Source organism: Phoca vitulina, unplaced genomic scaffold (genome assembly GCF_004348235.1).
Source record: "Phoca vitulina isolate PV1807 unplaced genomic scaffold, GSC_HSeal_1.0 scaffold19, whole genome shotgun sequence".
Classification (NCBI taxonomy): Eukaryota; Metazoa; Chordata; class Mammalia; order Carnivora; family Phocidae; genus Phoca; species Phoca vitulina.
The window spans coordinates 27,396,611-27,520,157 of NW_022589722.1; the positions used below are offsets into that span (position 1 = coordinate 27,396,611).

Below are 123,547 nucleotides of genomic sequence, written 5' to 3' on the forward strand. Positions count from 1 at the left end.
GAGAAGGACACAGCGTCACCATGCAGTCAGCAGTGCATAAAATTAATCTAATCCTGAGGAAGCATCAGCCAAAGCCAAACTGAGTTACAGTTTCTTCGGCTACAGAATAACTAGTCTGTACTCTTGCAAAAATGTCTGTGTCATGAAAGACAAAGAAAATCTGAGGAACTGTTGCAGATTAAAGGAGACTAAAAAGACATGACAACTAAATGCAACCAATGGTCGTGGATTGGATCCTGGACTGGGGAGGAAATTATTGTAAAGGGCAATATGGAGACAATTAGCAAAACTCGACTGTATATTAGATGATAGTATTGTATCAATGTTAAACTTACTGATTTTTATTATTGTGCTGGGTTATGTAAGAGACTGCCTTTGTTCTTGGGAATGAATGCTGAAATAATTAGGGGTGTGATATCAGCAGCTGACTTGCCAATGGTTCAAAAAATGTGTATATACATAGAGAGAGTGCACATGTGACCAGATGTTCAAAATAAGTGAATCTGGGTGAGGGGGTATATGGGAGTTCTTTGAACACTTTTGCCACTTTTCCCTAGGTTTGAATTTTTTAGGTATCAGAACACAAATAGCTTTTCTTTTTTTCTTTTCGCAAAGAACATTTTATCCATTATATAAATAACATGGGTTTGCTATAAATACTTCAACCAACATAGAACAGGATAAAGAGAAAAGTAAACATTACCCGAGAAACTCCAGCACCCAGACATAATCACCATCAACATATGCAGCCTTCTCCAAAGTCACCTCTCACAACTTGGCCCACGCACATGCTTTTGCTTTACCTGCAATTGAAAGTTAAATATATTATGTGCCAGATCTTTTCACACACAGTTAATTTAATCTTTACAACCACAAAGGAAGCGGGCATCATTGCACCCCTTCCAGCACAGAGATGAGAAAACAAGCTCCATACCCTGGTTCACACCACTACTGAGATGTGGGTCTTCTTTCCACCCTCCCTCTCCTCCTCTGCCTACAAGGCCCATATCAAATGCCACCTCCTCCGGGAGGCTTTTCTACACCACTCTGTCCAGAATGAGTCACCTTCCTCTGGGCCCCACAGTGGTTGATCTGCAGCTCTGAAGGCTTTTTCACAACGTTAATAGTTATTATTGGCAGCGTCCTTGTCAACCTGGGAGAGCTTTGGGGCAGGTACTGTGCCCATCTTGGCAGCATCTTTTCCAGGATTCACCTGTCGTAAATGCTTCACGTTTCCTCATTTGAACTGGATTCCAGTCAGGGTCACTGGATGTTTGCTTAAAATGAGTCATCATCCGAGAAGGCTGAGATGCTCCCAATTAGGCCTGATGCTATTCCTGTGCTGTTTACAGCTAGGACCTATCAAATCAGTCTGGATTTTCCTTGGGGTGATCCCCAGCCTCCCTTTTCCAGTTTTCCTTCCTGAGGCCTTCCTTGACCCTCTGACAAGGACCTCCCAAAGGGAAGAGGAGGGCAGACGGTAGGATATCTTAGGCGATCTTCCCTGTCCTCGCCTAGCTGATGGATCATAGGGTTTTCAGGATTGGAAGGGAATTCTTAGTAAGAAACAACAGTCTTCAGGGCACCTGGCTGGTTCGGTTGGTAGAGCATGTGACTGTTGATCTCAGGGTCATGAGTTCAAGCCCAACAATGGGTATGGAGCCTATTTAATTTCAAAAGAAAGAAAAAGAAACAACAGACTTCAAGGGCCAGAGAGGTGTTAGGAGGTAATGGGAGCCTGGTGGGGCTTGTGGAGAACCGGAGAGTAAATGTTCTGCCTGAACATGTTCACATTCAAAGCTCAAAATCACCAAACCAGCCAGACATCAGTCCTTAGCAATCCAGATTCTGTTACTCGTGAATCTAGATTCTATCTCAAACCACTTTAAAATGGGAAGACTGGGTGCCTGGGTGGCTCAGTTGGTTAAGCAACTGCCTTCGGCTCAGGTCATGATCCTGGAGTCCCGGGATCGAGTCCCACATCGGGCTCCCTGCTCGGCAGGGAGTCTGCTTCTCCCTCTGACCCTCCTCCCTCTCACTCCCTCTCATGCTCTCTGTCTCTCGTTCTCTCTCTCGCAAATAAATAAAATCTTAAAAAAAAAAATTTAAAAAAATAAAAAAAATAAAAAATAAAATGGGAAGACTGTTTTTTTTGTGTTTTTTTTTTTTTAAGATTTTATTTATTCATTTGACAGAGAGACAGTGAGAGAGGGAACACAAGCAGGGGGAGTGTGAGAGGGAGAAGCAGGCTTCTGGCAGAGCCAAGAGCCCGATGTGGGGCTCGATCCCAGGACCCCAGGATCATGACCTGAGCAGAAGGCAGACGCTTAAAGACTGAGCCACTCAGGCGCCCAAGGCTGGGGTTTAAAAAGAGAAGGAGATTACCCAATGGTACACAGTGTCAGAGGAGTCCAGAGCCATCAGTGTTTCCAAGCAACGCATTTGTCATCTCTCCTCTTTCTCCAACTCTCTCCCTTTCAAGTTATCACCTGAGAGGTAGTTTGACGTGCCCAGTAAATGGAATCATAGCCTTTGACCCATGGATTGAGTCATCTCAGGCCACGCCTTTCTTCTTTTCAACACAAAGAATTGAGGACCAGAGAGGTTAAGTAACCTCCCCAAATTACACAGTAACTTAGACAAGAGACAGTAGTTTTTTTTTTTTTAAGTAAGTTCTATGCCCAACATGGGGTTTGAACTCATGACCCCGTAATCAAGAGTGGCATGCTCTTTCAACTGAGTCAGCCAGGCGCCCCAATATAAGAGACAGCAGAAGCCAGATCTCTCGGGTCCTTTTCAACACACATGTAAAACAAGTGATTTTGTGAGTATGAGGTGGGTATAAGGGGAAAGGGGAATGTTTTAGACCTTTCTGTCTCTGTTATGCAGCTTTTTTCCTTTTTTTTTTTTAAAGAATGTTTTGAAGAGAAAAGCAGGCTGCCTCTGATTCATTTGGTTTACTTTAACTGAGTGTTTTAAATTCCATTGTGGTGCCTGAAAACAAACTTAATTGCTAATTGTAAATAGAATAAATAACAATATTTATACTGTTACTAAGAACTACTAAGGCTGCAGACTTGCCATTTAGTGAGATCAAAAACAAAGACCTGAATTATGCCAAACATGTGAGGAATGTGGAGAGAGACTCCCAAGACCCATTGGTGCTGGTGCTTGCCTAGGGCCCCTAGAGAAAGGTGGGCCTGGCCTCCCAGCATTGCAAGGGAGCCTGCCCCCTCACCCCCAAGGGTCACCTCCCCTGGTGGGAAGGGGTTGCTACATCATCTGTTAAAGGCCACTCAAACCACATTCTCCCCTGGGTTCAAGCTCAGGGCTCCCCATCAGAATACATGACCTTTTTAAACTTTGATAAATAACCATAATTAAAATAATTCGTTCCCCCCACAAATAGTAATCTAGTATCTACTATGTCCCAGGCACTGTTCTGGCTCTGAGAATCCAAAGGTGAGTGAGACAGAAAAGGATGTTGTCTATGGAGGAGGTTAAATGCTGGTCTAAAGTTTCTGGAGAGTTTCCTGATACCAAATACTTTTGGTAGATTATTTTCTCTTTTAAGAATTCTTTTGCTCCAGGGCGCCGGTGTGGCTCAGTTGGTTTTAAGGATCTGCCTTCAGCTCAGGTCCTGATCCCAGAGTCCTGGGATCCAGCCCCGCATTGGGCTCCCAGCTCAGCGGGGAGCCTGCTCCTCCCTCTGCCACTTGCCCTGCTTGCGTGCTCTCTCTCTCTCTCTCTCAAATAAATAAATAAAATCTTAAAAAAAAAAAAAGCAATTCTTTTGTTCCTGGGGGTGCCTAGGTAGCATAGTCGGTTAAGCGTCCAACTCTTGGTTTCAGCTCAGGTGGTGATCTCGGCGTCCTGGGATGGAGCCCCACATCAGGCTCCACACCCAGCATGGAGTCTGCTTGGGATTCTCTCTCCCTCTTCCTCTGCCCCCTCCCCTGCGTGCTCTCTCTCTCTGTCTCTCAAATAAATAAATATTTTTTCTTAAGATTATATTTATTTATTTGAGAGAGAGAGAGAGAGGGAGAGAACACAAGCGAGGGGAGGGGCAGAGGGAGAGAGAGAAGCAGACTCCCTGCTGAGTGGGGAGCCCCACGTGGGGCTCAGTCCCAGGACCCCAGGATCATGACCTGAGCTGAAGGTAGATGCTTAACCGACTGAGCCACCCAGGTGCCCCAAATAAATAAATCTTAAAAAAAAAAAGAATTATTTTGTTCCAAAATGGAAATAATTTTTTAAATAAATACTGACAGAGGCGCCTGGGTGGTTCAGTCGGTTAAGTGGCTGCCTTTGGCTCAGGTCATGATCCCAGGGTCCTGGGATCGAGCCCCGCATCGGGCTCCCTGCTCAGCAGAGAGCCTGCTTCTCCCCTTCCCTCTGCCTGCCGCTCTGCCTACTGGTGCTCTCTATCTCTCTGTCAAATAAACAAATAAATAATATATTTAATAAATAAATAAATACTGACAAATTTTTAAAAAATAGTATAAATGCAAAAGAGCATTAAGAATAAAGTTAAGGGGGTTGCCTGGGTGGCTCAGTCAGTTAAGCGTCTGCCTTCTGCTCAGGTCATGATCCCAGAGTCCTGGGATCGAGTCTCACTTCAGGCTCCTTGCTCAGCAGGGAGCCTGCTTCTCCCTCTGCCTGCCACTCCCCCTGCTTGTGCTCTCTCTCTCTGACAAATAAATAAATAAAATCTTAATAAAAGAGGAATAAAGTTAAGGGGTGCTTGGCTGGCTCAGTCAGTGGAGTATGTGACTCTTGATCTCAGAGTCATGAGTTCAAGCCCCACATTGGGCGAAGAGTTTACTTAAAAAAAAAAAAAGAATAAGTTAAAAATTACCTCTTCTGTTTTTTGTTGTTGTTGTTTTGAACAAAAATGTTATGTGGGTTGATGAATGGATGGATGGATGGATGAATGAGTAGGTGATTGAGCAACATAGCAAAATGTTTACAATTATAACATGATCTAGGGCATGTGAATATTCACTGCTCAGTCCTTTCAGCTTTCTGTATGCTTGGACATTTTTGTAATAACATTTTGTAGTAACAACGTGACCATGTTTTGTTGCATTTCCTCCCCTGTATGCTATTCTGGGGACTAGCCTATCTCAGCCTCTAGGTTCATAAGTCCCCTCCCTTTCTCTCTTTTTAAGTCACTCTCACCTTTGAGAATCTGAATTCTCTGGACTAGTTCCCAGAAGAATTTATTATTTATTTTTAGTTAATCACACAGTTATCAACGTTTTGCATGCAAGGACTTGTTTAATCCTCACAATGACCCTGTTGGGAAAGTGCTCTTATTATCACCGACCTGAGCCACAAGTTGTGCATCACATCTTCAGGGCCCTTCCCTCAACCCCAAATTAAGATCCCTTGCTGGAGGGCTGGGGCATGGAACTATGCTAGAGCTGTGGGGACATGGGGTTTCTCTAGGACCCAGCATGGGGCCTTGCAACGAACGTTTGTTGAGTGACTGAATGAACATTGCACATGCTTGTGGCAAAGGTTGCCATGCACTCATAGCCTCCCCACCAGAAGGTAACAAGGCATCTCTGAGGGCCCGACCACGGCAGGCCTGAGCTCAGCAGAGGAGGTGCTCCCTGCAGAAGGGATAACCGAACGACATAACTGTCAGTTCCTCAAAGGTTAGAGCATGAGTGTCTGACTCCCATTCTCCAGCAACCCTCTCAGGGGACTGGTCCTTAGGGGTGATCAGGGATGTATCCAAACAAGATGTCCACATCATGGGGCAGGGGTCAGGCTTTATAGGTAGACAGGCCTGGGTCTGGATTCTGTCTCTGCCTCTTTCTTAGCTGTGTGGCCTCAGCCAAATCACTTAACTGCTTTGTGTCTGTTTTTTTCACCCCAAACCAGGTCAAAACAATCCCTACCATATAGGGCTTTAGGGGGGAGGGCTTAAGAGAATCAACACGTACAGAGTACTGGGCTCATAGTAAATAAGACGTGGTAGGTGTTGCTGCTATTTAGGCTTCAGTGTGCGGACACAGAGCATTTGCTGCCCAGTGACACTGGCCTTCCCAGAAAACATCCTACTGCTGCCAGCCTCGAGGGTTTTCTCTCAAAAGCACCACCACATAGGGTTGACATCTTGTAAAGGCCCATTTACCATCTCAGGCCGCATGGACAGTTTAACTGGTTGATGTCAAATCGAAAGGGGGGTGGTGGATGTCCAGCTGAATCTCCTTTAAATGATGGACAGTCTTTTAAGGATACGTGCTCTTTTGCTGGCCACTTGGGATGGTGGAATCACATCGTTTGCCAGCTAGTTCATTTGAGGCAAGATGTGGGGATCCAACTGGCCTCAGCATCCTCCTCCATAACATGGGAGTGATAGTAACAGTGGTGCCTAATCTGATCAATTGTCAAGAGTGTTTCACTGTACATTGTACAGGGGGCATATTTATCAGATATTCTTATCCTTGGGGCGCCTGGGTGGCTCAGTCGTTAAGCGTCTGCCTTCGGCTCGGGTCATGATCTCAGGGTCCTGGGATCAAGCCCCGCATCGGGCTCCGGGGAAGCCTGCTTCTCCCTCTCCCGCTCCCCCTGCCTGTGTTCCTTCTCTCGCTGTGTCTCTCTCTGTCAAGTAAATAAATAAAATCTTAAAAAAAAAAAAAAAGGAAAAAGATATTCTTATCCTTGTTTTACAAATGAGGAAATTGATGATGCTGTAAGATTGTGCACAGTCACCCAGCTAGCAAGAGGTGGGAGCTGGGACTCCGCCCCACCCTGGTCTTCCAATGCCACCACATCACCCAGCTCCCCTAAATTGCCAGGCTCTGCCTGTGGCTGCCTTTGACCCATGATCTTGGGTCTATCCCAGGTGACCCAGGGATTGATTTCCCAGGAAATATCAGAATCCCCAAGGGGTGCTTGTCAGAAATGCCGAATTCGAATCTCTTGAGAGCAGGGGATTAGGAATCTTCATTTTAAGCCAGCCCTGCTCTGCAGTAAGTCCAAGGGTCTCTGGACTCTGCTTTTCATTTCTGGACATAAATGCCCATCTTTTTCATGCCAGAGGCTGCCTCTTTGTTTCTTAGAGTATCAGGGGGACAGAAAGCATTCACAGGAAAAGGAGTTTGAGAACATCTGATGGTGCAGGTGCATTTTTCCCCCCCTTTCAAGGCTTCCTTAAGGCAGGTAGTAGAAAATCGTGGGAGGTCGTATAAAACACACAGGCTCTGGAGTCAGAATTGCCACGTGGGACAAATCAATCTCCAGGCCTTAGTCTTCTTTCTGTAAAATGGGCAAGCTAAAACCAACATTCCAGGGGCACCTGGGTGGCTCAGTCGGTTAAGCATCTGACTCTTGATTTCGGCTCAGGTCATGATCTTGGGGTCCTAAGAACAAGCCCCTGCCCCCCCCCCCCCCCCCCCCCCCCCCCCCCCCTTTCCTTTGGGGCCCCCGTCCCCCTTCCGGGCCCCCAAAAACCCCCCCCCCCCCCCCCCCCCCCCCCGCCAGGGCTCCTCGCTCAGTGGGGAGCCTGTTCTCTCCCTCTCCCTTTGCCCCTCCCCCCACTCATCCTCTCTCTCTCTCTCTCAACTAAATACATCTAAAAAAATAAATAAAACCAACCTTCCAGGATCATTGTGAGAATTAAATAAGCAGACACATCTGCAGGTTCTTGCCCTCCTAGCACTTACTGCGGTGTGTTTAAAATGTTAAAAATTTGTTCCACAGGGGAACCTGCGTCTGCCTTTGGCTCAGGTCATGATCCCAGTGGGATGGAGCCCCATGTCAGGCTCTCGGCTCAGCGGGGAGCCTGCTTCTCCCTCTCCCTCTGCTGCTCCCCCTGCTTGTGCTCTCTCTCTGTCAAATAAATAAATAAAATCTTTTTTTTTTTTTTTAAGATTTTATTTATTTATTTGACACAGAGAGACACACAGAGAGAGCAAACACAAGCAGGGGGAGTGGGAGAGGGAGAAGCAGGCTTCCCGCCAAGCAAGGAGCCCGATGCGGGGCTCGATTCCAGGACCCCGGGATCATGACCTGAGCCAAAGGCAGACGCCTAACGACTGAGCCACCCAGGTGCCCCTAAATAAATAAAATCTTAAAAGAAAAAAAAATTTGTCCCACCAATATACCCCCAGCTCCTAAGATGTCTCTGGCGCAAAGGTGTGGGGAAGAGATAACATTTATAAAGCCCGCCGGGCTCACAGCTGATCCTCAATAAATTAAACACACACATATGTACGTGTTATACATACGTACACACCTGTAAGTACGTGTGTGTATAAATACAAGTGCATGTGTGTGTGTACGAAATTAGGAGGGGGAAAGAAGGACATTTGAGAGAACTCTCCCGGGGTGTGGGAGTCCTGTGGAATCAGCGCAGGCGGTGGTAGCGAGGATAACACTGTATTTGGAATCAGCGGCTCTGGATTCAAATCCAGTCTGGGCCCCACCCGCTCTGAGGCAGTGCCCAGGGATGTCTTACAGCCCATCTCTCTGGTTCATCTCCCTTTTCCTACTGGGTCGTCTAAGTAGCCTCAAATCCTTTCGGGAAAGATCTCCAACATAAAACACCAGCCGACTGAGGGTCTGATGCCTCTCTGAGCCTCCAGTCCTCATCGGTGAAAAGGGCACAAAGCAGCTGGGGTTTGGGGGGAGCCCTCTCTGAAAGCACCTGGCAACGCGGGGGCTTTTTACACCTATGGGGAAGGGCCGAGGCGCTGAGTTCGACCAGCATCAGCCCAGAAATACAGACCTGCCCAACGAAAAAGCCCTAAAAGGGAAGGCCACGTTTCAAGAAAATAAAGGTGGATTCCAGGCATGAGCTTTCCGCGGGGCAGGGGGACTTCCCCGCCCCCAGGTGCGCAGCCCGCGCCGCCCACCCCGGGCGCGAGGCGAGGGAAGCCGCGCTCTAGGACCCGAGGAGGAAGAGCTGCAGGGAGACGGTGCCTCCAGCGGGTGCTGCCGCGAGCGGCCGGCCGAGGGGGCTGGAAATGAAAGTAAAGCGCTCCGGAGCCACATGGACCGAGCTGCCGGGGCGGCGGCGCCGGGAGCAGGATGCGGCCGCCCGTAATTAAATAGCATTTACTCTTATTATTACTAATAATAATAACGTAATCATACCTCTAGTCATAGCATACCATTTATCGGGCTCGGCGCAGGCCCGCGGGGAGCGCAGCCCGGCCGAGGTGAGTGCTGCGCGCGGCCCGAGCCCGGCGGGGCAGAGGCCGGGGCCCGACTGGGTCCCGGCGGCCGGCGCGGGAGGGCTCAGGGGCGCCCGGGGGCCGCGCCGGGCCGGGAGGAGGCGCGGGGAGCCCTGGCCAGGCCGGAGCTGCGCGGGGCCACCCGCAAAGTGCATTTTGCAGAAATAAAGAAAGAGCCGCCAAATCCTCATTTCCTCCTTTTGGGGGCTCCCCCTCCCGGTCCCCGTTCCCTGCCCCAAAGTTTCAAAGTTGTGCGGCCGGGGGCACCTGCCGCTGGGTGATTTGGCCGCCCCTGCAGCTCCCAGGGGGGTGCCTCGGAATTTTCTTCCGTGGGGGGCTCCCGCCTCGGCGTCCGGAGCTTTGGGGTGCGCGGATGCTTTGCCGGCCCCCGCGAAGGGGGTCGAGGGGGCTGGCAGGGGCGTCTCTGGCAGCGCGCCCCTTCCTTTTGTGTGCGCCTTGGCCCCGCAGCGCCAAGAGTTGAAGGGACCGCAGCAAGGGCCGAGGACCGCGGCCGCCGACGGGTCGCCTGTGCCGGCTGCGGCGGCCACGCGAGCCCGGGGATCCGGGGCCTGCGGCCCGGCCCGGGGGGAGGGGGCGGCAGGAAAGGGGGGCGCGGTCTGGGCAGGGGGGCATTTCCGGTCGCGAGATCCATCCCTGGGCTCCGAGGCCTGAGCGGGGCGGGTCGTGGGGCTGGGAGCGCGCGGGGACTGGGGTGGGGGGAGGGCAGCTCCAGCGCCTGGGGGGCGCCCCCCGGAGATCGGCGCCCCGGAGTCACTGACCCAGGCCTCGGACCCTCCTCCCACCGTCAGCGGGTCTCAGGGACTCCCCCACCTTCCCTCCCCGGGCCTGCTCCCTCCTTTCCCCTCTTTCCCTTTAAAATCTCTCTGGCTCGGATGTTTATAAGGTGCCTGGTTTGGGGCTCTTTCACAGAGACAAAGCAGTTTTCCCAGGAGGAAAAAAAAAAAACAAAAAAACGTCGAAACGTTCCCTCTGCCCCTGATGGCTGTGGTGCCAACATGGCATCAATGGGGAAGAGTAGGGCCTGGGGCCAGGAAAGGGGGCTGGGGAGTCTGGGGCTGGAGAAGGGGGCTGGGCCTGGACTGGGGGACTGGGGGCCCATAGCAGCTTTGCCGGGGATTTCAGTTCTCTGGGGTTGCTCACAGAGACTTTGGTGTCTAGGTACTAGATTTTGAACCCCAACTTCTTACCATTTTCCTCAGCATCTGCAATTCATCCAGTCGCATGAAAATAGCAGAATGCAGATCCTTGGATTTTCACACAAATGGGATAATTATAGTACATTTAGCAACTGTTGGACACAAAATTCCAGCGGAATCTTTACTTCTACTACCAAGACTACTACTGTCCCTCTCTCCACATACAACCATACCCACCAAAGTCTTCTTTCCCCATTTGGACTTCCCGTAGAAATTGGACTGCGAGGGAGGAATGATGCCTGGCCAAAATGCTATTGTGGCAGGTTTGAGGCGTGGGGTACCTTAAGCTGGGAAGGAGAAACCTGTGTTGAGGAGGGATGAGATCTGAGGATGGGAGAGAGATTTTGTGGTTCCTGAGCTGGAACCAGGTTTGTGTTCCACGAGGCTGTGAATTCTAGGCTGTTGGCTTTTTGTTTGGGATGGACAATTAAGAATGCGGGTGTGGGTGGATTATTGGGGGCTAAGAAGCTCTGTGGGATGAGCTAGTCTCTAGGTATAAGAAAGTTAAGGCGTCAGTAGGTTTGGATTTGAGACTCTGAAAATAATAATCCCTTAAATAGAACTTTTTAGTGTATAACAAAAGGGCTTTCACATATGCCGGCTCATCTGCGCTCCATAGCAACCATGTCAGGTAGACATTATTCAATCCTCATTTTCCAGATGAGAAACCTGAGGCTTCTAGAATCGAGTGTCCCCCTGGAAAGTCACATAGCAGAGCTAGGATTCCCGCTTAGTTTTCAGACTCCAAATCTTCAGCCTTTCCCAGAGGCCTGGGCCGCCTTAGCAAGTTAGATTTTGAACGCCTTCTGTGAGCATGGTGAGATGCTGTGGGGCAGGCTTGGGGTTGAGTTTGTCACCTAGATTCTGGCTGGAAAGAGAAAGTCAACTCTAGTAGAACCCATGAGAGGACCAAGACATGCTCAGTACTGGAGTCAATGCAGTGGGAGGGAGCAGAAGAGAGAGCTCTCAGGGTAACCTGGAAAAGTTAGAAAAGGCTTCCTCCGGCAAGTGGATCTTGAGCTTGACAGAATGGGGAGGTTTGGCTGGGGGAGAGAAGAGGAAAGGAATTCCTGGGCTGGCCATAGTTGCTTCTGTGCCGGGAGGCTGACGGATATTCTGACTCTTACAGTGGTTCCATGAGGGGGTGGGCATTTTTATCTCCATTTCACAGATGGAAAAACTGAGGAATGCAGGATTCATGTGGCTGGCCCGATGTCAGCCAGCTGGATTGGAACCCAGGCGTATGTGACTGTTGAGTGTACTACATCAGGATTGGTGTCAGAATTGGCTCACCTCCATTTCAAATGTGTAGACAAAGAACAGAGACCAGGACAGTCTGATTTGGTAAATGCAATGGGGGTGGGGGAGTTTTACTGAACTCCCTTATATCCCAGGGCCTCACGGGGCTGGCCCAGTGAAAGGACTTAGGAGATTTCTGGAAGCATGCCTGGAGAAGGCAGAATGGTGGTGAAGGAGGACTGGGCTCTGAGTGTGGAATCTAAGTTCACTTCCTCAGTGCCTAAGGGTGCCTCGCTCGACATCTTGAAGGAGCTTGTCCTTTGGAAAGGAGAACGATATGGGTGATTGACCTGAGCTTCCCAAGGGCAGACACTGGGTCTGATTCACCCCCTGTGCCCCAGGCCCCAGTGGAGGTGCCGGGAGGACACATTCAGCCAACGTGTTGTCATATTGAATTATACTCCAGTGTAGGGGAGGAAGGGTGGTTTTTTTTTTTTTTTTGTCTCTGGGGTGAAGGTCTTCCTAGAAGTGCCATTTGAACATTTGGGAGGTGGGTTCAGAAAGGCCAGAGAATGGGCGCCTGGGTGGCTCAGTTGGTTAAGCGACTGCCTTCGGCTCAGGTCATGATCCTGGAGTCCCGGGATCGAGTCCCACATCGGGCTCCCTGCTCAGCAGGGAGTCTGCTTCTCCCTCTGACCCTCCTCCCTCTCATGCTCTCTGTCTCTCATTGTCTCTCTCGCAAATAAATAAAATCTTAAAAAAAAAAAATTTAAAAAAAAAAAAAAAAGAAAGGCCAGAGAAGGCATCCTGAGGAGAGGCAGTGAGCCGGGCAAAGGCAGGGCAGTGTGAAGAAGGAAGCGGCAGGTCATCTGGTCCTGCCACGAGTGGGGGACAGGCATGAGTTCACGTCCCTTGGGCTCTCTGGCCCCAAATTTCCCTTTCTAAAAATAAGCCCTGCGGTTTGATGGTGTGTGATGGTGACCTGTGGGGAGAAGCCCAGTGCCCGGGAATCAGGGCAGGAGAGTCAGATGAGAGGAACTACACGTGGAGGGGTTTTAAAATTTTTAATCATGTAGCCGTTACCTAAGCCAGCATTTCCTATAGCCCGGCCCTGTTGTGAGTGCTTTTTTCCTAGATGAGCTTCCTTAACCTTCACAGCAGCCGTACAGGGAAGCACTGTAATTGTCCCCATTTTACAGATGAAGAAACTGTCAAGGGAGGTTAAGTGGCAGAGCTGGAGAGCAGAGCCAGGCAGCCTGGCTCTTGAGTTGGCTCCGCGTGGGACTAGGGACTGGGAAGGACGGGGCGGAGGGAGTGACCAGGCGGGCAGTGGTAACTTCAGGTGGCAGAGGTGGAGGTGTCCTCTGAGGAAGTCTGGCTGCAAGCCGAAGCCGGAGCCTCAGGAGCCTCAGCCTGGGCTGATGAAGTGACTGCTACGTGTCAGCTCCCAGGAGCCCCCACAGAAGCCAGCTCCTTTCATCATGTTTAATGGCCCACAGAAAACGGGCTTGCTTTCCTTTCTCTGTCATCACCAGCTACGGGGCTCCTTCCTGCCTTATTTATTTCCCTAGGAAGTCTGTTTCTCGGCTAGCGCCCTGATGGCTTCTGCAGGGGTGTGAGCACCGTTTCCCCGTCAGGCTGCGGGGGCCACTGCTGCGTTCAGAAGCTGGCTGTGGCCGACTTCAGTCCAGCCGCGGGTCCCGGGCCCCCACCCCGAGCTGGATGGCAGCAGTGGCCGTTCGGGGCACCAGCCACCACGTACTTAAGGCTGCCGTGTGCCGGCCCTGTGCTTGGCACTTTCTGGGCCTTCTCTGCCTGAATCCACTCAACAACTCTCTGAGGCAGGAACGAGTTTTAGCAGCCCCATCTTGCAGATGAGGAGACAGGGTCCAAGATCACCAGCCTGTGGTGGAGCCGGGACTCAGGGGGTCAGAGGGGGCCAGGCATTTTGCACTCCCGAGCCCAAGGTCTTTGCCGCTCTGCAAGAGAGATGCCTTCAAGGTATTTTGTTTAGTCAGTCAGTCATCTCTGCGTCCAATGTGGGGCTCAAACTCACGACTCCGAGATCAAGGGTCGCATGCTCTACCGACTGAGCCAGCCAGGCGCCCCACGAGTTCTTTTAGTCTCCATGAAGCTCTTATCTCTCTGGAAATCTCAATTATCTATCATTTGTATTGTGCTTTGGCCCGTATTCTCATGAATCCTCTTGACACTCCTTTAAAAGGCAAGAAGTCCCTGTTTTGCAGAAGAAGAAAGTGGAGGGGTCACCCGCCCTCCAGCTCTTCCTACCCTGTCCACACTGTGACTTGGAAAGGGAAGGTCCCACATTCCCTGGGACTGAGAGCCATGTCTTCCGAAGTGCTGGGGACAGCCAGCGAGCATCCATTGATCACTTGCTGTGAGGGCTGCAGGGGAGGTTGAGGCTGACCCTGCTGGGGTTTACAGAGGTTCATCTATGCTTTTGTTCTCTGGAGCATTCGGTGTCATGCCCTGTCTGCCTGCAGGCAGAGGAACTTAGGGCAGGGAGTCCAAAGTCCTCAGTTTCATTCTCAGCTCCAGCACACACTAGCTGCGTGTTCTGGGGCACAATCATATTGTCACTCTTGGCCTCAGTCTCTTGTTCTGTGAAATGGCCTCACTGATTCAGTCCCATCTTCCCTGGGTGTGCTGTGAGACTCAAATGAAGAGAATTTGAAAACTATAAAGACCACTGGTGTGACAGCATGCTTATGGTGGCCATAACCTCCAGAATGTTCCTGAATCTTCTCCACTGCCTACCTTGATCTGGGCCCAGACCACTGCAGTAGCTTGCTAACACTTCTCCCAGCTTCCCCTCTTTTAATCTACCCTCAATGCAGCAGCCTGACGGATCTTCTCAAGATTTAAATGGGACTTTGTCACTCCTCTGCTGAAAAGCTTCCAGTGGCTTCCTGACACACACAGAATGCAATGCAGTGCTGACTCCCCAGTCTGGCCTGCAGGTAGCTTTCTAACCAGCCTTACCCGTCCCGTCGAAACTTGCTTCCTACTCGGCTTGCCCTCACTTCCAGTGCTGTAGTCACACTGGCCTTCTGTCTTTTCCTCGAACATGCCGAGTTTGTTCCCACCTCAGGGCCATTACCTTTGCTGGACCCTCTGCTGGTGCACGCTTACCTACCTTCTACGTTCCCATGGCGGGCTCCTTCTTGTTTCTCTTAAATGCCGCCTCCCCGAAGGGCCATCACTCCCTGCCACATTTCCGATTTCAGTTTGCTTGTAACTCTTCTCTGTAGCTTTACTTGTCATGTGCATTTAACATTGGCCTGTTTGTCTTCCCACGCCTGGACCTCATGTCCCACAAGGTCAGGGACTCTATTAACCTCCCTCCCCCAGCATGTAGCAGAGCCCCTGGCACATAAAGGTGCTCTGTGGTTATTTGTTGAATAAATGAGTAATAGTAGCGGGGTGTCCGGAAGAGCTCTTGCCAAAAAAGAACAGCCTAGATAGATAGAAACTGAAAAGGAATTGGTGTTGACTGATCAGAAAGCACTTACGGGGTAATTTTGTAAGTAGCCAGGTGCTGTATAACAGTATGGCTGCAGGAGAAACACAAATGTTTGATCTCCTCTTGGATACTGGGGTCAGGGGCATGCTGTGTACATTTTCAAAATCGTCTTGCAAGGTGGGTATATGATTAGCTCCATCTCCCAAATGACAAAACCGAGGCTCAGAGAGGTGCCCTCAAAGCTAGGGCGGGGCTGTGCTGGGATTGGAACCAGGTCTCCCGGACCCCTGGAGACAGAGTTGTGGGTTTGAACCCTTCCCATGCAGTGTGGCCCCCAAGTAGCCGTGAGTGGAAGACAAGAAAGTAAAAGCGCTTTGTAACCGGAGCTCTGCAGGTGGGGAGGGGTTATGCTCTGCCGATTGGTTTGGCTTAGAGTGGGGCCTTGGGGGAGGCCTGAGGGAAGTTTCCTGAACTTTGGTTTCTGTTCAAGGTAGCTAAAAGAAAACACACTGCAAGTTGCTGAGGCCTGTGGGCGGTCCATTTCTTGAGGTCATTCCTTGAGGTGGTTTCTGGGGGAGCCTGACGCAGTGTTAGTACCACTAGCTTTCTTCCTCAGCTGCTGGGTAGCCTTGGGCAGGTCAGAGACTCCCCAAGCCGCACTTCTGTTTGAGACTTTTTTTTTTTTTTTTAAAGATTTTATTTATTTATTTGACCGAGAGAGACAGCGAGAGGGAACACAAGCAGTGGGAGAGGGAGAAGCAGGCTTCCCACTGAGCAGGAAGCCCGATGCGGGGCTCCATCCCAGGACCCTGGGATCATGACCTGAGCTGAAGGCAGACACTTAACGACTGAGCCACCCAGGCGTCCCTGTTTAAGACTTTTTTTTCAAGCCTAGCTTTTCTGTGGGGAGTGGAGATAATAGCACCTGCCTTTGAGATTGTGGTAGGGATAAACATGATTCCTTAGGACAGGGCTTCTAAATTGTCTCTGCATTGCAGACCCGTTGGGCAGGCTGAGGGAGCCCATGAATACCTTTTCAGAATACTGTTTTTATTTTTTATTTATTTAAAAGATTTCATTTATTTATTTGAGAGAGAGCGAGCGAGCATGAGCAGGGGGAGGGGCAGAGGGAGAAACAGACTCCCCGCTGAGCACAGAGCCCGACACGGGGCTCGATCCTTGGAGGAGCCGAAATCAAGAGTTGGACACTTCACCAACTGAGCCACCCAGGTGCCCTCAGAATCCTGTTTTTAATTGCATAAAGTAAAATACACAGGATTGCAAAGGAAGCCAGTTCTCCTGAACTGTAGCTGGGCTCTTCTATCAATGCACTCACTGTAAAACAAGATCTGGCAGTGAGTCTAATCTAAGCGCCATAATTTTGAAGTTGTGACGAGCGGGAGCAGTATTTTGTTGTGCCGACAGTAGCTGAAATGTGACAGGGAAAGAGCTGCGATTTCTAGCACGGCACCACTGCGGCGTATTGCCTGCATTCGGAATTGAAGGGAATGCTAAATACCAGTAGGGGTTCGTGAAAAGAACTTGTAAATGTTTTTTCCCATCCCAGTTCATGGCCCTGAATTCTCGCCGTGGGCCCCAGGTTCAAAACCCTTGCCATAAAAGGTACATGACACCCAACACATAAGCCCCAGAAATGAGCCCAGACCCCTCCTCGACCTCCTTGGAGCAGAGGGTCCTCAGGTGGACAGACAGGGGGCACCAAGCCTCTGGGGAAGGGATCAATGCTGACCTGGAATTCTGACTAGTGAGGTCGAGGACGGTGGAATGGAACCTTTGCTGGTCTCTGAGCGAGCTGTGAGGGCCTGGCGAGTCAGGAGAAGTGTCAGGCATCTTTGGAGATGATGTAACCTCAGGTAGTGTTCACGTGGTGTGTGGCAAGTCTGCAGTCTGGACCGACTGCTCCTTTTCCATGAATCCTGGGGTACGGGAGGGCCAGGCAGGTGGAGTGGGGGATGAGGTTGGAGGCAGCCTGTGGGGATGGGGGAGGAAGCACCTCTGAGTTGGGAGGTGAGAGTGTGTGGGCTCCAGAGCCCAGCTGCCAGGGTTCAAGTTCCCACTCTGTCACTTACAACCTGTGTGGCCCTTGGAGGTTAGTTTACCTCCTTGTGCCTTGGTCTCCTCATCTGTAAAATGGGGATGATAATAGTACCTTCTTATGGGGTGTTGTGAAATTTTTTAAAGATTTATTTTTTAAAGATCTATTTAAATAAAGATTTATTAATTTGAGAGAGAGAGAGAGAGAGTGGGGAGGGGCAGAGGGAGAGAGAAATGTTAGCAGACTCCTTGCCGAGCTCAGAGCCCAGTGCAGGGCTCCATCTCACAACCCTGAGATCATGACCTGAGCTGAAACCAAGAGTCGGACGCTTAACTGACTGCGCCACCGAGGGGCCCAGAGAATTAAGTATTCTATTTAAAATTCTTACCAGGTAGGGCGCCTGGGTGGCTCAGTTGGTTAAGCGACTGCCTTCGGCTCAGGTCATGATCCTGGAGTCCCCGGATCGAGTCCCACATCAGGCTCCCTGCTCGGCGGGGAGTCTGCTTCTCCCTCTGACCCTCCCCCCCTCATGCTCTCTCTCTCTCAAATAAATAAATAAAATCTTTAAAAAAAAAAAAAAAAAAAAATTCTTACCAGGTAAGAGAAAAACCTTAATAAAGGATTGAAATCAGCATCTTCACTGCTCCTGTGTGCGGCCCAGAGATGAATCGGGTGCAGCTTCTTCCTTCACGGGGCTCATAGTTTAGGGAGAGATGGGGACATAAGCACGCACTGTTGGTTAACTAGGGTAAGTGCAATGGTTGTGGTGAGCTTCGGGTGCTGCGTTAGGCTGGGGGTTGGGGAAAGAGTCTTCCTGCTAGAGAAGCCACCTCAGCTGGGCTTTAAAGAAGCACCGGGCGCTAGCTGGGGTGGGAAGGAAGCAGTGGGTGTGAGGGTTGTTCCAGACAGAGCGGGCGGCTTGGGTCTGACATTGTCAGCGGGTAAGCTTCCAGGCCAGCCATGGGGCTGGAGGGGAGGCCAGGCACTCCCTACAGTACTGTGTGTCCGGGATGAGCAGCTTGGCCTTTGTCCTTCTGGTAGTGGGTGTCATGAAGGTTTTGTTTGTTTTTCAACTTTTTTCCACAGGAAGTAGCAAAAATAGTAGAGTTCCCTTTACGCAGCTTCCCCTGATGATGGTATATAGGGGTATCAAAACCAGAAAATCGGTACTGGTACGTTAAGAGCCTATAGAGCTTACTCAGTTTTCACCTTAAAAAAAAAAAAAAACAACTGCATTCATCTGTGTGTGTGCATGTGTGCACCTGGAAGGGTTTTGAGCAGGGGAGTGACATTGATATATGTGTTGGACAAATATCCTCGACCACCAAATGGCAGCAGATTGGAGGGGGCTTGTTGGAGGCTGTTGGCAGGAGAAGCTGAGGGCCTGGGAGCTGTGGTCATGGAGATGGTGGGAGGAGCTGCAGAGTGGAGAACTGTTTCAGAGGTAAAGGTGGAAGGAACTGGGGACTGAGAACAGGATGGCAGTTGGAGCTATGACTGGAGTTTGGGGGAAATGGAGGAGGAGGAGGAGCAGGGGAGATGCTGCTGAGTTAAGTTTGGAATACGGTTAAGTTGGAGGAGCACCCAACTGGGATGGGCACCAGGGAGGACTTTCTGGGCACGGAGGCATCCGAGCTGGGTCTTAACAGATGAATAGGAGTTGGGTAGGTGCGTGTGTGAGGAGAGGGCATTCCAGGTAGAGGGCCCAGGATTTGGAAAAGCATGGAGGTCCTAAGTAGCCTGTGTGTTGGACATCTAGGTAGCACCACTCAGAGGGTAAGAGACATGAATATGAAATATTGGGGAGGGGGCAAGCCTGGCGGGAGGAACAGATTTGTGAGTCATCGACATGACTCATGAGATCATGAAACGTAAGAGCTCATCTGGGGAGAGCATGCAGAGTGAGGAGAGCAGGAGCACTGTCCCTTAAACGGAAGCTTGGACGCATTGGTCTTGAGACCTGGGCAGAGGAAGAAGAACTCCTAACAGAACAGGACCGATCAGAGAGGTGTGAGAAGGACCTGGCAGTTGCAGCCAAGAGTCCCGAAAAAGGCGAGTGACAAACTGTCCCTCTGCTGGACTCAGCAACCAGGAGGTCCCTGGGATGGGGAGGACCCTTGGCAATCATCTTTGGTGGAGTGGAAGGGGGGCTGCTGAGATTTGGGGATTGGAGTATGTAGAGATGGAGCATGGAGTATGGGGAGAATGGAGTATGGGGAGGTGAGGATGTAGAGACTGTAGACTACTATTTCACAAAATGTGACCAAGAAAAGGAGGAGAGGTTGTGCATTATTCAGAAGGGGATTCAGGATCAGGGGAGGGAATTATTTGGGGGTGGGGGAGACTTGAGCATGATGACAGGTTGAGGGGTCCTAGGGCTGGGTCTGATTGCTTAATGGGCAACAGAGATGGTGATGTGTGTGGGCCCCGGGGCCAGGCTGATGGGATTTAAATCTGAGCTCTACCATGTGCCAGCTGTGTGACCTTGGGGAAGTCACGTAACTTCTCTGTGCCTCTCTTTTCTCCTCTGCAAAATTCGGATGATAGGCTATCTCACAGGGTGTGCTGGAAGGTATCATGTATAAAGAGATCATGACATGCCAAAAAGAGAGAGAGATCATGCTAGCCCCTGGCACGTGGTAGCCCCTCAGCAAATGTTACTATTATTATTACTTGATTATTTCAGTGTCCATTTTTTTTTTAATTTATTCAACTCATTCATTCTTATCTATATAATGCCTGGGTTGGATGAATTGATTCATTGATCCATTTCTTTTACCACCATTAATGGGGCACTTGCTCTGCACCAAGGACGGGGCCTAGGCGTTGAGATTTTGAAGAGGCTGGTGCAGTCCCTTCCTGGTCTGATGAAGATCTGAATCTCTGAAATTCTGTCATCATCAAACTCTTCTCAAAAGTGAGGGAAAAGGGGCGCCTGGGTGGCTCAGTCGGTTAAGCGGCTGCCTTCAGCTCAGGTCATGATCCCAGGGTCCTGGGATCGAGCCCCGCATTGGGCTCCCTGCTCGGCGGGAAGCCTGCTTCTCCCTCTCCCACTCCCCCTGCTTCTCCCTCTCCCACTCCCCTTGCTTGTGTTCCTGTTCTCGCTATCTCTCTCTCTGTCAAATAAATAAATAAAATCTTTTTTTTTTTTTAAGATTTTATTTATTTATTTGAGAGAGAGAGAGAATGAGAGACAGAGAGCATGAGAGGGAGGAGGGTCAGAGGGAGAAGCAGACTCCCTGCCAAGCAGGGAGCCCGATGCGGGACTCGATCCCAGGACTCCAGGATCATGACCTGAGCCGAAGGCAGTCGCTTAACCGACTGAGCCACCCAGGCACCCAATAAATAAAATCTTAAAAAAAAAAGTGAGTGAAAAAAAAGAAAAAGAAAAAATATGCTTCCATCATGGTTTTCAGGTCAGTGGTTTGGTCTTTCTCCTGGAAGAACAGCCCATGGACACTTGGGCAGACCTGGAAACACTGGGTTTGAAACCAGGCTTCTGGTTCCCACTTGGCCTCTGCCCTACCAGGTTGGCCTCAAGTCAGTCATCTCATTTTGTATTTTAGATTACAAGGTTAATACTTGCTCTGTGCAAAAAGTCCAAATCATGCTGAGGTCCATAAAGCAGAAAGTGTTGTGTGTCCTGTTGCCCCTTGGCAGATCCCAGTCCCCAGAGAGAACCAGTTAGATTGGAGACTACCTTTCAAACGTCCTCTTGATGTAAACACACACTGCACACAGATGTGATCATACAACACAGAATGTTGTGGAATCTGCTGCTTTTTTTTCTTTCTCAGCTATGAATGGCGGCATCTCCATGACAAGGCATGTAATAGATTGAATAGCTGCATTGCATTCCATGGTAGGGTATACTACACCTCAGTGGATTAATTCTCTGCTGGTGGACATTAAAGTTCCTTCTAGTTTTTCACTCTTAAAAAAAAATACATCCTGTACAAATACAACTGAGTGCTTGTACAAGGATTTTAGTAGATTAAATTCTTGGAAGTGAAGTTTCTGGGTCAAAAGGAAAGGGCGCTTTATCATGTTGAAGGCTTTAGGCTGCAAGTAACCGAATTCCTACCTCAAAACGGGAGTTTATTATAATTTCACGTGATAAATGAGGCAGAGCAGTTCCAGGATCAGCTAATTTAGGGGTCAGACACATTCAACGGCTTTGGTCTGTCTCTCTGCCCCGCCATCGCCAGTGCGTGCGTCCCACGACACGCTGTCATACAGCGGCAGGAAAGGAATTACGGCTTCGGTCCTTTTTTAAGTGTGAAGAAAACCAGAAACCCCTTGGCAGACTTCCCCTCCTCTCTCATTGGCCGGGATGATGTCATGTGCCCTTGCCTAGTCCAATCACCGGCAAGTAAAAGGACCAATGTGATTGGCTGAGTCCAGTGCAGGTTCAGCGGAATGACTGGGAAGGGAACAGTCTGGGGGCTGTGCTGGGGAGGATGACGGGCGACTGGCTGCCTTGCTCTTTTTGGTGGATGTTGCCACACTGCTTCACGGAAATGCTGCCAGTCCACGCGCGCAGTGTCCTTGTGGCATTGGAGAGTGCCCACGCCTCTGCCTGCATGAACCAGGCTGGCCAATCACAGTAGTCTCAGAGGGGCAAAGGGGCGTCTTGTTTATCCTGTGGTTCTTTTATCAGTGAGTTCGAGTGTCTTTTCTTCATGACTCGTAGTTCCTGTGGATTTCCTGTTTATGTTCTTTGCGCCTCTTTTTAAGTAATCATAATGATCCTACAATAGTCATGGTTGATATTAAGTGCTTATTCCAGGCCTGGCATCTCACTGAATCTTCACAACAACCCCGTAAAGAAGGTATTAGTATTCTTGGGGCGCCTGGGTGGCTCTGTGGGTTAGGCATGGGACTCTTGATTTCGGCTGGGGTCATGCTCTCGGGGTGGTGGGATCAAGCCTGGAGTTGGGACTTTGACTTTGACTCCCCGCTCTGCTTCTCCCTCTGCTCCTCCCCCATTCACGCGCTCAGGCCCACTCTCACTCTCTATCAAGTAAATAAATAAAATCTTTTAAAAAGAAGAAGGAGGTACCAGTGTCCCTGTTTTAGAGATGAGGGAAGTGAAACACGAGAAATGAAGCAACTTGTGTACAGTTACTAAGGAACAGGGCTTGGATTTGAACTTGCTTGTGAACCTGGGTATGTGGTCCCATACTGTGCTGCCATGCTGAGGGAATTGTTTCTTGCTGGTTCCTTAATTCATGGCTATATTTCTGGGAAGAGCCATTTGAGATTTGAGGTAAGTCTAGCTTGAAATTCCCAAATTATAAGAACATGGACCTAGAGGAGGGAAGAGGGGACAGCCCCGCCTGGCAGCGGGATCCTGGGGGAGTCTTGGGCCTGTTTTCTCCTTGGACTTTTTTCCTTCCTTCCTTTCTTCTTCTTTTTTTTTTCCTTGCACTTTTTTCTTTAAAAAGAGATAAGATTTGTTTGATTTACATGCTTCTTGCTTTTCCACCAGGTGCAGTGACCAAGCATGCCCCACCCCTATCCTCACCCTCAAGGAACTCATCTCCCTCTTCAGCTGAGAACAAATGCTCTTTTAACCACTGTCTCAGTCTGTTGGGGATGCTATAAGAAACTACCGTAGACTGAGTGGCTTAAACAACAGAAATTTATTTTCTCACAGGTCAGGAAGCTAGAAGGCCGGGATTAAGGTGCTGGCAGATTCAGTTTCTGATGGGAACTCTCTTCCTGGCTTGCAGATGGCTGCCTTCTTGTTGTGGCCTCATCTGACCTTTCCTCCCTGTGTGGGCAGGGAGAGAGGGAGAGCTCTCTGGTGTCTCTTCTAATAAAAACACTAACCCTGGGATGCCTGGGTGGTTCAGTCAGGTAAGCGGCTGCCTTCGGCTGAGGTCATGATCCCAGGGTCCTGGGATCAAGTCCCGCATCGGGCTTCCTGCTCGCGGGGAAGCCTGCTTCTCCCTCTGCCTGCAGCCCCCCCTGCTTGTACTCTCGCTCACTCTCTCGCCCATGCTCTCTCTCTCTAGCAAATGAATAAATAAAATCTTTAAAAAAAATAAAAAAATAAAAACACTAACCCTATCAGACTATGGCCCCACCCTATGACCTCATTTAACCTTAATTACCTCCTTTGAGGCCCTATTTCCAAAGTCATAAAGGGGGTTAGGGCTTCAACATATGATTTTGGGGGGACACAAACATTCAGTGTATAAATTCTGACCCTTGCCCCCCCCAAATTCATGTTCTTATCAGATGCAAAATACATTCATTCCATCCCAACAGCCCCCAAAATCTTAACTCATTCGCATCAACTCTAAAGTCTAAAGTCCCAAGTCTCATCTAAATATCCAAATCAGGTCTGGGCGAGACTGGAGGCAGATTCATCCGGAGTAAATTCCTCTCCAGCTGTGAACCTGTGAAACCAGACAGGTTATGTGCTCCCAAAAATCAATGGTGAGACAGGCAAAGAATAGACATTCCCATTCCAAAAGGGATCATTCAGAAAGAAGAGAGAAGTGACGGGCCCAAGCAAGTCTAAAACCCACTGGGGCAAATTCCATTTGATTTAAAGGCTTGAGAATCATCTTTGACTTGCTGTTCCTCCTTGCTGGCCCACCGGAGTACAGCACCCCCCCCCCCACAGCTCTGCCAATGGGTCACCCCCCCCCAGCTCTGAAAAGGAATTGGTGGCCCCATCAAGGCAGCTCTGATGATCTGTGACTCAGGGTCAAACTTCCCTTTTCTTGAAGGATAAAGCATGTTTGCCTCCAAAGAGCTCTATGGTCCAGTCCTGTAGAATCCAAGAAGTCCAGCAGCTTTCCTGCATTCTGTCATCCAGTTTTCTCTGTCCCCTCTGGTTCTAACTGGTAGTGTTTCTGCTGCTATAATCCCATCTCTATTTCTGACTTCTGCTGATAGCTGAGTTGATATGTGGTTCATACCCATACTCATCTCCTTGTCAAATGGTTGTTCAGCCACATCCTTAGTGTTCTCTTCAGGACACATGTCCTCATTTTTTTGCGATAAGGATAGGCTGAGCATTTTCCAGTTCTTCAAGTTCTGATTCCTTTTGTTTAACAATTCCTTCTTCGGTTCATCTCTTTTCTCTCAAGTTTTACTATAAGCAGTAAGGAGGACCCATGCCACACATTCCATACTTTGCTTAGAAATCTCTGCTGGAGGGCCTGGGTGGCTCAGTCGTTAAGCGTCTGCCTTCGGCTCAGGTCATGATCCCAGGGTCCTGGGATCGAGCCGCTCGGCGGGAAGCCTGCCTCTCTCTCTCCCACTCCCCCTGTTTGTGTTCCTGCTCTCGCTGTGTCTCTCTCTGTCAAATAAATAAATAAAATCTTTAAAAAAATAAAAAAAAAAGAAATCTCCTCTACTTAGGGGCACCTGGGTAGCTCAGTCATTAAGCATCTGCCTTCAGCTCCCGCTCCCCCTGCTTGTGTTCCCTCTCTCGCTGTGTCTCTCTCTGTCAAATAAATAAAATCTTTAAAAAGAAAAAAAAAGAAATCTCCTCTGCTTAGGGGCCCCTGGGTAGCTCAGTTGGTTAAGCGTCCGACTCTTGGTTTCGGCTCAGGCCATGATCTCAGGGTCGTGGGATCGAGTCCTGTGTCGAGCCCTGTGACGGGCTCCATGTTGAATGTGGAGTCTGCTTGAGATTCTCTCTGTCCCTCTCCCTCTCCCTCTGCCCTGCCCCCCACTTGTGCTTGCTCTCTCTGTCTCAAATAAACGATTAAAGCTCTTAAAAAAAAAAGAAATCTCTGCTAAATAACCAAAGTCAGACGCTTAACCGACTGAGCCACCCAGGCACCCCAGCTTGGCACATTGTTAACGAGGCTGTCCGATGCCCATCTCCCCACGCCCTTTGAACCCAGGCTCCAGGATCACTATGTGGCCTTGAACAACTTTCCTAGCCTCTTGGAGCACTATTTTCCTGCCTGACGGGGTTGTGGTGAAACTTAAATAAATAGCGTTTATTTAATGATGACTCGTTTTCATGTAGGACAAAGCCAGACACAGAGCTGCTTTTTTGTTCAAAACCTCCTGTGACGGGGCACCTGGGTGGCTCAGTCGTTAAGCGTCTGCCTTTGGCTCAGGTCATGATCCCAGGGTCCTAGGATCGAGCCCCGCATCGGGCTCGCTTCTTCGCGGGAAGCCTGCTTCTCCCTCTCCCACTCCCCCTGCTTGTGTTCCCTCTCTCGCTGTCTCTCTCTCTCAAATAAATAAATAAAATCTTTATAAAAATAAAAACACCTCCTGTGACTTCTCATCTTACTTAGGGGGAAGCCACAGTCCTTGCCCCACAGACGAGACCATATGTATGGTCTTCCCTGCTAATCTCTCTGAGCTGCCCATCCTCCACTCTCCCCACTGCCCACTCTGCTCTGTCCACACTGGCCTCCGTGCTCTTCCTCAAATACACCAATCAGTCTCTGCCTCAGGATCTTTGCACTCACTGTTCCTTCTGCCCGAACGCTTTTCCCCACACGGCTTGCTCCTCCATCATTTCGATCTCTGTTCAAATGTCAAGAAGGCCTTCCCTGAGTCCCCTATATAATTATAGCATCCTGTCACTCTATCACCTTATTTTTTCCTTCACTATATGTATCCCTCCTGTGTTCCATTATGCATTTATTTGTCATATCTCTCCTCCAACCAGAACAGACACTCTGAAAGAGGAGAGATTTTGTCACCTTTGTTAATTGCTAAATCCCCAGGGTCTAGAACATTGAAGGAATCCCTTAAGAGCTCGATGCACAGGTGGATGGATGGATGGGTCCACTGAAGCTCCTTTTTCTTCATGTTGTAGAGTGCCCCTGCCGCCTGGTTTCCCAGCTGGACGGTGAGCCCTTCGAGGGCAGGGATCTTGTTTCTGTCGTGGCCGAGTCCCCTGCACCCAGAGCAGGACTTGGCCCAGCGGAAAAGCCACTCACAGTTAATGACAGAATTGAGGGCATGGTTGTGCTTTGCCCACTTCCCCCAGCTCACCCAGGGCCACTGTCTGGCAGACTCTCTGGTTTTCCTTTCTAGACGGTGTGCTTTATACTTTACCTGCCCTTCCATCCGGGCATCTGGCACTTAGCAAGTGCTCTGTAGTTTGTTTTCTGGGATGGGCACGGCTGGGCAAAGCCAGATCTGGTACCAGACTACGCAGCTGTTTGGGTGGTCTGTGCCCTTCCTGTCGTTAGCAGGGATCACTGGAGCTACCAGCAGAAGGCCCTTCGATCAAGGGGAGGTAAGCCCAGTATCTGGTGCACGGTGGGCACCCAGGAAATGTGGGTTTCCTTCCCTTGCTGCCACCTGACCCTCTGGCTTTCTCCTAGCTGTGGGCCAGGCCTGACCCCTGTTGGCAGGCTCGGAGTGGGTTGGGGCCTGGGCTTCCCCATCATAGCTGCGCAGATTGCAGGATGCCACAGGGAATTGGGGGGTTCAGATCAGTCTCAGTGCACATGTTTCTGGACAGGTGTCCTGTAAGAACTGTCCCTTCTCTCCCAAGCTACCCAAGAAACCTTCATTCTCCTTCACATCCAGCTCAAGGAGCACCTCCTGCAGAGCCTTCCCTGGCTTCCCCCAATGGACGCACCTCTCCTTCCTCTCAGGCCCCAGGCCCTTTGCACCCACTACTAGCCTGCACCACAGCTGGTGGCTTACCTGTCTTTTCCCTCCCGCTGGACCAGGAGTTCCTGGAGGGCGGGGCTGGGCCTGAGCTACCAATTCGTTTTGTATCTCCCCTGCCCCCATGCCTAGCACTGAGTAGGAAGGTCATGGATGTTGGTTGGACTGAATTATACCCTGGCTTTCTGGGGCTATCTCTGCCCTTGGCACGAGGAGACTAACTCAATACATTACGGGAGTCAGAAAAATCTTCCCAAAGGAGGGGGGGATGGTGGTTTCCTCTGCATCCTGGGCCCCCATAAGACTGGGCTTCCAGCTTGGTGTTACTTTGTATTACTGAGAATTTTAGCAGTGGTTGTACTCTTACTGGGGAGGGGGTGTCTGAAGGCCTGAGGCATATGCATCTCTACTGGGCATCCCTAGTTTATTATGGCCGATCTTGCACGTGGTGGTACTCTTTCTTTAAGCATCACTAGGACCCAGCCCCTTGGGGCAGCCCTACCAACCTCTACCAGCCTGGCAGCATTGCTTATGAGATGAAATCTATTTGCCAGCCCTGGCCTAGGGCCTTTACACTCAAGAGAAGGACTCGAGCATGGTCAATAATAGATCCTAGAACAGGACATTGGAAGAAGCATAATATTTTCACACAGAGAAGTCTTCCCCCCCAAATCACCCCACAGACACATCTGCGTTTTCTGGGCCCCACAAGTATTCACAAACACCAAGCACGGGCTCAGGTGCCTAGGAAGGTTACCGAGCAGTTCCACCTCTACTGTGCCTTTCAGGAGGGAGAGCGACAGTATTTTTACTGGTATAAAATCAGTAGTTCCAGGCCGGGCCCCCACGTGCTGGCTGAGCCTCACTTTCCTCGTCTCTCAAAATGTGGGTCCCAGAACGGCCCAGCCCCATGGTCATTGGTCAGGATCAGATAAAATGGGGGAGATGACAGGGATTTCATAAACAATTGGATGCAGCCTGTCAGAAGGCCCTCTCTCCCTGACGCCAATGAGCCAACTCCTATTCACCCTTCAAAACCCAGTTCAAATGTGGTCCTCTTTGTTTCCCAAATGTTTCCACTTTGTTGTACCTCATCCCAGCCTCTGTTTGCCACAGAAGTCTGGTTTGGAGTGGAGGTGCCGGGATATTCTTTCCAGGTCTCTAAGTAGGTTAGAAGAGCTGTGTAGAGGATGGGCACCCTGGCCTTCTCACCTGTATATAATGGGCATATAGCAGATATTGAATTGAATGCCCAGCATAGGAATTCTGATCCAAAAGTCACCACTTGCTAAGTATCCCAGGCCCTGGAATGAGTGCCTTCTCTGTAGTAATCCTGTCGGTAGGTGCTGTCTGTAATCTCCACCGTACAAAGCAGGGAACTGCAAATCAGGGCGGGCAGAGTAGCCTGCTCTGGGATTTGAACCCTCTCCATAGTGCATGCACACAGCGATGCTGCTGCTTTGGGATTTTGGTGGTCGGAGAGGAGGATTCACACTGGGCCGGGTGAGGAACCTTCTACATAGCGCCCGGGGCAGGGAATGTTTTTTTCCTTGGCTTTGGATTCAGACTTCAGAATTACCTCTTGGGATGGATATGGGCACTGCTTGTTGCTCTTAAGTCTGTTCAGACTGCATGGGAACACTGCTCTCTGACCACCGTGGTCTTCTGAGAGAGCTATAGGCTGAGCCGGGCTTCGGGAAGATAACAGGCCAACTGCCCCCACACGGCGTGAGCCGGTGCGGGGAACCGTGATCAGCCGAAATTAAAGCGAGTCATCAAGAGGCTCTACGTGGGGGAGGGCAGGGTCTGATTTGAGGGCTCGAGAGCCTACCCCTTCCCTGTGTTGGCCTCAGGGAGGTGGGGGGCAGTGAGGAGGCTGGTCCGCTTGTCTGGGCGCAGGAAACACTCCCAAATGGTGGGGAGGGATGGGGGCTGGATTCTGACCCGGGTCAGAGTGACAGGGCTTGGTGGTCGTGACCCTGTGGTGCTGGTTGTCTAGGCCTGTGGGGGTCTGGCCCCCTCTCACCGGTCCCCTGGCCTTGCTGGGCCACACTGCATGGTGAGAGGTACACCCTTGTCTCTCCCACCAGGTGAGCTTTCCTTGCAGGGCCAGGACTGGGTCTCAGCCGTCGGTGGCTCCCCAGGCTCCCAGGAAATAGAATGAATTGAGCATATGATGGTCCCATCGAAGGGAGGGGGAGAGACTCTGTGGAGGGTCTAGGCTTCGAAGGAGGGATGGAGTTTCCTTTAGAGGATGGCGGCACAGGTAGAAGGAACCACAAGGGCAAAATCCAGGAGACAGGAAGGCCACCACAGCCCGTTCTGGCTGGAGGCCCAGAGGAGCGTGTGGTTGTGAGGGGGATGAGCCCTTGTGTCCCAGACAGGGAAGCCTAGGACAGAGAGACCAAACAAAAGGTGTGCCTGGCAAGGCCCAGGCAGCCCAGGGCCATCACCGCCTGCCTCCTGCGGGAGAACGGGGTCCCAGTTGTGTCCATCCCGGGACACACTTGCAGGTTTTTGCAAGAGGGAAGAGCAGGGTTGGATGACGCGTGTTCCCGGGGTGGTTGGACTGTCGCCCCGCCCCAGGTGCTCTGCCCATGTGTCTCCTGAGTGCTCACGACAGCAGTGAGGCAGGGGCCACCATAAGCCCCATTTTCCCCATCAGGAGACCGAGGCCTAAAGTCACAGTCACACGCAAGCCTAAGTGGTAGCATTCCCACCCAGGTCTGTCGGAGTCCCGAGCCCTGACCCTCGGCCCCGGCGGGCAAGCAGATGTTAGTGGGCACATGGCGATGGCCCAGGCCCTGGTGTGAAGAGCACTGTTCTGGGAGCCTGAAGACTCAGTGTGGCTTCACCCCTCCCTGGAAAGGACACACAGGAGGAACGAGATTTGGGGAACTGAGCTCCCCTGATCCCACGCTTGTTATCTCTAGAGCCTCACAGCCACCCTTCCAGGCGGGGCTTGTCAGCTGACAAGCTGCACAGAGGAGGAAAGTGAGGCCCAGAGCAACGCAATGGCCACATGGCATCTCACAACTCCGAGTGTGGCCGAGGACATGGTGTGTGGTCTGACGGGGCTGTTTGCCTGCTCACTGGTCAAGTGATCTTGGGAAAGAAACTTCATACCTTGTGCCTCACTGTCCTCATCTGTAAAATGGGTTAGTGACCCCTACCCTTCTTACGAGACAGGATTGTGAGGACGTGGTTGATGCAGATGGAAATAAAGAACAAGGAAGCGGGCCGCCTGGGTGGCTCAGTCGATGAAGTGTCTGCCTTTGGCTCAGGTCATGATCCCAGGATCCTGGGATCGAGCCCCGCATCGGGCTCCCTGCTTAGTAGGGAGCCTGCTTCTCCCTCTTTTCCCTGCTCATGCTCTCTCTCATTGTCTCTCTCTCAAATAAATAAAATCTTAAAAAAAAAAAAAAAAAGAACAAGGAAGTAAGGAAGTCTGGGAAGGTATTAATTTGACACACTTGCTCCCTCCCCAAAGTAGCTGGGTGTTTTTCACACCTTTTTACATCTTGGTGCCCCTGCTTGTGTCTGCACTCTAGCGCTCTGCTGATGGAGCTCCCCCCTTCCCAGCACAGCCCGCAGTCCTCTCTCCGGGACCATTTGGTGGGGGAGAGAGTGATCATGGAAGGGGCCCGTGAGTAGCCTGGACAGAAAGTGCTGGCTTGAGATCAGGCAGCTTCCAGCCCCCTTCCCACTAGGGGGTGGAAGCCCCAGGCTCAGGTTCTGACCCAGGGGAAGGCCCACATCCCTTCTGGGCTGCCACTGGGTGGGACAAGCTGACCTCCAATGGGCCTTCTAGTCCATACATGGTGCCGTGGAAGCCAGGTGGGCTGTCTAGATCTGGCCAGGAGCTCCCGGTGCCCGGGGGGCTTGCCCTAAAGGAACCTGAACCCTAGCTGCTCTGCCTGAGCCTCCCTTCTCCTTAAGCAGTTTTCACTCCCTGCGTCTCGAGCAGGCTCCCTGCACGTGTTTGGTACCCTTCACTTGCTGTGCATCAGCAGGCCAGTCCTCAGGCTTGCTGAGCCTCTATTTTCCTCATCCAGAACATGGGAAATTCCCTCCATCTTGCCAAATTGGGGCCCACACTATGCTACCTGGTCTGGTATGGGCCATGTGGGCTCCCGGGTGTGTGAGGGCTGCGCGGAGGGGCTGTTGGTGGTAAACGAGGGTGGCCTGGGTTCAAATCCTTGTCGGGTCCCTATGTGCCAGCTCATGCCTGGGGCTCCCTGAGCTTATTTCCACCTTGGTAAAATGGAGACAAAATGACACCTGCCTCATGACATTGTTGAAAGATTCAAAGAGATTCTTATACAAAGTGCCCGGCCCAGTGTCTGGTGCTACCTTGTAACTAATCATCGGCATCATTTTGCATCCTCTGTATCTCTTCTCCTTGGGCTGAGTTTGCTGGTAAAACAAGGTTTTCTCCTTGAACTTGGGGTGTCTGGTGCAGAATTGCCGCCCAAGCCATGGGTGAGAAAAGGCAGGTGGCCTCCAGGCATCCCCCCGCCCATCAGAGGCCCCGCACAACACCGGAGTCCAGCGGGGCGTGGGTGTGGAGGGCAGGAGCTGCGTGGCTGGGTTCAGAAGGTCTTTGTAGGCTGTGAGATGGGCCACTGCCCTCAGCGGCACCTGTGAAAGCGGATGAGTGTGAGAATGAGAGCACACAGTGGGGTGGGGACTGTGACCAGCCACCAGCCCCTGCTGACTAACTGATAGACTGCTCTCTCCCCCAGAGACTGATGGAGAGGCAGAGACGGAAGGCGGACATCGAGAAGGGGCTGCAGTTCATTCAGTGAGTGTGGGGCAGGCTGGGCAGGCTGGGCACGGTGGGTCCTCTGACGCCAGTGCCCGAGGCCCGCCCAGGCCTCCCCAGCTCCCCTTTTCTTCTCGCTAAGCCTTTGCTGCTCAGGCTCCCATGTGTGCTGGGGAGTGAGGAGGTGGGATGTGCTAGGAAGGGGCCAGGGGAGGGGGTGTAGATCTGTGAACCGCCCCCCACCCCCCATGCACACACATTCCCTGACCCTGGTTACCCTTCAGTCCTGCTCCGTATACCATTTTACCCTCGCCTTCCACATACACTGGCACACTTCCTGTTAATTCTCCTGCTGGCCTGTGTACATCTTATAACCAGTCAATCAATAAATTAGTTTCTGCTTATTAAGCACATCTCTCAGGCTCTGTGTTGGGCCCTTCGCATCCATCATCTTCTTAACCCTCACAACAGCCTCGTGAAGTAGGTGGCCTTATTTCCATTTTGCTAAGGCTCAGAGAGGTTAAGAAACTTGTTTATGGTCACACAGCTATAACGTGATAGGATTCTAACCCAGGTCTGGCTGACCCCAAACCCACATTTCTTTCCATTATTTGCCCCTCAGTACCCACATGCCATATTTGGGTTTTGTTTTGTTTTGTTTTTTCTTTATACACAAAATATTTTTGCTAACTTTTTTCTTTTATTTTTCTTACATAGATCCCCAGAGGCACATTTATCATGACACTACTAAAGTGCTAGCTGCAGGACCCCTCACTTGCTTGGGTCCTTTCCGAAGCCATGGAAGGTGCCCTGAGCAATTCTTTGTTTCTAATTTTGTGGGGTTTTTTTCTTAAATGGGAACCCCCACAAAACTAGGATTTACAGCTACATACCCTCATATAAACTCTCCAGTTTTGTTTCTCACAGAGATGCGTAAAACACGACCTGCCTCTTCCCCACAGACTGGGCCCCTTGTCATGCACGCGGTGTCCGCGTGGCTCTGTTCGAGCGCGTGTCGACATTCACGCACTGTCCTTCCGCAGCTTGCTCAGGCCGCCATGAGAACTGTGGTCCACTTTTCACTCCTCTCTGAGCCGGGCTCCTCCCATCTGGGGGAGAGCTTTGATTTGGTGGCACTGCTCAAAATTTATAAGAGGCCAGTCTGATGAACAAAGTGAACCTTGCAAATACTGTCTCTCATAAGAATTATGTCTTTAACTTAAGTCACTGATTTCTTAAGTCACTGCGAAATGAATTCAGCCCCTTCCCTCAGAGTCATTGTGCTTGGGGTAAATGGTAGCTCATTGTTCTCCTTCCCCTTTCCAGAGGGGAGTTCCAAGAAGGTTTAGCAATAGGACAGCCTCCTAGGAACCCATATGGTAGTCTCCTAAGGAACTGCTGTACAAGGTAACACAATAGGACCTGCTTCTTTTAAAATTAACTGTGTTTTCATATATAGCCTTTGTGCACTAAGCATTTATTAGGCACCTCTGGGCATAGAGCACTGTAGGACCATAAAGCGGTTTGCACAGGTGGGGTGGCTCTGGCTTGTGTGGAGCCTTGAACACCAGGATGAGGTGACCTTTAGGTCAGGGTGTGACCTACTGGACAGGGAGCTGGTGCTGGAGGTGGGAGGTCAGGAGGCAGGGTAGTGATGGGGCCTGGCTGGGGAGTACAGGGAACAGTGATGGGCCCTGGTCCCTGACGGTGGAGAGGCAAGTGAGCAGGATGTGAGCCCCGCTGTCACAATTAGGGACACCCTCTCCCCCACACACAGGGGCCCTCGGCATCTCCTCTCACCACTTCTCACTCACTGGCTCAGGCTGATCTTTCTTGCCCAGATGTTGGCGGCAGCTCCAGGCAACAGAAAGAGCCCCAGCCCTGCACTCTGGCCCTGGTGCTGCCGGCGACCTGCTGGGTGACCTTGAACAAGTCACTGCCCCCTCCGAGTGTCTGTTTTCCCCTTTGTGATGTGAAGGACCAGGAGACTGCCCTTCTAGCTCAGCTGTTTAGCCTGACCGATGTGCCTCCGTTCTCCTGGGCTGGCGTTTTCTTCTGTACTGAGCTGGCATTTTGTTGGCCCCCACAGAGGAGAGGGTGCCCACAGCCCCATCTGCTTTGTTGAGGCTGGCATGAAGGGTCAGGCTCTGAGCGTACCTGGCATTGGCTGGGGTCCTGCGTGTTTTGCAGGAAGGGATGGGAGAAGGGGGACCTGAGGTGGACTCTTGGTGCTGTCTGAGGCGCCTGCATTTGCAGGTTTGGTGTGTTGAGCTGTGGTCATTCCCAGAGAACTGGTTTCTTGGGAAGAGGACAGCCAGCTGGAGCTGGAGCTGGCCTGTTCTTTCTCAGCATCTGCACCTGGGAAAGCCTGGCCGTCGCCCTGGGGCAAACACAAGGCCTTGCTCCAACCCTTCCATCAGAAGTAGAAGACCAACATGGTGTTGGTTTAGGGAGAAAAAAACCTGTTGTCCCCTTAAACATGGTGTTGGTTTAGGGAGAAAAAACTGCTGTCCCCTTATTCCAATCTGCAAAGTGACATCTGAGGTCCAAGCTAGATAAGTCCATTCCTGGCATGATCTGTGGCCCTTGGCTTGGGCTCCTGGGGCCTCCATGAGTCTGAGACCCCTGGGCTCACCTAGACTTCGTACCCCTCTCTTTTTCCTGCTAGGTCGACACTACCCCTAAAGCAAGAAGAATATGAGGTGAGTGTCAGCTGCTGGGCTGGGGGAAGGTGAAGGAGAAGGGCAGAGGTGTCCGGGGGGTGGGGTGTAGAGGCCAGGTGCCAGGCCTTGGGCTGCATGAAGACCCCTGAGCCCCCTCTGCACCCTGCCCCCTGGCAGGCCTTTCTGCTCAAGCTGGTGCAGAACCTGTTTGCTGAGGGCAATGACCTGTTCCGGGAGAAGGACTATAAGCAGGCCCTGGTGCAGTACATGGAGGGGCTGAACGTGGCCGACTACGCCGCCTCCGACCAGGTGGCCCTACCCCAGGAGCTGCTGTGCAAACTGCACGTCAACCGGGCCGCCTGCTACTTCACCATGGTGAGCCCGACACCCTCCCTTCCTCTCCTCTACCCCCTGGGCCCTGACCACCACTTTCCCCAGATGCCCAGCCAAGCCCGGCCGGTACCCCAGTGAGCCTCTGCAGGGCCAGCCCCTCACCTCCTCCTGTGTGAGTCTCACCATCTACTCCCATGTCTCCCAACCCCAGCCGCACCACGGACTCACCTGGAGAGCGTTTAAAGCACTAATACACGATACAAAAAATGGTTTGTAATGATACTAAGCCCCACCCCAGAGGAATTAAGTTAGACTCTCAGGGTGGCCTGGGCACTGGCAGGAGTCTGTGGGCAGTCAGAGCTGAGATCCATGACCCTCATCATGTGCTGCCTCTTTCTGCAAAGCCCTGGACTCTCCCTCCTGGACTCCCTCCCTCCTGTCTCCCCCGTCCCTGAAAGCAGCTCTGGCCTCCACCTCTTCCCTGTCCTGCTTGCTCACTGACTCAGTCACTCACCGGATCCTTGGGGAGGCTCTGCTGGGAGCTCTGTAGAGGACCCACTAACACCTCTGCGGTCCGGAGTGGACTGTTCTGGAGAAGCACGTCTACCAGATGCCTAAGAGTATGAACGCCAGAGCTGTTTCCTGGAGCTCTGAGCCCCCCTCCCTGACCCCGGTCCTCCAGCATCCTCCATCTCTGCAGGGAAAGAGGCGGGAGGCGCAGGGAGGGAGGCAGCAGGTGCCGAGCGCTGAGCCGCCCACTCCTCTCCGCAGGGCCTGTATGAGAAGGCGCTGGAGGACAGCGAGAAAGCGCTGGGCCTGGATGGCGAGAACATCCGGGCACTGTTCCGCAAGGCCCGTGCCCTCAGCGAGCTGGGGCGCCACAAGGAGGCATACGAGTGCAGCAGCCGGTGCTCCCTTGCCCGGCCCCACGTGAGTGCCCTGCGTGCCCTGTGTGCCAGCGCTTCTGAGCCAGCTTCCTCCCCTGGGGCTTGGACTCGCACATACTGATACGGACCCTGAGCTCTAAGTTGTGTTTCAAGCACTGCTGAAAATGCACTGTATGTATTAACTCACTTAATCCTTGCATCTACCAGTTGAGGTAGATACTGTTATTATCCCGTATAATTTTATTTTGTTTTTTTAAAATGTTTTATTTATTTATTCATGAGAGTCAGAGAAAGAGAGAGGCAGAGGCAGAGGGAGAAGCAGGCTCCCCGCCCAGCAGAGAGCCTGATGCGGGACTCGATCCCAGGACCCTGGGATCATGACCTGAGCCGAAGGCAGACGCCCAGCCATCTGAGCCACCCGGGCGCCCCAATACTGTTATCATCCCATTTTAAAGATGAGGAGAGAGGCACAGAGAGAGAGGAACTTAGCCAAGATCACAGCTGGAGTTGGCAGAGTTGCCCTTGAACCCAGGCAGTCGATTCTAGAGTTGGCATCCTAACCTCTGTACTGTGACGGTGCAGGGTTGCAGCGGGGACTAAAAGGGATGCCACATGTGCCGGGATCCTGATGTCCAGGCTGACCCTGGGTGGGGGAGAGACAGGGAGTGGATCGGTAGTGAGCCTGGCTTGCCCTGGCCCACACACAGCTGGGCACGTGCCTTCTTCCCCCTTTATTCATCCACTTAACAAGTATTTACTAAGCACCCATGCAGTGCCCAGATCTGTGTCCTTCAGGGACCCACAGTCCACTGGGAGACATGGAAAGAGGCCTGGGGTCTAGGCCTGGCTCCACCACTGACCCCCAGCGTGACCTTGGACAAAACACTTCCCCTCTCTGCACATCAGCTGCATGTCTATAAAGGGCCCCTCCTCTTTTACCCCTGAAATAATGAGTATGAAAGGGCTCAGACAAGGCTCAGTTCTGCCCAGGAGTGATCAGGATCTTAGAGGGCTCCCTCCCTGGAGGAAGGTGGGCTTGAGTGGAGCCAGAAGAAGCAGGAAGGATCTGGGTGGTCAGAACAGAGGGAAGGCCATGTGCACAGTGGTCCAGGATGTTGGTGTCAGAGAGCTGGGTTTAGGATTCTAATCTTAAGTCAGCCATCTACTAGCCATGTGACCTTGGACACATACAGCTTAGTCTCTCTGAGCCTTGTTTGTACCCCCTGTCCAACAGGGATGATAATATGCCATGCATCATTGGGCTATGAGAATGGAATCTGAAAATCATGCAAGGCAGTTGGCATAATGGCCAGAAAACATGCACTGTTACTATACTTTTTGTTTATTATTCATGCTTCTCCAATTCAGTTTAAAGATTTTATTCATTTATTTGTCAGAGAGAGAGAGAGCACAAGCAGGGGAAGCGGCAGGCAGAGGGAGAAGCAGACTCCCCACTGAGCAAGGAGCCCGTTGCAGGATTTGATCCCAGGACCCTAGGATCGTGACCTGAGCTGAACGCAGACACTTAACTGACTGAGCCACCCAGGTCTCTCCAATTCAGTTTAGTTCACAACTGAGATCCTGTCTTATGACAATAGTCCCTGAGCTGTACAGCATTTTCTAGTGTCTGTAGCAGGTCCACATGCGAGTCTCATGTCTACCGTTCATGGGCAGGCAGGGTGGCGTTTACCCCACTGTATGGGTGAGGACACTGGGGCCCAGCGAGGTTGCTAACTTGCCTAAGGAAAGTGCCCAGATGAGGACTTCGGACTCTGAGTTGGGGAACTGCCCCATTTTCCAGTCTTTGCTGGTAAATACTGGCTGAACCCTGCTCTGTGTTGGGTACTGGGGACCAGAGATGACTAAGACTCTGGCCCTGGGCTCCAGGAGCTCATCAGCTAGGGAGGTGTGGTCAAAGGCACAGGTTGTTACAATATCCTTGTTCCCCCTTTGGTCCTTGGACCATAGTTACCATTTCTTTGTCTATTGGTTGGTGTCCCCCACTAGACTGGAGCCTCCATGAGGCCTGGGCCTCGTCCTCCCTGTGATGGTGGTGTCCCTGGCTCCTAGCCCTCACCTGGCACATAATGTGCATACAGTAATACAGCCTTGGAGGGAGGAAGGAATGTTGGGTGCTGTTACTGAGCACTAACCGTGGGCCAGCCATGTTCCAAACTTCCCACATTCTCGCTCCTATGGGCCTGGGCACCACCCACATGTCCTCTCTTGCAAAGAGTTCTAAGACATTGCGTGGTGAAAGAAGCCAGTGGTGGAACAATAGGTACAATATGATCTCACTTATGAAAAAAAAAAGGAGAAAATCCTCACAAAGCAAAACCGAGCATCCTTTATAGGTCCATAGGCACATACGTAAATTCCTAGAAAAGATCTGTAGGGAGACAGATGAGAGCACAAGGCATGCTCCCTCCAGGGAGGAACCTAGGGCGAGGGTGGGGATGGGGGTGATCCAGGGGAGCACTTGCTCTCTCTGCAACATTTCAGCCCTCTACAGAGACACTACCACTTGCTGAGTTTTAGAAATAAAAAGATCATCTTAAATTCCAAAATAAAAATTATTCCTTTCCCATCCCCACAGTAAAAGGACAAAGGGAAGCATGAGTTCTGGTTCAGCCCCACCATGCATGAGCTGTGTGACCTGGGCAGCCAGTGACCCCTCCTGGGGCCTCACTCCCTTATCCGTAACATGGTGTAACAGTGGACGCCCCCCCCCCCCCCCCACATGCCCCACCGTGCCCCGGAAGGGCTGCTCAGGGTCTCCAGAGCAGAGCTCTGTGAGCTAGGGCAGACTAACCCCCTCCACCCCGTGTCTTGCCGTTTCCAGGATGAAAGCGTAACTCAGCTTGGGCAGGAGCTGGCTCAGAAGCTTGGACTTCGGGTTCGGAAAGCATATAAGAGGCCCCAGGTAGGTGGGCTCTGGGCGCTGAGGGTGGGCGGGGGTGGAGATGGGGAGGTCTGAAGGGGGACCAGGCACCTTCGGGCAGAAGTGGGTGAGGGTGGCCAGGGCTGGGTCAGGACCGAGGGCAATGATAACAGGTGATCTTCTATCTGTGTTGGCTGGAAGCCCTGGACCGACTTCCAGAACCTTTTGGAAAAGGAAGGAACAGCCAGAGTTTGCAGTTCACCTTAGACACTAGCTGCTAAAACCTGTTCCCTCCCATGCCCTGGCCAGCTTAAACGCCCCAGAGATGGCCTGACTTGACCCTGGTGCCCTTCGGTCTTATGTTCTCAAATAACCTCTGTAGGGTGCATATTGGAGACGTTGGCATCTGTGTGGCTCTTTCAGACCCACATTTATTCATTTGGCGCCTCTTTTGTGTCAGAAAGCTGCATGGGGGAGAGGGTATGGCTCTAGAGTCAGCTGTGACCTTGAGCAACTTAGTTCTCTCTCCCCTGGCGTTTCTACATCTGGAACATCCGGATAATTATGCCCACCGCAGGGGGCTCGTGGGAGGATCAAAATGAAAGGATGTTTGATGTGGTGCCTGGCACGCAGTAGGAGCTTGTATGTGGAAGTCCTCTGCCCGGGTCCCAGTTACAGGAAGAAAATGCCTGAATCTGACCCAGAGACAGGGCAGGTCACTTCGGGCAGGCCTAGGGGCAGGGAGCCTTAGGGTACTACAGACCCCAGCTGCCTGGGTTGGGGCCCCTCTGCTGCCCTGGCTGATGGGACCCGGAGCATCTTTCTAGAATCTTCATCCCTTCCCACTTCTCTAACCTCTGCAGGAATTGGAAACATTTTCTCTGCTCAGTAATGGCACTGCGGCTGGCGTGGCAGATCAGGTAGGATGGGGGCCAGGACCTCAAGCCCCCTCCCTGCCTCCAGGACCAACTTGTCATGAGAGCTTTGGATTCACTCTGTGGGGCATAATGACCCCAGCAGGGGGTCCAGGGCCATCAGACTGAAGGGTTGGGCTCAACCCGTCCTAGTCCGCACTGCTGTGAGCCAGGCATCTGCCCTGGGAAGAGGGGGTGACTGACCACCTGGGCCTGGGCCAGACTCAAGGATAGCTCTGGGATGCACAGCACCTCCACCTCTTAAGAGGGGCCTCCTGGGACCACAGGGGCAAAGTGTGGGGATAGGCTGTGGCCGCTGTTGGCGGGCAGGTGGCCCAGTCCCCTTGACCTTCCTGCTTCCTCACCCCCATCCTTCCTGCCGCCGTTGCTTTCCTCCCCGGTGGGCTTTCTGCATCTAGGCCTCCAGGTCTCTAATGTCCTCCCTCCAGCCTACCCTACTTTCTCTGCCTTTCCATTTTCAAGACCCAGCTAAAGCGCACACCCCCACTGAGGCCCTTCCTGGTACCCCTGCCCAAGTGACTGCTGGGGAGATGCACAGAAGTGGGGGGCAGAGCTCATACCTGGGATCCCATAGAGAAGAGCCCAGCCTGCCTCTGTGCGGGCTGTTCTTGAGCAGAATCTTTACCTCTGAGCCTCAGATTTCGAACCTGTGAAATGAAGGTGTTCTGTCCCTCGGCCAGAACAAGGGAGCATACCCTGAGAAGTGTGGCACCTGCGGGAGCCATGAGGAGCAGTAACTGCTGGTACTTCAGCATTATCCTAGGTTTTGGATGTCCCCTGCCTCCCGGGCCAAGACCCTTGTACAACCCTGGCTCATCCTAGGGGTGGCGGCAGGACCCAGTACGCACACTGGACTCTCCCACTGCTCACCACGCATGCTCAGGTGGACTTTGAGGCTTTTTGGAAGACAAGGGACAGGCTCTGGGAGCACTGATGGAGGCTGGGGTCCTGCCTCTTTGTTGTATATAAGGGGAGACTGAGGCACAGAGCGAGGAGGGGACTTGGCGGACATCACACAGCCAGGCAGCAGCAGGCCTGGCTGCCTTCCGAGTGTTACAAGGCTTTCATTCATTCACTCAGCAAACTCCCAGAGAACCCTTTCTTGGCCCTGGGCTGGGTGCTGGGGCGTAGCTGAGTCAGGCAGGCACATCCTTGGCCTGGGGGACTTCCGGGTGCCAGATCCACATCTGCCCGTATAGCATTCCTCATGGATTGTAACCGGAAATCTTGGGGCCTGGCACATACTGGATGCTCAAAAAAAAAAAATTATGACATTTTGCTATAACAAAATGCCATGGACTGGGCGACTTATAAACAACAGAAATTCATTTCTCACAGTTCTAGAGACTGGGAAGTCCAAGATCAAGGGGCTGGCCAATTCGGTATCTGTTGAGGACCCGCTTCCTGGTTCACAGATGGCACTTTCTAGCTATAACCTCACATGGCGGAAGGGGTAAGGGAGCTCTCTAGTGTCTCTTTTATAAAAAGGGCACTAATCCCGTTCGTGAGGGCTTCACCCTCATGACCTAATCACCTCCCGAAGGCCACACCTTCTAATACTATCACCTTGGGGGGTAGGATTTCAACGTGTGAATTTGACATACGTTGAACGTTTAACAAATATTCAGACCATAACAGTGAATGAATGACTGAAGAATTGCAAATAATTTCACAATGCCTCAAGGGAGGTACTACATACCCCTATTACAAAGAAGAAAGCAAGGCCAGACAAGTTAGATGATTTGTCTGAGTTCACTGAGCCTGGGGCTAGGTACGTGGTAAACAAAACATTCGTGGGTCCTGCCCTCAAAGAGCTCACAGTCCAGGGTGAACGGATACTAGCCTGATAATTTCTGGTTACAAACCATCATGAGAGCTGTAAAGGCAAAGTGTGGGTAGCCACGGGCCACTGGAATAGGGAGGCCTGATTTAGATTGGGCATCAGCAAACTTTCAAATGAGACCTGAAGGTTGAGGAGTAGGCAGGGGCATGGTGTGCTGGTAAAGCTGCATTTCAGACAGGGGATGGTATGTGCAAAGGCCCTGAGGCTAGGAGGACCTCAGAGAATGGGAGGGACCAAGTGGAGGGGAGGCAGGGCCCTAGTGGGGCTGGGACAGTAGATAGAAGCCAGACCACCTTGCCCCTGGGGAGGAGATGAGTCTTCATCATAGGAGTGTTGAGAAGGCTTTGAAGGGGAAGAGTATTGAGTCTGTTCATTAATTCAGAAGAGATTTATTGAGGGCTCCTATGTGCCCAGCATAGAGTCGATCAAGGCACTGGATATACAGCAGAGGGAGAAATAGCCAAGGAGCCCCACCCTCATAGAACTTACAGCTAACTGGAGGAGACAACAAACAAAAAGTGATCAGTGCCTTGGAGACGCGGGCTGGGGAATGCTGGGGTAATTGGGAGGGGTTGCAGTTTTAAACAGTGAGCAGGGAAGGCCTCAAGGAGAAGGAGACACTGGAGCAAAGACCTGAAGATGAGGGATGTGCCTTGAGGAGGTCTAGGGGAGCAGGCAGAGGGAATGGCCAGTGCAAAGGCCCTGAGGCAGGGGTGTGCCCAGTGTGTGGGGAGAACAGCCAGGAGGCCAGGGTAGCTAGAGGCCAGGGTGCAGGGCTCCTCTTCCCTCTTGCCAGAGGTGATAGGGAGGCAGGGAGTTATTCAGGCAGATCTTACTCAGAGTTCTTGGATATCAAGGGCTCCTGCCTCATTCCTGGAGCTGAAGAAACTGTCATGATTGTGCCTTATAGGACTATGCTGGGGTGACCTTGGCTGGGTACGTGATGGTATGTCCCTGCTTCTTCCTTCCCTTCCCGCAGTGACTGCCCTGGTTAAAGCCACATCCCACTTGGGCTAGCCTCCCCTTCCTGTACCCTCAAGGTGAACTCTGGCAGGCCTCTGGGTCTCTCCCCAGCATAGAGACCCTCAGTGGTTTTTTTTTTTTTTTTTTAAAGATTTTATTTATTTATTTGACAGAGAAAGAGAGATCACAAGTAGGCAGAGTGGCAGGCAGAGGGAGAGGGAGAGGCAGGCTCTCTGCTGAGCAGAGCCAGACGTGGGGCTTGATCCCAGGACCCCAGGATCATGACCTGAGCCGAAGGCAGCCGCTTAACCAACTGAGCCACCCAGGCGCCCCGACCCTCAGTGGTTATTAATTAAAGTGTCTGTTTAAAAGGAATCAACTCCGGATACTCTTGCCTGGCATTTAGGCTCCCCAACAGTCTAGTTCCAACGTCCCTCTCCATCCTCACCTCCTACCCATGCACCAGACAAAGTGTGCGTGCATTTCTCCCGGGCTCCGTGGCAAGCTCCTCTGAGAGCAGGACCATGGGTTCCTCTGTTCTGGGCCTCCACATGGCACCCCTTTGGAGTCAGATAGGTCAGGTCTCTGCTCACTGGTGGCATGACCTAGAGGAAAGGACTTGTCTCTGAGCTTTGGGTTCCCCTCTGTAAAACAGAAGATTGTGCTCAGTTCCCAGGGTGCTTGTGTGGATGACATGAAGGCAGGCCTGGGAGGCCAGCAGCCTGGCGCCCCCGGCGGGGGTGGGGCCCCTCCCCATCCCGTTCCAGCCCAGCCCACAAGTCTTTCCTCGGGGTCAGGGATTGGGGAGCCTCCAGGATACACGGAGTGGGGCGGGGGGGAGCGTGCCAGCCAGATCCCCTGCCCCAGGAGGTTTCCACAGACATCGTGCATGAGCCTGGCCACAAGCATCCCCTGCAAGACTCTCCAGCACCGGGGTCCCGGCGGTTCAGCCAGCCGGTCATTCCACATGTGTGCCTGGTCGTGGAGACTCATGAGCTGCACCCCACGGGGAGCTTCGTGGGACTTGGAGATGAGACGGGCAGGCATGGTGTCCGCGCCTGAGCTTGGCAGCGTGAGGGGCAAGACAGGAGGAAGGCAGTGAGTTTTAGGGACAGATAGAACCTGAGGCGGCCTTGTTTGGAGAGGACTTAACAGAGCCTGCGTGGCAGGATTCAGGCAGGTAGAGAGGAAGGGGCAGAACTCACAGCCAGAGGAACAGGCTTGAGCACTGAGCACAGGCCGAGAGGCAGGAGAGGGGAACGTGTACCCTGGACCACAAGACTGGTTCTCCCCGTGGGGGTTTGGAAGAGCCTGGGCTCTGGAGCCGGGCATGGGTTCTGGCTCAGGTCTCACGTGCACCCTTATCTGAGGCAGCCACTCCACCTCTTGGGGAGCCGCTGGGCCCCGCCATGTGGTGGTGGCTGTAGGGGAACAGCGGGTCCTCTATGAAAGCCGCGGGTACGAGGCCCGTCAGAGAGGGGGAGCTCCATCAACCTTGTTGCCACGTGAGTGCCCCTAGCAGTGAAAGGCAGGGACAGACGAGCCTAGCAAGATGGGCTGGAGCTGGGTGGCGGGCAGGGGGCCTGGAGAGCCGCGGACACACTGGGCAGGGAGGTGCACAGCTGTCCCTAGCGTTGTCCACCTGACACCTCTTTCCCTCCTCCCGCGCTCTGTATGCTCTCCATGAGAGCAGCAGCTCTGACCCAGCGTGGCAGCCTCGGTTTGTGCAGCAAACACGCCTGAGACACTGAGCTGCGTGTCTTTGCCACGCCAGGGCCGGGCTCCAGGGCGTGCAGGTGGGGCTGGGAGCAGAGGCCTGGGGCTGGGGTCGGGGCCGAGTCCCGAGTCAGACAGCCCCTCTCTGGCCCGGGAGTGGCAGCTTCCCTGGACCCCTGGACCGACATCTCTGTGCAGGGGCGGGGTGGGGGGACAACACCTTGCAGGGCACCTGGACCAAGGGCTGAACTCGATTGGCTGCAGAGTGCTGGCCCGGCCTGGCAGGAGGCAGGGCACCGGATGCATCTCGCTGCTGTTAGCACCACTGCGGGCCCACGGGGCGGGATGGCTGGCAGGGAGGCTCTGGTCCTCCTGCTGCCCTCAGCGGGCGCCCAGGAAGAACAAGGAACTTGGCCAGGCCCCAGAGCAAGCTCCGGCCCAGCTTTCCCTCCAACAGCAGGTCCATGGGTGGCAGTGGGATCCCACCTGGGCTCCTTCAGCCTGGGGCTGTAATTGGGGGAGGGGACCCTGGTGATTCGGGAAGTGGCATTTTTGTCTTTGAGCTGCAAACTATCCATGCAGGGCATGGCTGGGTAAAAACCCGCCACCCTCCCCAGGGTATGGACCCTATCCTGTGATGGGTAAGGAAACTGGGGCTCAGAGGTTATATCTCTTTCCTCCCAGGGTACCCCTCCAGCAAGGGGCAGATGTGAGGCCTGTCTGACCCCACTCCCCCTGCCTCCTGGCCCCCGCCCAGCCAGCCCTGTGCTTAATTCCAGCAATAGTCATGGGGTGGGGGTGGGGCGGGCACCATGGCCTTCCTGGCCCGTGTCTGCCTGACCATCTGTGTCCTTCCTCTCCACAGGGAACTTCCAATGGATTGGGATCCATAGATGACATTGAAACAGGTAGTGTCCCTGATTTGAGGGCACAGGGCAGAGATGGCTCCCTGCCCTAGGAACTCCCTGAAGCATGAAAGAAAATAGCGGGCCTAGGAAACCAGACTCCCTCTCAGGGAGGAGAAGGTGGGGGTCAGCCACACAGTAGGGTAGCGCTGATCTCGTGTCCTCCGCCCCAGGCCAGCACCTCCCCCAACTGGGAGTCCCCTTCTCTTCCTCACTGGCTTAACAAGTGTCCCTTAGAGAAGGCATTGCTTCTCCCCAGGTAAGATGTTCAGGCACTGAGCCAGGTCCATTCGAGAGATATCGTAGGACTGAGGGACCCTCTCCTGCTCTGCAGTGACCTTCCTTCACTGTGACTGAGCCTCCAGCCATGGAGTCAGGCTCGCGGGGCAGACAGGGTTCCTGACAGGAGCTAGGGAAAGGAGGGAAGGTGTTGCGTGAGGATCTTAGGGCCCCGGAACACCTCCCCCCACCACCAAGCAGGACCCCCTGTGGCTACTGATCCCACTCTCCCATCCACAGACTGCTACGTGGACCTGCGAGGCTCCCCAGCCCCACTCCCCTCTCCTCCCACGATGCCCCTGTTCCCTCATGTTCTGGACCTGCTGGCCCCCCTGGACAGCAGCAGCAGGGCCCTCCCTGGCACTGAGAGCCTGGACGACTTCTCTGACGGGGATGTCTTTGGGCCGGAGCTGGACACCCTACTGGACTCACTGGTGAGCCGTGTTGCCATCCTTCTGCTCCCCTGAACCCCTTCCCCACCCAGGACCCCCAGCGCGTTCATCCTCCTGTCCCACAAGGTATGGAGGGAGGGTCCCATCTCCATATCACAGTTGGAGAAACTGAGGCCCAAGGAGGGAAAGGGACCTGCTTGGGGTACAAACATGAAGCTCTAGAATGCACAGCCAGAGGGACCATGAAGATCCCTGGCTCCGCTCACAGGACAGGTCAGGGCTGAGGCACAGAGGGGTTGGCTGGCCTGCGGCCTGCAGCACCTGCCTCTGCCCAGGCCGGGGTGATCAAGTTCTCCTCCAACCCCGCCTTCTGTTCCCCACCTCACAGTCTCTGGTCCAAGGTGGCCTGCCTGGCAGCGGCGTGCCCAGCGAGTTGCCCCAGCTGATCCCTGTGTTCCCTGGTGGGACCCCACTGCTGCCACCTGTAGTGGGTGGCTCCATCCCCGTCTCCAGCCCACTGCCCCCGGCCTCCTTTGGTCTCGTCATGGACCCCTCCAAGAAGCTGGCCGCCTCTGTGCTGGATGCCCTCGACCCCCCAGGCTCGGCACTGGACTCCCTCGACCTGCTGCCATACTCGGATACGCGGTTGGATGCCCTCGACAGCTTTGGGTCGACCCGTGGTGCCCTGGACAAGCCCAACTCCTTCGTGGGTGAGGCCTGGTTGGGCACGTTCACGCCCACCCCCTTGAGGGTTTTCAAAGTACCACCGCATCTCCAGTCTCTGGGGAGTGGAGTTGGGATTACAGCTCTATTCAGCCAAGGTCCAGGCCCTCTCTCCCCATCGTGGTCCAGGGCCACCACCTCTGAGTTACTGTGTCTTCTGCAGTGCTCAGCACAGTGTAGGGCTGAGACCTGAGGGGTTAGGTGTCTTGTTCAAGATCAAACAGCAGAGCTGGGATAGTCCAGAACTCTGGACTTGCAGTATGGTGCTCTCTGCCCAGCCTTTTGGGACCCTGGGGTCGCCAGGCTGGTAGGATCCCATGGGGATGATCCTGAGGCTGGGGAAAAGGGTGCCAGCCCATAAGCTCCTTCGGCACCACCCTGAGCAGGGCACCAGGGGCCCAGAGAGGAAGCAGACCTGTCAGGGCCCTTGCAGGACCAGCTTTCAGACAGTTGGACCTAGCTAGCCCAGGGTGCTCATGGCTCAGGGGGATTCGAGAGGCTGCTGGAGCACCAATGTGCTTCACTCAGCCCTGGAGCCAAAGGGAGACTTCCTGGAGGAGCTGATGGCTGAGGGAGGTCTTAAAGGCGAAGGTCCTCTGCTGGTGGGGGGAGCAGGATGACACAGGCTTGCATGACAGAGGGACTGGCCGATGAGCAGAGTCATCAGCCAGAGGGGAGGGTGGGTTGGGGGCCTTGAAGACCTGAAGCCGGTGTCAGATGATCTTTGAGTCACACTGAGAGCTTGGGCTTTCTTCCAGGGACAGTGGGGGCTACGGCTGGTGTAAGGACAGGGTGCACATGCTCAGGCTGGGACATCGCTCTGTCCCTGGGCAGAGGCCTTGAGGGTAGAGGCAGGGGATCAGCATGAACAGTAGAGGATGTATGGCCTGGGTGGTTTCTACAAGTTACAAATGCGTACAAGGAAGTCCTCAGAGGACTTCTCACCCCTTCCGAGCAGGGCAGGTGACCCCTGTGTCTTCTTACCCAGAGGAAACCAACTCACAGGACCATCGTCCCCCAAGTGGTACTCAGAAACCAGCCCCCTCGGTGAGTACTTGGCTCAGATCCATGACTAGGTACCGTGTGCCCTCTCAGGGGTGGAAGGGAAGTGGTTGTGGGCTCCAGAGTGGAAGTGAGCCTTCTGCATGGGATGAGGTGCTGCATCCCCCAAGGAGAGGCCCCCCCAGAGTGGATGGGCCAGAGATGGTCTCTCCCCAGCCCTTCCAAACTGAGCCGCGTGCTGGGAGGGTGAGCTGAGGGCACGGCCCAACCCTTGTCTGACAGAAGAGGACATTGAGGCTCAGAGGGGTTAAGCAACTTCTCCAGGGTTAGTAACATCCCTGTTCTCAGGACTCAGCCGGGTTCTGAGTTTAGGAGAGCCCTTGGGCAGGCTGCCGCTCTGCACTCTGCACTCTGGCCTCCAGTCTAGACACTAGCTTTGTGGCCCTGGGGAAGTAACCTAACCTCTCTGAGTCTTGCCTTTTTCCCCATCTGCTGATGATGCCTTGGAAGCTTGGGAGATAGAGGCTGGGAGTGGGGAGGACATGTGCATAGGCCCCAATTGGGGCCATTCCTGTTTCTCTGCTTTCATGTTGGGCTTTTGCTCAAGGGAAGGTTCTGGGCCAAGGTCACTGTCAGCCATGCACCCCCACTAGGCTGGTTCAATCCCAGTGTTACAGATTCTTGGATCATGTTGTAAGGAATTCCCTGGCCAGGAGGGTAGGAGGAAGGGGAGGGTGCTGGGCTACAGTTCTGCTCTTGGGTAGAATGGGGGGGGGGTCATAGAGCCCCCCAGCCTCTGGTGCCCAGGCTGGCTCTGGTGGCTCCAGCCAGGGTCCAGTGCCCAAGACGGCCAACCTCCTCCCATCACAGCCAGAGCCCTCCATGCCCAACACCGCCTTGCTCATCAAGAACCCCTTGGCTGCCACCCATGAGTTCAAGCAGGCCTGCCAGCTCTGCTACCCCAAAACAGGTAATGTCACGCCTTTATGTTCCTCTGTCCTCTGCCCAGAGATACTGGGAATCCAAGAGTATAGCCTCCCAGGATAACAGAACCCTAATGTACCGGTCAGAGATAAGTGTGGGAAAACAGGAGCCCCTCCGGGTATTTTGAGCAGGTGAGGAGTTGGGGGAAGGTGCAGAACGTGGGGGTTTGGGGCTTTCAAAATTGCCAGAGAGGCTAGAGGAGCAGAAGCTGGGAGTGTCCCCTGGCCTCTAGGCTGCTTTTCCACAAGCCAGGGACCCCTCTCACACAGGGGTCGGGCCTGCTGGACCCTCCGGCCTGTATCACAGCCGCTCACAGCCCAGAGGCTGGTGCTTAGCCATGGAGTGGCGTCCAGCCAGCTGCTGCAGGAACACATTCGCCAGAGGAAACGCAGCCCACACATCGTGCCACCTCCACCTCACAGTCCGCTTCTCCCATGAGTGCATCTCCCTGGGTGAACGCAAACCTGGCCTGGAACCCAGATGGCAAAGGAGTCTGGGAAATGTAGTTCCTAGATTCCCAGCGCCCAAATCCAAGGGATGTGACAGAAGCAGTTCAGAATGATGCCCAGAGCTGGGAGACAGTTTTCAGCACCCTGGAATCTCAGAATTCTAGTCTAAGACTCATTTGCCAGAATCCCTGAAGTTTTAGTGTGATACTGTCTTGGGATGCCAGGGTTAAAAATCTTAGCAGTCTAAAGAATTCTCCATCTTAGGGGTATTAGGGTTGACAGGACGTTAGAGGTTGTCTAGTTGTTGTTGTCCACACGCTGCAGGACCACCCCCTTCATCCCCCGGCCACATGCATGTCACCCCTGAGAGTCATCCCACCAGAGCGCCCATGGACTTGTGGGGGCGGGGAGCAGGGCGCCATCCTGTTGGATGGCTGTGCCCATGATGAAGTTCTTCCTCACGGACCTCAGACTGCCTCCCCAGTCCACACACCCGCTGCCTCTAACACCCCGTGAACTGCTGTGCAGCTGGTGCTGGCCCAGCCAGGTCACACGGGCTCCCCACGGGGCTATTTCCCCATCGTCAGCGGGGAGGAGGCCCTGGGTCAGAGCCTTGGCAGGAGCAGGGCCGAGAGGGTGAATCTGAGCAGCGCCCTTCCAGGCAGGACAAGAAAGGGGCGGGCCTGCTCTCTGCCAGGCGCTGTCTTCCTCACTCCTTCTAGGGAAACATTGAAATGTCTGGAGAGTCAGAGTGGTGATGGAAGGGGGGTAGGTGCCTAGAAGGGGGTCCTTGGAGGGGCCCCCTGTCTCTAGGGAGCACTTGGCTGGGAAGGGTGTGGTATGAGCTGGTGGGAGGCCCAGCTGACGGAGGTAGGTTTTTAGGCAGGGGTCCAAGGCCCACTGCTCAGGCCCATCAGCGGTCACCCTTCAGTCCTCCACCTGAAATCTGTCTCTCTCCACGTGTCCCCACAGGGCCCAGGGCGGGCGATTACACCTACCGTGAGGGCCTCGAGCACAAGTGCAAGAGGGACATCCTGCTCGGCCGGCTCCGGAGCTCTGAGGACCAGACCTGGAAGCGGATCCGGCCCCGGCCCACCAAGACCAGCTTTGTGGGCTCCTACTACCTGTGCAAAGGTGGGTGGGCTACAGCGGGGGGCGGGCAGTGCAGCCAGGGCCTAGCTCGGCTCACACTCAGCTGTGGTTCTGCTCCTCATCACCGGTAGATGAGGGTGGACATTCGAGGATGAATCCCACAGCAGAATGAGCATCTGGCTCCTGTCCTGACAGCTCCACAGACGGGGAGGGGATATTCGGGATGTTCCATTCCAGCTAAAGCCCCTGCTGAGCGTGAGGGTCAGGCGGTTCGCGGGGGTCCCGAAGGGCTGTGGGAAAGGTGTGGGGAGAATCCACGTAAAGCACGTAGGACTGGTACATAGTATAGTAAAGGGCTTGATAAATATTAGCTTTTAAATGTTATTGTGTCATCGTTGTCCCCACTTCTGGCTCACGTCGACGTGGCCAGTATTTAATGGACATTTGTCGCGTACCTTGCTTGCCAGCTTCGATTCCCCAAGCAAGCAGTCTTCATGACTCTACAGTCACGATATCGTTAAGCGCTGTTAGTGTCGCCCTTCTGTCCCCACCATCACGCATCCTCACAACTCCAGACTAGGACATTGAGGCTTCGGAGGGCTCCGCCTTTGTCCCCCAACCCAGCCGATGGCAGTAGCCCCAGGCTGTCTGGACCAGTTCGCTGTCCTCCCAGCAGGATCTTAAGGACATGTGGCTTCTGGGCTTGAAGGCCTCAGTCAGCTCTCCCCTGGCCAGTGTAGATGAAGTCCAAATTCTGTGAGGCTTACATGTCCCCTGTCTGCCCTAACCACTCCCCAAATACCCAGAACCCAGACTCCTTTGCACACTCTTTTGAACTTGATCAAGCTGCGCCCGGATCTTGGGAAGCCATTCGCTAGAGGGCTCCCCGCTGGGGTCCAGCACAGAGCAGTCAGTGGTGATCATCTGCACATCGGCTCCCTTGTCCTTGTGTGCCTGCAGCCCGGCAGAAGGATGGGGCAGGGCAGACAGAGAGAGTGTGCGCAGGAGAGAGAAAGAAAAACCGTTTCCACCACGAGGAGATGGCAGGGCTCCGGGTTGTGAGCCTGCCGCCCTCCCAAATCCCTGGTCCCCAGGGGTTTTTTGTTTTTTTTGGGTTTTTTGTTTTTGTTTTAAAGTAGGTTCCACGGGCGCCTGGGTGGCTCAGTCGTTAAGTGTCTGCCTTCAGCTTAGGTCATGATCCCAGGGTCCTGGGATCAAGCCCCACATCACCCGCTGAGCAGGAAGCCTGCTTCTCCCTCTCCCACTCCCCCTGCTTGTGTTCCCTCTCTCGCTGTGTCTCTCTCTCTTTCTGTCAAATAAATAAATAATCTTTAATAAATAAATAAATAAATAAAGTAGGTTCCACACCCAATATGGGGTTTGGACTCGCAGCCCGGAGATCAAGAGTTGCCTGCTCTACTGACTGAGCCAACCAGGCGCCGCTGGTCCCCAGGGGTTTTATTTATTATTTCACTTAATCCCCACAACAACCCAGTGTTCTCTGTTTATGGGACAGACAGCGGAGGAATAACAGGGAATCCCAGCCCAAGTCTGCTGGATTCCAAGGCCCAGGCCCTTAACCAATGGTATTTTCCTGGTGAATAATGAGAATAAAACCCCTTGTGTTTATTTAGAGGCTTGTATTCATCTACAAAGCCCTTCGTCCTACCTCTCATCCTGCCCGACCCACATAAGGCGGCTCTGTGGGGCGGTAGGGTGGGATGACCGCATGCTTTGTAGATGGAAAAGGCAGGTGCTCCCCCCAACACAGGTATAGAGCGAAGAAGGGACCTGGCCTGGGAAGGGCTTTCCCCAGCTCGGCCACTCGGCCCCTCCCGAGTCCTGAGCAGCAGGCCACCACCCGCCACGGTGGCGATGAGCCTGAGTCCCTCCTGCTGCAGTGGAGGTCCTGGGGACTCTGTGGGCTGCCGTCCCGCCTGGCAGAACGTGTGTCCTGTTGCCTCTTTGCAGACATGATTAACAAGCAGGACTGTAAGTACGGGGATAACTGCACCTTCGCCTACCATCAGGAGGAGATCGACGTGTGGACAGAGGAGCGGAAGGGCACCCTCAACCGCGACCTGCTCTTTGACCCGCTGGGGGGCGTCAAGCGCGGCAGCCTCACCATCGCCAAGCTCCTTAAGGAGCACCAGGGCATCTTCACTTTCCTCTGTGAGGTACCCGCGCACCCGCCCCGCTCGCCTGCCACCCTCCACAGTTGATGGCACAGATGGGGCTGGGGGAGGGGCTCCCTGGCGTGCTCCATTATCAAATGTCAGTCCTGGCACCTGGGGGTTTGGGAGGCCTGACTTTAGAATCAGTAGGTCCTTGGACTACCAGAAAGGCCCATAGGACCCTATCTTGCCAAAGAAAAGAAAGAGAGATAATCATACCCACTCTTTCCAGATGGCCATCAGAGGCCAGGCTTGGCGCCAGGCGCTGGAGGTACTCATCCCCCCCGCACCTCCTTGTCTAGCTGTGCGGGCTCCGGTGCCCATTACGCCTTCCTGCCCACTTCCCTGCCTGTATCCAGGCCGTCCCCTCTCCCTGGAGCGCCCTCCCTGTATTTCTGCATCTTGGACCCTCTGAGGCTCAGCTCGGATCCCAGCAGCTCTACCAAGTTGTCGTTAATTCCTTCCCTGGAGCTGCCACAGCAGACCCTGCTGGCCCCCTGCTTCCCTGCCTGGTCAGAGCACGATGAGGGCAGTGACAGTGTCGGGCCCATCTCTGTGGAGCTGGAGCTCTGGATCCAGGTTGCTGGCAGGGTTGGTGCAACTCAGCCCAAACATGACCCATGCACAGCCAGGAGCTGCGTGGACTTTACAAAGCACTTGCAGTTCTGTCATGTCCTTTCTGAGCTTCACAGTGAGCCTGTGGGATGGCAGGCATGGTCACCCCAGTTTCCAGAGGCTTGGAGTTACCCCCTGCTCCAGGCATCTGGACCATAGAGAGCCACAGCCCAGGCTATCTGGGAGCTAGAGCCAGAGAGTGGGGGCCATAGAGCCCGGGGTGCCCTTTCTCACTCCCCTGACTCAGAGCAGGGCTGGCAGGGACCCAGTCTGCCCCTCCCTGGGTGGCCATGCTGGGTCCCAGCCCATCCCCTCCCTGGGCAGATCTGCTTTGACAGTAAGCCCCGGATCATCAGCAAAGGCACCAAGGACTCCCCGTCTGTCTGCTCCAACCTGGCTGCCAAGCACAGCTTTTACAACAACAAGTGAGTAGGACCCACGGCCTGGGCTTGGGAGCGGGGGCGCACGGAGAGCTGGGGTGGTTCAGATCCCTGGGGAGCAACTGAAGCCAGGGGGTGGATCTAGGGTGTCAAGGCGAGGGGCAGAATTTAGGGCTCAGATCCAACATCTACTGGAAAGATTGGAACCACATTTATCGAGATCTGTATTCCAAGCATTCTCTCGGGTATCTTAACGATCTCCACAGTCCTGTAAGGGGGGACTTACAGTCTCTGTTGTACTGATGAGGCTTGGAAGTAGCTCACTCAACAGGCACGTGGGAGGCCACATCTCTGACTCCCATCTGGTGCCCCCCACTGTCATGACATTGAGTGGGAGGGCTTGGGTCAGTCCTGGCACCCACCTTTGCTCCCTCTGACTGCCCTTGGCTCCGCCCCCACATGGATGATAGAGCCCAGGCCCTGAGTGAGACAAACCTAGGTCCACATCCCAGCCTGGTCAATGCCTGTTTTATGTCCTGTGGCCCTTGGTTTCCCTGTCTGTGAAGTTGATGATGATCCCAATCTCCTAGGGTTGCTGTGAGCATCATTAAAATCCTGTCCCACAAATCTAATATATTTGACATGTGTTCTATCTTAACCACCAGACCATTCCTTCTGTAGCTCAGGAGAGCACCCCTTTCCCCCAGGGGCTCAAAATATCCTATCATCTTTGTGCTCTCCCTGCAGTTCTGTGGGTTCCATATTTTCCTCAGTCCCCTCCAAATCTAGCTGGATTGCAGAATTATGGTTTTGTGTTTTTTAAAGATTTATTTATTTGAGAGAGAGAGAGAGGGAGGGAGCATGAGCGGGAAGGACAGAGGGAGAGAGAATCTCAAGCAGACTCCACGCCCCACGCGGGGCTCGATCCCACCACCCTGAGATCACAACCCGCAGAGTTAAGTTTATGATTATGAAATACAAACTAAAGAACAACAACAAATAATAAAATAAAATAAAATTGCTGTCCCAGAGGAGATGCTCGATTGCCGTTTCTCTGGATGCAGGAGCAGCTCTGGAGCGTGAAGCTGGGGAACCTGCCCTTCTCGCGCCCGGGGCACTCCCTTCTCCCAGCCTCCTAGCAGGTGGGATCTGTGCCCTCCTGCTGGCAGCGCCCCCTTGGAGCTGGCCCTGGATTGAGGCCAGGGGAGGAGCATACAGCTGGGACGACCTGAGTGTAGGACCCCCACCTCTTGCCTACTGCGCTGTCCTGTTCTAGAAGCGTTTTAATAGGGCAGGAAGACCCAGGGCGAAGCCCCCCCCCCCCCTCAGGCTTGCGCAGTGCCGGGGAGAGCAGCCCCTCCCCGGCGGGAATGATGGGGGATGGGCGGGGGCTGCCGCCTGCATCGCGCGCCCCGCCCTCTGCCCGCCAGGTGCCTGGTGCACATCGTCCGCTCCACCTCCCTCAAGTACTCCAAGATCCGCCAGTTCCAGGAGCATTTCCAGTTCGACGTGTGCCGCCACGAGGTGCGTTACGGCTGCCTACGGGAAGACAGCTGCCACTTCGCCCACAGCTTCATCGAGCTCAAAGTCTGGCTGCTGCAGCAGTACTCAGGTGAGGGGGCGGTGCGGGGGCGGGGCCGGGGCGGGCCGGGGGGCGGGCCGGGGGCGGTGCGGAATGGCTGAGGGTAGCTGGGCCAGCCCCTCGCAGGTGGCAGAGGGAGTTCAGAGGGGCGGTTACCGGGTGGGGTAACCCACTCTGCAGAAGCCGGTGCCCCCGCGGAGACTTCACAGAGGACACAGGCTCTGCTCTCAGGGAGCTTCCAGGCTTGGAAGGTCCTAGGTTTATCCGTAGCCAGGCACTGCCAGGGGAACACACGTGGGAAGGGAGAGGAGGCAGAGCCGGCTGCCTGGTTGGTCCCCAGCAGGTCACTTCCCCTCGCTGAGCCTCCATTTGCCCACCTGTGAACTGGTGATCATAATCTCCACCGTCAGGGCGTCTGGGGGGCTCGGTCGGTTAGGTGTCCGCCTTCAGCTCAGGTCATGAGCCCAGGATCCTGGGATCGAGTCCCCCGTGCAGGCCCTGCTCAGCAGGGAGTCTGCTTCTCCCTCTGCCCCTCCTCCCTGCTCGTTCTCTCTCTCTCTCTCAAAAATAAATTTTAAAAATCTTAAAAAAAAAAATCTCCCCCTCAGAGCTGAGGAGATTAAAAGATACTCACTTACTCGTTCATCTAATAGGGTGATGAGTAAACCTGCTGTGTGTCAGGGGCCCGAGCAAGAACTCTGAGATCTATAAGTAAGGGCAAGGCAGACAGTGTAACAAGTAGGTAATAAATCCTGCATTCCATCTGTTCTAGGACGCACGTTTCCCCCACTGCGTGTTATACTGTAATTTAGCAGCGTTGTTTGGGATGTAACATAAAATAATGGTGCATCTAACAATTGATGTCTTCTTAGAGTTGATGAAATAGGGTTATGTAATTTCAGACGTGCTCGGTGCTGACAGGAAAGTAAGGCAGAGCAATAGGTTGGGGAGGGACTCAGGCTGGGGCATTTAGGATAAGATGGTCAGGGAGGGCCTCTGTGAGAAGGTGGCGTTTGAGCAAGGAAGGATAGGGAGAGCATGCCAGGCAGAGGGAAGAGCAAGGCTGGAGGCCCTGAGGCAGGAGCAAGCTTGGTATAGAAACGCCGTCCCTGAAAGCAGAGCAGCTTAGTGCATGGCGGGAAGAGGGCCTGAGAGGTTGGTAGGGACCCGACTGTGTAGAAGTCTCTAGGTCGTACTTAGAGTGGGGGCTGTTCCAAATATGATGTGCAGGGTCTGGAGGGATTAAGTGGGTGGAGGTATATGATCTGATCAATATTTTTTAAAAATCACTCTGGCTACTGGGTGGAGAATAGAGGAGTGAGGACAGACAGAGGGGGACCAGAGAAGATGTGGCTCAGCCCAGGGTGACAGTGGCGGGGGTAGAAGGAGTGATCAGATTCTGGGGATATGTTGATGGACCAGATATGAAGTATGAGACAAAGGATGGCATCAAGGTCACCTGCAAGGTTTTTGAGCAGAGTAACTGGAAGAATAGGGTTGCTGTGTTCTCAGAAGGGGAGGCTGTAGGAGGAGCAGGTTTCGGGGGGGGTCCCATCAGGGCTCAGTGCGGGATGTGGGGAGTTTGAGCTGCCTCTTGGACTTCAAGTGAAGATGTTGAGCAGGCAACCCGATGTGGAAGTCTGGAAGTCACAGGTGAGGTCTGGGCTGGTGATCTGTATTTGGGAATCCTTAGCAAGAAAATGGGTGTCAAACATAGTGCCTGGCCCAGAGTAAGCCCCCAGTGACAAGTGGTCACGTAGAACAGTATCTATAGGACAAGGTCGAAAGGAAATCAGTCAGAAAGGGGCTGGAGGAGATGGGAGAGGTTCCAAGCTGTACCTCAGAGGGTGGGTTCCGCAGTCAGCAGTCAGACTGGGAAGGTCTAGGCCACCAGGTTCTGCCCCTTTGCTAACCTGCAGTGAAGAGCAGCGGCCCCTCAGTGAGCTAGTGAGCCAGGTTGGGCCAAGCCCGGAGCCCTAAGAACAGTGGGCCAGGGACTGCCAAGCAGCATTCAGGCCTGAGACCCCACTGAAAGAGGTGGGGGTTAAGGAAGGGTGCTGAGCAGCTGGGGGGACCTTAGCATGAGGGCAGGGGAGTCACCGTGCCATGCTGCAGGGCCAACACCTTTCTCCTGCATTTCCCCACTCTTGGCTGCATTTGATTCTCCTACTCCCTGTGAGGGCTTGGAGCAGGTCCTCCATTCCCAATTGCAGATGCAAAGAGACCCAGAGAAGACCCAGCTTTCCCTACTCCCCATGTCTTTCTGTGGCAGGGCCTGGCTGGGGAATGGGGCTCCTTCGCCTGGGCCTGGGTGGCACCTTGCAGATCCCCTGCCTCTCTCCTCGCTGAGCTCCTTCACGGATGCCTGTGTCTGGTCCCACCCTCCACAGGCATGACCCACGAAGACATCGTCCAGGAATCCAAGAAGTACTGGCAGCAGATGGAGGCCCATGCAGGGAAGGCCAGCAGCGGCTTGGTGAGGCCCTGGATTGGCGTTGGGGGTGGGACCAGGTCCCCGAGAGCCATTCCCCATCCCTTTAATGGAATCTAATTTCAGACTTACCAGAAAATTATCAGAATACTACAAAGAATTCATGTATACCCGTTTCTGGATTCCCCGGATAGTAACCATTTTACCACGTTCCACACTTGCTTCGTCCTGTGTGTGTGTGTGTGTGTGTGTGTGTGTGGACGTCCACACATAGACATTTATATACAATTATATCCATAGCTTCTTCTGAACCATTTGAGAGTAAGTTGTAGACATGATGCCATATCACCCCTAAATACTTCGCTATTTCCTAAAAATAAGGACTCTGTCTTACATAATAACCACAGGACAATTATCAGCACCACAGAACTAACATTGGGGTAATTTTTCAGATTATGGTGTCCTATTACTTAGATTTTGTGAATCATCCCCAAATCCCAAGTGATGCTGCATTCATTTGTTGTGTCTGTCTACTCTCTCTCTTTCTTTTTTAAGATTTTATTTATTTGAGAAAGAGAAAGGGACAGAGAGAGCACAGGTGGGGAGGGGGCAGAGGGAGAAGGAGAAGCAGGTTCCCCACTGAGCAGGGAACCCGACTCGGGACTCAATCCCAGGACCCTGAGATCATGACCTGAGCTAAAGGCAGATGCTTAACGGACTAAGCCACCCAGGCGCCCCTATCTAGTCTCTTTTAATCTAGAGCAGTCCCGCAGTCTTTCTTGTCTTGCATGACATTGATGGTTTTGAAAAGCAGCTGTCTTGTGAAAGGCCCATCCATTTGGGATTGTCTGATGGTTCCTCAAATCGCAGAGGTGCTATTATGTTCTCCGTTCACTCATCAGGATGCACGTCATCTCAATGTGTCCCTTTACTGGTGATCACGTGGTTAGAGGCGCCCCCACTGTAAAGGTTTCTCTACCATGAAGTTATGTTTTTCCCCCTTTGTAATGAAGAAGTATCTTCCAGGGAGGGTCCTTGAGACTGTGTGAATATTCTGGTATTCCTTCCCACTGGTCGTATCGTCTCCCATCCGTCCCAATCCTCACCCTGCTCCTGAAGAAGTGAGCTGTGGCACTGTGGCATTTGCAGATGGGGAAACTGAGTCTCAGACATGCTTGAGACTAAGCCAGGGGCACACTTAGTAGAGTAAATGCCTGGTTCTCTGACATCTTGTCCAGAGCTCGTTCTGCTCCCCCACCATCCGGCCCCATTCCTGCCACCCCTGAGGATTGCTCACCCATAAAATGGGGATCATGATCTTGCCTGCCATCTCCCAGGGAGGGCGTGAGGGTCACAGAAGCTGACCAGGCTGCAGCTTGCCGAGTCTCCGCTCTGCACTGGGCCCCGTGCCTTCCCCAATCCTCATATCCTCCTCCCCGAGAGGTAGGGACCATTATAGCCCAGGGTGACAGTGGGGACAGAAGGGGTGGTCTCAGGCCTAAGAGATAGTGTGAGGTAAGACCTCTGTGCCATCCACACATGAGGGATGACACCCTCCCCAGGCCAGGACCACCCACTGGTCGCTTTGGGAGAAGGCTGGGCCCCTGGCCCCTCCTGAGGCCAGCGTGGGGATGGGAGTGAGCCAGGGAGCAGGGCAGGCTGTCCCACAGGGCTGCCTGGTCCCCTTGGGACTTCCCCCTCCCTCTCCCTAGCCCGTCTTTCTGCTCCTTTTTCTTTCTCTCCCCGCTTCCTGGTTGTCCCCCTCCTCTGTCCCTTCCTGTGCTATCCTCTTCTCTCTTCCCCCTCTCTGCCATGTGGTTTGTTTTTTGTTCCTGGCCAGGATCCCAGCTGGAACGCAGTGAGGGGCTTGGGTTGGACCTGCAGTGTTACCTTCTAAGAGAACTCTGAGTCCTCACCACCTCCTACCCCTTCTTCCTCCTCAGGGCTGCTCCCAGGGTCCCCAGGTGCCACGACAGGCTTCCACCTCCTCTTGCTGCCAGGGGCCCCACCTGGCCCACCCAAGATGCCACCCTTGGGCCTGGCTCGGGAACAGGGCTTCTGTGCCAGGCCTGGCTGCGACCAGGGCATGAGGCGTCTTGCTTGCTTGCCATCAGAGGGCGGGTCGGCAGCACTGGGAGGCCGAGGGTGAGGTGCCAGGGTAGAAGCTGCTCGGGCTCAGTGCCCATGGCTCTGCAGCTGTGCCATCCCACAAACGAGCATGCCTCTCTGCAGACTCCTGTCCTCAGGCCACTTAGCCGGGGCTGGATTAGTAACCTCTCTGAGCCTCTGCTTCTATCGGTCTAGTGGGAGTGAGCCCCCCACCCCCACCCCCACCCCCCAGGGCTGCAGCAAGGACTTGGTGAGGCTGTACAGTTGTGAAAAGGGAAGTTCAGTGAACCGGCATGGCTGTCTCCACTTACCTCACCTGTGAAATGGGTCCCCTCGGGCTTCTGTGAGAATCTGGTGGAACACCTGGAAATCAGGAGTGATGTGGAGAACCTCCTGCCCGCTCTTAGCACAGGCCATGCCCCAGTTACAAAGGTCTGCTTTTACCTTGTCCCTGAGGTGACGTGGAGGTCATCCTGGGGCCGAGCCAGGCTGCGAGTCGTCCAGCACCAGGCCAGGGGTCAGTGAACACACGTGGACAGAACCCCTTCCTGCTCAAGGACGGGCCCTGGGCTAGGTAGTGCCAGGCACACAGGGTGCTCCCTTGGTAGGGGACATGTACCCTCCTCCAGCCTGGAGGAGAGAGAGCTGCCTGGACGGGTGACCCCACGTCTGAGGCTCCAGGGAGGACAGGGAGGCTCTAGGTAACAGGAGAGTCAGTAGGTGAGCCGACAGAGCTGGGTGAGGGGCGTGAAAGTGGCAGAAGACAAGGTTGCGTGGGCATTTTTCCCACCTTTCAGCCCCCCCCCCCCATCCCAGGGGTGAGGAGAGCAAGCCCTCCTGCCTGCAAAGGAAAGGCTAGAGCAGAGGATGGGGGATGAGCCTGGTGGGGCCTTAGGGGGTCCAGGGCTGCCCAGAAGTCTGTGCCACCCCCCAGGGCAGCCTCCTGTGCAAGTGGCTTCCCACCTGGGCCCTGCTGTCCACCCGGCCCAGGCCTCATAACGAGCTGAGCTGATCAACATGACAGAGTTCAGGTACTATGGGAGCTCCTAGGATGGGCAGCTACCACTTAGGAGAGCTCCAGGGAAGGCTTCCTAAAGGAGGTGGTGCTCGAGCTCGGTCTTGAAAGTTTCCAGAATCAGCCTGACGAAGTACAGAGGAAGGGCATTCCAGGCAGAGGGACAGCATGTGCAAAAGCATGCCATGCTCAGGGAAACGGCAGTGGTTCCAAAGAGCAGACCCGTGGGGACTCGCCAGACAAGGCAGAGAGTAGTCGATCGGGAATCAGGGCCCCCTCCCAGGCCTGGCTCCCGCACTGAGAGGCTGGGGGGCCTAGCATGGGGAGGTTACTTCTCTCTGGCAAGTGGTAACGGGCTGGCTCGTTCTGAGGCTCTGGGTGGGCCCTCACACCCCTGGAGGGGCCACCTGCGTGACAGACCCCAGGCCTCAGCCCTGATGCCTTTGGATTCACCAGCCCCTTTCCCCAGCAGGGCGCCCCTCGGACACATGGGCCCAGCACCTTCGACCTGCAGATGAAGTTTGTGTGTGGCCAGTGCTGGAGGAACGGGCAGGTGGTAGAACCTGACAAAGACCTCAAGTACTGCAGCGCCAAGGCCCGGCACTGGTGAGCCAGGCGCCCCGCTGGGGGGTGGGGGAGCCCACCCGAGCCACACGAGTAAGGAGGCCAGGCCTCTTCCCCGGGCCTCTCCCCAGCAAATCCCCCTCTGTCCCACAGCTGGACCAAGGAGCGGCGGGTCCTTCTGGTGATGTCAAAGGCCAAGAGGAAATGGGTGTCTGTGAGGCCCCTGCCTTCCATTCGCAACTTCCCACAGCAATACGATGTGAGCGCCGGGAGTGGGGTGCAGGGTGGCGGTGGGAGCTCAGGTGTGAGGGCTGAGGGGCCCTAGGAGGGCTTGCCTGCCGGCTGGGGCCGTGACAGTCTCCAGCGGGACTCAGCTGGCTCTCCCCACACCCACGCTGTAGCTCTGCATCCATGCGCAGAACGGCCGAAAGTGCCAGTACGTGGGGAACTGCTCCTTCGCACACAGCCCGGAGGAGAGGGACATGTGGACGTTCATGAAGGAGAACAAGAGTGAGTGCAAGAGTGGGCCCAGCACCCCCGCCCTGCCAGACACCCCCCGACCACCACCATCAGCAGGCCCAAGAGCACCTGCTCGCTCTCCCTTTGCCACCCCAGACGGGGCCCTCTCAGCGTCTTCCATCGCTGACCTGGCAGCCCGACAGCAAGGCCTGGGGTGGCCCCACTCCCATGTCCAGGGGCGGGGGCCAGGGGGCAGAATGGAGGGAGGATCCCCCCCACCGAGCACCCTGTCCTCTCCTTCCCACCAGTCCTGGACATGCAGCAGACCTATGACATGTGGCTGAAGAAACACAACCCGGGGAAGCCAGGGGAAGGGACCCCAATCAGTTCTCGGGAAGGGGAGAAGCAGATCCAGATGCCCACGGACTACGCCGACATCATGGTAACGGCCTCGCTCGCGCTGGGGCCCGGGTGGGAGGCTGATCTGGGAGGGCGTGCGGAGGGCCCGGCCTCGCCGGGGAACGTCGGGGCCGGGGTGCGAGGACTGGGCACCCATGGCGCTGTGCCCCCAGATGGGCTACCACTGCTGGCTCTGCGGTAAAAACAGCAACAGCAAGAAGCAGTGGCAGCAGCACATCCAGTCCGAGAAGCACAAGGAGAAGGTCTTCACGTCCGACAGCGACGCCAGCGGCTGGGCCTACCGCTTCCCCATGGGCGAGTTCCGGCTCTGCGACAGGTGCTCCCGGGGCGGGCTCGGCGGGCTCGGCGGGCAGCAGGGTGGGCCTGAGATGAGCCTGTGGCCAGCCCTGGCTCCCCTTGGCCCGGAGATAACATGTGGAGGGGGGCGGTGTCCTAAAGCAGCTGCTCCTGGATGCCAGGAGCCTGGGGGCGGGCGGGCTCAGAACCGCGGACCCCTGCCGGCAGCCCTGGGGCAGGTCCTGGAGGAGGCTGGGACGGGCCCCCTTTCACCAGGACCGACGCTGCCCAGGGAGAGGCTTGTCTTGGGGGAGGTTAAGCAGCCGGCCCAAGGTCCGCAGCCCGTGGTGGAAAGGGCGTGGGGCTTGGGCAGTGAGCCTCCTGCTGCCCACAGGCTCCAGAAGGGCAAGGCCTGCCCAGATGGGGACAAGTGCCGCTGCGCTCACGGGCAGGAGGAGCTCACCGAGTGGCTGGACCGGCGCGAGGTGCTGAAGCAGAAGCTGGCCAAGGCCCGCAAGGATATGCTTCTGTGCCCACGGGACGACGACTTTGGCAAATACAACTTCCTGCTGCAAGAGGATGGGAACACCACCGGTGCCGCCCCAGAAGCCCCTGTGGCCGCCGCTGTCACCGGGGAGTAGGGCCAGCTCTGGGCCTCGGGTGAAGTCCTAGGGTCAGGGGGCGGGGGTGGGGACAGAGGGCCTGATAGGAGGGCCAGGGCAGGCCAGGGCTGGGGGTGGGGGGCCGCCCTCCTCAGGCAGCCCCCGGCCCCCTGGGGCCCCATCCATCCTCTCTGCGCCCACCACCTGTGTGCATACCCAGGTGCACGTGCTGCAGCCCTAAGTGGTCCCAGGGTCCTCATCCTGCTGGAACCCCGGGCAGCTATCCCCCACCCCACCCCACCCCCGGCTCTCCTGGTTGGGGACGGAGGGGCCTGGCCGACCCCTCCAGCTTCAGCCTACAGCTTTAACTTCTGTCTGGTCCTAAAGGGGGCCCAAAGCTCAGGGCTGGGGAGCCTGGGGTCCCCACTTGAATCTGCAGCGGGAGGGTCCTTCTCCCTGCCCCACCCTCACCCCACCCCCACCTCCCCCAGGGGGCAGATCAGGACATAACAGAGGGCTGGAGGCCCCAATTAGCTTTAAAACACAGCCCCAGGATGGAGCTGGGAACACACTCCTGGTCACTTACCCTCTGGGGCCTCAGTTTCCCCTCCGGTTGGAAGAGTGGGAGGGGCTGGGCTAGATGATCTCTGGAGCCTCTCCAGTCAGGCCCCCAGCCTAGCCCTCTTCCTTGTGGGCCACCGAATGTAGACTGTAGGTGCTCAGAGTCCTTGGAGATGACTCAGCCCAAACGCCCTTATTGCAGACAGGGAGACTGAGGCCTGGAAGGGACGGGTGATCTGCCAGGGTCTCCAGCCCAAGGCACAAGGTAGAGCCAGGAGGCAAACTAGTCAAAAGGCTAAGGGCCAGTTGTCTGCTGGAGCCTCCGGGCTCTTGGCAGGAAAAGGACAGTCTCTGAATCAGTGTGGCATCGGGGTCCCAGGCGGTGCCCCCTGTGGGCTGAGGAAGGGAGGCTCAGGCTCATGTCAGCACCATGTAGAGGGACTGTCCCCTCCTGAGGATGGTTGTAGGGAGTGTAGCAGCATGTTACTTCCCACGCCCACTAGGGGTGGTGATAATGGGCAGAGCACCCATGGGCTCAGCTTCTGCAGGATGAACTGGAAGGAAGGGGAAGGGTGGGGGTCGGAATACGGAGGGAAGGGAGATGACCCTGGGCACCAGGGACCACTCTAGGATCGGACACAGCCCCTCTTTCTTGGGGACCCAGCATGGCCCTCTTCCCCTTCTCCCCAGACCTAGACGTACAGTTGCCCCTGTCTGTCCTAGCCCTCTCTGATTCCCGGCCCTACCAGCTGCCTGGGACCTCAGCCGACCCCCAGCACCTGCCCCCAGCCACTAAGCCCTGCCCCATCCCTCTTGTCTGACCTGTCTGCGTGCACCCCCTCCTCTCCATCCCACCCCCTGTGGGCACACCCAGCCTCCCCTGGTTCCCGAGACATTCCAGAATGTCCCACGCAGTTGGCACAAGGAGTGGGGCCCCCCCGGAAGGAACCTGGGACCACAGCTGGAGTCAGGGGTGGGGGTGAGACAGAGAGAATGGAATCCCCCTCATTTCTCCTCAAGCAAGGATCGATAGTGAGCGATGATGTGATTCTGGGCACCCCGGGCGCAGAGAACCCTGTTACTCCTGCCGTCACTGCCCAGCCTTCCCCAGTAATCGTGGCATGCACCCTTTCCTCCCCCTGCCCCTCCCCCAGCAGGCTGGCACCGTGGTGCCGGCGGCATGACTGGAGGGGAGGAGAGACCACACCCAAGGTGGGGGCCGTGGCTGTGAATGTGGATGACACTTGTTTTCCCTGATCCGTGGTGTTGCAGTCTGTCGTCACCAGCCTCGTTTTTAGTGTGTATATATGTCGCCCCCGTGATGCATATATACACAGGTATTAAATATATCGCTCTATATAATATTATATATGTGTGTGGTATCCAAGGAATCACTTCTAATGAGGGCTAAAGATAAAGAATTTGGCCAGAAAATGCAGCCATCCTGGTGTAATTAAGAGGGACTTTTCAGATGCAGGGACTTGGAGCTGTGGGTTGGAGGGGGTTTGACAGTAGGGGCGGGAGCGGCCCTGCCTGGGCCCAGTTCCCAGAGCACTCCGGCCTCACTGGGAGCAGTGGTGCTCCAGGAAAGGAAATGATTGGTGTTTGTCTCCCACCCAGAAGAATAGGATCAGAGTCCAGATTTTTCTTCTTCAGCCTGTTATCCATCCAGGGGCCATTGAGATCTGGGGCTCCCTGGCCTGGCCAGAGCTGGATCCCCCACACAGTTGGGCAGAGAGCAAGAGGCAGGGGGTGGGGGGACAGGAGTCCACTTTGAATGATGAGAGTGATTATTTCAGTCGTGACCCCGACTGGGAGGCTTGGAGAGTTGAATCAGGGGCCTGTGCCCCCGCCAGCAGGCAGAGACTAGACTTCGAACATGGCGGGGGCAGGCGCCCCCGATGTGAGTGTCCCTTTGGGGTAGGGGAAAGAGGGATGCTGCATTTCTCAGCTGGGCAGTAATCAATTTAATGGTCCTTTTAAAATGTCTGTGTATTAAAAATTTAAGAATACCACACTTTAATATTAAATATTCATAAGGTCTAGTATCTTGATAATAATGTAGATGTTTTAATAACAATTTTTGTCCTTCTTAAAATAAAATGAAAGAAACTTGATTCTTTTAGCCTTTGTTCTAGAAAATAAACGTGTGCACTTTGACCTCTTTCCCCAAGGTGTCGCTCCCGTTCCTCCCTGCCCGGTGCCTGGGGGCCTGGGCTGCTCCTTACCCGTGGGGCAGAGCTGCCTGGCGCTGGGCAGGCCTAAAGGTGAACATTCCGAGGGGTGAGGGGTGGAAGGTCTGTGTCCCTGTGTAAACAGGGCAGCCCAGCTGACCCCAGCTCAGGCAGCACCTCGGCTGGCGGGGACAAGCTGTACTGTGTACAAGTAGGCCCAGCAGCACCCTTCACCCTGCTGCTGCCTGCCTGCTCCCAGCCCTCCGCATGGGGCCATCCAGAGGTACCCACCCCTCCCTGCTTCGATCAAGGGCACCGTCTTGAGTTCCAGAGAGCTGGCTCTGCCCTTTCTGGGTGTGGCTTTTCCAGAAAAGTAAGGGGTCATGCCATGCTTCGGTATAGGATTCTGACTGCACCCCTGGACCCCTCTGGGCCCAGATTCCTCATCTTTTAAAGGAGAGAGCGTATTAGATTGGGGATTCTCGATCGGGGAAGCCCGTATCTGCTGGGGTTAGAGGTGCTTTTCCAAATCTCTTGCATCGTGCATGTTGCAGGTGATGGGGAATCCTGATGGGTGGGGCTACCGTGTTCAAGAACCAGCTCCCACCAGACTGCTTTCAGGAACAGGGGTCCAAGGCCTGTGAATTCTCCAAGGACAGAGTCATTTGGGCCAGATACGCAGAGGGGCTCAGGTGCTTGATAAATGACCAGATGAGCAAGAGAAACGGCCAACTCGACTGAGCACCTTCTGTGTACCGGGCACCGGATACACCGTGTCTGTTCTCTACAACCACCCCACACGTTTGATGTCCACATCTTATAGACGTTCAGCAGAGGTTCCAAGGACCCTCAGAAAGGACACAGTAAAACAAGAACCACTGGGAACTGAGTGATTGGCAAAGGTCCCTTCAGCACTGATGTTCTGGGGTTCTTGGCACCCCTGGCAACACCGTGAGAAGCCAAAGCGGCATGGCAAGGTACCACTCCCGAAGGAAAAATGCAGACCCGTCCTCAGGCTGGAGAGATCAGGAACCTGCATCTGGACCTCCCTTAAACTCAGAAAAATCAAAGGAAGTAAGATAAGCAGGACCTCAATGGACCTGGTGGGCAAAATTCTCAAATTCTCTTCTGGTCCTCCTTCAGCTCAAGTTGCTAAACAGTCACTGAGCGCCCACTCCATCTCAGATCCTGGGAACATTGTTACTGAAGAAACGTGGCTTCCCTTGACCCCACAGTCCGCCAGGGGATACAGACCTACATGGGAGAGTGTAGGAAAGTCGGACAGGCACGGTGGTGGGAGGTACTCCAGGTGCCAGATCCAGGGAGGGCTTCCTGGAGGAGGCGGAACTGGAATAGACTTAAAGAGATTGCTGTATCACTGTCATCGATGTGCCCTTACTGTCCTGCATCTTTCTTTTTCTCTCTGTTGTATTTTGCATGTGTGTCTCCAAGCCCCCATGTAAGCTAGGTATTTACGATCCATGGCTGACACTTCATCCATCAAGGGGCCGGGACTGGTTTGAGCGGCCTCCGGTTCCTGAGCACATGTCCATTTCTGGTCTTCGCTCCTGTGGGTAAGGGCCGCAGTGGAGCCCCACCACCACCAAGGAGCCCCAGCAGGCTCCTCCTCCCTGCCTCTGGGGAAGCGGCTGCTAAGGGGACCTGCAGGTGGGTGGGGGGAAGCTCTGCACCTCTCTAGAGAAAGCCCTTGAGGGCTCTGCCAGAAACTGCGTCCACATATACCCCCTATGGGGGAGCCATCTACAGCAGGCGTCAGACCTCTGAGCCTGGAAACCCAAGAAGTGCAGGCAGTCCCAACAGCGCCGCCTTGAGGCCCTTTCCAAAGGTCTCCAGGTTTCTCTGCAGCCTCCCCTCCCCATCTCTCCCCTCTCCAGCCGCTTGACCCAGCAACCCGCTGATGTGGCCCCTGTGTGACCATAGGTGACGCTGCCAACTGGACACCCCGGGTGCGGGGGAGGGGGAGGGTGCCACGTGGACTGACTTGCAGTGGCATGAAAATCCCCTAAGGGTAGGGACCTGCCTGGCCGGGTTTGTTACTTAACTTTGAATCCCTCACAAGGTCTAGGCTGGTGTCGGGTAAGCAGTAAGCGCTCATTCACGGTCTTAGATGCTTAGTACATTTGTACATTGAAAGGGTTCAATGTACCAATGTACGTAGAGGGGCGCCTGGGTGGCTCAGTCGTTAAGCGTCTGCCTTTGGCTCAGGTCATGATCCCGGGGTCCTGGGATCGAGCCCTGCATCGGCTCCCTGCTCAATGGAGAGTCTGCTTCTCCCTCTCCCTCTCCTCCCCCCCCCCCCCCGCTCGTGCTCTCTCTCTCGCTCCTTCGTTCTCTCAGATAAATAAATAAAATTAAAAAAAAAAAAAAGAAAAGGTTCTGCAGAGAGTTCACCGGAATGGATCTCCGAGGATGAAATGTCATTCGGCAGGTGGGTGTTTTTGAGACATGTAGGGCATTTCCTGTTGTCTCTGGAGTCATGCTCTGTGGGCACCTACCCACTCCACCTTTGTGGTAAGCCGGTCTAGCACGTGAGGGGGTTCTTGGGCCAAGGAGTGGTTCAGTCAGCCCCAGCCTGCAAATCCCAGCTCAGCTTGAGGCAGCCAGCACACCAGGCCCACCTCACCCTCACCGCCCAGTGTCTCAGAAGCAAAGGGCACTAGAAGGATAAAGAAGAAACTAAATTTGTTTCTGAGGAAGAGGAATGGGGAGGAAGGACAGGAAGAGAAATCAAAACTGCTGGGCCCCTGGGTGGCTCAGTTGGTTAGGCGACTGCCTTCGGCTCGGGTCATGATACCGGAGTTCCTGGATCGAGTCCCGCATTGGGCTCCCTGCTCGGCGGGGAGTCTGCTTCTCCCTCCGACCCTACCCCCTCTTATGCTCTCTCGCTCTCTCTCCCTCAAATAAATAAAATAAAATCTTAAAAAAAAAAAAAAAGAAATCAAAAGTGTTGGGCTTTGCACCATATAATGTTTTTTGTATTCAAAACTTGAAATTAATTTGTTTATTTGTAATTAATTGGGGGAAAGAGCATAGTTTGGGGAGGGCTCTTAGGGAAGAAGGGAGGGTAATTAGAGGACAGGCAGAGGGCTGTTGGGGAGGGGACAGGCCAGAGAGGTTCCTGGAGAATTTTTGCTTCTGTGCAAAATAGAGTTTTGGAAAGCAGTAAAGAACTGCCTAGAAATCATCTACATGCAGGGAACCAAATGCTTATTGCATCCAATTTGGAGCGTCAGAGACATGGAACCAGAGCTGAAGGGAACTTTAGAGGTCACACCACTGAGGAGTTTGGGAACTGAGATCCAGAAGAGCGGTGTGGCTTGTTCAAGATCCCACATCAGTGTGGCACAATCACGAGCCTGACACCATCCCCCCACCCCCACCCCACCAGCCAAGTCTGATGTCGGTCTTTGGTGGAGGGGGACATACAGAACCTTGGCTTTGACCACACATTCAGGTGGCCTGGGGACCACAGAGGCCAGTGTCCTGGAGAGAGGGCCAGAGAGCAAACAGCCAATTGCCACCGAGGTCTGCAGGACGGGCTGGGAAGCAGGACATCACGCAAGACGAGTCTAAGCCAGGTTTACAGAGCTGCTCCCTTTCAGGGGTGCCTGCTCTGCCTGCCCCCCCGGGGCTGGTCTGCTGGGCCCCTGCCTCTCCTCCCCTCCCCAGAAGACCAAAGGAATCCCAGGCTGCAGGTTTTCTCACTTCTTTCAGGAGAGCAGGCTTCAGACTCTGCAGATGGTGCAAATCCCCACTTACCCACCCCACATGCAAACCTGCCTGCAGGACACGCGTGCCTCGCTGCGGCGAGACAGGCCAACCACCGCTCCAGGCTCGCCAGCTGCAGGTGAACGCGTGAGGCCCCCTCCTGGGCTAGTGTGTGCGGACACACAGGATGTCCTTTGGGCTGAGCTGCCTGGGGCGCCGGGTCTCAGGTCCCGGCCCACACTGATTTCCACGGCCCGCCCTCTGCTGCACTGGGCCACCAGGCCCCCTCGGCCGAGTGTGCCTGAGTGTGCAGGGCACACTTGCTGTGGGCGTGGAGCATTCTCACTGTTCTCACCTGGCAGGCCCTGGTTATGGCTCCCGGCCTGGGGGAGAACTTCCCTTTGCAAAGTTAGGTAACAGGCCGGGCTCTCCGCGAGAGGATTGGCGCGGTGGCTCCACGTGCCGCGGCTGGCGCAGGGCCAGGCCCGCCCTGCCAGGCAGCGGGAAGGGAAGGCCTGGCTGCAGCCCGAGCTGGCGGGTGGCCGAGCCGGGGGTGGACGGGTGGGCCGGGGCCCCTACTGCCCATTGGCTGCCTCGGGCTCCCGCCCCGCCCGCCTCCGAGCCTGCGGCTCCCGGGCCAGCTCCTGCGTCTCGAGCAGCTTCTGAACTCCCCGAGCAAGCACCTCCTGCCGGGCCATGTCGAGCTGTGACCGGATTGGAGTGGCCCCTGCCATGGACATGCCTGAGGTCCTCAAGTCCCTGCTGGAGCACTCTCTGCCTTGGCCAGAGAAGAGGACAGGTAGGAATGGGGGTGGCCTGCATTGGCTGGCTGCCCATGTGCCGGGGGTGGGGGGGGGTGCGGGGGGGGCGGGATGCGGTCACAGGCACAGTGGCAGGACGGGCATCTCCGAGCTGGGGAGGGTCCCCGGTCGGGGTCTGCCCCTGGCCCCTTCCTGGGCAGGAGGAGGGCTGGGTGCAGAGAGGGACACAGTGGGGAGCACCACTGCAACTCAGGGGCCGCCTCCCGGGCCTGCTGGCTTTGGGAAGCTGCGGCCAGCGTGTGGCCACTGACAGGTGCGGTGCTCACGTGGGCCGAGGGCAGGACCAGAGCGCCCTGCTGAGAGAATGCACCGCACGCTGTTTATTAAGTTCCCTCCCTCTGCGTGTTGGGGTGGCTGCGGACTGGCAGCGACTGTCTCCTGTGCCTGGAGGAGAGCCTTCCCTCCTGCCTCCGTTCGCCTGCTTCAGCTCCCGCTCGCTGGCGGGCTGAACCCCTGGATGGGATGGAAGCTGTTATGTAACAGGACCACGGGCTCGCGGCCCCAGTTCCTAGGAGACACAGGCAAACACGGGGCCAGGGAGCCTGCAGAGGAGGGCGTGGACGGGGGACAGAGCGAGCAGCCAGCACCAGGTGTCTCCTGAGCTCTGCCTGAGAAGCAAGCCATGGCTAGATGTGGGGGCCGGCCTGCTCAGAGTGCTCCCTCCTGATCCGCATTTCTCCAAATCTCTTCTGTTCTAAGATGTCAGGGGCTCAAAATCCACATGTGCCTTTAAAGGAGCCCGGCCGTCCGAGGCTGCCGGAGTCTGACTTAGGAGCCCCACGTGTCCCCTCAGGGGACCTTTCTCGGGCTCGCCCTCATCCTGCTGTGCTGGCACCTGATCTATCTCATCACCAGAGCCCAGTTGTCCCCCCAGGACTTCCTTCCAAAGGACTCTTAGCCATTCCCAAACTCCAGAACCTGAGGACAGACACCACAGGCCCTGCCCTCGTTCTCACCCCTTGGGGAGTGAGGAGGTACTGCCCAAGGGGGGAAGGTGGCTCCCCGAGCTCAGGGCAGGGTCCCTGCGGGCTCTCTCACAGGGCTCTGGGCCCAGGCCCCTCAGACCACACCCTGTGGTTTGAACGCTGGGCCAGACGGGGCCACCCCCCAGAGGCGGGCATCCGAGAAGGAGTTCCTATGCCCTTGTAGCCTCAGGACCCCAGCTGCTAACCAAGAGAAGCCCATCTTCTCAGGAAACCCTCAACTTAGCCCGGCAGATAAACCGCAGCTGACTTTCTTGCCGTCTCTGAAGGGCCGTGTGGGTGGGTGATGCTAGAAGTCCTTCCAAAAGCTAGAGGCAGAGGGTTCCCTTTTTGGTCCAGACACCCAAGGAAGGTAGGGTGCCTCGGGATGGCCCAGCGCATGCACAGGGAGCAGCTGGGTGGACAGCAGCTCTGCAAGGACAGCTCTCAGCTGGGCAGAAAAGTGTTCTCGGGGCGATTCGGGGCACTGCTCCTTGGACCAGGACAACAAAGCTCTTGAAATGTGGCAGCAGTTGCTGCCCACTGGCTCCCAGCTGATCCCTGAGCCCTGTGACTGCCGGAAAGTCCCCAGTGCTTACTGTGGGTGGGCAAAATCGGGGTCCAGCACTGCGGGGACTTGCCCAGGTTCTCAGGCAGAGCTTTCCCAAGAGCTGACGAGTTCTGACTGAAGATCAGTTTGTCTGGTATGGCTGGGTTGGTCCAAGGGTCATGAACCAGAGCCTCATGCCACCTCTTATCACTTTCCCATGTGGCATCTCACTGAGGGTCAGAAGCATGAGGTCCCATGGGAATGACAGATGCCAATGGGTAGATAAGATGAGGGGATGAAGGTTGAAGACCTAAAGGGGTTAGTGCACCCCACAAAGACCTCACCCCAAACCCACCATCACCACTTTCCAAAGCTCCCAAACTTTCCACAGCATTTTTTTTTTAAGATTTTATTTTTAAGTAATCTCTACACACAACGTGGGGCTCCAACTCATAACCCTGAGGTCAAGAATTACATGCTCCAGGGGCGCCTGGGTGGCTCAGTTGGTTAAGCGACTGCCTTCGGCTCAGGTCATGATCCTGGAGTCCCGGGATCGAGTCCCACATCGGGCTCCCTGCTCAGCGGGGAGTCTGCTTCTCCCTCTGACCCTCCTCCCTCTCATGCTCTCTGTCTCTCATTCTCTCTCTCTCAAATAAATAAAATCTTTAAAAAAAAAAAAAAAAAAAAAAAAGAATTACATGCTCCACAGACTGAGCCAGCGAGGTGCCCCTCTCCATATCTTTTATAAAAATAAATGTATCTACCTGAAAACCAATATCCCTTGGTAAAAAGAATACATATACTACACAGAACTAGAATTTCCAGCAGTCATGTAGCAAGTACTTTATAAGGTCTCTCCCCCTGGGTCCCCCGACCCTGGCATCTGACCTCAATGGGAGGAAGATGAGAGAAACAGCTAGTTGCCCCAGAAAGCAGGCCTGCCCTCAGGATTGCTCACCCTTTGCTCTGGTATGAAAGGGGTGGTTTCTGCACAGGGGACTGAGGCTTATTTACAAACTCCCCACTTTCTTCACACATTTGGGTCATGTGCAGAGCATATCTTGGGTCCAGTGTGAGGGCATTTTAGAAGCAACCCCTGCAGAGTGTGAGAAATCCCAGGTGCACTCTCACAAGACCCTGCTCTCCCTGCAGCCTCTCACTCCATGTTCTAGTTCAGAGATGCTCCCGGAGATCCAGCCTTGGGACCCCTCTCCCTCTTGCTGCCGCCGGGTCCCCCAGCAGCCTGCACAGACCTCCACTTCTTTCCTGTCCCTAGTCAAGCAGAATTTCTCTAGCAGAGCTGACCAGGCTAGAGCCTCCCTTGGCTTCAGGTCACAATGGCCACCTGGTGGCCCCTCACTCTGGTCAACAGTTTGATTTTCCTGAGGACAGACAAATCCATGTCCAGCAAAAAAGGGGGTCTGTACTCCAAGTCCTGACTCAGTTTCCCCTCTGTCTCTGGTTCCTGATCCCTCAGGATGATTCTTGTTTCCACCCGTGCTCTTTCTGGGGGATCCTCTTCTGAGGTGATTCTGTTCCAGGTGGCACATTCTATCTCTCACTTTCTTCTCCAGCTTCTGGAAGGACCCTGCTTCTCTCAACCACACTGTTACATCTTTACATCTTATCTTTCCCTCAACCCATGGGGCCTCAGCTGTGCTCAGAGGCTGCCCCCCCCCCCACACTTTTCTGCCAGCTTTGGTCGCTCGGGCCTCCTTTCCTTTGCAGGGAGCCATGGGGCATGAACCCACACCCAGAAGTGGGACAAGGCCCTCACTTGGAGCTGGGCAGGCAGGGTCCCCACCTCAGGGAGCTTCTGGCTAGAATCACTTGTGGGCCACCCAGCAGGGTATCCTTGACAGACCCCTACCCCCAACCTGTACAAGGTACAAAGCCAGGATTGGCTGACTTATCCTATGGGAAAGCCTCTGCAAACTGTGAAGTGCTACACTTTTCTCTGTGAGGGACAAAGAGCCGCTGGGCCTGGCATTATGCTCCTTCCACCAACATCACATTTGTAATCTGACCCTCCATTCCCCTCTTTCTACCCTCCTTCCCGCGGATATTCTCCTTGAAAGGACTGGATGTTGCAAGTTTGTGGGAGCGTGCGCGCGTGCACACGCACACGGGACTGTCTCCTTGGAAACCCGCGCTGAGGCTCCGGGGGCACAGTACCGCTGTCGGCAGCTACCCATGCCCGCGGTGCTGACCGGAGGAGGGGCTGAATGAGAGGCCGCATCCCAGTGGGACTCGCTAGGGCAGAGGCAGGGGAGCACGGGCAGGGCCTGGGCGTCCTCTCCTCGGAGGACTCAGGTAAGCGGGCCAAGAGCTAGACTCAGTGCAGCCTGGGCTGTCCTGAGCTTGGCCGCAGGAAAAGTCCATGGGGTTGCCTCCATTCCCAGCCTGGCGGAACCAGAGAGAAATGGAGAAATTGTGAAGTTTGCTTTCAGGGAAAAGGAGGGGGAGGGGGGACTTCACCGTTACTGGGCACGTTAGCTCCTTTAATCCTACCACTTCTAACTGGTGAGGAAATGCACTCAGAGGGATCAGCTCCCCTCGGGGCCAGTGTGTGGACCAGCCTCTCTTCTTGGCTCCCCCGCTAGGGCCTCAGAGCCTTCTTTCCTATTTGCTCCCCACCATCACCGATCCGAGAAATGTGATCAATTCATGCCTATCGCGTGCCAGAAACTGACAGTCGTGTCCAGGGGTGGCCCTTGCCGATGGTTTTGCATCTCTATGAGCCTGACCCAAGGCTAGGCTGCCACGGGAATGAATCCTAATTCTAAGAGCCACGTTTCCTGAGTGTGAGCTTTTTGGTTACCATTGGTGAAGCAGCTTTGCAAGGGAGGTATGATTATCCTTTCCACGATGAGGAGACAGATGCTCGGGAAAGGGAAGGCCACATACTTATCAAGGCTTCCAACCCAGCTCTGCCCGTGGCCAGGCTCCTCCTTTCCCCAGGACCTCTTCAGTCATCCAATCGCCTAGTGAGTGTTTGCTACACTTGTGGCCCCGGGGGTGAATGACCCAAACACTGCCCCCTCGCCTGTGTTTGTATTCCGGTGGGGAGAGACTGACAGCAGTGAGGAGGGTCAGGGCCAGCCTCTCTGAGGGGGTGACATGGAAGCAGAGGCCCAGAAAGTGAGGGAGAGTGAGCAACACAGAGAACTTTCAGGCTGAGGGAACAGCACCTGCAAAGGCCCTTTCCTGGGTCAGGAAAGACACGTATTTGAGGAATAAAAGCCACTGTGGCTGCCGAAGGTGAGCAAGGGAGGGAGAGAAGGAAGAGGTGCGGTTGGAGAGACCCGCAGAGGGGAGAACCTGCAGGGCCTTGAAGATCCTAAAGAAGAGTGAAGCTGTCCTATCCCTGCCCCCCATCCCACTATGCAATTAGGCTGAGTTAACTTCAACTGAGCACTTGCTAGGTGCCAAGTGCTGTTCTCAGCAGCGTGCCTGAATTGTTTACTTTTGACATTCAGGCACAGAGAGGTTAAGTAACTGGCCCAAGGTCACACAGTTAGGGAAGTAGTCAAAGCGGGAATTAAACCCTGATGGTCTACTCCAGAGCCCACACCCTACCACTGCACCATCAATGCAGATTTTACTGGAGAAACCGTGATTGTCAGTGGCTGTTGAGACATGGCAGAGGCCGGAGGTGATGGCTTCTCTGGAAATGGCACTCCCGGGGCAGCTCTCCGTCTGTAATCTGAACCCTGGGAGTGGACAAGAGGCAAGCCAAACAGGAAACTCACACTGAAGAGATGGGCAAGAGTTAGTGAAGAGCCTCCACCCACCACTTCTCCTCTAGAACACACTGATACCAAGGTACAAGCCACAGCCCAGAACCATGCAGCAACAGGTATGCGAGTTGTGGGCCAGGCTTGTGCTGGGGGACTTGCCATTAAGGATGGCTCACATTTGTTATTCCAGGTTCCACCATGAATCAACACAGTGACTGCTATTTAATGTTAATAATGTTCCAAATGTATAGGACTTGGCTCTGAAAGATTTTGTCTACCTTCCTACCAGCCCTGCCAACAAAGTGAGCCAACAAATATTTACGGAGTTACTACCCTGAACCAAGTTTTGTGCTCTCCTGCATTGGGTACTGGCAAAGCCCACAGATAACTGGGCTTTGTGAGAGCTCAATGGAAGCCTTCTCATTGTCCTGTTCTTACACACACACCATGCTGAGTAAAGTCAGAAGATTGGAAGAGGTGCTGTCCTACTGGATGCTGACTATGTGGCCAAATGGATCTTTGTGGGGGTATCTGGCCAAAGGCTCCCGTGCTGGAGTTACAGCTCCTCTGAAATTCAAATTTAAATAATAATACTCTGAATCAGCATTGTGGCTTAATGAAAGGCACTTGTTCTGCATATGCTCAATTAAGTTGGGGTTTTTTTAGTAAGTTTTTTTTTAAAAAGGCTCCAAGCCCAGTGTGGAGCTCAATGCGGGGCTTGAACTCATGACCTTGAGATCAAGACCTGAGCTGAGATCAAGTCTGACTGACGCTTAACCGACTGAGCCACCCAGGCACCCCTCAATTATGTTTTTAATTTGGGTTGGTTAGCAGGTTTCTGAAGCACTAAAGAGAATTCAAAGCCAGTCTAGCTCTGGAAAATGGAATATTTCACATCCGTGTTCTCTGCTGTAGCTTTGACTCTAGAACCCAGCCTCCCAAAATAATTCTACTCCTGACCCAACAAAACCTGAGTGAAGGGGAAGGGTAGTGGCCCACCCACTCCATGACATACACTGTTCAGGTGGGCACTTGAGATTGCTTCTCACATATTATCCTCATAACCGCTCTGTGAGGTAAGCATATCCACCTCGGTTTCTGAGCGACAAACAGGAGGCTTAGGAGAAGTCATTTGCCCAAGGCCAGGTGGCTAGTCAGCAGCTGAGGGGAGGAGACCCCACCCATGCCTGCCCCCCAGAACCATGTTTCCCTCAAAAAGTCACTGCGTTGAAACCCTACCACTAAAGAACACTGAGGTACCACTTCATACCTTTAAAGTCTTAGCCATGTAATGACATGTTCTTTTTGTGGAGTTTTATTCTTCGTAGGGCTCACATACACTATGGAAATCAGCTAATTCTCACAACATCTTTTCCTCCACTATGAGAAGGGGTGAGGCCACGCTGTTATTCCCACTTTACTGACTGATAGGAGACGGGGTAGACAGAGGCTGCCATGGTTCTTCTCCGGTCAGCTGGAGAAGGAAGCCCAGAATGTAATGGCTCTCACCCCGCCTCCAGGGTGGTGCTGTTGAATGCTGCCAGTCCACAACATAGCTAACCTCCTAGCTTACAAGCAAGCACGAGAGAGGACATGTTTGTAATGTTCCTGCAGTGTTTGTGACACACCATTTACCCTGTGGTTATCCAGGAGAAAAGGAAAAAAAAAAAAACAACCCTTTCTGGGGAGTGTCAGGACACGAAAAGAGACTGGAATCAAAACTGAGTTTTAGGGGCGCCTGGGTGGCTCAGTTGGTTAAGCGACTGCCTTCGGCTCAGGTCATGATCCTGGAGTCCCTGGATCGAGTCCCGCATCAGGCTCCCTGCTCGGCAGGGAGTCTGCTTCTCCCTCTGACCCTCCCCCCTCTCATGTGCTCTCTCTTTCATTCTCTCTCTCTCAAATAAATAAATAAAATCTTTAAAAAAAAAAAAAAAAACTGAGTTTTATTTTTTTAAAGATTTATTTATTTGAGAGAGACAGGGACAGAGACAGAGCATAAGCAGGTGGAGGGACAGAGGGAGAAGGAGAAACAAACTCCCCTCTGAGCAAGGAACCTGATGCAGGGCTCAATCCCAGGACCCCTGGATCGTGGCCTGAGTCGAAGGCAGACACTTAACCGACTGAGCCATCCAGGTGCCCCTCAAAACTGAGTTTTAAAGTCCCAACCTGCTTGTCTTGCTCCTCACAAGTGTCCCTTGCCTGTTAGTTTAGTTGCTCCGGGCTGGGTGGTAAATGGAGTTGGCATTATGCCTTTTGGATAACTAGCTTACAAAGAAATCTGAATCTTTACTCCTTCCTACTATACCCACCCTTGTTATAAACAAATGTTATAACTTTCCACTGTTAAATTATTGCAAATCCTCCTCTAATACCTTGAAAATTGTTTTCCCCTTCAATAATGTCACATTAGCCATGAAAATAGACATTTAATTCTAATGCAGCAAGTCTCTCCATGGCCAAACCAGCCATTTTTGAAAAAGCTTCCTGTTTCTCCTAAAGATATCTTTTTGGGTTTTTTTTAAGATTTTATTTTTAAGTACATCCAATGTGGTGCTCAAACTCACAACTCTAAGATCAAGAGTCCCATGCTCCACCAACTAAGCCAGCCAGGCACCCCCTAAAGATATCTTTGCTTAGCCATATACATAATTCCCACCAAAGTTCACAATGCAACAGATTTTCTGTGCACAATTTAGTATTTCTACTAAACAGAGAATCGGCATACACCACGAGTTGTATGCAGATCTGTACCCATGAGTTTTAGTAAAATTACGAAAACTACCATTTGTTGCCGGTTTACAATTGTGCAGTGCATTGGCTTATGGAAACCTCAAAGGTAGACTCTGTCCTACCTCCATTTGATATACCAGGAAAGGAGGCCTGGAGATGTGAAGCAATTGGCTGGAGGTATGAGCCAGAACGTAACCAAAGTGTAATGGGTGCAGCAGTAGGTACTTGAATTTGGAGTCAGATGCCATCAGCCTGTCCCAGCCACCTCCCAGAATCCCTTCAAACCTCTTGCTTTCCAGGCCTGCTTAGGGGCCCAACTTCTTTTTCCTCAACTCCCAGCAAAATTCTGATTGCATCAGCGGGACAGCTTTCAGCTAGGCGGGTGTTGGCGGTCACACACCTAACCCATGCACCAAGGGCTGCACTCCACCATTCCCAGTCTGACTACTGGAAGGCCCAGGCTCGTCGGTGAGAAACCAGATAAACAGGCCAAAGCCCCCACCCCCACCCAGGAAGTTTAGACAGGGAGAGTCTAGTACCGTTTGGGTGCAAAGCAGAGTGTGATTTGTGCTCTAATGAGGTACAAAGTTCTGGGCCCCGTTTGGGATTAGCTTCCTCTACCGTCCCCACATTTGTGTACCCTCTCACATTTTACACTTTCACAGGTTTCCTGAGGCATTCCCAGGGAGTATTTGTGTTTTAAGAGGACGTTCGCCCACAAAGTGTGTAATCGGTACTCTGTGTAAAGGAATCTTGTTTTGTTTCGTTTTTCCTTAGGAAAAGGAAGGGAAAGTCCTAGAGAGGAACAGAATTGCAGAGCCGTTTAGGAGTTTACAGATTAGCCCAACCCCTTCATTTTATGGATGAGGAAGCAGGCGCAAGTGAAGCCACTGGACTTTCCCAAGGTCGTAAGCTAGTAAGTGGGAGGACGGAAGCGTGTACCCGGGTCCTGGCGCAGGGCCGGCCCTTTCTCTCCACCCGCGGGCCTCAAGAATGCGCCCTCCACGCTTGTGTTTATCTGGCTGCCACACCCGCACCAGAAACCGGGATCAGTGGGGAACCTGACACCCCCGTCCCGCCAAACCGCCCCCCCGCGCAGTAGCGGCCAAGCTAGCTCGGGCCAACCCAACGGGTAGGGCAGGTCGCCGTCTGCGGCCCTGCCCTCAGCCAACCTCTGCGTCGCGGGCGCGCGCTGGGTTTTGCGTTCCTGTCCCACGACCCCGGGCAGAGTCCCCGGAACAAAAAGGCCCACCCCTCCCCTCCCCGCCGCAGCCTCGCACGTGCTACGCCTCGTGCACCGCCCCGGGCCCCGCCCCCGCCCTCCATTGGCTGCACCGCGCCTTCCTCCTCTTCCCCCTCCCCCCGCTACCAGACTCGGCTGCGGCTCCACGTGACCCGCGGGGGGGATGGCCGTGCGGCCCGAGCGGGCGATTTGATAGGCTCCCCCGGCCGGCCTCACCACGCCCTGCCCAGCTTCCCTTCGGTGGCGCGTCCGGGAGGTGGAGAGATTGAGATGAGAGGGAAGAGGGAACGGTTGCGGTGGTCTGGGAGGAGGGCGGGGGTTATGAAGAGGGAGGCAAAGGTGAGACCGCAGGTTGAGGGTAAGGGGCTGCGGCCGAAGAGGGCTCATGACACCGACTCCAGCAGGCGCCAATCAGGTGACACAAAGGCGGACGGGGCGGGGCCTCCGGCGTTGCTCCTCACCTGGCCCCACACGTGCCGCGCTAACCCCGGTGTCCTAACCAATCACGGCCCGGAAGGCTGCGCCTGCCCAACTTACAGGCAGACCAATCCAAAGCCGCGATCCGGGGAAGCTGGCCTGGCCTCATGAATAATTAATATGCCAGAGCCTGTCCGCAGGCGGGGTAGGGATGGAGGGAGGTGGGGGTGCCGCTGGGCGCCTGCGCAGTAGCTGCCCGTGTCGGCAGCTGCTGCGGGTCGCACGGCTCCGGCCCATCTCGGGGGGCGGGCGGGGGAGGCGAGGCGCGCGAGCAGAGCGCGGGGCACGATGTCGGACGCGGGCGGCGGAAAGAAGCCGCCTGTGGAGCCGCAGGCGGGGCCGGGCCCGGGCCCGGGGCGCGCAGCTGGGGAGAGGGGCCTGCCGGGCTCCTTCCCACTGGTCCTGAAGAAGCTGATGGAGAACCCCCCGCGGGAGGCGCGCCTCGGTGAGGGGGGGGGGGTCTGAGCGCGCCTGGGGGCGGGGTTTCTGCAGGGGCGGGGCCGTGCGAGGGCGGGGCCGGGGAGGTCCGAGGTCAGGGTGTAGTTGTCCTGCGGAGGGGCCTGGAGGGCGAGGCAAGGGGTTGGGAAGAGAAGGTTGGGGTGACTGGAGAGAGGCTAGGTCAGATGGGGGTTGCGGGGAAGGGGCAGGAGGGAGAGGGTGGGGTGGGGGTCGTGGTGAGGGGGTTCATTCGGGCAGCCTCACGGCGCCCGCGACGTGTAGGGGTTCCTGAGGAGGCCGATGGGGGTCGTAGCTGCCAATTAAAGGACGCTCCAGGGCGCCTTCTCTGGGGACGCCTGCATCAGAATCATTTGGGATGCTAGTTTAAAATGCTGGTTCCTGGGCCCCACCCTTCGCCCACCGAATCTGCCGCAGCTGGGACAGGAATCCGCATTTGAAGGAGCACCCCCACCTCTGTGATTCCAAAGTACACCAAAGTTTGAGAAGCCCTGATACACGGTGGCGGATTGTCTTTGTATATGGACTTCCCCACTTCTGGGAGGAGGACCTCTCTTCATCCCTGCGTGTGCGGATCCCCAGCTACTCGGTACACACAGGAGATTTTCTGCTGCTGAGGTGGGGGAGGGGTGTCAGGAGAAGGGATTCGAGGTGCCTTCCCAGGGGGAGGTTGGGGCGAGGCAGGTAGAGGGATGAGGGTCAGAATGAGGCCACTGTGGCACCTTCACCCCGTTGTTTGGGGCTGACCCTAGACTTTGGGGCCACTGTAGCAGGGCTGGGCTGCGCCTTGTTTCCTAGGCCACAAAGGTCCGTGGAGACTGTGTGGAAAGCAGGTTTGGCCCTGTTTTTTGGCCTGAGAACATGAGGTTCAGGGCACAGGAGGAATGCCACCTATTGTGAGGTTTTAGGTGCACTAAGGTATGCTTTCAGTCTGAGATCTTTGAATTTCTAAGAACCATCAGTGCTAGTTCAAGGATTTGGGAAGGAATAAGCCTTCTGTGAATTACCTGTCTTGAGGAATTAATTTTCTTTTTAAAAAATGCTATTTTTCTTCCTTTCCTGGGTGTGTTCTGAGGTTCCCATCTCTGTGGCTGTCACTGTTGTGTTATAAATAGCTTCAGCACATCAGGTAAGGCCAGGCTCTCCCCTCCTGCTTTGGAACCTCATGTGCCCAGACCCTTTTCTTTGTTTTGAAGGCAATGCTTTATTCCAGATGGGGGGATGAGACAAGATGCTGGAACAGGTGTACACATCTCTCAGGTTCTTTTTCAAGATTACCAAGTATCAACCATCGATAACAATAATTCTACCTTACGTTTGCACAGTGCTTACAAAGCACTTTGACATAATCTTATTTAGTCTTACATAGCAGTCCTGTAAGATATTATCCCCACTTCCCAGATGAGGAAAGCTGAGGCTCAGAAGGTGAGGATGCTTCCTCAAGGTCACCTAGCTAAGCCTTACAGCTCTCAGCCTGGTCTGGTGCTTTTTACTGTATCACTGGCAACCACTGATGTCCATCCCTGTGACCTGTGCGATGGGCCTAGTCCTCTATCATCTCTTATAATTAAAACTCTGATTATAATTTATTAAAAAATTATGAAAACACTGATTAAAAATATTCTTGGGGTGCCTGATTGGCTCAGTCAATAGAATATGCAACTCTTGATCTTGGGATCTTGAGTTCAAGCCCCACGTTGGGCATAGAGCTTATTTAAAAATAAATTTAGGGGTGCCTGGGTGGTGCAGTCAGTTAAGCGTGTGACTCTTGGTTTCAGCTGAGGTCATGATCTCAGGGTCCTGAGATCGAGCCTGGCATCGGGCTCCTGCTGAGCGTGGCATTTGCTTGAGATTCTTTCTCCCTCTCTCTGCCCTTCCTGCTGGTGCTTTTTGTCTCTAAAATAAATCTTAATAAATAAATAAATAAATTTTTAAAATAAATTAAAAGAATAAAAACTTGAAAAATATATTTTTTCATTGCTTACAGCAGGTAAAACCTGGAACTTATTGTTCCTTGTCCTTCAGTGTGGCTGTTTTCCTGTCCTTTCCCTTTTCCTGCCTCCTTTGAGCCCCATGATCCCACCCAACATGGGTCACAGTCGTTTCTGAACAGAACGTAGAGTCAGGATCTCAGAAGAGGAGAACAGGGAGGCCATCTGGCCCACCCAGCCCACCAGAGCTTGGCTTTCTTACTTCCCATTTGGTTTTAAACCAAAGCTTGGTACAGGGGTGCCTGGGTGGCTCAGTCGTTAAGCGTCTGCCTTCAGCTCAGGTCATGATCCCCGGGGTCCTGGGATCAAGCCCCTCATTGGGCTCCCTGCTCAGCGGGAAGCCTGCTTCTCCCTTTCCCACTCCCTCTGCTTGTGTTCCCTCTCTCGCTGTCTCTCTGTCAAATAAATAAAATCTTTAAAAACAAAAAAAACAAAGCTTGGTACAGTAGGTAGTTGCAACAATTCAGGTTAGAAGCTATGACCAAATTCTGTTTGTCAAAACTTGCACCTTTTTAACACACTGGGTGTGTCCATTTTTATTGGACCAACAGGCTGATTTTTGGCTGGCTGTGGTCTAGGAGTCCATGCATGACTGGTTTATTTCCAACATAATCATATTTGATTTCTCTTTTTCCTTCAGAATCCAGAGTTCAAAGTTGTCTCCCTCAGTTTGAAAGCCCATTATGAACTTGTCATGATTTTATCTCCCACTTCCCTGATTAGCCTCCCTGTCACTTTGATTTCCTTCTAACCTTGTCACATTTCTTTCATCCTTTTTTCTTAATTTGCCCTTTCTTGGATACCTACGTGCATAGCTTTTGGGCTGAGACAATTAAGTGGGAACCGTCCGCACTAATTGATTAGTTTTGCTTTGAATGGGAACGAGCTTTTTTTTTTTTTTTTTTTGGAACAGTCTTTTCTTCTTCAGCTCCACCCCCTGTCCTTCCCAGAAAACCTGCCTTCAGTCTTCTCTGCTTAATCAGGGATAGAGGTCTCTTGAAATGGTTGTTCTGAAAAAGGTCCTGAAAAGACAGCTCCAAGCCGTCTCTATCCCATAAACCTAAAGGGAGTCAGTTTGCAAACCCAGCATTTTTCATTCAGTATGCACATTTCCCCTCAGCTTGCTCCTGTAGTGGTCCTTGAGATGTAGAAATGAATCAGACATAGTCCCTGCCCTCAGTGAGCTCACAGCAATAGCGAATGCCTGCTGTGTTCAGGAACCCTACAAGACACTTTCAAATGTTATCTCTAGGGGCACCTGGCTGGCTGAGTCAATGGAGCATGCGAATCTTGATCTCTGGGTTGCAAGTTCGAGCCCCACATTGGGTGTAGAGATGACTTAAAAATAAAAAATCTTTAAAAAATGTGTTATCTTTAATCTCCACCAAAGAGGCTACTTTATCCTTATTTATGGTAGAGTACACTGAGGCTGGGAGAGGTTAAGTAACATGGCTAAAATCACACATCATAGCAAGTGGGTGGCAAAGCTGGGATTCAAGCCCTAGGCTGGGTTCCTGTGGAGAAGCGTGGCTGGAGGGAACAGGACGGGAGAACACGAAAGTTCTTGGTCTGAAGAATCTTAAAATATCCTTTCCTAAAATATTACTAAGATAATCAGAAACTCCATTTCCTCCCTGAAGCCTCTCTCCTGCAGATGCCAGTCCCACAGCCTATTCTGAATTAATCCTGGGACCCCATCAGGCCCCAGAACTTGTGAAGGACATTCTGGGAAGCCCAGGCATGGGTGGGGCTACACTGCCAGCTACCAGTGGGCCTGGGTCCAACAACAGGTTATAACTGGAGAGCAGAGTGGGCTCTTGAAATTGATGGGCTGGATCAGGGCTCAGATGGAGAGGAGTCAGCCCCGAGAGGTGCACAGCTCACCTCCTGAGATTGAATTACCCTCTTGTGTGGTGTCTCAGCACAGATTTTGTGTCTGCAGATAAAGAAAAAGGGAAGGAAAAGCTGGAGGAAGACGAGGCTGCGGCAGCCAGCACCATGGCCGTCTCAGCCTCCCTCATGCCCCCCATCTGGGACAAGACCATCCCTTACGACGGCGAGTCTTTCCACCTGGAGTACATGGATCTGGATGAGTTCCTGCTGGAGAATGGCATCCCCGCCAGCCCCACCCACCTGGCCCAGAACCTGCTGCTGCCTGTGGCCGAGCTGGAAGGGAAGGAGTCGGCCAGCTCTTCCACGGCATCCCCACCATCCTCCTCCACTGCCGTCTTTCAGCCCTCTGAAACCGCGTCCAGCACAGGTGGGTGCCTGGCCACCCGGCCCATCCAGAGAAGCCCCGTTCCCACTGAGGGCTGCTGAGCCCATACACCCAGTGAGCCCCTTCTCTCAGAGGAGGTCCCGGTGGGCCTGCAGCGTGGAGAAATCCTCTGCACCCCATCCTTGAGCACAGTCCCCAGAGGCTGGCGACGAAAATAGCAGCCACATCAGTGCAGCCGGGGCCTTTCTGTGGGCTGGCTTGCTGCAGATGGCTGGGACAGTGGAGTGAGCCCTTCCAGTCTGAGGCTTTACAGCATAGAAATCCTGTGCTGCTTTTCCTCAGCACTGCTCTTTCCGTCTGCATGCACTTTGCCACAGCTTATTGGGCAGCTCAGGCAGTAGTAATAATAATAATAATAATAATAACAACAATACCAGCTAACATTTATTTAGCACTTACTCCATGCCAGGCATTAACACATAATCCTCACAAGAACCTTATGAGATTGATACTCTGATACCTTTCTTACAGGGTGAGGAAACTAGAAGTAACTTGCCCAAGGTCACACAGCTGGTAGGCAGCGGAGGCAGCACTTGAAGCCGGATGCCTGGCCCCCCAGCCACGTACTGCTTAGGCACCGGCGTGGGGAAGGCGTTCCTGCTTCCAGGACACGCATCATCTCCGGGACTCCTCCTCTAGCCTCTTGTCCTTTTTCTGTTTTACCTCTTGGGGTGGATGGGTTGGTTTTCATGCCGCTTGGACACGAACCCTTCAGAGGAGGCATGGCCGCTGTCTCAGGGAACCCTACGAGGTTTTCTGCAGGCTCAGTTACAGGCACACAGGCTGATGGCTCCCAGGAAGGATCCCAGGAGCTGGTATGGAACCCAGGGGACCCACCCCCAAGGAATTCTCATGCTTTATTTTTATTTATTATTTAACTTTTTATTATGGAAGCACTTTCCAATACAAAAGTAAGAGACTACTATATGAACCTTCATGTAACCATCACTCACCTTTCATAATTCTTAACTCATAATCCATCTTGTATTCCATAACCTCTTCCAGTCTCTCACCTCATTATTTAAAATCAAATCCTGGGGGCACCTGGGTGGCTCAGTCGGTTAAGTGTCTGCCTTTGGCTCAGGTCATGATCTCCTGGGATCGAGCCCCACGTCGGGCTCCCTGCTCAGTGAGAAGCCTGCTTCTCCCTCTCCTTCTGCCTCTCCCCACCGCCCCTTGTGCTCTCTCACTCTCTCTCAAATAAATAAATAAAATCTTCAAAATATAAGTAAAATAAAATCCTAGATACTATATCATTTCATCTGTGCATATTTCAATATGTACGTAAAATGTAAGGGTTCTTTTAAAAAGCATAACAAAAATACCAGTTTTACATAAGAAATTGACAACATATCCATCAGCATTCAAATTTCCAAAAAGTTGTCTCAGAAACGTTACTGTTTAGAGGGGCGCCTGGGTGGCTCAGTCGGTTAAGTGTCTGACTCTTGATTTTGGCACGGGTCGTGATCTCAGAGTCATGAGATCAAGCCCCATGTTGGGCTCTGCACTCATTGGGGAGTCTGCTTGAGATTCTTTCTCTGCCCACCCCCGTGCACGCACGCACACTCTCTCAAATAAATAATCTTTTTTAAAATGTTACTGTTTTACAGTTTGTTTGAATCAGGATCCAAACAAGACGCCCAGATTTCATTTAGTGATGTCTCTTAAATCTTTCATAATCTGTGGGATCCCCTCTTTTTTTTCTTTGCAATTTATTTGTTGAAGACACTGAGTCGTTGGTCCTGTAGAGTTTTGCACAAGCTAGATTTTTCTTTTTTTTTTTTTAAAGATTTTATTTATTTATTTGACAGAGAGAGACACAGCGAGAGAGGGAACACAAGCAGGGGGAGTGGGAGAGGGAGAAGCAGGCTTCCTGCCGAGCAGGGAGCCCGATGCGGGGCTCGATCCCAGGACCCTGGGATCATGACCTGAGCCGAAGGCAGACGCTTAACGACTGAGCCACCCAGGCGCCCCACAAGCTAGATTTTTCTGACCATATCCCTACAGTGCCATTTAACATGTTCCTCTGCCCCTTGTTTTTCTCCTGTAAACTGATTCGATCTAGAGGCTTCAGCTGATTCCAGCTGAACTCTTGTTTGAAGGCAGCTCATTTTCGTGCTCATCAGGTTGTCCCGGAAGGCTGGGTCCGTGTGTGGGAAGGGGACAGAGCTGGAAATGAGTCCTCATTTTATACCTTAGGCAATCTAGGTGTCGTTTGCCTCTGATTTATTTTTGTTGTTGTTTTAAGATTTATTTATTTATTTTAGAGAGAGTGCGGGGGGGCGGGCAGAGGGAGAGGGAAAGAGAGAATATCAAGCAGACTCTGAGCTGAGCACGGAGCCCCACATGGGGCTTGATTCCACGACCCTGAGATCATGACCTGAGCCAAAACCAAGAGTCAGAAGTTCAACCAACTGAGTCACACACGCGCCCCATTTTGTTTCTAAGTAAACCTTCTCAATGAAGTTTGGCATACAGAAGTGCCCATTTCACAGCTCGATGCATCTTCACAAAGTGAACCCACCCATGTGACTACCACACAGATCAGGATATAGAACACTATTGGTATCCCAGAAATGCCTTGTGACCCCAATTCAGTCATTACTACCCAGAGGTAATCACTATCCTTATTTCCATCACCAAAGATACATGGGATGGTATATTGTATATGTGTGTATATTATGTATTATGTTTGTTTTGCCTATTACAATTATGTTTATAGTTTGACGTTTATAGGTGCTTATAGCTAGCATTATAATACACATATAAATTACATGGGCATCAGAATCTCTTTACACTAACAAAATATATCTACAAAACATACTTATGGAATACTCCTGTGGCAGAAGAAAACCACAGTGCAGGTAAAGTTTTATATTGAAGAATTGTACACATGGTAGAAATGAAAGGAGAATTCCCTAATTTTTCAGTTCCTTCTGTTAAAAGACATAAGTAGTATGTATGCTCTGTCTAGCTGCCTTTCCTCAAATTTGTGAGGAAATTTATATCGTACCTATAGCAGTTTTCTCATTCTCATTGCTTGAATGATTCCATTGTATGATCATACCACGTTTATCCGTTCTATGGTTGACGGGCGTTTGAGGCATTTCTAGTTTTAGGTTATGCACAGCCCTGCCATGGTCATTTACATGCGTGTCTTTTGGTGATTACATCTGTGCGTTTCTATGGGGTTGGGTCATCAGACACGTATACGTTCAGGCTTTGTAGGTTCCGCCACACAATGTAGAAAGTGTTTGCAGCCATGGCTGCCCGTCCCAGCAGGGTGTGGGAGTCCTAGTTGTCGGGCTTTAGCACCCTGGCTGTCTGTCTTACGGGTGTAGGGTTTGGCCGCTGCGGTGCTCCCACAGTTAGCACATGGGTCCCTGGTCATTCACTCTCCTGGTGTTCAGCCCTTTTAGTAATTAACCCCCTCTAATAGGATCCACTGAGTTTATGTGCACGATCCAGTGAAAACCTATCATGTCACCCCTCTGTTCAGAACCCTCCAGGGGCTTCTCCATCTCAGGGAAAAAGTCAAAGTCACTGGCACTGTTGACATTTGGACCAGATCATTTTTTTGCTGGGGTGGAGGGAGGGACTGTCCTGTGCATTACAGGATGTTTAGCAGCATTCCTGGTTTCTACCCACGAATGCCAGCGGAACCCCCACTTCCCTGTGTGGTCACATGTCTCCTGCAGGACAGAATCACCCCCTGTTGAAAACCACTGCTTTCTGGGGATTAAAAGCACTGTATTTTATGTTCTCGACCTGTCCTATTACTCTCTCCTCCCATCCTTCCCCCTCAGCTACACTGGCTGCCTCTCTGTTTCTTGCAGACCACTTCCTGCCTGTGCTCATCCTGCTGCACTTGATGTTCACTCTGAAATGTTCTCCTCCCAAATAGCCACACGGCATCCAACACTCTTGTAGATATTTTTAATTTATCTTGTGTAATGTCAGCCTTCCCCTGCTAGAATAACATTCCACGAAGGCAAGGATTTTTACTTGTTTTGTGCACTTTTGTCTTTGCAAGGACAGTTTCTGGCATATGGTAGATATTTGACAAATATCTGTTGACCGAATATTTTGTGTACTCCTATCAGTAGCATTGAATGAGCAGGCCAAAGATATGTTGATTTGTTTTTTATAACTTATCTCTAGTAATGCACAACCTTTGAATTCTGAAAGTGCCTTTAATCCAATGTCCACTACAAAGCCGGAAAGGGGTGGCAAAGAACAAGGATTCAGAGTCAGCCAGACCCAGACTCAAATTGTAGTTCGGTCCCTTACCATTTGTGTGACCCTGGGACAACCAGGTTGTGTCTCTGAGCCTCAGTTTCTTCATCTGTAAAATAAGGTTAACACCTGTCTGCCTTTGAGAGTTGTCCCGAGACTGAATGAGCACATTGACTGATCTGCCTCAACGGATTCAAAAATGGAAGCCATTTCGTTGTTCAGTCTGTGTCCCTAGCCCATAATAGTTCACAGAGAAATTCAGCTGTTTCTCATTATTTGAGAACTTGAAACTGCAGGAAGTTAAGGGGGTATAATGATTTAATGTTTTGCTTAACATTTCTGGGGGGAAAAAAACAATCGGAAAATCCTGTCTTTTTCGAGAGCCTCTGTTTCCTTTTGAGCATTTTGTTCCTACAGGAAAGAATTCTTTCCATATTTGTGTTCTTGAGTTGAATCACTTATGCCAGCCTGGAGGCTGACGCTGTTGTGGTTTTTCTTCCCTGCAAGTGGCAGAGGCTGGTGCAACCTTGAGATTCAAGCAGGTGTCTGGGTGTGGGACGTGAGTCTTTGCTGTCCAGGGGGCTGCTTCAGGACCACCTGCCTCTGTGTCTTTCAGAATCCTCCCTAGAAAAGGAGAGGGAGACACCCAGTCCCATTGACCCCAACTGTGTGGAGGTGGATGTGAACTTCAATCCTGACCCTGCTGACCTGGTCCTCTCCAGTGTCCCTGGCGGGGAGCTCTTCAACCCTCGGAAGCACAAGTTTGCAGAGGAGGACCTGAAGCCCCAGCCCATGATCAAAAAGGCCAAGAAGGTCTTTGTCCCCGATGAGCAGAAGGTAACCTGATATCTGTTATGAATGAAGGTTCAAGAGCTGAGGGGCTGTGCTTCCTCCCATTCGATTTTATGTGGAGGACCCTCTCTCCTTGTGGACACTGTTTAGAAAGGCATGAGTTCAGAGTACAGAGCCATATCCTGCAGCAGTTGGTAGAAAGAAAGGGAGTCAGGTAACATTTGGCCCCAGTGTGACTCCCTGTAGCTTCTGTCTTTTCTTACCGGCCGCCACCGTGGTGATGTTCCCACTTCCCTGGCTTTGGCCCAGCCTTCGGGCAAGAGCTCACTAGGCCACAGGAACTGGGGTTGAACAAGCCCTTGCTTTGAAGGACAAAAGATAGTTGTAAGTTGCCATCCCCAGGGAGGAGCAAGCAGCTTTCAAGCTGATGCTTTTGTAGGAACTCGGAGAGTGGGAGGGAGAGGAGGATTTTGTAGTCTTTCCATCCTTTCTTATGAAAAACTCAAAGGAACCTATTTCATCCAAGCTTTAGAATCAGGCAGACCTGGGTTCAGACTCCACTTTGCCGCCTAGAGCTCACCGGGCCTCAGATGCCTCATCTGTAGAGCGGGAATAACCACTCCCGCCTCTCAGGAGGTTTCTGAGGCTTCAGTAACCGTGACGGTGAAGATGGGAGACACTTGTGTGGTCCTTACCATACGCTGGGCACTAGCACAGGCCCCTTGCACATGGTAACTCATTTATTCCCCAGACGGCTCTGTGCTGGAGTCACTGTTACTATCCCACATCGTAAAGGTGAGGGACAGGAGACAGTGAGAGGCTAAGGGGCTCACACGGTTCCGCCGCCAGGAAGTGGCAGAGCTAAGATTTAAACTCCGGGAGCTGGACGCAGGGTGCAGGCCCTTAGCCACGACCAAAATGCCGAAGTGAGGCAAGGGGTGGACAGTGCTTTCTCTTGAAGTAGCCCAGAGCCGGGAATCAGCAAAACCCCGTCCCTCCACCGCACATCCCAACCAAGGACTTTGTTTCTGATTCCACCTTCCTGGGGAAAGGTTAGGGCCCCTCGGTGTCCTTTGCACATGCAGCTCCTTCCCTGGGGTCCAAGCTTCTGGCTGGCTGCACCAGATGAGTTTTAAGAGGAATCTGGGGTGCTGGGTGCTGGTAGGAGGGGAAAGGTTGGGTTCCCTCGTGGGGGAAGAGGAGAGACCCACAGAGGACACTTCCCCACAGGACGAAAAGTACTGGACGAGACGCAAGAAGAACAACGTAGCGGCCAAACGGTCCCGGGATGCCCGGCGCCTGAAGGAGAACCAGATCACCATCCGGGCAGCCTTCCTGGAGAAGGAGAACACGGCGCTGCGGACGGAGGTGGCTGAGCTGCGCAAGGAGGTGGGCAAGTGCAAGACCATCGTGTCCAAGTATGAGACCAAGTACGGGCCCTTGTAACCCGCGCCCCCACTCGGGCAGCGCCGCCTGCGCCTCAGACCTCTGCCTGGGGGCTCCCTGAAACCCCCCGCACGCGTGGAGACTTATGACTCGTCACGGTCGAGCGGGGGCACACCTGCTCCGGGAGCGTTCGCGTTCAAGCTTCATTATCACATGGCCAGCGCACGTGGCGACTTCCCTGGGGGGCCGGCCTCCTCACCAGTGGGGGTGCGAGAGAATCTACGTAGACGGGTGAATCAGCCTTAGTTTCGATCCTTGGGTGTCCCAGTTGAATCGGAAGGGGACCTCTGGGGTACAGAGCTCCTTTCACAGGGGGCTCAGGCTTCCCTGACTCTCCCCTGGTCTCCGGCCTGGGCCATTGAGCCTGTCTGCACAGAACGAGTCATGATCCTTGTCACCCGATGTCTTCTCAGGTAGCGGGGCGCATTTCCAGGTGGGGCGTGTCTGTCACCCACCTCACCCTCCCCGGAAAGTCTTCGAGAGACACATCCGTTCCCATCTCCCTCAGAGGTAGAAAGACAAAGCAGCTCCTCCGGAGGGGGCCAGGCCACAGGAGCAGGGTCTCTGCACAGCCTGGGATGGGGTGTGGGTCTGGGGCCTGCAGCCGAAGTGCACCCAGCTGTTCTTTGCTCCCACACCCCTTTGCTCCTGTGGCTCTGAGGCCTGGAAGCCAGGGAGGAGGCCCTGGTGAGGGGCTCTCCCCATGTTTCATCTGCTTCGGAGGAGGGACTCCCAGGGTGGCTGGTCTCCCGAGTCTTGACCACAGTGCAGAGGGAGGCCTTTTCATCTCCTCTTCTCCAGGCCACTCGTGGAGGCCCCCTGAAACTTCTTTGTCTCACCACACTGGGCCTTGGAGCCTGCTCTTTCTTTTCACCCAGTGATCATGCTCAGACCTTGGATTTAAAAGGAACCCCCCCCCCCGGCCCCCCACTCGCCTAGGAAGCTTAACTTCCTGGAGCCAGGATGCCCCGTCGCATGGTGTTTAGAAAACCGGCCTCCACGGCCCCATACACTGTGGGTGGAGAACTGGGGCACGTTTCCCAAGAAGTTCCCCTGTTTTCTTGCTCTGCTCTCCAGTGTGGGCCAGGCCAGAGTCCACTTTCCCTAAAAACAGAAGAGGGCTTCCTAATTCTTGCTTCAGGATCCCTCCCCCATGCGAGCTGCCCGGAGTGTCAGCCCGCAGGACCCGGTGAGGGATTGCAGGGGTCACAGCTCAGCTCTTGGGCCATTCACTCGGGCTAGGGGCCCCTCCGTCTGCATCCCCAGGAGACACCAGCCGCCCACATGAGCCGGGCTGTCGTGTGGAGGGCAGAGGTCCTCGTAGCTGTGGCTCCAGTCCCTCCCAGCTGCTCCTTCCTCTTGTGTCAGCGGACTCCGTCGTCCTTTGGCTGTACCTGGAAGATTCATTGAGGAAAGCCGTGGAAGCCTCTGCTCACTGTGGTCAGCTGGGGCACCTGGAGATGGGTGTATTTATTTGCTCAGGGCGGGTAGCCTGTGGTAAAGAGGGGTCAGAGGCGACAGGCGCACTTTGTTGTGCTTACCACTGGCTTTATTTAAAGTGGTGGCTCCGAGTCCCAGGCCCTGACCCTGAAAGACTTTTCACAGCAGATGTTAAGACCGGGGGAAACCATGCACTGGCCATGGACCACACCCCAGGGGAATGCCACAGCCCTCCAGGGACCTGCACACCTGCCCTTCCGGGTACTTGACAAAGGTCCCTGAGGCCAAGGGAGGCCACCCCCTCCCTCCTGATTTTGACTTTGTGGTTCTATAGAACCGTGTTCACTCTCACTCTCTTATAACCACAACAGGGCCGTTGCATCCGGCATGTCAGTGTCCTGCCCTGGGCAGCTCGCCCGCCCGGACACTCTCTGTCTGGTCTGGCTACCCACCAAGAGGGCAGTTCTCATTTTGTAATTCGGAGAAGAGCCTCCAGCTTAAACGCTCTTCATTTTCTTTGGCCAGAAAGTATACGGTTTGTGTTGTGTTTTGTTTTGTTTTAAGGATGGACATTTAATCTCTGGTTGGTGTCCATGTTCCCCCCGCAGCGGGTGGAATGATGGCTGATGTCTCTCCTCTTTGTCTCACCTTCTGCCTGCTCGGTGCCCTCCTTTTCCTCCCCGCTGGGCAGTGGGTGTCTGGTTCCTTCCCAAAGTGCTTACTTGGAAAGAGTGTGGCCGCTGGCCTCTTTCAGAAGAGCTCCTTTGAGCCAGGAGCCTGGCAGGGACAGGAAGGGGAGGGGTCCATGGAAGGTTGACATTTTGGGGAAGAGGAGTGCTCAGGTAAAGCGTGTCTCCTTCCCAGGCCTAAGAAACAGGTGCTTGGAGCAGGAGAGGGCTGCTGCCTGCTCAGTATCTGTCAGGAATTGGGAGTCTCCTTGACTCCCTCCTTGGGGCCGACAGCCAAAGAGTGCGGCTCCTGGGCTCAGATCTTTGACATCTAAGGAGCACGGGAGGCTAGGGAAGCCAGCATAAATGGCTTCCCGTCCGTTTATGATCGCTTGGGAAGCTCATGCCTTCCTAAGCTCCCTGTCTTCAGCTTCGTGGCAGCCTCATTGCAACCTCAGAACAGACAAATCATGAATGAGCTAGAATGTTGAAAGAATATACATGTAATAAATGTATATCTAGAAATAGAAATATATATATTTAGAGAGAGCTTTCATGATGGCTAGCACCTTGTGGAGGACCTGGGTAACTCTTACCCTTGGCCAAAGGAAGGGGTTTGCCTGTCCGGGTCCTGAGGTTGGGGAGAGCACTGGGCAGTGACCCTTGACTCTGGGTAAGCATCGCCCTGCTGAGGGGACTGCTGGGGCCCTGGGCAGGCAGCTCATACAGTCCTCCAGCCTGAGGCGGGGTGGCAGGCCTGGGAACCAGCAGAGGAGGGCCCCTTTGTGCTGGGCAGCTCTACATCCACGGCCCTGGGAGCTCTGCTCCCCGTAACACAAAGGGCCAGGAACCCCTGGTTTTCGTGGCAAAGCCCCACCCCAGAGCTCCTTTAACATCTGTTAATTAAGTGCAATAAATTTTTCTAGAAAATGGCAAAGATGACTTCCAGGTGGATATTGCTATCTTACGGTGTTGGGGATGCCAGAACACCACTTGGTTTTATTTTTCTAAGTGCATGTGATAGAGTGTGTGGGGCTCTGCGTCCTCCCCTGGGAGCCGGCATTCCAGCGGGCCCCTCTCCCCTTTACCGCTGCTGGGTGAAGGAGGCAAGGAGGAAACCCCTTCTGCCCAGCGGGAGAGGGCAGAAGCAGACCGTAGCCCGTTGGCCTTATGTGCGTGTGTGCGTGCGAATGTGTCGCTGCTGGTGGGCTGGAGTGATGTGGCAGGGAGGGAAGCCGGGAATGTGTCCTTTTCCAAACAAAATTAAATATTTTGAGATGAGAATTGTGGGACTGTCTTTTCTGTTCTCCTCCCGTCTTCCCACGTTTCCTGTGTGTGTCCCAAGCACCCCTGCATCACCAGCTGGGTAGTCTTGGCTACTCTGTGCCTCAGTTTCCTTATCCGTCTGCTGGGAGTAATTCTACCTGCTTACCTCACAGTGTATTGAGGAAGGACAGATGTCAGATCCAAAGTAGTTGGAACACGGAAAAGTGCGGTACAAAGGCTAGAAAGACTGGGAACTGCTCAGGAAAAGAGTTCCCAAAGAGGGGACCCTGGACGGCAACTATGCAAAAAGGAGAAAGTACAAAGACTAAGAGTGGGGTCCTGGGGGTGGGAATCCGGGGCTTTTCCTTTTCTCCTTTAGCTGAGTTTTCTGTCTGTGGCCAGGAAACTCCCCCACAATTAGAAGATACGTTTATGCACAAGGATGCAGCCACCTGCAGGGCGCCCCCAGGTCCCCTGCTCAGGGCTGGCCCGGGGACCCCAGGGGCTTTCATCGGAGGTGGGGGCAGAAGAGGGTGCACCAGCCTTGGCAGAGCGCAGGCTGCAGATCCGCCGCCGCCTCCCCCACCCGCACCGTGTCTTCCTCCTTCTCCCTCTGCTCCCTCGGTGTGCAGAGCTGGTGGGGCCAGCAGCCCTGTTGACAACCAAGCCTGTCCTGTCCTGCCTCCCCATGCCACATGTCCTCAGTGCTCAGGGTCCCTGTGGCTTGAGGGACCAGGAACCGTCCCTAATTTTGTTTCAAAGGGGAAAAGCACTCATTTAGAGTTTGCACACGGGCTGGCAAAGTGGGCTTTTAAAAATGGTCATTTTACAGAGTACCAGGCTGGCTCCGTCGGTGGAGCGTGTGATTCTTGATCTCAGGGTTGTGAGTTGAAGCCCCACTTTGGGTGTGGAGCCTACTTAAAGATTTAAAAAAAAAAAATTTTAAGGCTATTTTACAAATAAACAGGCTCAGAAAAGCAAAGTGATATGCCCCAAATAACAGCAGCAGAGCTGAAATTCAAACCCAGAGTGGGTTTCAAATTTTCAAGTTCAAATTCCCTGACGGTAAAGGCAGGTGGACTGTTCTTGGCCCTGGGGTCAGGGCAGTGCCACATATTCTCTTCTAACCAGCTGCACCCTTGGGTCTTCCCACCTCCCCACAGCTTACAGAGGTCTTCCAGCCCAGCCTGCCGCTCGTTCGAGCTCCCAGGATCTTGAGTACCTTCTGCATCCTCGGCCTGGGCTGCGTGCTTTGAGATATTATCTGACTTGAATTTCACTGGGGTGGAGGGGAGATGTTAACCCCATTGTACGATGGGGAAACCAAAGTTTAGAGAAACTTCATTCAGCAAATATTTATTGTCTATTCTGTGTCAGCCGTGCCTCCTGCCCTCCCAATCTGCTAGGAAAGACAAACATTCCACAGACAAAAATAGAGAATGATGGATTGTACTAAGTCATGTGACTGAAAAGACGGGGGAACTGGGGGAGAGACAAGCGGAGGGGTCAGGGAAGACCTGTCTGCAGGCGGCATTTAAGCTGAGACCTAAAGAGTGAATGGATATGACTTGCCCTTAAGGCTCACACACAAGTTGGGCTCAGAGCTGAGTCCTCCGGGTGGCTTGTGACCTCCGTCCACATGCCTCAGTTCCCCGGGCAAACACGGCCTATCCCTCTGGCCAGAGAGGTGAGGCACCAGGAGAGCAGTTATGAGAGGACCCAGAGTGAGTGGAACCTTGACACAATACCCTCTTGTCACTGAGGTTGGGACTAGGACCCCAAGGAGCCAGGGAAAGCAGAGGTAACTTGAACAGAGCCTTTGGCCCTGTGGTTGAATCTTAAGGCAAAGGCTTTGTGTCGGCCCTACCCCACCCTCTAAGCCCCCTGGGGTCTCCAGCCGGCCGCTACATGGTTACTAGCCCTGGGCCCTGTTGATTGGTCAAGGAGTGAACGTGTGACTAAACTGGGCCTATAAGGTCCTTCCCTGAAATTTGTCAACTTGAGGTCTGTTTCTCCGTGGAGGTGACCTGCTCTAACCCACTGCATTTTCTACTCTGCATACAGATGCTCCCACCCAAAGCAGAATTTTGTGCAGCCATGGGAACATAGGGGATTTGGGCTCAAAATATGTCAAAGCTACAAGATCTTTGTCGAGGCTGTGGCAGGTAAGAACACAGGCTTTGGAGTTCATCCTGGGTTCAAACCTTGCCTCCATCACCAATTTAAGCTGTGATTTGGGCAAGTCTGGGCTTCTGGGGTTTTTTTTAATCTTAGAATGGGACACCAGCTTGCCAGGCTCCGGGGATGGGGTAGGTGCTCAGCACTTGGCTGATGCACTGAGGTCATGGTGTAGAAGGTGCTGCACAGCGATGGGCCCCCCACAGGCCTAGCAGCTGGATGGTGTGGGATGCGGCCAGGCTCAGACCAGCTGCGCAGCCTGAGGTGAGTTACTCCACCTCCCGGAGTGATTTCTCTCTCCGTACAAGGTGAACGTGTTACACTGATCACGTGTGAGTGCCTAACGCAATGCCCCTCTCCCTCCTACATCTCTGGAGGACAAACTTCCAAAGCTGGATACGTGCCTCCTTCCTTGACTGTACCCAGCTCCCAGCCGGCCCTCACACACCTCCCCGAGGCTGCGCCAGGCCGGCCCAGCTAGCGGCTCCTGACGTCAGCTGCTAATCCGGGCAAGCTGCCAGCCAGAGATAGGGGTGAGCGGCAGAGGAAATCGGAAACAGGTTTGAAGGTGGGTGTCCCCAGTCCCCGGCCCCCGGCCAGCCCTTCCTGTGCTCTCATCAGCTTCTTCAGCAAACCCTCCCAACCCCACGAACTGATGCCTGGACGTGGTAGAGCAGGGGCCTCTGGCTGTGAGCCACTGCTTCCCTGCAGTGACAGCTGGGGCCCCGCGGTGCGCTGTGCTCGGCCTCCCCCAGCTCCGAGGCTGCAGGTGTCTCCAAGCTGGGTGGGGGGCGTCCGCTCCGGCTTGGATTCCAGGCCGACTCTAGCTGGCCCCATGTGGGCTGCAGAGAAAGCAGAGGAAGGAGGAATCTCAGCCAGTTCTCTGAGCCCAAGCCGGGAGCACCATTCCTCAGTGCTCTCCTGTCATGTCAGCCTCACGGCACCTAGGATGTGTGTCCCATTTTACAGAGGAGGACACTGAGGCTCAGCGAACTCTTAGCTGACTTGCCCAAGATCTCACGGCTACTAAGTAGCAGAGCTGATTTTCCAGCCCAGACCTGGTGGCTCCTAAGCCCAAGCTCTTCTGCCATGTCAGTCATCTCCTGGCCGAGGTGCTGGTGCTGCCTAGGCCCATCCACACGGGAAGTACACCCCCACCTTCCACCTAGCCAGCCAGAGCAGCCAGACCAAGGCCTGGTCTGACATCTTCCCGTGGACTGTCCAAACCACCATGACCAGCAGCAAGGAGGCCAGGCCCAGCTGCTGGCTTGGTCGAGGAAAAGACTGATCTTTGTCCCACATGGAGTGCCAGAACCTTCACGGTGACTCCCACTAGGAAAATGTGTTAACTGAGGTTCAGAGAGGGCACGTGACTTCCTCGAGGCCATACTGCTTCTTCTCCCCACGCTCCTCCCAACCTCTTCCTTGGTCCCCATCCAACCCTGGACCAGTGTCTTTCTCCCTCCCTCATAGCATGTCCTCTCCTCCTGGGTGCCAGGGTCAGAGGCTTTGGACAACAAGGACTTTACAAGTTATCACCTCTAGGCCCTCCTGGAATGGATGGGAGAGAGGCCCAGAGAGGGAAAGGAGCTATCCAAGGTCACACAGCAAAATGAGATTCAGACGTAGGGATTTTGCATCTCCATGTTTCCTATCTCCCTGAAATCACATCGAAGCTGGGTGGTCCTTCACTCAGGAAGGGTCCTACTCCTACCTGGACCATGAGCTGTTCACAAAAACCTGAGCTCACAAGGAAGTGCCCTCATCCTGGGCCTGTCTCTAACTTGCTGTGTGCCCTCTTGCAAACCACATCCCTCTCTGAGGCCCTTCTTCTTCATCAGTGCCATCACCTTCCTCACAGACTTCTAATTCTACCATTAGAAAAGCTGGCTGGGGGCAGAGAGAGAGAGGTAGGTAGAGGCAGGAGATGGGGCTGGAAGTCAGCAGGGCCAGGCCAGTCAGGGCTGAAGAGCATGGCTGTCCTGCTGGGGTCTGAGTCCAGAACTGCTTTGACCCAGGTCTGTGGCAGAACTGGGCCACACCCCCAATCCCGGTACTCTGAGAAGCTGCTAGACTGAGCTCAAATTACCTTGAAATCTTACCTAAGAGCCTTGCTGAGGCCCCAAGTGCGAGCCTCAGGGGTGAGACCAGAGCAAGGGGAGGCACCCAAAGCCGGGATTGGAGTCCTGGGCCCAACCTACCGATGACTCACTGCAGCCCTCCTTGTTCTGGGCGTCAGTTTCCCCATCTGCCCAAGGACACTGGAAGTGTGGGTCTCAGTACTGATGTTCAGACTCTGTAACACCACCAGGCCTTTGTCCATGCTTGGGCAAGCCCAGCCTCCCTTCCCTCTCTTCTCTGCCTCACAAACTCCTAGTCATCCCTCCAGGCCCCAGTCAGCTGTCACCTCTGCCAGGAAGGCCTCACCAACACTCTTGGGGACAAGTTGCCCCTCTTGCATGATTCCACACCTTCTTCTGCAAGCGTCCAGCCAGGCCCAGTCCCGCCCTCACACCTGAGGTGAGGAGCCAATGAGTTACAACACACGAAATCCTTCGAATAGCACCAGGCACGGAGCAGGCAGCCCTGGGTACCATCTATACCCTGGCAACCTGCCCTGTGTGTCTCTGGCCCCATCCGCTCCCTGGGCTCCTGACGCTGGCACCTCACTGGGAGGTCTCTCAGGCATTTCACCTTAACCTGCCCGGAGGCTCCTGGTCTCCCCCAAACCTGCTCCTCCTCAGTCTTCCCCTCATGGTAAAGGGCCCCACCCTTCCTCAGGTGCTCGGACCAAAGCCTGATTCCCTCCTTGATCTCCCAGCCCCACCTGATCCGTCCACAAATCCTGTCAGTTCTCAAATCCAGCGGCTCCTTTCTACCCCCACGGCCACCCCTGGTGTCTGAGCGGCTGCTGTGTCCTGCCTGGATCGTGGCAGCATCCGCCCCCCCCCTTCTCCCATTTCCTCTGTTTTCGCTCCGCCGCAGGCTGTCCTTCTCACGACACCCTTTCATCCACCCACCATATCCCACGGCTCCCATCACACTCAGAAACAAATCCAAACTCCTCCCCACAGCCTTTGACCTGCCCCCCCTCCCACCCCCCCTCACCACCCCCCCCCCCCCTCCCCCCCCCACCCCGCACCAGGCTCTAGCCACTTTGCCCTTGGGCTCCTCCTGGGTCACCCCCAACTCCTTCCCATCTCAGAGCCGGTGCACTTGCTGTCCCGTCTGCTGGAGTGCTGTCCCCCAGGTCTTCTTGGCCTGGTCTCATTCTCCGGGCCTGGCTTGCCCAATCCTTGACACTTGGCTCACTAAATGGCTCACTAAATGGCTGCCAACAGGGCCGGATGTTGGCCAGAGTGCTGTGTCATCACCAGGTGGCGCTGCAGACACGTCCCTGGGCCGTGACCTCCGGTCCAGCCTCCAGATTTGTGCTGTCAGCAAAGCGCCCCCCCCCCCCACCTCCCTCCCGTGCCAGGCCGTGCTGTGGGACACCAGCTGACTGGGCCCCGGCCCTGCCTGTCTTCCAGCGGCTACGGGTGGATGTGGTCCAGGGGTATCCACAGAAGTGTGGGAGGGAGGGAGGCCTGGCTGCCTCCCATGGCCTGTACTTGAGGCTCTTTCTGGGGAGGAAGTGGATGTGTCGGCATGGGGGGGCGGTATGGGGGCTCAGCCAGAGCGAGCTATCTGGGATGAGGGGTTCTGGGTTTGTATCCCCCCTCCTCTAGTCCTCTGGCCGCTTCTGACAAGCCTGGTCCTGTCTCTGAGCCTCGGCTTCCTCATCTGTCAGCAGGAGATAAAATGTGAGCAAGGACTGGAACCCTGTGTCAGGGAGCTGAGGTGGGCTGCTCTATCAGAATGAGGCAAAAGGGCCTTTTTGGGGGGCCTCCCCAGTGATGGGTGAGTGGGTGGTGTGTGCATCTGGGGAAGAGGAAGGCAGACAGGAAACTGGCCGCCCCGGGGGGCCTCAGCCTCCTGCTCCATCAACCAGAAAAGTCTCTAGGGCCTCCCTTGCCTTGAGCCCTGTGACCTGAAGCATGTGTGTGTGTGTGTGTGTGTGTGTGAGAGAGAGAGAGAGAGAGCACATGTGTGTGTTAGAGTCCCTGGATGTCTGTCTGAGTAAGTGTGAGTATGTCTGTGTGTGTCCACACCTAGGAGCCCATGGGTGAGGGTGAGCAGCCTCTCACCTTGGCAGAGGAAGATCAAAAATTCCAGGAACCAGGGGCTTTCATCTCCCTGCCAAGCGGGGCCCTCAGGGCCTAGAGCGCCTGCTCGGTCAGTACCAGGGATGGTGCCCTAAGCGGGCACCAGGTCACCCCACTTCTGTCCCAGCCCCCAAGCACCTGGTAGCTGGATCTTCTCTCTCCATCTCTCCCCAAGAGCACCTGCACTGCCTGATTTGACTTCATTTGCATTCAGACCCCCCAGGCCCTCCTTCCCTCGGATCACAGTGTCATTCTCATGCCTGTCAGCCCTGTCAAGGAGGCTGCGGACTTCCTGTGGGTGAGGGGCCAAGGGTTATGTTGGAGGGGCCCTGTCCCCGGCCTACCCACTTCTTCATGCAGAGAGTCAGCCTGGCTCTTTCCCTTCTTAAGAGATAGGATTATTAAGCACTCACTCTGTGCAGATAATTTATATACCTGTTCATTACATCTTCACTTTAAGGTACTTTTATGCCCGTTTTACAGAGGAGAAAATTGAGGCTCAGAGAAATGAAGTGACTTGGCTCAGATCCCACAGTAAGTGGGACTGGAAGTCAGCTCTGGTGGACTTTGTGCAGACACACTGGGGTGTGGGTGTGGGAAGGGGGGGACACAGGCTCTCTTTCTTGGCTCCCTACCCTCCTGGTGACAAGCCATCTGCCTTGCCACCTGGCTCTTGGTCTTTTCACTCAAGTGACCCCCTGGGGAGATGAGGGTGGTGGTGGTAGTAATGGCAGAAGACAAAGGGGCTGCTGAGGTTTTGGCCTCTCTCCACACGCTCACCCCAGTCCAGTCAGAGGTTTTCTCTACAATTCTCCCAGACCAGTTGAGCTAGCTATCCCCCAACTCCTGATGGCCCTGCCCAGACACTGTCTGAAGAGACCAACCTTCCAGGTCCAGCTTCAAGGTGAAGATTCAGTGACTGTTTGCTTAGGATTAATAATAATAATAATAATAATAATAATAATAATAATAATAATAATAAAATCTGCCATCAGTTGAATGCTCACTAAGTGTCCAGCCTGTGCTGAGTGCTTTTCAGGCAGTCTCTCAAAGCAATATTTCCTGCAACTAGAATTGCATCCTATTATTATTCCCTTTTTTCAGGGGAGGAAACTGAAGCACAGAGAGGTAAAGTGACTTACCCAAGATCACACAGCTAAGAAATGCCACAGGCAGGTTTCAAACTGAGCCTATCTGGGTCTAGAGTCTGTGTTGCACTGAAGTGAACAGTCAAGAAATGGATATTCTAAGGGCTGTGCCCCCTAGTCACTGTGGGCTGTGGAGGTGTCTTAGACCACCGGCCCCAGGCTGGGCTGGGCTGGGCTGGGCTGGGCCAGGTAGGTCCATCTCACCTCACGTGGACTGGAGGACAGAAGCACCCTGGATTCCAGCCACTGCGCAAGTCACTCTTCCCCTTGGAGCCTCAGTTTCCCCATTTGCTGAAGGAGGCTCTGGCCTTGCCCAGCCTCCCAGGGCAGCTGTGAGGACGGAGTCAAGGCTGCCATTGTCAAATGGATTTTTCCAGTAGAACCTCATTTTCAACTACAATCTTACCCAGAAGGCCAACATATGAAACTGATAAAAGGGGTGTTTCATCAGCATACATTTCTAAGCTCAGGGTGCTGACAGGTCCTTAGTCTAAAGTCACTTGAGAGGGTAAGTGCGTGACACTTGTAATGGGACACACATCCTGCTTGGGGTGTTGGGGAGGGCCGAGGTGCTGGGAGCCACCCCAGCACCCAGTCTGTTCCTGCAGCTCGTCTGAGCTAGCTACACAGCATCGAGAAAGCCTTGAGGCCTGCAGGCAAAAAAAACATTTTTAAAAAATGAATTTAAATTAAGCTCTAGTGACAGCCGTACGGCCCAACCAGGGGTTCCAGGGGTCTACAGAGCCCATCTGATGACCCCCGGCCCTGGCTGTGGGACCCTGGGCACACCCCTTGCCCTCTTTGGGTTTTAGAAGGCACAGGAGGCTGGGGTCCACGTCCAGGGGCCCATCTGTTTACCTCAGCGGGTCTGGAGTTGGTGATCAGAGACACGTGGCTGATGACCTGGCTCCCCACAGCCCCTCAGAAGCCTGGCGGGTGAAGCAACAGAGTGTGCGTGGAGAAAACCTTCAAGGCCTGGCCTGGGGGCTCAGCTGGGATGTGGGAGACAGCTAGGATGAGGGGAGGTGGGATGGGGAGGAGGGAGCTGACCATGCCCTGAGAGTTTAAAAATAACTCCTGTCTGAGTGCTGTTAGCTCCAGCCAGCCCCAGCTTCCAGGCTCTGGTGACATCACCAGGGCACAGGATGTCCTTGGCAGGGCCTGGGGGTGGCAAGGGGAGGGCGGAGGGGGTCCTGATTTGCCCTTTCTGTTATTTGTGTTTGGGGAGAGCCAGCCTGGGTTGTCCTGGACAAGAGGGGCTGCCGGGGATCCCTCCTCAGCCAACCCTTGAGAGCATTCCCTTTGGCATCTGAGAAAACTGAGGCCCCAACCTGGAGAGGTTTGGCAGGTCCAGAACTCGAGGCCAGCGGGGCTAGCTCCCAAGCAGTGGTTCTGGAAGTCTGGTGAGCATGGGATGGGGGACCATTTGGGGAGAGGTCTCACTTGGGTGGAGGGCAGGGGGAGGCACCAAATGGGCAGATGCCTAGCACTGTACTTGACATTGTTCAGAACAAACAAGTTCCTCCTGACCATCCTTCGCCTCTGCATCTCCCTCGGACCCTTAGGAGGGACTGGCAGGGATTAGCACTGTCCCCATTTTATAGATGAGGAAACTGAGATCCAGGGAGACAGAACCACCTACTCTAGTCCTCAAAGCCAGCATATCATGCCCATCTGGGATGGGGTCCAGCATCCCCCAGCTTGAGCTGCTAATAGAGAGGGAGCTAAGGTGGAAGCCAGGGTGGGTGTAGGGGCTGGGGGAAAGAGGGGCTGCCGTAAGGATACAGGGAAGGGCTGGAAAGGAGACCCTGCTGCCTCCGCTGTTGGGGCGCCCCATTCGTTGGGCCTCCCTCCCATTGCTCTCCCTCCTCACCCCTCCTCTATGGGCTTCCTGCCCCCTTGCACTCAGGACAAAGTCAGGCCTTGCCCGGTCAAGGCTTTCCCTGCACATCCAGCCTCATCTCTCATCACGTACTTGACATACTCTAAGCCTCAGCCTCAAACTGCTTCTAGATCCCTACAGCGATTGCTATTTCAGGCCTCTGAGCATTTGAACAAGCTGTTCCTGCTGCCTGGAATGCCCCCTCCTGTGTCTTCCTGGGGAACTCCTATACATCCTTCACAGTTCAGCTCTGAGCTGTCCTGCTCATCAGACCACGACCCTGACCCCGGATTGCTGTTTGCTGCCACCTCTCCTCTGGACCCACGACTCTTTTAGGGCAGGAACTGTATTGTATTCCCCTTTCTGTGCAAGGGCCTAGCACATGCTTGGATGAAGGAACTCAACTGGGTCCTGAGCCTGCTCGTTTCTCGCCAGGGACTTTGTCCAAGTCCCATCCCCTCTCTGAGCCTTGTAAGGTGAGGACAAGGACCACCCTACAAGCTTGTTGGAGAATGCTGGGATCTCCTGTGTCCCTTAGTAGGCATTAAAGGGCTCTACCGGTGTGGGGGGTGTTGTTCCACGGCCACAGTTCAGTCTCTGGCCACAAACCCCAGTCTAACCACCCCCCCAAGGTAGGCCCCTCACTTGCTCTGCCCTGTCTCTCCACACTGCCCACCAAATCAAAGCAGGGGCAGTCCCAACCTACCCCCCTCCTGCTGCTTGCTTGCTCCCCCCCCCCCCCCCCGCCCCGAGATTCCCCAAGGGAGCCTGTTTCAAATGCTGAATCCCAGGCCTCATCACCAGAAGGCCCACTCAGAAGGGCCTGGGGCGGAATCCCAGAATCAGCACTGTTAAGCAGCCGCCCGGTGGCCCCGACCCAGCTTTCGGAGCCTCCTGAGTGCAGCATGACCTTCGGCAGGGAGGAAGAGCCGGTGCCACCATGGAGGGGCTGGGGACTGGGGACGATCTCAGGTGGTAGCTGCCTGCAGCCTTTCCTCCATTTCCCAGGGGGAGGCGAGCAGGCCCTAAGCTAGGGGCTTCGGCAAGGGGCTTGCTCGGCCTGCTGGCCAAAGGCGGACCCCCGGGCGGCCGGCACTGGCCGCACACGGTGCGCGCGCGCGGGCCCCCAGGCCGGGCCCGCCGCCGCCTCCCGTCAGAGCCGTCTGCTGGGGAGCCAGACGCGGATATAAATAACAGCGAAGCCAGGCCGGATGAAGTAAGCGCGAGCGGAGGGAGGCAGGAGCCGCCGCCGGGGAGCGGGGCACGCAGACGCGCGCGGCGGGGAAGGGGCGGCGCGGGCCCGGGTGACCTTGGGGGAGGAGGGCGGGGGCCCCGGGCCTGGACGTGTGACGTCGCCCGGGTCGCGGGGAAGCGCAGGGGCGCTGCGGGGGGCCGGGGCCTGGCCAGGAAGCTCGGGGCACCGAACCCCGCCCCTGGGGAGCCGGCCAGGGGCTCTGGGCTGGAAGGCTCGCCCGCCGGTGAGCGGCCCCGGCCCCGGCGCACGCCCCGTCCGCTCTGAGCCTCGCTCTCCCCGGGCGTGCGCTCGCGCCCCTCCTGCCCTGCCCCCCCCACCTCCCCGCGGCTCGGCGGGCGCGGAGGGGGCAATTCTGGTGTCGGAGGACGGAACAGCCGGGCTGTTCCTAGGAGGGGCCGCCCCCATTGGCTGCCCTCCTCCGCCCCGCCCCCCGCGCCGCCCGTTACGTAACCCTTCCCCCTCTCCCCCCCCACCCCGCCTCCGCTGGGGTTGGGGGCCAGGAAAGGAGAGGCCCCGGCCCCTCCCTGGGCGCGGTCCTGCGTGGCTCAGCAACCTTCCCTGCCGCTTGACGCCCAGGGGGAAACTGAGGCCGTTGTCTAGCGGGGCCCGGCGAGGTGGGTCCCTGCGGGGATGGGGTGACCGAGCAGGCGAGGATCCTTGGTTTACAGGGGAGCCCAGACTGTGATGGGAGCCTCAGCACCGCCTCGGGTCACGACTTCCTCCTCTGTGCTAAGGTTCCCTCCCTGGCCGGGACCTTAGGGGCCCCGGAGGTCCCCGGCTGCGGGAGACTTCCACAGCCCCCCCCCCCCCCCCCCACTGTGCCTGGGCCACAGTGTATCTTGAATTCTAGTCAGGCAGTGATAGCCAGTGGTGACTGGTTCTTCCCCCCACCCCATGGGTGACCTTGGGTAGACTTTGCCTCTCAGAGCCTCAGTATCCCCACTTTTAAACTCGAACTGCTCATGGGCCCTCCTAGTGTTGTAGGGAAGAACCCAGGCATGTCAGCACCTGCTGAGTACTTAGCAAGGTAACTGTGAACTGTCCTAATTCTCCCCTAATCCTCTCCCAGGATCTGGCCCGGTGCAGGACCTGAGCCCAGCCTTGGGCTCCTGAGCAGTGCCCCACTGGGCCGGTCTGCTCGCTGTGGACCTTAGCCTTTGCCCAGGGAGCACATGGTCCGGGCCTGCCCTGTGGCAGCACGGGGGGCCTTGCCTGATACCTTCTAAGAGCAGATTCTGGGACAAGAAGAGTATCTGCCTGGGTCTTCTGTGTGCTCCTCAGACTCAGTGGGAGCCTGTCCCTTCATCTGCAAAATCGGGAAGATCACACCTCCTTCCTTCCCCTCCTGCTCAGCCTCTGCCAGGATGAGGAGAGGCTGCTATCCCCGCTCCCAGTTACCGGGCTGGGACCGCGAGTCCAGGGCGTTATGCTCATTTTACCTTCCAACAGGTGAGAATTGGTGTCCTTTTACAGTTGAGGAAACCAACAGGTGGAGTAACTCCTCCAGGTAGGGTGACCGACCGTTCTTGCTTGCCTTAGACTGAGGGGTTTCCTGGGACACAGCACTTTCACTGGGAAAACTGGGAGTCACCCTGCCTCCAGGACACACACCTCACAAGGTGCAGTATCTGAGTCCAAAGTCTGGCAGTCCAGCTCCAGACTGTGTTTCTCTCTATCAGTATTTGCTAAATGAATGAATACATCCCTCCCCACAACTGTCCCTCAGCCTTTGCTGGGCACCTTGGCTCATGTATCAGGATAGAGTTTGGACTCTGCCGGAAGTGTCGTGTGGTCTCTGGGTTCCGCTGCTGGGTTTCTAGGATCCCCCTCAGGCCCTCCCTGGTTCACCTTGACCTGAGGGAACGCCCAGGGTCTGCCCATCGGGCTCTTACCCTTTTTCCTACAGGGGCGAGGAGCCACAGGCCCCTAATATCAGCTGTGTCACTTTGCTTGCTGAAGCTCAGTTTCCTCACCTATAAAGTCAGGGAGATAAAACCTGCCTCCGGTTGCTGCAGGGATTCAGGGAAATGCAGGTAGAGCTCCTGGCACATGGGAAGTCCTCAGTACATCCACGTTCCTGCTGCTTATTAACGTGGTAGTTACAGCCGACTCCTCCAGCAAGTGCTTCCTCCGGGAGGGGGACTGTCTTAAATGCCCTCCGTGCATTCAAGCCCCCAAAAGAAGTAGGTGCCATCTTTCAGGTGAAGATCTGAGTCTCAGAGAGGTTGTGACCTCCCGGAGGTCAAGGCCATAGGGGGGCAGGGCCAGCGTTTGCAGGGTACTGTCCTCTTCTAGAACTTAGCTCAAGTGATGGCAGGCGGGAGTGGGCTGGGGAAACTAAGGCGTATGTTAGGGAAGGATGGCTGAGGCCCTCGCAGGGCGCCAGGCCCCCCGGTCTCCCTCCCAGACCAGCTGGTCCTCTCCTCGCCCAGGGTGGCAGGTCAGGTCGTACGGACGAGCCCTTTGCTCGGGCCAGGCCGCTCCCTGCCCCCCTCGGCCGGCTGCCCGTGCCCTCTGCCAGCTACTGTTCCCTGTCCGCCAGCCAAGCCGTGAAGCAGTCCCGGACATTGTGTCCAGAGAGAGGGCCAAGCAGGCCCCCCTACCGGTGGCCGATGACCTCCTGCCCTGCCCCTCTGGGCCTCAGGCCAGCCTGGCCTGTCCCCCGCCCCGGCCCAGGCGGCGGGCCAGAGCTGCCCTCCCAGAGGCCAGACCGGTGCCTCCCCACCTCCTGCCACCCTGCGAGCCCTGCTTAAGAGGGGTGCCCCTGCTGCAACCCGGGCCCGCTCCCCAGAAGACAGCCCTAATTCCAGAGGGGGGGGCTCCCTAGTGTGCCGATCAGGAGAAGCCAGCTGGGTTCCCTGCCTTGGGCGTTTCTGCTCGGCCTGTCCCCAGATCCAGCTGAGCCGAGGCGAGTGGCCCCCTTGGGCAGAGAGCTGAGCGGGGGTGGGGGGCTCTGTGCCCATGTGAGCGGGGCTGACCCTGTTTCCACGCCGTATGGCTAAGGAAGCTGAGCTGCACAGAGAGGCCCGGATTCTGGCAGAGCCACACGACCCAGCTGAGGCTGTCGCACGCACGGAGCAGGAAGGGGCGGAAGGGCAGCAACAACCGGGAGGGGCAGTCCCCGAGGGGCGGGGGGCGCGCGAGACAAGGGGGCCCCTCTGGTTTTAGTTGAGCTGCCCCCCCCCCCCCGCCCCGGGCTCAGAGCCCCTTTCCCTCACTTCCCCCAACCTAGTGTTCCTGCCTTGTCACCCGCTTTGCTTCCCTGAGGACACTTCTGTCCGTGGCTTTTGTGTATCAGGTGTATTGTTGATCTTGCGCATGAGACCAGGAGCCTGGTGAGCGCAGGGACTGTGTTGTCCCTGCTGCATCCCCAGGGCCAGGAACACAGGGGTTTGCACATAGTAGGTCAGTCTATATTTGTGGAATGGACAATCGAGTATCGGCTGTGCCTTTTACTCACCAGAATCAAAAAAAGGAACATATCCGTCACCCTCAAAAATTTCCTTATTCCCATTTTTAATCCCTTTCTCCAGTCTCTTTCCCTCCTCCTCTCCTGTCCCAGGCAGCTACTAATCTGCTTTCTGTTGCAACGTGATTAGTTTGCATTTTCTAGAATTGTCTGTAAATGGATTCAAATAATATGTTGGGTTTTTTTGTTTGTCTTGGTCTGACTTTCACTCATTTTAATATTTTGAGATTCATTCATGCTGCGTGTATCAGAGGCTCATTTCTTTTTATTGTTGTGGAGTGTTCCATAGTGTGATGCCCTGGAGTTTGTTCAAGCCTTCACCCCTTGAAGGACATTTGGGTTGTTTCCCATCTGGGGCTAACACATAAAGCTGCCGTGAACATTTGTGTACAAGTCTTTGTATGGACGTTCATTTCCTTTTCTTTTTTTTTTTTTTAAATGTTTTATTTATTTATTCATTCATGAGAGTCACAGAGAGAGAGAGAGGCAGAGGCAGAGGGAGAAGCAGGCTCCCCGCCTAGCAGGGAGCCCGATGCGGGACTCGATCCCAGGACCCTAGGATCATGACCTGAGCCGAAGGCAGACGCTTAACCATCTGAGCCACCCAGGCGCCCCATTTCCTTTTCTTACGGGCAAATGCTTAAGAATAGAATGGCTGGGTCCTGTTGTCGGTGTGTGTTTAACTTCTAAAGAATCTTCCAATTTATTCTACAAAGTGGTTGTAACATTTTGCATTCCCACCAGCAGTGTATGAAAGTTGCTAATTCCTCCACATCTTCGTTAACGCTTGGTATTGTGAGTCTTTTAAATTTTAGCTGCTGTAATAGGTGTGTTTATTGTGGTGTTAGTTTGCATTTTTCTAATGACAATTGATGAGCAGTTTTTCATGTGCTTATTTACCATTCATTTATCTTTTTTTAAGATTTTATTTAGAGAAAGAGGGTGGGGGAGGGGCAGGGAGAGAGGGAGAGAGAGATCTTTTTTATTTTTTTTTAAGATTTTATTTTATTTTAGAGAGAGAGAGAGGGCAGGGGGCAGGGGCAGAGGAGCAGGGAGAGAATCTCAAGCAGACCCTGCAATGAGCACAGAGCCTGACATGGGGCTCGATCTCACGACCCCGAGATCAGGACCTGAACTGAAATCAAGACTCGGACACCCAACCGACTGAGCCACCCAGGCACCCCCCCATCATATATCTTTTTTTTTTTTTTTTTAAGATTTTATTTATTTATTTGACAGAGAGAGACACAGCGAGAGAGGGAACACAAGCAGGGGGAGTGGGAGAGGGAGAAGCAGGCTTCCCGCGGAGCAGGGAGCCCTATACGGGGCTCGATCCCAGGACCCTGGGATCATGACCTGAGCCGAAGGCAGACGCTTAACGACTGAGCCACCCAGGCGGCCCCTATCATATATCTTTTTTATGAAGTGTCTGTTCAGATCTTTTGCCCAGTTTTGTATTGGGTTGTTTTCTTATAATTGAGAGGTGTTTAGTTCTGTTTTTTATTTTTTTAAAGTAATTTTTTAAAAGATTTTATTTATTTGTCAGAGAGAGAGAGAGCGCGCGTGCGCACAAGCAGGGGGAGCGGCAGGCAGAGGGAGAAGCAGTCTCCCTACTGAGCAGGGGGCCCCATGCGGGACTCGATCCCAGGACCCTGGGGTCATGACCTGAGCAGAGGGCAGATGCTTAACCATCTGAGCCATGCAGGCATCCCTGTTTTGTTTTTTAGATATAATTGACCGATATAACATTATATTAGTTTCAGGTGTATAACATAATGGTTTGATGTTTGTATATATTGCAAAATGATATAATTGAGTTTTGAAAGTTCTTTGTAGATTCTATATAAAACACTTTTATCAGATACATATAATTTGCAAAATATTTTCTCCCAGTCCGTGGCTTGTCTTTTTATTCTTTTTATTTTTTATTCTTTTACCGGTCAGTGTCTAAGGGAGATTTTTTTTTTTTATAAAGTTCAGTGTATCAGTTTTTTCTTTTATGGATCATTTTTCAGGAGTCATATCTAAGAACTCTTTGCCTAACTCAAGATCACAAAGATTTTCTCTTTTGTTTTCTTTTAGAAGTTTTTAGTTTTAGTTGTATATTTCTGCCTTTGGGATATCTCTGTGGCTTCTCGAAGGGGTGGTCTTTACTTGCTGTGCCCTTGGCTCTCACTCTTCCACTCCTGAGTCTTGTTCCTCTCCTCGCCTCCCTGCTGACTGCCTGGAGCTCCCCAGTGCTCAGTCCGGGTGTCATCTTACCAGCCTACGCTGGAGCACTTGGCCTATGTTCTGTGCCATAATTCCTCACTCACCAGCTTCTGCCAACCCTCTGAAGGGCCTTCCCAGGCTGGGTGGGAGCCTCCTCTGGGCACTTGTGTCTCCCTGGGCTTCCTTCTGGCGTGAACCTGATCAAGGGGTTGAAGTCCTAATGATCCGGTCTGTCTTCTATCACCAGACGTACCCCCCACTTCCTCCAGCAGGCCCATGTGCTGGGCCTCTCCTCTGTGTCCAGCTCAGCGCCGGGCACAAAGGACGGGTTCCGGGAAGGTTTGTTGATTGTGTGAGAGAACAGTGTCTCATTCTCTCTGTTAGCCACAGATGGGCCGACCTGGAGGTGAGAGACTGAAATCTCACATTTAAGATAACATCCTGACTCCCCATCTGGGCTCCGGGGCCCATGATGTGGCCCTGAGGACCTCTTGACCTGATCTTGAGCTACTTGCTCTTGTTTACTACTGGACTTTTCGTTCCCTAAGCATACCAGGCTTGTTCCTGCCTTGCCCTTGGAAGGGGCTGACCCCTCTGCTGCTCACTCTGGTAATTCTCTTGCAATTCAGATCGTAGATTCAGAGCCCCCCCCCCCCCCCCCGCCAGCCCCCCTCTTCCCCGCCCCAATCTAAAGGTCACTAGCGGCCCTCGCTGGTTGTGATTATGGCCCATCCTCACTGACATTTTCTCATTTATTTGTGGTTCATCGAACATGGTCTTTAGGGGAGCAGGGATTTGTTTCCTGCTGTTCACCCTATTTCCCTCATGCCTGGAACAGTGTCCAGCACTTCTGGGGGCTCCATGTTGTAAGGTGAATATTGAATGTTGAGTAGAGCCAATCAGGGCAGAGCTAGCCAGAGGACCCAGCTGAGTGGCTGGCCCAGGCCTCTTCTCCGCAGCCCTTCTCCTTACTCAGCCTGCCACGTCCCAGCAGTATTCTGATCAGGTCCTCATGCCTTGGGCAGGGGTGGGGGGCCTCAGCCAGTAGCCACGTGGTCCTGCCCAGGGCCTAGCCTGTTACTCTTCCCTCCCCTCCCTGGGAAAGGTGCTACAGCACAGGGTCCTCATCATGTCTTGGGAGCCCCTGAGACAGGAAGAGGCATTGGCCCAGGGAGTGGTTTAGCTGGCCCGGGGCCCAGCCCTGCTATCCCTTGTTGTACAAGTGGGACGGATGTCAAGAGGGAAGAGAGGTGTTCAGTGTTACACAGAAAGTGAGCAGCTGTGAGGACCAAGAGCTCACTTCGCTTGCTGGCAGGGACATTCCCCAAATTAAAAACCAGGGGATCAGTAGGTTCCTATTGCCCAGGGGCTTGGAGACTTCCTGGCTGGTTCCAGCCTGTCCTTGGGCCCTGCCCAGGCATGACTTGGCCCAACTGGCCAGGCCCAAGGGGAGGAGGAGGGAGGATGAGAGTGTGCCCCTCCGCCCCTGACTCACTCAGAGGACCAGACGGTGGCATCCCCTTGGCCTAGGGGCGGGCCCTGACTCAGCTGGGCAGTGACCAACGGAGCAGGGTTCTCCTGCCGCCATGACTCACACCCACCCGCCCCTCTGTTCTCCAGAGGGAAACTCCCCGGAGGTTTCGGGACGTGGGTCAAGGGCCCGGTCCATCCCAGGGCTGAAGGCTGGGCCCCTGAAGAGGACAAGCGGCAAAGAGCATACTTTGTAGCCTGGGGTGGGGGGCATTGCTGGGGCACAAGCGGCCTCCCACCTGGGCAGAGGGCAGAGCAGGGGCCAGCCTAGTCTCTGCTCCAGGATGGAGTTTCCCGTTGTGCCCCCTCCGGTCCTGCTGCTGGCGGGGTCCGGTTTCGGCGTGTTTGCTGATGCAAGGACGCCTCTGGGAGCGGGCCGGCTGGTGGTGGTTGAGGACAGACAGTGACAGCCCCGGGGAAGAAGGTGACACTTGTTGTTCACTCTGGGCGGGCCGCTACGCGCAGCATTTTCCACTCATATTTCATTTAATTTTCACGAGTAATACAGTTATTAGCCCCATTTTCGAAGTGAGGGAACGGAGGAGCCAGAGTAGGTGAAGTGGTTTGCTTGAGGTCCCCCCAGCAAGGGAGCAGCAGGGCTGGGACGGGCACCTGCGTCTTCTGGGGGGTGGGGAGAGAGGATTCGCTTCCCTGATGGCTCCCCCGGGGAGGGACCTGGCTAACTTGGCCTTTCTCTGCCGCCTGATGCCCAGGCCCTCAGGCCCCCCCGGTGCATGCCTGTCCTGTAACGGCCATCTCTCCTGTGCTCCCAGGCAGACCTTGGGTGTTCATGGAGGGTTTGTCGAGTGAATAAATGAGACTTTTTTCTGGGGAGCTGAGTCTACCAGAACGCTCTTCCCTCCTATCAGGGCGGAGCTCTGCGGCACGTGCGCAGGGAGTGGGAATGGGTGACCACGGGCACCCGTTGTGACAGGACCTGTGCTGGTACTGTGTTTGCATTAGCAGAAGTAGGAGTGAGTGTGCGAGGGGCCCTGGGTCCCACAGGTAGGCCGGCAGCCTGTACACAGGGTCACAGGGAGACGCGGGGCTTCTTCCTGGCGGGACAGAGGGAAGGGAGACCCCTGGGAGTGGCCTTGTGTGCGTCAGGCAAAGGCCTGGGCATCCTGAACAGGGGCCTCCCTCCGCTTGATGGGCTCCGTGGAGGAAGTGGCCCACGGAGGGGCCAGGCATCAGGCGCTCCTGGGACCCTGTGCAGAGGTTGGAGGCCTGGCCGGAGAGCTTCTAGGCCTCGTTCATGCTCTTGGTTGGGGAGGGATCAGTGTTGGCCTGTCTGGGAAGCGAGGGGCCTGAGGAGACCCCCATCGCACTGATGCCCCAGAAGAGCTGTCCCCCCCCCCCCCGTACCAGGCTGGAGGTGGCACGTCAGCCCTCCCGTCCCCTCCAGGGGAGCGCCAGGCTTCTCCAGCAGTTGCCACGGCTCTGTACATGAAAACGTCACACACAAAAGCTCAGCTTCCCCAGTTGCCAGTCTTGTGCATCTAGACTTGGAGCCCTGTTCTCAGTTGTACTGCAGAGAGAACACCTCCATCACCAGGTTGCTGTGAGGCGGAAAGATCCCTCCAGTACCTGGCCGCCCTCTTCAACCCAGGGGCCCGCGGGGCTGATGTGCCCCACAGCCGGGGAGAAGGTACACCGAGAAGTTTCCCCAGTGACCGGCAGTGATGGGCCCTGTGAGAGGGAGATGGCTGAGCTCTTCCCCAGCCCCAGGCAGGCCCTCTTGCCTCTACGGCGGCTCGGCAGTTGCCCGGCCCAGAGAAGGGCCGAGAATCCAAGCACCAGGTTTTGGGACAGAACCTGACTCGGGTGGGCTCTTCTCGTCCTTACCCACTTCTAAGGGAGCAGCTGTCTGAGGGAGGCAAACGCTAGACGTAGAGCAGGGGGGAGGCTGATCCCTCCCTCGGCCTCCAAGGAATCGGCCGTTCCTAAAAAAGCCACGACGTGATCCTGTTCTGTTCGCAAGGCTTGCTTCCAGCACCCGCTCCACAACCCGGCAGCAGGGGGAGCTTGGGCAGTTCCCAGCCTCGGGGAGCAGGTTTCCAGGGTGGCAAAGAACCCCGCGAAGTGGGAACTCTGTGTCCTGTGATGGTGCGACAGGGGGTGAAAAGGGGCCCTTGGCACTGAGGCACCCCAAGGGGTGAGGTGAGGAGGACCAACGGTGTCTTGGAGCCGACAGGGGCCCCAAGGAAAAACAAGCCAGGAGCAGGCAGCAGGCTATTATATATCATGCTTTTAATACAAACTTAAAAAAATCTGGAACAATATAAACTGTACAGATTTGATCAATCTTTTTGTTTTGTTTTTAAACTAAATCTCTAAACACACCAATGTCCCATTCCAAAATATTGCACAACATTCTGAATACAAAATGCTTGATTGTATTCCTCCTTCACTAAAGAAAACAAGTTCATTACCCTGCTCCCCCAAGCTCCTCTCCACATTGCCTCAATGCCCTCCTTCCCATCCCGAGGGGTCAAACTAGAGAATCTATAGCTCACTGCATTGAGAAAAATACATCATTCTGGACTAAAAGTTTACATTCTTTACAAGACGATCCACCTTTTGATTTGTTCCTGGGAAAGAGGGGCAGACAGAGAGAGAGGATGGGGAAAGGGGAGAAATAGGTTCAATTCTCCTCTTTTTTTATTTTAAAGTTTGTTTTTCCTGAAAAAATATCTGTTTCTCTCCTCTTTTTAAGAAAAAATCTTGAAAAGAAAAAAATTACGTTTTTTACGTTAGAAATATACATATATTATATATACCTCTTACATTTTACAAATGTAGCAAATTATTCAATACAAACGGACACCAAAAAATGTAAAAAATAAAAAAAAAAGTTTTCCTACGAAACCAGGTAAATTAGTGCAGGTTTTTGTTTTCGTTTCCTTAAAAAAAATAAAATTGAAGCAAAAATGCCTAGATTTGAGACGAGACAGACTGAACTGGGCCCAAGAGTCCAGCAGTGGAGTCATGCTCCTGAACATACATTTTTCTTCGTATTTCAAAAGACACTAAGGGGTTGGTCTGCCCCTCCCCCTAGATGTGGCGAGAAACAAGCCGACCGGGCTGGCGGGTACCTGTGTCCGCGAGTGTAGGGGCATGAATCAGGCAGCATCCAACCTTTCCCAGAGAGCAGCCATCTGCCTGGGCCTGTCACCTGTGCGGGAGCGGAGGGCGAGGGAGAGGGTCGCCCAGACCGGGCCGGCCCGAGAAATCTAGGGGACAGCTGGTGCTGGGCTGAGGAGCCAGGGCGTTGCCCCGCTGGGGGAGGTAGAGCTGGTGCCCAATGCAGGGGGAGGAGGCTGGCAGTGTGTGTCTGGGCCGGACCCACTGCCACGGCGGTTGCCCCACTTGGGGTCACTGAGGAGGGCGGGGTGGGGTGGGGTGCCAAGGGCTTTGGTACGTTTTGGTGACGGGGGCCCTGATGCCACGTGGCCCACCAGCCAAAGCATCACGGCATGCATGGAAGCTGGCTCACTAGGGTCAGGTGGGAGAAACAGCTTCTCTTCCGGCAGAGACAGGAGCCGAGGCTCTCCTGTGATCCGCACATACCATCTGCGATGGCCAAACGCCTGTCCCGGCCGGCCTGCCCGAGACACCAGTCCTCGCAGCATCGAGGCCTAGTGGGGTTGGGTCGGGCAGTGAGAGGGGCCGGCAAGAGGTACCAAGAAGTTCTCACGCAGGCAGGGGCAGAAACACACTAAAATAACATCTACAACCAAAGGACTAAGAAGTCTCGATTCAAGGCTCAGGACTGCCCACTCTAGGCACTGACCCCAAACTCCCCCCCCACCCCGCACGGGTGCTCAGGTGAGCAGCTCCCACCCTGGGTTAAGGTCACGAAACAGGAGGATCTGAGTCCAGGGACTTCTCTTAGGCATCAGGGGCTGGTAGGCTGGTATTCCCTCAGCCCCTCACAGCTAACCCCCCCCTTTTTTGGTCAAAAACAAAAGTGCAGATCCCTCCGCAGTGTGGAAACCAGTTCCTTCTGCAGTATTTTCCCCTGGGAGTGTCTTAGGCTCAGCCGCAGTCTCACCCCAACACGTGACCCACCCCACAAAAGGACTGACAACCCACCCGGCCCATTCCCCAACCTCCTACATAAATAAGCACTTGCCGCAACCTGGAATCATGTTGGGGGGGAGGGGTTTACATGGCTTGGAATCCTTTAAAACAGGACGGCAAACCACGCACACGCACGCGCACGCACACACACACCCGCACTTGCCCCACCTCCTTCCCCACAACCTCAGGCCCAGGGAAGAAGGGGCTGCACGAGAGGCCACATGTGTCAACGGCTGGGTCGGGATGGTGCTGTGGGGCCACAGGACAGAGATGAAAGCAATTCCACTAGACAGAGTGCTAACCTCTCTAGCGGGAGGGTGTCAAGTAGCCAGCCAGCAGCTCCCCGTGGCTCAGGCCTGGGAGGGAGCGGGGGCTGGGGTCAGACCTATTTGGGTGGCAGGGCCCAAGAAGGCCTGCTGAGGTTGGATGGCTTTGAGTGAAAGCAGAGCTGGGGACAGAGGCAGTACACGGGGCAGCCTCTCTGCTCTGGGCAGAGTCAGGCCCCAGCTGTGGCTCTTCCTTCCCTGTGAGCTTGGACACACCAATCCTAAACCAGGCGTGTGAAGGAGGGAGGGAGGGAGGGAGGGAGCAGCAATTCACATCTGGACCATTCTTAGCACAGGAAGCCACTAATTAAAGATGTTATATAGAAAACTACATGTAAAAAAAAAAGAAAAAAAGAAAAAAATATAAAACCCAAACCAACCAAATAAATCAGAGGCAGGCAGGAAAACAGCAGGGGGTTGAGTTAACCTCGATTCGGTGCTTCAGGAGCCCCCTCCCACTCCATGCCTGGGCTGGATCTTTTTTTCTAGAAGCCAGAGTAAGAAGACTGGAAATCTTTTTGTGTATTTTTCTTTTCCTCTTTTTTTGGCCTTTCTGTTCCTTTCTCCTTTCTGTGGTCTTGGGCGCTCCCGGCCCCGCGGCCGAGGCCGGTCAGTTGGCCAGGACGACGGGCTGGAAGGGCTGGCTGGGGTAGGGCATGGCGTTCAGGTTGTAGCTGAGGCCCTCCACGAAGGGGGTCTTCTCCAGGAAGAGGCTGTTGGTGCCGCCCCCAAACACCTGGGCCACGTCGAAGCTGCTGCTATTGCACGAGGCGGCCCCGGTGCCCCCGCCGTCGGCCCCGTCAAAGAAGAGGCTGGCGGCGCCGCCCCCGTTGTACACGAACTCCTTGGCGTTGGGGGAGAGCTGCGACTGAGGGGCCGGGCTGGCCGCGACGAAGTTCAGTGAGTGCAGAGACAGGGAGAGGCTCTTGTGCTTCAGCAGGCTGCTGGTGGGAGAGCGGGCCAGGCGGGGCTGCGGAGGCTGGGGGCCCCCGGGCCCGCCGCCCGCCACGCCCCCGCCACCCGTGGCCCCGCCGCCCTTCTTCATCTTGGTGGAGCCAAACTTGGTGGCGGCGAAGGAGGCGGTGGTGAAGGTGATGGGCTGGGCAGAGCGGGGGATGAAGGTGGGGCTGGGCGACTGGCCGAAGGACGGCGACGGGGAGCTGGACAGGGAGCTGTCCTGGCTGCCGATGGGCACGAAGACCTGTGCGTCGGGGTTGAAACTGCTCTTGAACTCCTTGTCCAGCTCTGGGGCGACACAGCCCTCGCTGTCATCCAGGTACAGCACTTTCACCGCCCCCTTCTCGCCGATCTGGTAGGACACTTCGAACGGGTCGATCCAGACGCTCAGCTCCTCGGGCACGTTGGCCCGCACATCCTCCACGGCCAGGCCACTCCGCCGGGCGGCCAGCTCCACCACGGGGTCCACGATCTCCCCGATGTGAACACAGCGGAAGCCGGAGCCCTTCAGGGGCTTGTCAGGGTACCAGTGGCCTTCATATTTCTTTTTCAGGAGCCGCTCCAGCTCCTCGCCGAACAGGTCTGCCCGGCGCCGGGGCAGCTTGTTGTACAAGTAGGAGATGATAAAGTTCAGGGCCACTTTGATCTCCAGCTGCATGGTCCTTTCCGAGGTGGCAAATCAGCTCCGGGCACGTGTATACAAGCCGAGGGCAGTGGCAGGTGATGGAAGGTAGGCAGCCTTGGGCTCCAGACAGCTCTGCGAACCAAGAACAACGCAGGGTATTATGAGTAGATGTGCGGAAAGCTTGGTGGGGGGCGGGGGCAGGCGGGCAAGGGGAATCAACGGAAAGGACAGAAAAGCACCAACTTTAGATCTCAGATTCAGGGCCCCTTTTCTGCTCCACTAGTGACTAGCTTGACTGTGTGGCTGAGAGCAAGCCACTTTCTTTCGAGCCTCAGTTTCATCAGTAACATAAGGCTATCATGGAGAGTAAGTTAGCTCAAGGATGTAAACTGTCTCACACTGAACCTGCTATTTAGAAGGCACCTGATAAAATGAGCTATGGTTTTTCAAGTAATTCTAAAGAAACAAGAGTGCTGTGGTTTCCACTATTTTGAGAATCCAAGTCACTATACAACTGCTATCAAAAAAACAAAACAGAACAGAGAGCTGGGTGGCTCAGTCGTTAAGCGTCTGCCTTCGGCTCAGGTCATGATCCTAGGGTCCCGGGATCAAGTCCCATATCAGGCTCCCTGCTCGGCAGGAAGCCTGCTTCTCCCTCTCCCACTCCCCCTGCTTGTGTTCCTGCTCTAGCTCTCTCTCTGTCAAATAATAAATAAAATCTTAAAAAAAGCAAAAAGCAAAAAACCCACAAAAAACTGAGACCCTAATTCAACTGGAGAAGGGGAGGCTCTTGGTAACAAATCTCCATAACGTCTTGGTGAAGTCGTGCTCCCAACAGTCACAGGCTAAGATATAAGTTTAAAATCTTTAGTTTTTCTCCTTAAATGGAAAGGGATACAGATCACTGAACAGGAAACAGCACTGCCAACTTTTCACTGGGGGCTTGGACTCCAGTCACATCCAATTTGTCATCCTGGGCCCCGTCGGTGTACATGCTTTCTGGCTCGCTCTGGGTTTGCAGAACTGATGTTTCAAGAACACAGTGTAACCAAAGGGTGCATTTCCATCGAGGCAGCCTCCAAGAATGGAGACAAGAACACGATCCCCAAGAAGTCAAGACCTGTTACAACCAGAAGTGTGGGCTAACAAGGGACTGCTGACCAGGGGCTGTCTCAGGGAAGCAGAGGAAATGAAACGGAGGCAAGGCCCTATAGGCCAAAAGGTCCTTAAGAGCAGCACTGGTGGGCGCCTGGGTGGCTCAGTTGGTTAAGCGACTGCCTTTGGCTCAGGTCATGATCCTGGAGTCCCGGGATCGAGTCCCGCATCAGGCTCCCTGCTCAGCGGGGAGTCTGTTTCTCCCTCTGACCCTCCCCCCTCTCGTGCTCTCTCTTTCTCATTCTCTCTCTCAAATAAATAAATAAAATCTTTAAAAAAAAAAAAAAAAAAGAGCAGCACTGGTGTGGCCAGAGGGAATCTCTAGCTTTTGGCTAGAGTGTAGGTGATGAGGGTGGCAAAGAGAAGAAATTTTCCATCACCCTGCAGCCTCCAGCTGGGGACCCATCATCACTCAGTCTCCTGGGGACCGTCTGACCACCTGTCCTTGGCACCAGATCAGACTTATCAAGTGTTTGGAGATCCCTGGAGAGGAGACAGCCCAAGATAAACACTCAGATTGTTATTTTGGGATTCTCTCACAGCCAGCTCCCACAGAGGTCAAAAAGGTTTATTCCTGAGGTCTGGGCCAGCCTCATGTCTCAAGAAGATGATCTATAAAGTCCTGAGAGTGAGTGATTCTCATCTCCTCACTCTGGATCTCCAAAAGGGCAGCTCCAGGGTGGTCATGCTGTGGGAAAACTGAGAAGGACCACCTTTAAGGGTCAGCAGGGCCAGAACTTGTTCCCAGCCAGGCCTCTGGGTGGGAATGTGCTGCTGAGCTCAGTGCAGAGACAAGACTAATCCATGATCCATCAAGGGCATCTTTTGCCCTGTGATAGATCTGGAGCTGGATTTTGATTAAAATCCCTTCTGGGTCCAGCATAGAGTATTCAGGTGCTAATTCTAGGCTTGAGGATCTTGAGTTTTTTGAACACCTGCCCCAGCTCACTTCCTTATAATTCTTTGGACTGGGGCCATGGCTCCTAGGGGTATTTTTAGGACTGGATCCTCGGGCGAAGCTCTTGGGTGAATATCAGAGAAGAAGCACTGGGTCAATCTGGAGCATCACAGGACACTGGCCAGGTCTAGTCCCACCCTCATTTCAGGTCTGAGCAGAGGGTCACATGGGGATTCAACAGAGGTGCCATGAGCACAGATCAATTCCAGAAGGATTAAAGAGGGAAAAAAAAAAATGGTAAAGATGGGGGCTTCCTGTTTCTAAGGACTGCAAGGCTAGCCACCAGGACTGCAGGCGTCCCCAGGAGGAAGTCTCTAAGGGCCACAGCAGCCCACCAGAGGTGTCCAACATGGAGGAAATTAAAAAGTGATGAAGAAAGTTGGCACTGGTTCCCAACGATGGGCCTGGAGTTAAAGACAATGTTTTCAAAGTGTTTTTGAAAAGTAAAACAGACTTAAATATGACATTATACTTCCCCAAAGCACCACGTGGCCTCTTGGTATACCACTCAACACCAAAGGGCTCCTACACCTTTCTAGGCCTCCTCAAACTCTGCTGCATATATGCCTTCCAAGTTAACCTCCCCTGAAGTGTTCAGCCTCAAAATGGGAGCATTTTTATTTATTTATTTTTTTTAAATTAAATTTTACTTAGTTAACATACAGTGCAATATTGGTTTCTGGAGTAGAATTCAGTGGTTCTTCACTGACATACAACCCCCAGTGCTCATCACAACAAGTGCCCTCCTTCATCCCCATCACCCATCTAGCCTGTCCCTCACCCACCTCCTTCCATCAACCCTCAGTTTGTTCTCTATCGTTAAGAGTCTCTTACGGCTTGTTTCCCTCTCTCTTTTTTTTCTTTTCAAAATGGGAGCATTTTAAATGCAGGCCAAAGTCATTGGGAAATAAGCCTCCCACCCCGAAGTACAATAGAACCACTGTCATCAGCCCTGCCTAGCGAACCATTTTCTGCAGCATAAGCAGCTAAAGCTGCACACCAATTTATACCTCAGTGACGCTGCCACACAAGGAAGGAAGTATATAACGCCATCTTTGCCTCTTTAATTGGAGAACAGGCCAGGCCAGATGGCTGTGGGGTGGAACCTTTCAAAAATGCTGGACAACCAGAATGAGATTTTCTGCTCTATCAGCTCAGGCTCTAATTTTGACTTCAAGAAGCTTATGGAACAGAGGATTAAAGCACTGGTGCTGTCTTGTCTTTAAAGATAGGAGTGACCACTCCGATGAGTCTGTTCATTTTTTTTTTTTTTTTAAGGCTATGGACAAATTCTAAGCTTATATATAAATATTCATAGATATTCATTCATAGAATGTGGTAAGATTAGAAAGCTTAGTAATAACTACTCTTCAATATAAGTAACAAGTGGATTCAAGTTAAGAGGGAAGAGAGGACTTTAAGATCTTCTCCAACTCTGACTCAGGTGCAAAAGGCCAGAAAGGTGGCAAAAAGTAAAAACAAAAACAAAACCAACCAAACAACTCCCCTCCCACCTCAAAAACCAAGTGTTTAACAATAGCAACATCTACCTTTTGTCAATATATTAAAAAGTTGCGAATGTGAGAGTAAATTCTGTCCAGTTTCATTTAGAATCTAATCCTCCTTCACCTGTTTATTCCCAACAGCAAAATTAATGTGGGATTCAGATCCCTTGTGCTGACTTGTGTTTTATTTATTTTTTTAAAGAAGATTTTTATTTATTTGACAGAAAAAGACACAGCGAGAGAGGGAACACAAGCAAGTTGCTGAGTGGGAGAGGGAGAAGCAGGCTTCCTGCCGGGCAGGGAGCCCGATGCGGGGCTCGATCCCAGGACTCTGGGATCATGACCTGAGCCGAAGGCAGACGCTTAAGGACTGAGCCACCCAGGCGCCCCTTGACTTCTGTTTTAAAGAGTGCTTAAGAGAAGGACAAAAACGAGGTAAGAAAGGTGGCTGCTACAGTCAATGATACGGTAATGGAGTTTCCAGAAAGAGCTTATAACAAAAATGCGAAGGAAGGTTAAGAAGAAAACCAGTATGTTTTAAAGGGGAAAAGGAGGGATAATGGTGAGGGAACTCCTCGGGCCCCCAAACCAGGAGTACCTATAAAATATTCAGGCACCTCAAGCCTTAACAACCAAATGGTCCTACAACCAAGCACTATCAGGTTCAAATGAGTCTGGAAAGAGGAGTCGGGAAGGAGGGGTCCTCAATTTTGACAAGGCCAGCAGGTGTCGCACACCGAATGCCAGGGAGTGAGAGCCAGGTTCCGTGCGACCGCCTGGCCCCACCCCACCAGTCTCAGAGGCAGCGACCCAGGCCGGCGGGTATGCTTGCAGGCCTTCCAGGACTTGTGCCGACGGACCACAACACCCCGCCCAGAGTCTCCACCATGTCCCTCAAACATGGACTGTGCAAGCCCAACTGTTCCGACTAAGAAGACCCTTTCTGGGGCACTCGATTCCTGCGAAGCCAGGAAGACTTCACTGAACTCCAACGTAGGCCGGCCGTGAAGGCGCGCTCTGCGCTCTGGGAACTGTAGTCCTCAGACACCTCACGCTCGGACTGGAGCAAGTGACCTACTTTCTCTGCACACTACACTTCCCTACGTGCTTTGCGAAGGTTCAGCCAGCGAATTACGCATGCCCGGTAAGGGGAGCTGCCCGAGGTTCGGAGAACCGAGGAAAAGTTTCCGATGCACATGCGCGCTGTGGTGGACGCCCCCATCCCCCCCGCCCACCGCTTAATACATTTTATATAAATTTACCCATAAGGCCTACTCTCCGTATTGTACCACCCTACCGTATTCACGTCTTGGTCTCAAGAAAGGCTGAATTGCCGCCCCTTCCTCTTCACAGGCTCCCTTGACTGTTCAATTAAGGATCTCCTTCTAATGAGTTTTTTCTGGGTGAACACGGTGGGCTGGGACAGATAAAGGTCACACATCCCTCCGCCGCCCCCCCCCCCACGCCGCCCCTGCCGCTTAATCTGTATTCCTTGGACTGGGTGGTCTCCGTCTGGAGTTGCTGTAGGGACGGTGAATTCAAAGAGGAAAAAAAGCGTTTTTCACAATGCCCGGCGGGCTCAGCTCCAGCATCCCCACGGCCAGAAAAGGCAGGAACTAAACCCAGTTCTCCCCTCCTCTCAGCCAAAGAAATTCCCAGTTAAGCTGCGGGGAGGGGCCGGGCGGAAAATCAGAAGGCCCGAAGCCAGCAGGGCCCAAGCCTCACCCCTCTTATAATCCAAGTCCGAGTAACTAGACCCAGCTAGGGAAATGGGAAAAGGTTCCGAGCAGGGGAGGAAAAACTGTGCATCTGACACCCGAACAACATATTCTAATACTTGAAATTGTTTGAGTCTCCTCCCATTGCAAGGCCTGCTCTATGACCAGACTTACCAGATCCTCGGCAAAGCTCCCCTACACGGTGTTAAACCTCCCTAATCCTTCCTCCCACACAAGCTTCTTTCCCCCACTGCTTAAGAGGGGGGTGGGGGCAGGCGCCCAAGAAAGCAATAGGAGTGTTTTTCTGCTGGAAAATCAAAGATGAGGGGCTCACTCCCAAGGTAGGATGGATAGGAAGGAGAAAAAGAAAGGTTAGACACTGAGCAAGGCACCTGAGACCCCCTCCGCTGGCCCAAGCTGCAGCCCGCTGTGTAGGGTTCTGGTTCCTCTGCGGGGTGGGAGAAGGCCTGCCAGCTGCCCCTCCTCTCTCTGCTCCCTTCCCCCCCCCCCCCCCCCCCCCCCCCCCCCCCCCCCCCCCCCCCCC

At 54.1% G+C, this 123,547-nt stretch overlaps 3 protein-coding genes across 10 annotated transcripts in view; 2 read left to right on the plus strand and 1 right to left on the minus strand.

Annotated features, from left to right (window-relative positions):
* Nucleotides 1-8,612: 8,612 nt before the first annotated feature.
* On the plus strand, nucleotides 8,613-64,959 carry ZC3H7B (zinc finger CCCH-type containing 7B). Of its 5 annotated transcripts, none has more exons than XM_032416802.1 (23): nucleotides 8,613-9,057; nucleotides 31,545-31,603; nucleotides 34,233-34,266; nucleotides 34,405-34,602; nucleotides 35,332-35,490; nucleotides 38,290-38,370; nucleotides 39,192-39,248; nucleotides 44,651-44,693; nucleotides 45,210-45,403; nucleotides 45,750-46,071; nucleotides 47,043-47,131; nucleotides 47,957-48,056; nucleotides 49,492-49,653; nucleotides 51,583-51,788; nucleotides 52,725-52,825; nucleotides 54,211-54,392; nucleotides 56,753-56,838; nucleotides 60,387-60,523; nucleotides 60,635-60,740; nucleotides 60,883-60,991; nucleotides 61,249-61,382; nucleotides 61,513-61,676; nucleotides 62,031-64,959. In XM_032416802.1, exons 1-23 carry the CDS (start codon nucleotides 9,046-9,048, stop codon nucleotides 62,275-62,277), a joined length of 2,982 nt encoding a protein of 993 aa, XP_032272693.1. In that variant the 5' UTR covers nucleotides 8,613-9,045; the 3' UTR covers nucleotides 62,278-64,959. The 5 variants fall into 5 exon arrangements, with proteins under 5 accessions (XP_032272693.1, XP_032272695.1, XP_032272696.1 ...); XM_032416804.1 differs by having other exon boundaries at nucleotides 8,614-9,176; XM_032416805.1 differs by having other exon boundaries at nucleotides 8,614-9,057; nucleotides 47,073-47,131.
* Nucleotides 64,960-69,207: 4,248 nt separating this feature from the next.
* On the plus strand, nucleotides 69,208-93,816 carry TEF (TEF transcription factor, PAR bZIP family member). Of its 3 annotated transcripts, none has more exons than XM_032416830.1 (4): nucleotides 69,208-69,501; nucleotides 83,615-83,932; nucleotides 88,803-89,023; nucleotides 90,209-93,816. In XM_032416830.1, exons 1-4 carry the CDS (start codon nucleotides 69,399-69,401, stop codon nucleotides 90,422-90,424), a joined length of 858 nt encoding a protein of 285 aa, XP_032272721.1. In that variant the 5' UTR covers nucleotides 69,208-69,398; the 3' UTR covers nucleotides 90,425-93,816. The 3 variants fall into 3 exon arrangements, with proteins under 3 accessions (XP_032272721.1, XP_032272720.1, XP_032272719.1); XM_032416829.1 differs by lacking the exon at nucleotides 69,208-69,501 and adding an exon at nucleotides 78,979-79,163; XM_032416828.1 differs by lacking the exon at nucleotides 69,208-69,501 and adding an exon at nucleotides 79,189-79,670.
* A 20,090-nt stretch (nucleotides 93,817-113,906) lies between these two features.
* Nucleotides 113,907-123,547, minus strand: part of TOB2 (transducer of ERBB2, 2) — a 10,878-nt gene continuing 1,237 nt past the window's right edge. Inside the window, exons 1-2 of one of the 2 annotated variants that reach the window (XM_032416824.1) lie at nucleotides 123,396-123,456; nucleotides 113,907-117,799 (exon numbers count right to left, since the gene is read on the minus strand). In XM_032416824.1, the coding sequence (XP_032272715.1) occupies nucleotides 116,696-117,700 (1,005 nt within the window). In that variant the 5' untranslated portion in view covers nucleotides 117,701-117,799; nucleotides 123,396-123,456 and the 3' untranslated portion in view covers nucleotides 113,907-116,695. Of the gene's footprint in view, nucleotides 117,800-123,395; nucleotides 123,457-123,547 lie in introns of those variants that run through there. The other variant, XM_032416823.1, reaches the window with a different exon arrangement.

Excerpts from the sequence above, each read along its gene's own strand:
- ZC3H7B (XM_032416802.1), top strand. Across the intron at positions 47,132-47,956 it reads CTCAGAAACCAGCCCCCTCG|CCAGAGCCCTCCATGCCCAA; the intron begins GTGAGTACTTGG and ends CTCCCATCACAG. Across the intron at positions 61,677-62,030 it reads GAGTTCCGGCTCTGCGACAG|GCTCCAGAAGGGCAAGGCCT; the intron begins GTGCTCCCGGGG and ends TGCTGCCCACAG.
- TEF (XM_032416828.1), top strand. The coding sequence starts at position 79,514 with ATGTCGGACGCGGGCGGCGGAAAGAAGCCGCCTGTGGAGCCGCAGGCG. Across the intron at positions 79,671-83,614 it reads CCCGCGGGAGGCGCGCCTCG|ATAAAGAAAAAGGGAAGGAA; the intron begins GTGAGGGGGGGG and ends TTGTGTCTGCAG. Across the intron at positions 89,024-90,208 it reads TTGTCCCCGATGAGCAGAAG|GACGAAAAGTACTGGACGAG; the intron begins GTAACCTGATAT and ends ACTTCCCCACAG.